At 36.4% G+C, this 130069-nt stretch overlaps 1 protein-coding gene and 1 long non-coding RNA gene across 4 annotated transcripts; one reads left to right on the forward strand and one right to left on the reverse strand.

Moving 5' to 3' along the window:
• Nucleotides 1-46048: 46048 nt before the first annotated feature.
• On the reverse strand, nucleotides 46049-72429 carry LOC137210758 (uncharacterized). The gene is made up of 3 exons (XR_010936698.1): nucleotides 72019-72429; nucleotides 48856-49023; nucleotides 46049-47176 (listed from the first exon to the last, which is right to left on the reverse strand). It is a non-coding gene; the product is annotated as an uncharacterized lncRNA (long non-coding RNA).
• Nucleotides 72430-72490: 61 nt separating this feature from the next.
• On the forward strand, nucleotides 72491-107935 carry SNX16 (sorting nexin 16). 3 transcript variants are annotated; one of them, XM_067711974.1, is made up of 9 exons: nucleotides 72491-72692; nucleotides 74420-74667; nucleotides 74755-74894; nucleotides 80469-80555; nucleotides 87773-87921; nucleotides 101223-101292; nucleotides 105239-105375; nucleotides 105896-106015; nucleotides 106815-107935. In XM_067711974.1, exons 2-9 carry the CDS (start codon nucleotides 74520-74522, stop codon nucleotides 106909-106911), a joined length of 948 nt encoding a protein of 315 aa, XP_067568075.1. In that variant the 5' UTR covers nucleotides 72491-72692; nucleotides 74420-74519; the 3' UTR covers nucleotides 106912-107935. The 3 variants fall into 3 exon arrangements, with proteins under 3 accessions (XP_067568075.1, XP_067568073.1, XP_067568074.1); XM_067711972.1 differs by having other exon boundaries at nucleotides 74420-74894; XM_067711973.1 differs by lacking the exon at nucleotides 72491-72692 and adding an exon at nucleotides 72708-73204 and having other exon boundaries at nucleotides 74420-74894.
• Nucleotides 107936-130069: the final 22134 nt, after the last annotated feature.

Consider the following 130069-nt stretch of genomic DNA (forward strand, 5'->3'; position numbering starts at 1 on the left):
TTAATAGACAATTCTGAAACCTTTAAAATGCATGCTCTGATGTTCATAATCATAGCTAGTGTGTCCATCATTATTTATTTATAGACGTTGTTAGTAAAGATCTAGTAGAAACACTTATTAAGGAAATTGGAATAGTTTCTCTGCAAGTGAATTAATCAATGTCTTATTCTGTGTGGTCTACTTTAAATGGTAAAATTATTAGGGTTTAAAATGTGCCTTAATATTGTAAAGTTCATCAAGTGAAATATAAGACATTCTCAGAAATAATTTTAATTAATTGCTCTATTCATAACTAACCTAGACAAAATTATGAAGCAGACAGTATGTATCCCAGCCTGCTTTCTACCCAATATAGTTATAGGTTCAAGGGCCTCTTTTCATTGTTTTATTTTATTTTTAACTAACTCCGTTCTTATTTGTCCAAGTTGTTTATGTTTCCAACAGTGCAATTGCCTTAGAAACATTTTGTGGTCCACTCTATCAGACAAAAACCACATCCACAAATCTAGCCAGAATGATCCCCCCTCTACCTTGAGCTGCCTCTGAAGCTGTTTTACGACCACCATGCCCTTAAAAGTATTATTGTTTAAAAGCAATGATTTGCATGGCATGCTCTTCAGATTCTAAAGGCACGCTGCTTTTCTTTTTGAGGATCCACCTTAACCTTACATTTTACATAAAAGAGTAAAATACTAATTTTAAGTACAGTGTGAAAAGTTAAGAATATATATTGTAATTCCTAGAACAAACACTTAAAAAGTAATTCAGGAAGGTATGGCCAGAATGCCAATAACTAAATTAAAAATGGAATTTTAAACAGTATTTGATTAATCAAAAACTGAAAGAAAGGAAGAGCAGAGGAACCTAAACAGAGGTGACAAAGAGAAAACAAATAAAGAATTGATAGAATAAATCCAACAAAACCAATAATTACATTAAATGTTAATGGACTACATGTGCCAATTAATAGAACTAAATTGTCAAATAGGATTTTTTTTTTAAAAAGCAAAGCCCAACTAAATGCTGGCTCTTGCATACATGAACTTTAAAAATAAAGAACAGATGCACTTAAAGTAAATAGATGGGAAACATACCAGGCCAACAGTGAGCATGAAAAGCCTGAGGTAATGTTATATTAACATCAGACAAAATATGTTTCAAGACAAAGTATATCCTGTCTATGACCTGAGTGATAATGAAAATACAGTCTATAAAATATGTGGGATGCAAACAAAGCCATGCATATAGGGAAATGTTTAACTTTAAGTGCTTATATTAGAAAATGGAAAAGATTTGAATCTAATGGCTTAAATTTCCACTAGAAGAAACTAGAAAAAGAATAGTAAACCAAGAATAAAAAGAAGGTGGAAAAAAAAACAACAAAAGTAAGGGTAGAAATCAAAGAAACAGGAAACTGACAGAGAAAACTTAAAATGCCAAAAATTGAAAAGATCAACAAAGTTTATCAACCCCTGGCTATACTGATCCAGAAAAATACAGAGAAAATGCAAATTACCAATATCAGTTTTTTTTTTTTTTTTTTTTTTTTTTTTTGCGGTATGTGGGCCTCTCACTGCTGTGGCCTCTCCCGTCGCGGAACACAGGCTCCGGACGCGCAGGCTCAGCGGCCATGGCTCATGGGCCCAGCCGCTCCGCGGCATGTGGGATCCTCCCGGACCGGGGCACGAACCCGTGTCCCCCGCATCGGCAGGCGGACGCTCAACCACTGCGCCACCAGGGAAGCCCCCAATATCAGTTTTGAAAGAAGTGTTGTCACTACAGATCTAAAAGACATTAAAAGGACGGACAATAAGGAAATAATCTGAATAAACAAATGCCAACAATTTGGACTACCTGATAATAATATCTACTGTGAGAAGCTGTTGAAAAAGAATAATGTTTATAAAGAGAATGTATATAAAATGCTTAGGTTACATTGGTGCCAACAATAAGCCAGGCTTTATATATCTCATACAGGCTTATAACTCCATGGGCAGGAATGACTTGCTTAATAGGTAAGAAAACAGGAGCTTAAAAATAATAAAACTTTTAAGGTTTACACAGACAATAAAGAAAAGAGTTTTTGTTTCAACCCACTGCCTACTTGGCTCTAAAGCCTATACCTGTTAAATGATATAACATGATGCTATAGTAATAGATATATTTTTACCTTAGTTGATGCTTGTAAAAAGCTATATCTAAATATTATCCTCTGTTTTCTTATCACCACTAATCTTCTAGATGTGAGAATTGTATATTTTGAAAAAATTAGTTGAATTTTCCTTTTAAATTTAAAAAATATAGGATAATAATTTTTACTCTAAAAATTCTTAAATTACAGGGGATTTTAAGTAGTATGAACATTATATAAAATAACCATAATCACAATAATTTCTCTAGGTCAGGAAGCAGGTTTTATACAACTTAATACTTGCCATAGGAACAAATTCAGTGCCATCCAAATATTTTTAACCAAATCATTTTTAAATTGTTGTTAAATGCTATATCAATACCCCAAAGTATAGAATATAAATTTAATTTATAAATTTATATACAAATTAAATGGACTTAGACTAACAATAAAACAAAATTATTATCAAATAAATCATGCTGAAAATGCAATTAATTACTTAGTTAAATTAATTAAATTTTTAAAGCATCAACAAAAATCATCTGGGCTCAGATTTCTCATCATCAAGATGCTAAATGACAGTGGAGCAAAGTTTCCAATTTCTACGTGAAATTATAACATAACCTTATTTCTATGTCATGGCAAATTATAAATCAAATGTGAATCCAAATCAAAGATATTTACAGATATTCAAGAACTTAAAACATTAATTCACTATTCTTTCCAGGATATCCACTTAAAAATGTACACTTAAATAAGAGTGGAAAATAAGAAGGAAGACTTGGATATGAAAAAGAGTGAGCTCTCCCAGGATTCCAATAGAATGAAGTGCCGAGATGACAGTTGTGCAGCAAGTCTAGGAAATAACCGGTCCAAATTAGAAGAGGAAGTCAGTGGGCTCCAAGAAGAAATTCCTCATAAAGAATGCCACAAAAAACAACACAAAAATACATTTTATGGAAAACTCATGGTTCAAATATGAAGCAAATTACAATGTGGCATGACTTACAGCAATTTATGAAGGGTTAGAAAAACTAATCCAGTTGACCTTAATTTTGCTAATATTCTTTTTCTAACAATGAAATCTTAACAGTGGACCTTTAGGAAGAGAATTCCAGCACACCCCTTGATTCTGAAACTAAAAATATTAAAATAGTAAAATTTATGTAGAATCAATGTATAAAAAAATCCTGAGATATCTATTTAAATATAGATAACACATGAAAAATTTACATGGATAAGGATATAGGTAAAGCATAGGGTATTTACCTCAAGTCAACCTATAGATTAACAAAGACCCCATTATGCTTGCAGAAGCAAAGTATTTACCTCAAGTCAACCTATAGATTAACAATGAAAGACCCCATTATGCTTGCAGAACCAAATATAAATATTATCAATAATAATAATGTGAAAGTAAAATTATAGATGGCAAAATTAGAAAAGGAATGGTAAGGGTGCTAATAACCATGTCTTATATTAGTGCAAAACCAAGAAGAGTCACTGTCTGAATTTGATGGAATAATAAATGTAAGTTGATAAATAATGCTTACAGTTATAAAAGGAACTAATAAAAGATAATTAATAATACCAAGGGCAATGATTGAGAGAGCAGGAAGGGACTGAAAAATATGAGTTAAAATATTTATCTTTCATAGTAGAGGCAATAGAGTTGATATTTCCAAAGTTGATATTTCAAGAAATACCTTATTATTTAGATGCATGGGATTATCCACCAAAAGATCTAATAATAACAGTTGAAAAATGATAGTTTCTGACAAGGGAGTATAAAGGATGGAGCTTTTCATTATAAGCTTTTCTGTACTACTGGAATTTTTAGCATACCGATACTGTTTTGATAAAAACAAATAATTTTAAAGAAAACATAAAACAAAGAGAAAGAGTATTTCATAGATAACAGCATATAAACTTGACTAACAAATGAATAATCAATATATTGTCATTGACATGAGCAAAAAAGCCTATAAAGCCAAGAATAGAATGAATTTCTTAAAGAAGTAGACAATGGCTGTAATTCATGTAAATTATTCTATATGAAATTTCATTAGCAATAAAATAAAATTGATACAGCAAGAATAATTTTATTTCTAAAAGTTCTGCAGGCAAAACTCTTATATAAGCTAAAAGAAAAGTAGAGTCAAAATACTGCTGAGCAGTTGTGGTGCTAAGTCACTCCCGAAAAGAGCCAAGTCATCTGTGAATCAAGTACTTCAATAAAATTCTTAAAAGCATAAGAATGTATAACTGTATTCCAATAATGAGAAATATAAATAATGAAAAATGTCCACCAGAACAGTCTGCAACAGAATTTCTGAGCCATTCACAATGATTTCATTAAAGTTTGGCTGTCACCAATTAAGAAAATAGAGAAAATTTCTCCTTCAAAGATAAGATCTTAGGATCCATAGGCCTTTCTCTCTACTTGCAGTCTCTTACTTTATGCCACCTAAAAGCCCAGACTATTTTAACAGTTTTAGAAACCTCAGACCTCAAACTACGTAAGGAAAATGTAATTTAAAAGTTCACAATTTTATATTACTCAATGAGCTTAAATCCTGAAAACACCAATTGTCTTTCAGTCTTCTCAGCTTCAACCCTTCTCCAGGTAAACTGGATTCACCTGTGAACATATCCTTTGACTCATCAGGTGCTTATCAGGACACACTTCCACCTATGTCCTAAGAGTATGTACTCTATTTCTGACCACAACCTTGAAAAGTAAGTATTTTCTGTCTGTACTCCATATCTGCAACTTGACTTCAGGAAAAATCTACTATTCTCACACAGCCATCTAGGGGCTATTCAATATCTTATGATAAGTAGTGTGGTCCAAAGAATCTTTTTTGCTCTGAAATGCATTCAAGTGATTCTCTTATGTTAGTGACTACAGAATTGCAGGACCAAGTAGGTTATACTGCTTATGCTAAGACTGGGAAATGGAACAGGCAATCTTTATGGGTATGTTTTTTTTCATAGTCTTAAGTAGCCAGGCATTATAAAAATTACTAGAAGGAGGCAATGGTAGGAGATCATTATAGTCAATTGGAGCATTGTATTAAAAAGAGTGGTAGTGCATGGTAATCCAAACAGATAGTCACTTCTCTTAAACCACTATTAGTATAGCACAATTGCAAAGCTCCAACAAGAAACAGAATACAGAAATCTCAGAAAACCTGCAAAACACAGGCAATACTAGTAACAATATCAACAAAGAATGAAATGTATTGAGTACTTATTATGTGTCAGATACTTTACCTATATTTATATTTACCTATATTATCTTATTTAAATCTCAAAAATTCCTATACACTATGTGCTTTTACAACCCTCATTTCATAGATGAGGAAACAGAAACTTAAAAAGGATATCTAACTTGCCCATATCTAGCAAGTGGTAGGACAGCAATTTAAACCCAGACAGTAGAATTCCAAATCTGATATGATTAAGCAGTCTGCTACATAGTTCAAGACAAAGATTCACATATAAAGAGTAGATAACAGATTTTACTGGAACTGAGCTAAAAGATATGTATTAGATATCAATGAAAAAGGGTAACTGATGGTTTTATAAAGGAAAATAAGAAAAAGGGGGATTAACAATCTGTTGAACTAGTACTAAGTGGAACTTAAAGGTGCCTTATTTTCATTACTCTAGGAGGTGGATCAAAAAAGATCTTGCTGTGATTAATGTCAAAGAGTGTTCTGCCTATGTTTTCCTCTAAGAGTTTTATAGTGTCCGGCCTTACATTTATGTTTTTAATCCATTTTGAATTTATTTTTGTGCATGGTGTTAGGGAGTATTCTAATTTCATTCATTTACATGTAGCTGTTCAGTTTTCCCAGCATCACTTATTGAAGAGACTATCTTTTCTCCATTGTATATTCTTGCCTCCTTTGTCATAGATTAGGTGATCACAGGTACATGGAAACAACCTAAGTATCCATCAACAGAGGAATGGATAAAGAAGATGTGATATAGCAGAGGGAGGAACACTCCCAAATTCCTTCTACAAGGCCACCATCACCTTGATACCAAAACCAGACAAGGATGTCACAAAGAAAGAAAACTACAGGCCAATATCACTGATGAACATAGATGCAAAAATCCTCAACAAAATACTAGCAAACAGAATCCAACAGCACATTAAAAGGATCATACACCATGATCAAGTGGGGTTTATTCCAGGAATGCAAGGATTCTTCAATATACGCAAATCTATCAATGTGATAAACCATATTAACAAATTGAAGGAGAAAAACCATATGATCATCTCAATAGATGCAGAGAAAGCTTTGCACAAAATTCAACACCCATTTATGATAAAAACCCTGCAGAAAGTAGGCATAGAGGGAACTTTCCTCAACATAATAAAGGCCATATATGACAAGCCCACAGCCAACATCACCCTCAATGGTGAAAAACTGAAAGCATTTCCACTAAGATCAGGAACAAGACAAGGTTGCCCACTCTCACCACTCTTATTCAACATAGTTTTGGAAGTTTTAGCCACAGCAATCAGAGAAGAAAAGTAAATAAAAGGAATCCAAATCGGAAAAGAAGAAGTAAAGCTGTCACTGTTTGCAGATGACATGATACTATACATAGAGAATCCTAAAGATGCTACCAGAAAACTACTAGAGCTAATCAATGAATTTGGTAAAGTAGCAGGATACAAAATTAATGCACAGAAATCTCTGGCATTCCTATATACTAATGATGAAAAATCTGAAAGTGAAATCAAGAAAACACTCCCATTTACCACTGCAACAAAAAGAATAAAATATCTAGGAATAAACCTACCTAAGGAGACAAAAGACCTGTATGCAGAAAATTATAAGACACTGATGAAAGAAATTAAAGATGATACAAATAGATGGAGAGATATACCATGTTCTTGGATTGGAAGAATCAACATTGTGAAAATGACTCTACTACTTAAAGCAATCTATAGATTCAATGCGATCCCTATCAAACTACCACTGGCATTTTTCACAGAACTAGAACAAAAAATTTCTCAATTTGTATGGAAACACAAAAGACCCCGAATAGCCAAAGCAATCTTGAGAACGAAAAAATGAGCTGGAGGAATCAGGCTCCCTGACTTCAGACTATACTACAAAGCTACAGTAATCAAGACAGTATGGTACTGGCACAAAAAAAGAAAGATAGATCAATGGAACAGGATAGAAAGCCCAGAGATAAACCCATGCATATATGGACACCTTATCTTTGATAAAGGTGGCAGTAATGTACAGTGGAGAAAGGACAGCCTCTTCAATAAGTGGTGCTGGGAAAACTGGACAGATACATGTAAAAGAATGAGATTAGATCACTCCCTAACACCATACACAAAAATAAGCTCAAAATGGATTAAAGACCTAAATGTAAGGCCAGAAACTATCAAACTCTTAGAGGAAAACATAGGCAGAACACTCTATGACATAAATCACAGCAAGATCCTTTCTGACCCACCTCCTAGAGAAATGGAAATAAAAACAAAAATAAACAAATGGGACCTAATGAAACTTCAAAGCTTTTGCACAGCAAAGGAAACCATAAACAAGACCAAAAGACAACTCTCAGAATGGGAGAAAATATTTGCCAATGAAGCAACTGACAAAGGATTAATCTCCAAAATTTATAAGCAGCTCATGCAGCTCAATAACAAAAAAACAAACAACCCAATCCAAAAATGGGCAGAAGACCTAAATAGACATTTCTCCAAAGAAGATATACAGGTTGCCAACAAACACATGAAAGAATGTTCAACATCATTAATCATTAGAGAAATGCAAATCAAAACTACAATGAGATATCATCTCACACCAGTCAGAATGGCCATCATCAAAAAATCTAGAAACAATAAATGCTGGAGAGGGTGTGGAGAAAAGGGAACACTCTTGCACTGCTGGTGGGAATGTGAATTGGTTCAGCCACTATGGAGAACAGTATGGAGGTTCCTTAAAAAACTACAAATAGAACTACCATATGACCCAGCAATCCCACTACTGCGCATATACCCTGAAAAAAACAAAATTTAAAAAGAGTCATGTACCAAAATGTTCATTGCAGCTCTATTTACAATAGCCCGGAGATGGAAACAACCTAGGTGCCCATCATCGGATGAATGGATAAAGAAAATGTGGCATATATATATACAATGGAATATTACTCAGCCATAAAAAGAAACGAAATTGAGCTATTTGTAATGAGGTGGATAGACCTAGAGTCTGTCATACAGAGTGAATTAAGTCAGAAAGAAAAAGACAAATACTGTATGCTAACACATATATATGGAATTTAAGAAGAAAAAAAAAATGTCATGAAGAACCTAGGGGTAAGACAGGAATAAAGACGCAGATCTACTGGAGAATGGACTTGAGGATATGGGGAGGGGGAAGGGTGAGCTGTGACAGGGCGAGAGAGAGTCATGGACATATACACACTAACAGATGTAAGGTAGATAGGTAGTGGGAAGCAGCTGCATGGCACAGGGATATCGGCTCGGCGCTTTGTGACCACCTGGAGGGGTGGGATAGGGAGGGTGGGAGGGAGGGAGACACAAGAGGGAAGAGATATGGGAACATATGTATATGTATAACTGATTCACTTTGTTATAAAGCAGAAACTAACACACCATTGTAAAGCAATTATACCCCAATAAAGATGTTAAAAAAAAAAAAAGATGTGGTACATATATACAATGGAATATTACTCAGCCATAAAAAAGAACAAAATAATGTCATTTGCAGCAACATGGATGGACCTAGAGATTGTCATACTGCATGAAGTAAGTCAGACACAGAAAGACAAATATCATATGATATCACTTATATGTGGAATCTAAGAAAAAGGGTAAAAATGAACTTATTTACAAAATAAAAGTAGATTCATGGATGTAGAAAACCAACTTATGGTTACGAAGGGATAAAGGGGGAGAGGGATAAATTGGGAGATTGGGACTGACATATACACACTACTATATATAAAATAGATAGCTAATAAGAACCTGCTGTATAGCACAGGAAACTCTCCTCAGTACTCTGTAATGGCCTATATGGGAAAAGAATCTAAAAATAAGAATAGTGGATATATGTATATGTGTAACTGATTCACTTTGCTGTACAGCGGAAACTAACAACATTGTAAATCAACTATATTCCAAGAAAAATTTAAAAAATTGAAATTAAAAAGAAATTTAAAAAAGAGATTTTAAAAACATTTAAATAAAGGTGGCTTAACCTCTTTTGGAAATATCCCTCAAAACTCAAGACTGATATAGGACACAATAGGCATAAACCATAATTAACGAAATATGAGAAAGGCAAAGCTAAGGGTGAACATATTTTAAGAGTTTATTTGTAAGCAATTTTAATTTAATTAATTCAATTAATTTAATTTAATGAGTATATTTTAATAAAACAAGCTAAACTTTCATGGCTTGTCACCTTCATATTTAAAAACAAGTTTTTAACTCTCTTTTTCTCTGAGTTGGCTCAGGTTTTCAAAATTTCTCTCAGATAGAGCCATTCAGCACAGTGTAATTGCTACATGTAATATAATATAACAAGACTGCCCATTAACGTGTTCTCTAAAATACCCTTAAGTAACTGACTTAATACAATATTTAGAATGGTGCAGTCAGGTGGGAAATCTTGCTCTTAACTATACTAACTGCTGAGCACAGATTATAGCAGTTTCCCTCCAGCCTTTTACCCCAGAGCTTCCAGCGTCAATTTGTTCCTCCTAGAATCAAGTGCTCCAAATCAAAAGTTTCTAAAACAATGTTTTCTTCTTTAGAGCACAGATTTTAAAATAGAATAAAGAGGATTCTACTGCTTGCTTTACTGTTTTCTTCCTGTCTCCACAAAAATGTTCATTACACTCAGTCCCCATTAACTGTTCAACTACAAAGGTTATACAAAACTTTAAAATTAACATAGTTGATGTGGATTCATTATTTCAGAAGAGGTTTTTCTAAATGTTACTCTTCCAAGCCTCACTTTTTTCTTTATCTAGTCAAAGTACAAATGTACAATCCACTGTTAAACTACATTTCTCTAGCCATGGAACATAAATGTTTGTTTCTCTCAGACATTATCTATCATTTACAACAGAATCTCAAGCTCTTTGGACATATTAAAATTTGAAAGTATTTAAATTATAAATTCCATAATTCTTCATCTTGAATTCTAGACTTACTGAAGCTTTGTTAACAAGTGTTATATTTATTAACAATGTTATATTTATTAATATGTATAACATTTATGTGTATATACATATATAAAATAAGTTACCAAGATATTATATTCTGACTTTAAACTTAGACTCATTAACTGTAAGATAATATATTTTGGTTTTCAAATAAAAAAGTAAGCTATACTAAATGAGACTTAAAGGAAATTGTATTCTTATTATTTTTAACAATATGTGTATGAAAATATCAAATTCAGATCCAAAGTCAGATCAATGAAGTCATCACTTATTCATTCTTCAGCTGATCTAGTGCCAATCCTTGTACTAAGTGCTGGAGACAGAAATATGAATTAGATATATTCCTTCTAGTAGAATAAACACATAAAAACAGATCTCTGTAATATAATGTCTTATTGCAGCAGTAGGGAATGCAAAGGTGTTTTGGAAGCATCAAAGAGTACAACTATATCTGGTTGGGTGCGAAACGAAGGAATAGTGGCAAGAAGACTTCTTGGAGATGACTCGTGGGTTGAGACTTTAAATAGAAATATGAGTTAGATTACTCAAGAGTAAGAGTTAAAAGCATTCTAGGCAGAGACACCAGAATTAATAAAGATATAGAGGTAAGAAATAGCATGGTATGTGTGATAAACTGTGAGTCATTCAGTGACCTGAAGAGAAAAACAAATGTCAGGAATTGGTTTAGATTTGAAACTTGAAGACAGGCCAAAGACAAATCATTGAATGCATAGTGAGACATATGAACTGCCTTGGATTTTAAATAAGTTTTATCCTGCTCTTCCTTTCTCCTGGGACTCCAATTACATGTTTGACAGACTCCCTGGAATTATCCCAAAAGTCACTGAGATTATACATTTGTTAGTTTTCTTCTCTCCCTAGGCTTCGTTTTCCATACTCTCTATATCAACATATTCAAGTTCACTGATATTCTCTTCTGCAGTGTCTCACCTGCTATAATGCCAATCCAGTGAATTATTTTCATATTTTATTTTTTACCTCTAAAATTTCCACTTACTTCATTTTATAACTTCCATATCTCTTCTCATTATGTACATGTTTTCTGTTTTTACTTTTTTAACCATTTTTTATATTGAAGTATAGTTAATTTACAATATTACATTGGTTTCAGGTGCACAACATACTGATTCGAAATTTTTACAGATTATAAATGTTGGACAGAGAAAGACAAATAGTGTATTTTTCACTTACATGTAAAATCTAAAAAAGAAAACAAGTGAGTGAATGTAACAAAACGGAAACAGACTCACAGATACAGAGAACAAACTAGTGGTTACCAGTGGAGAGGGGGTGGGGGAGGGGCAAGATAGGGGGAGACAATTAAGAGGTACAAACTAATAGGTATAAAATAAATAAAATATAAGGAGGTAATGTACAGCACAGGGAATATAGCCAAAATTTTGTTTATATTTTCTTTTAAATCCTTAAGTATATTTATAATATCCATAAGAAACATTTAATGTCACTTGTCAATTTCATCATTTCCATCATTATTGTGTATATTGCTATAGACTGATTTTTCCCCTAGCTATGGTCACAATTTCCTTCCTCATAAGTCTGGTAATTTTTGATTCATTGATAGATATTGTGTGTGTGTGTTTCACATTGTTGGACATTAGATTTTGGTATAACAGGCAGTTAACTTTCTTGATACTTTTGAAGTTTGTTTTCAAGTTCTGAGGAGTGGATATAAAATACTTCTCAATGAGGGTTCTACAAGAAAATTAAACCCTAGTGCCTAAGGCAACATTGTACATAATGAATTAATTTATAGCTAATGTCTTTAGAATGGTATTGTATAAACCTTGAAAGAAACAAGAAAATAGTTATTCAAATTATTTTCCATAGAATGTCAGTTGAGAAATACTGACAATTTAGCTGCACTACTAAGGCATGACCCTTCCGAAGTCTCTCTGAAGGCCCAGGTGTTCAAGAAAGACTCTTTATTCTAACTGATTAAAACTCAAATGTCTCCCAACTGTGTGTGAATTCTGGAACTTTTCAACTTACAGCTTCCTAGCTATTTGTTGCCTGGCCTCCAGTAGTTTCTTCATACATATGCACAACTTAGTATTTAGCAACAAACTCAAGGGGATTTCTAAACAAATTTCTAACATTCTTTCTCCAAGCAGCTACTACCTCCTTGTTATTCGGCTCCACAAATTCAAGATGCCTCAAGCTTCCTGGACAATTCTGTCTGCTCAACTCAATGATACCACTGTCCTCTGTTCAAAATACCCCTCTCCACACTGTAGTCCAGAAAGTGCCTGGCAGAAAGCTGGGATGACTGTAGGCTCATCTTGTTTGTTTCCCCTTTTTCAGTATTGTGCCAACTGTTTGACCAATGTCCAAAAATTGTTGCAGCATATATATTGTCCAGTATATATTTTGTAATTATTTATGGAAGGAAGGTATGTCCAGTCTCAGAGTGAAAGCTTTATGTTGGACCTTAAATTATAGTTGATGGAGAGCCAATAAAGGATTTTAATCAGAAGACTGACATGGTTGGCATTAGCTTTGTAGCTCAAATGACTCTAGCAGTCCTATGGAAGGAGAACATGAAAAAGTTAGACTGATGAAAGGGAGAAGTTCATAAATGTTTAAGATTGAAACTATCAGGATGAGACAGTTTATTATTTTTTTTAAAGTGAGAGAAAGGAGTTAGAGATACCTCTAAGAACTCAAGCTTGGGTGTCTGAGTGCCATCAACTTATATGAGGAAGGGGACCTAGTTTACGCAATTTTGTTGTTTATATTGCCTTTGAGGCATCTTTAGAACATCCAAATGGAGATAACCTTTGAAGACTTGCATATGCAACCTTGAAACTCCGGGAAAAGATTCTGGTTGGAAGAAATAAAATCAAGAGTAATGAGCACAAAGAATATAGCTGAAACTACAGAGGAAATACTATTGTTCAGGAAGAACATATGGAACCCTAAGACAACTGGAATAAAATATAAAACACTAACATTTAAGGATCAAAGGGATAAAGTAGAGATGGAGAAGTCCTCAGAAATGAAGAGAACCAGGAGACTGCAGAGTTGTCAAGTCAACGTAGTAAAGACTTCCAGAAGGAGGAATTAAACTATGGTTTCAAATGAGAGTTCTAGCAAAAGAAAAGCTAAAAGAATGGCCATTGGCTTAGGCAATTGAAGAAACAAAAAGCCTTTCACTCAGTAGGTAAGTGTAGGTGAAAGCCAAATGCCAACAAGTAGAGAACATGAAGAGGAATAGATAGCAAGTATAGATTACTCTTTTAAAGGGTGAAAGGAAGAGGATTGACTAAATTGAAGCTAAGGAAAAATATGTATGGGTCAGGAGAGAATACCTTTAGTATATGAGACTTGAATTCTTGAAAGCTGAAGAGAAGAACTTAAAAATACAGGAGAGAGGGAAAAACAAATGGATTAAGGTCCCAGAAGAGAGAGGGCAAGATGAAGTCAAGAACACAGAAGGACTGGTTAGCCTTGATGAAGAGTCTTGACCTCCACTGGTATCAGAGGAAAGAACACAGGAACCAGCATCCAAGCCCACAGAGAAGGCTTGTTCTGAGCAAGGGTTCCTACCTGGTTTTCAGAGCAGTGACAAGACCTTGATCTGAGGATGGATTGCCATAGAGTTTGGGAAGAGAGAGCAAGGGTGTCAGAAACTGAGAGCAAGGGCCTTACTCTGAGAGATGGCTTTCACCTAGAGCCTTTAGCAGTGACAAAGACCCTGTTTAGGGAACGGTCACTGAAGGCCTTGTTATCAATGTGAGCTGCCACATAACATTCAGAGAATTTACATGAGAGGAGATACAAATGAGAATGTTAATTATAATGATGATGATTAAAATATATCCCCTGATATATCCCCCCAGGTACTCCCTTCAGAACTGTATTCCCCTGGCTGCTGGGAGTGCAGCTGGCTGACAACACTTGCAGCAAGGTAATCTCAGCTGAAGAGAGTTGCCTTCCCCAAGGTCATGATTCTTTCCCCTCTACAGTTTGCACCCCATGACTGGTCAATGCAAGGATATAGAAATCCAGCCTCTGTTCCTCAACCTGGGGTAAGGCTAAAGAGCCATCCCAGTTTCAGTTCCCTAAAGAGTCAGCTGAGGCCTTGGTTGTTGTTGACTAGCAGTCCAACTTCTCTCTGTGTCCACTCCCACTTCCCCCCCTTTCTCCACACATAGGTTTGTCACCCAAAATACAGGACACTCAATTAAATTTGAATTTCAGATAATTATGTTCCAAGTACTTCATTTTTAATTAAAAAGTATTCATTGCTTGCCAGAAATTTAAATTTAACTGGGCATCCTATATTTTTACTTGCTAAATCTGGCAACCTTATCCACACATGTTAATTCCGAGAGCAGTTCCTAGTAAACTTCCTTCACAATAATTCCATCTCAGAGTTGGCCTCCCAGGGAATACGACTTGCAATAGTCAGTGAATTCTGGAGCTAACTGCCTGCTGGATGGCTGGCAGAGTGGAACCTGTGTCTGGGGATAGGTAGAATATAAACAGTTCCCAGAAGCATAGAAAGACAAATATGAAAACCTTGACTAGTGGTGAACTGGGATGGTCTGTGGTGGAAGGAGATGTACTAGCATATGGAATTCACCAGGAGTTTGAGAAATATTAGGGAAATAGTACAATTGTAATGATAATGGAATTGGGTGATTATTTTTGGAGATAATGCTTTAGAAGAAAAGATAATAAATAACTGAGAGAGATTAAATAACACTTAAAGGCTAAGGGTACAAGACAGAGGATTTCAAGGAGACCAGGGAAATACTTGGTGGCAAGTTGACCCCTTCTACCCTGGGAAGGGCAACGATTTATTTGGTCTGCTATAGGCATAGATTAAGATACAGGTTTCCCTTTCCTTCCCATAGGGCCTTAGCCTGTACCATTATCTAGTAACTTAAAGAGTATTTAATCCATCAACATGAATCCCACACAAAATCACATCAGACCAATGGGGGTGCAGCAGTAAGCACATGAACTTGGGATTCAGGTGTCCTCTCATATACTGCACCACCTAGAACCTCCCAACCTGATAGAGCAAAGAAAAGCCTACTGAGGGTATAGCTATAGCACCATGTCAGAGAAAATATCCTATAAGAACAAGGCACCCTTCTCCAGAACACAAGATACACATACCCATACACATCTACATACATATAATGACACTGTGTTCCCAAGAGATAAATGCATGGCTCTGAGGACCAAGGGGTAAAAAGGAGATAGTCTCACTTATATCCCTCCCAGGGAGCCACTTGGGGAATTTTTGCTTCCTGCCACACAATTCTGAGCTCTATGGGTTGAGAAGTCCTGACTCCTAAAGGAGAAATTCTTCTACCAGGGGAAATGACACAAATCTCATTGAACTTTAAGCTATGGCCATCTGCTTAGTACCATATTCTTCATAAGACAAAGGACAAACAGGCAAGAAGTCACCAAGTTACAGAGGTAACTGAACTTGATCATTAGGAAGAGGAAATTACTATTATATAATGGAGGCATTGGCACACAGGTGAGCTGCTTAGACATTGCTTATTACTCCCTTGTCCAATTTAGATGATAAATGGACAAGTACAGAAGCCATGACCTAAGGAGGGCATAATGACTAGGTACTTGAGTATACTCACTAAGAAGTAGTGTGGCAGGACAAGAAAAAAATAAAAAGACAAAAGAATAATAGAGGAGAGTCATATAGAGGTCAGAACAAGCTTTCTCTAAATTCAGAGTATATAGATTTCTCCTATAATCTTCTCCTAATTTTCCAAGAATAATGATCTATTATCATTGAAAAAATTACTGCATTGTAGAGAATGCAAATTAGTGTTTATTGAGAACCTACTATATGCCAAACAGTTTTCTTATGTTATTTTACATTAATTCTTATAAAAACCCTATGAATTGTCTTACTCTCCACAGATTAGGAAATTGAGTTTTGAGAAGTGAATAGTGAAAGGTATTTCTATTACAGTATGTCCACGTGGAAAACTAATAGAACCTACAGGCTTCAGACAGATTGAATAGGACCAAGGAGATTGAAAACAGTGCTGAGATGGCCAAGTATAAATGCTCGAAAGTAGTACTCTGCAATAGAACTTTCTGGGATGATGGGAATGTTCAATATCTATGACTGTTCTGTCCAACATGGTAGCCACTAACCACAAGTGGCTATTAATTAAAATGTGGCTAATGCAAATGAGGAATTTTTTAATTTTATTTAAATTTAATTTGTTTAAATTTGACTTTAAATATCCATTTGTATTGGGTAGTACAGTGCTAAAGAATCCCTGGAACTTCTCTGTTCTTTTAATAAAATATACCCAAGGGTTAAGATGGTTGTTATAAGAAATCAATGCAACTCTGAATTTCCAGAACAAGATTTCTAGTTCACTGACCATACTTTTCCTCTCCCTCAAGCAGTAACAAAATTGGACTCATGGCATTCCAAGCTCTAATTCTTAAATAGAGCAAATGTATCATAGATATTAATTAAAGACTTTTAGCAGCCACTGCTAATTTCAGAGCGACCTTATTATTTAGAAGCACTCTGAGCTACTTTTTCATTATTCACAACTTCTTAGCTGGATAAACTCTAACTTTCTCAAAAATAATGTGGTGATATATTAAGTTAAACAGCTGTTTTCTATCTTTTGTTGTTGTTTTTATGCCTGATTTTGTTGGGAGGGGCTGGTTTTGTTGTGTTTTGTTTTTCACCATCTAATTAATTTTTAAATGTCTCCAGTTTACTGTTTACTGTCTGTGCAACCTCCTTCTCTAGAGATTTAGACCAAATAGATTTTTCCTGATTAGGTTGCTCATAATTATTTTTTGAGCTTCCAATTAAGCATCATCTGGCAATCTGGCAATTTTGTGAAAAGATTAAGGCAGGCTGTGTTTCAATTCTGCCTTTCAATGTTTAACTTTCATTAAAGAGAATCTATTTTGAGGCCACTGCTGAACTGAGACCTCCAAATATTTCATAAGTTTTGACACCTTGCCAAACCTACAAAAATCTATACTCTGCTTAAAAGGATTTTTTAAATCAAATCCTATGACAGATCATTTACCAAATTGAGTATCTTTAACTAATTTTCTGGCTTCTCTCATTCAATCTAATGAGTCACACTGAAATCCTTAAATTCACGTGATTCCACAACTTCCACAAATATTTTGCAATTAACACTATTTTCTACAGGGAAACTATGAGGTGAGAGAAATACCTCTTTGAGAGTGTTAACACGGTACCTATCCCTGTCTTCATATACGTACTCACTTTCATCACCTGCTTCTTTGCTGAGATGAAAAAGGAGTTGCAGATTTTTAAAACCCAGAGTGGACTAGACATTAAAAAAATACTTTGTCATATAGAAACAACAAACTTTTACCCTCAAGTTCTTATGGCTTTCAAGTAACTGGCTAGATGTTGGAGGCCACACAAAGAGGATCTAGCAAATATTAAACTTTCTAAAGTCAAAAAGCCAGAGTTTGAATACTGATTTTATTATTGAGCATTAGAAATTATTTAACATATATGTACCTCTGTTTCTTCATCTATAAAGTTGGGATAATAATAATACCTCCCTCATAATGTTGTTCTGAAAATTAAATAAGTTAATCTTGTAAAGCACTTAAAATAGTGCCTGGCATAAAGGAACCTAGCCTAAGTTAATATAAGTGCATAGAATCATAGTATACAAATGTTGAATAGAACTCTAGATATTATTAATTTTATGTGTATATTTAACACTTGCATGATCTTAGAAACACTTTTTACACATACCTTTGAGACTTTGGATTCTAGAAACAGCAATAAAATTTTAAATATTCATTACAATTTGATATAAACAGAATTCACAGAAAAGCGGTTTTCATTCAATTTGGAGATTGGAGTTGTGATATTTATGTAATTGATATAGATAAGAACTTTGTATTTCTGATGGAAATTATGCCTGCAATTCTCATAGTGATAAGAGTTATGGACAGCAATGTATCTATGGATACTACATTATTCATTTTGAGCAGATCTGCTTATTCAATCAGCCACTGTTCCTTGATCGCCTCCATTTCACCTTTTTAAATTTTTTTCATCTCTATTGCTAAGTATGGGCGGTAACATTATCAACAAAATAGCTCTCATGACATTTACTCTAGTAAAGGATAAAGACATTAATCAAAAAAAAATCACACAAATGTGAAACTTCAACTGATTTATATAATTTTTTTTGAGCATATTAATTGAAGAATGTGATATAGTCAAAGAGATTAGAAAATTTTCCCTAGAGAAGAGAGAACTGGACTGATGCCTAAAGGTGAAAGGAAGTTAACCAAATGAATAAATGAAAGACCATTCCTAGAAAGGGAACAGCATGAGCTAAGTCTCATGGAATGAAGTAAAGAGAATAAGGTAAATGAGATCATCCACAAACTTGGAATGGTAGGTAGAGAACAGACCATACTGTGATATAAGGCCATGTTAAGGAGTTTTACCACACCATACAGCCAAATAAAATCCATTGGATCCTATCAGGAGGTGAGGAGGAGACAAACATGATCAAGTTTGACTTTACACCAGATTAGTAGGCTTACAATGAGAAGATAGGGAGAGAAGGAGGCAAGAGTTAAGTAAATCAGTTGGGAGGCTATTTCAACATGTATCTTAGTCTACCAGATGATTAGTGGAGATGGAAAGAGGTATAAATTCAAGAGATATTCAGGGATCTTGATGATTCACTGGATGTGGGAGATGAGGAAGAAGAGATATCAAAGATAATTTCTAAATTTTTGACTTGTATAAGTAGACCAGATTTAGGGAGGGAAAACCATGAATTTTCTTTTTTTTGGGGGGGCGGGTGGATATACTGCATTTGAAATGCCTTTTTTGTGTTTGTTTGTTTTCTCTGTTGTTTTTTAAATTGAAGTATGGTTGATTTAAAATATTATATTAGTTTCAGGTGTACAACATAGTGATTCAATATTTTTGTAGATTATATTCCATTTAAAGTTATTCTAAAATATTGGCTCTATTTTCGGTGCTGTACAATATATCTTTGCAACTTATTTATTTTATACATAGTAGTTTGTACCTCTTAATCCCCTACCTTATCTTGCCCCTCCCCCTTTCCCTCTCCCATGTTCACAGTGAGAGAATTTCTGATTTTAAATATAATAAAGTAACCAGTACCAGACTACTCTTCCCATAGTAAATGACTGTAAAACTAGACAAAATATATAAAACAGTATTTACAGAGCTTGGTCAAAAGGCAGCACTGAACTCTGATCCCTAAGAAAGGAAATACACAAGGTAAGTCCCATAAATGCCCTGAGTTTCTGCCCCAGGGAAGATTTTCCAGATTACAACGCAGGGAGAGGAAGTCAAGCAGAGCACAATATCACTGAACTGAGGAGGTAGAGATCAATGTTGGGAGCTGCTAAGGAGGCTAAAGTTTGTGGAACTGGATATTGTAGACAAGGAAGCTGCATAGAGAAAGATCTCATAAATCTACATAAGGATCATCCAATACTTTCGCTAAATCCTAAAGCTGTGCATGCACATAGTGAGACTGGGGAAGGTCTGATAGAGAACAACCACTACGGATTTGTAAAACAAAATGGATATCCTGGTAGTTGCAAATTGCTTGCAAAATAGAAATTCTGAGCAGCCAGAGTGAAGAGGACTTACTAAACAACCCAGGGTCTCAGTTGACACTTCATAGAAAGGCCATATAATAGGAGTAGGGCTACTCTAGCTAAAAATAAGCTCTAAAGAATAAAGTTGATTCAGCAGTAAATTACCTGCCTGCCAGCTCAAAACCCAATACTTCTAAAGAAAGAAGAGAAAAGTCAAAAATTCATTCAAACATTTGAAAATATATCTTAGAATGCTTAGCACACAATCAAAAATTAGTAGATGTGAAGAAATGACAGCATAGTAGCAGTGACTACTTCCCAGCTCTCCTGACAGGGTTTGCCCCCTCTGAGATACCCTGGCAGTTTAATGTAAGCCCCAAGGGAAAAAAAATAATAAAAGAACAATACACCTAAGGCAAGGCAAGTAAGTAAATAGTTAAATAAATAACAATAAATATAAAAAGAAGAGGAAAGAGAAAGAACAAGTAGAACACTAAAACTACTAGAGCAGACAGACAGCAACCAAAAATAATTAAAGCACTTATGATTTAACTACATTAAGAAGAATATTTCTGTAAATTACAAAGCTGTATATTTTAATTGAAAATTAACTAATTTAATTGAAATGAAGAATGGTTACTATTGAGAAGCAAATTAGTGTATTCAAAGATCCAGAGGAAGAAATATCTCAAAAGGGAGAAAATGTACAAAGAAAAGGTAATCATGAGGGAAAGAAAAGAAAAATGGATGATGATCTAGGATATTTAATAAATAAATTATAAAATTTCAGAAGAAAAAAGTAAATAACAAAGGAAAAATTATTTACATTATAAAGCAAAATCTGTCTGGTTTTAAGAAAAATTTGAATCCACCAATTTAAGGTCCTTACTGAGATTCACAAAGATTTTAAAAGATACACACTAGGGATACCTGGCAATAATGTTGGAATTTTAAGGTGGAATATTCTGAACAATGCCCTCACAAAAATATCAAGTCCTAATCCCTAGAACCTGTGAATATTGTCTTTTATGGTAAAGTCTGCAGATGTGATGAAATTAAGGATCTTGAGAAGGTGAATTTATTTTGGATTATTTGGCTAGGCCCTAAATGCCATCATAAATATCCTTATAAGAAAGAGGCAGATATATATTACGTACACACAGAAGAGAACAAGACAGTGTGACCAGAGGCAGGGATTGGAGTGATGCAGCTACAAAACAAGGAATGTTGGCAGCCACCAGAAACTGGAAAACAAGATGTATCTCAATGCTCTCTATTGCTTATCTATTCTGGAGATCTGCTAAACATTTAGAGTAAATGTTTGTAACATATTCAGAAACTGGAACAGGCAAGGAATGAATTCTGCTAGAGCTTCCAGAGAGAGTGTGGGCCTGCCAGTTCCTTGATTTCAGTCCTGTGATATTTATCTCAAACTTCTGACCTCCAGAACTCTGAAGAATAAATTTCTGTTGTTTAAACCACCCAGTTCTAGGTAAGTTGCTACAGCAACTGCAGGAAACTAACACACAAGGGTAAAGAGAAAACTTTATAAATTCTCGTGGAAGAACAAGTTACTTCAAAAGGCAAAAGAGGGGAAAAAACAGCAAAAGAATCAGACTAATATCAGACTCCTCCCCTACAACTCTAGAAGTTTGAAAACAATAGAATAATATCGACAGACAACTGATGTTAAAACAGCAAACCACGTATCTTAAATTAGCCAAGATGTTAATTACCTGTCAGAGTGAAAGGAAAGTATTTCAGATATTTGAGGATTCAGACAATATATAACCCACATGCCATATCTGAAGAAAGGGTTAGAGAAACTAAGCAACAAATGAGTCAAAACAGTTGGAGAAAGTTAAGGAGGAAGGGAAGAACAGAAGGATATGAGCTTTTCAATACATTATCATTAAATCTAAGTGGATAAAGTGAATGTGTAATATAAATGAGACATTTAAAAAAGAAAACTTAATAGCTGCCTTAAAAGTCACAAATCTTTTCAGCAAAATGTAGGTGCTATAGAGAGAAAAGGTAAAAGCATTTTAAATATATCATCTTATTGGAGGGAAAGCAGGGAGAAATAAAGCATGGGGGAGAAGATCATTAGTATTTTGTTTTCATATAATAGTAAAGACATATCTCATTAGAAATGTGGTATGGAAATTAATGTGATATGAAAACACACAGAAGAATTATTAACAAGAGGAAAATAGGGAATGAAAAATAACTTCAACAAGTCTGCAAAAATAAAGAGGAAAAGGGAAGAATACAATTAAAGAAATGGTCATCTTAACATGGAACAAACAAAAGATAATACACTACTTTGTAAATGTAATACACTATTATGTAAATGTAATATACATTCACATTTTACACTAAATGTAAATGGGCTGAATTCTCCTATTAAAATATAAACAACACAGTCAGTAATGTGGGGTTTTCTTTAATACAAAACAAATTAACTCAAAATGATTAGGAAAAAAGTTTTAAATTTTAAATAGTCAACAAAACACCAAGAAAATGCCAAATTCCAGAATCTAAAAAGTGCACTGGTGCCTCAGAGACTGTCTCAAAGAGGGAAGTGATATGTTTCCTCACTCATTTCTTAAGGACAGAAATGAGCTCTGACTTTTACTCACACCTTTACTCACACCTACAGGTAAAGTTCTGTAAGCCATGTTTCCAGTCCAACAGTGCCATAAAGGAATAATAAAATGGAAATTTCACTTTAACGTGGTTTTATATCCACTCCCAAGCCCCTCAAAACTGACAGGAAAGAATGAAAAAATACACTTCCATAAGAACAAAGAGAACAGGAGGGTAGAGACAGCAAATGAGAGATGTCAAAAAATTATTGCAAAAGACATGAAACATAATCATGGTACAAGGCATGGTATATACAATTCAACAGTCAAAATGTTGTGAATATTGGGGGTGGTGGTGGTGGGATGAATTGGGAGATTGGGATTGACATATATATACTAAAATGTCTAAAATAGATAACTAATAAGAGCCTGCTGTATAAAAAATAAATAAATAAAATGTATTTTTTAAATGTTGTAAATATTGATAGGATAGTGAAAACCAAAAATAATGATAAAATTACATTGAGAGGCAGTGGGAAGGAGAAGTGTTACATAAGTAAGGTCAATCTTTAATAATAAGAGCCAGTAGATATCTAAAATCAATAAATTAATAGCTAGCATTAGAAGCAGCTTCTTTAGACATATGAAGGAAATTATAGAAAATAGAAAGAAGGGCATGCAGTTTCCCTTGAAGAGGCAGGATCTGGAGTAGAGAGGAGTGAGGCAGAAAACTGCTGTACTTTATCATAAACTTTTAAACTGTGTGATTTTTAACCCTACATATTTTGGATTGATAAAAATTCAAATTATTTTTCTAAAGTTCAGTAAGGCTCAAAATAAGTTCAGTGAATTTATAAAATGTAAGTCTTTTTTTCAAATTTCAGTCTTTACTAAAAGGTGCTCCAGTATTCTCAAAAGATCAATACTATCATTTTCATGACAGTCAATCTCCTATGTGTACCACTGTTAAAGGTTCATGTATATTAATGACCGTCATGTGGCACTAGAAAGAATCTTTTCCTTGGAATGGAGGGAATTGTAAAGGATTATCACCTTACATCTACATTTCTTCCATATCTTAACCAACTTTTGGAAAATCTTCCCACTACAAACTTCTACTTGATCACCCTCTTACATGATATTTGAGGAAATGTAAACTGGAAAGAGTGTGGAATTTGAAGCCAGATAGACAAAACTTTGAACTCTTGTTTTCTAAGTTTCTAGCTTAAGCATATTTATTAATTTCTCTAGCCTACATTTTCTCATCTACAAAACGGAAGTAGTAATTCCATTATTATATAAAATAATGCATGTAAACATCTTGAGGTGTGCACAGCATACAGTAGGTATTCAATAAATGATGGATATTTTATTACATAGATTTCCATGGTATTTTAATCAGAATTTTGTAATCCGAGTGCCCATAAATTCACAGGCCTACCAAACAAGGCCACATATCCTTTTAAAGTTTAAATTATCATGACACAACTCTCCACAAGCTTCATTAACCAAAAAATGGCACCCCTAAAAATGTCCCCAGTTATTTTGGGGCATTCGAAAAGTCCTTACAATTATCCAGAAATTAGTTACTCCCTATATCTGCTCCTCAATTTCCTGTTCTGGGCCTTCTGTATCCATGCTTCCTGCCTGTGAGGCACCTGGAGAAGCCTCCCAGACCAGTCCCACCACCATCCGTTATGACCAATGGGGAATGAGCGAAGGCTGCTGCATGAAGAGGCAACCAGGACAGAGCACTGCAGGGAAAAAGGAAAAAGACTCTTTCCTAATTCCATGTCAGACTACAGACAAGATTTGTTAAAGTTATTTGGGCGGGGAGGATAATTTAAGTTTGGGAATTGGGATTTATTTATTTTTTTAATGAGGCAGGTTTCAATCTGCATATGGCAATTTCTGCAGGTAGTTTTTCTGCCCTTGGTAAAAAATAGGAGCCAAAGCCATTTAAAATGCTTAAGATTCAAGTAGTACGCATATTTAGAATCAAAAAGTTTCTTGAATCAAAATAACTTTGTACCCATCAATATGACCCAGCCCAAAGAATACACTAAATCATCATTATTTGCAGATTATGTATTTGAGAATTTGCCTACTCGCTAAAATTTATTTGTAGCCCCCAAATCAATACATATGGTACTTTCAAGGTAATCCTCCAACATGGAGATACTCAGAGTGGTGAAAAATTTGTCATCCATGCACATTCCCAGTGGAAGTCAGAGATCCTCTGCCTTCTTGTTTTAATTCTCATAGTGTAAACAGTATCCTTTTAAATGTGTCCTTTTCAAGAATGTTTAGTGCCACATTTTTCACACTATTGTGTTTTCTGTTGGTGATTTTGTTGTTTAAAATGGCCCCAAGCATAGTGCTGAAGAGCTGTCTAGTGTTCCTAACTAAGCACAGGAAGGCTGTGATATGTCTTATGAAGAAAATACACGTGCTAGATAAACTTCCTTTAGGCAGGAGTTACAGTGCTGTTGGCTGTGAGTTCTCTGTTAATGAATCAACAACAATATATTAAGTGTTTTTTTTTTTAAACAGAAACACACATAAAAGAAGGTTACATATTGATTGGTTGATGAAAATGTGACCAGAGGCTCACAGGCACCTCACCCTGTATTTCCCTTGGGGCAATGATTCCTATTCCCTAATTCAGTGTTCCTGAAAATGCCTAGATAACTGCAACGAATAATAAGAGTCTATTGTATTCTGATTTATTAAAGTAGTTGAGGTCCCTCTTCTCTGTCTGCGTACTAGGGGGAAATAAACCAATGAGACATAAGCTCATTGTGACAGGCTTGGGAAACAGGAACTAGCGAGGTTCTGATTCTGCTCTGACAGAAGTTCTTAGGAAGGCAATAAGGGAAAAAGCTCCAAAAGGTCTGAGCTCTATTCACCAAGTGGGTTGCTACAGGTGGTATTACCCATACATCAGAATGGACCCTTCTCCAACTCTCCTAGGACTAGGAAGATGTGGATCCAGGCCAGTCAACCATGGTCCAGGGGGAGCCATTCACACCAGAGCTACCCCAGCTAATCTCTGCCCAGGGACAGAATACCTTATTACTCAGGATCAGCTCTGGAGCCAGCAATGGGAGAATGGGGCCTAGAAAACTATTCATTCTTAGCTTTTCCTGTTTGAGGCCTGCACCTACTAAATGGGTTTCTTTGTTTGTTTAAGTGCCCAGTGTTAAAAGGGCACTTTTATTGACTTGACTTGAACTAGGCAAGTAGACTAGAGTGAAGTGGAATAAGTGACTGTAAATCAATAAAGTTGAACTTTATTTATATAATAAAGAGCTTCTTCTGAAACACTCTGAAGTAACTGTTTGCTGTTCACAAAATCCTGCTTGAGAGTTATCTCAACTCCAGACCACCACCTCTTGCCTGGCATCTTCCCGTATCTTTCTTAGTTCTATCAGTCTTTAAACATGGCCATTCAAACCCAGTTCATCTGCCTGATTGGAAACAGATATCAAATACTGGCTTCATTATCAGCTCCTTTTCTTTCATATGCAACACACACACATACACACACACACACACACACACACAAGCATATCAATTGGCGCAAGTAAATACTGGGAGAGGCATTTTCCACAGTATTATTTTTGGAGTTCAATTCAATAAGTCCAAAATGGAGAAGTAAGAAATGGGGAAACAAAGTGCCCTGCCAACTAATGATAACAGCAAGCACAGAGAGCTTACAGACACAAAGTCTTTTACCTATATTAGCTCATTTAATTCTCACAACTCTATGAGGTTGTGATTTTCATAATCCTCATTCAAGACATACAGAAATCGAGGGGTAGAAAAGTTAACTAACTTGCCCAAAGTTGCACAGTGACAGAAGAGAGACTTGAACTCAGGCAGTCTGGCTCTAGAATCTATGTTCTTAACCACAGCACAGCACTGCCTCCCCAACTATCTATAAATCCCTGAAGTGAGAGACCATGCTTGATTTTTCTCTAGCAGTTCCTGGTATGATGTGATTATACCATTGGCTCACAAATAGAAGTGTCTACATGAGAACTTCTCAGGGGCTTGGGTAATTTCTATAACATGAAAATACCCTGAAGGTTTTCAAGAATGAATGATGTCCAGTGTCATGTCATTACCAAGGGCAAGATTATTGTTACAGTTAGCTGGTGATGCTGTTTCTCCCTTTCTAGAAAAACAGAAGCTAATCTGAAAATCAAAAGGCTTTTTGCCCAGTTTCCCACATGTATATCCAGTTCAGAGTCAAAGGAATGGAGGTTTTGGTTCAAAAATATGGTTATGGTTTTGTGGAGTAGGGAAACAGTAACTATTCTTGATTTGCTGATGACTGAAATATGAGATGAGAAAAAGGTGAGGTGAATCTGAGATTACATACTCAGAGGAAATGGTACAGTGTTTATGACTAAGGGTGACAGAAAATTGAGGAAGATAGGATAGCCCATAAACAATGACAAGTAACTCTGCTTTTGCTATATTGAGACTGCCAACAAAAACATCTGTTAGCTTAGTAGCTCTGTGTCCTGTCAGTCAAATATTTATTGACTGCTTCTCAGGAAGATGCTCAGTGGCAAGTATTCTACAAAGACAAGCACATTACTACATAAATGCCATAAAATGTGCTGGAGAGATTTCCAGCCACTGCTAACCTCATCTGAGTAAATGTGAACAGTTCATTAACATCCAGAGAACCATCCAGATCTGACACTCCAGTCATTTTAAATCTTTCAAAAGTGAAAAGACTCAATAAAAATAACCTAAAACAAAGTATGTTTCCTACTATTTCATAAATCAATAGTACTGTGTTTTTCACAAACATCTGACTCTAGCCAGCATTTTAATGTAGCAATTTGAACAAACTTACAAGCAATACTTTATTTCATTTGTTTGAGGGTACCCATTGATTTCTTACATATAAACTCTCTAGTTCATTTAATTCTTCCCAGGTGATCTGGAACACCGTTTTAAACTTGACTACCTTTCTTTCATATGCCAATCTCTTTGAGACATAAAGATTAAATATCTATTAATAAGGCAACAATCATTTGAATTTTATATATATAAACGAAGAAATTTCAATAATAACGTCTATCAATCTTAAATATTGGTCATGTTGTCACAAGTTAGTGTTGTCATTTATGTACTAATATAGAATTACTTTATACAATAAGGTATTGATTTTTCAAACTGCTTTCCTGTAGCCCAGGGTTCTGGGGTGTGTAAGGAGTCTATTTGGGTGAAAAAAGGAAGAGAACTAAATGGCCAAGGGAATTGGGCCCACAAGCATCATTCTAATCAATTTTTAAATCTATCATAAATTACAGTTTTACATACAATATAGTTTGGGGATAAATAATCTCTAGTTAAAAAATATATAAACTACCTCTAATGGAATTCTGTTCTGCCAAAGGAAAATATTGCAAATCTACTTCTAGTCTGCATCCTGTAAAAACAATTGATGTTTTAGTGGTTTCAAAGATCATGTGCTTTAATTATGCTCAGCTATTGGTTTATGTAATTTCATATTAAGTAAAATCTCAAATGTAATCAAATATCACAAAACATTTAAGTCACAATTAAAGGTAATACACTCTCAATCTGAAGAAAAGTTATTTAGACACCTTTTCCTAAAACAAATACACTACCTTTCACAATAATCATCAAACTGAGGTAAATATTTCTTTTTTTTTCACACCTATCAATAATCTTTCTAGTTATTTGCAGTTAAATTGACTATTTTTTCTCCAAAGTATTCTACTGTCTCCACTAGTTTATTTTTCTATTCTCCTACATGAATAGAAATGAGGCATTTCTATCATATGACAAAATTAAATGATGTCATATGCCTGAAGTTCAAGGATAATTTTTTACATTTATTCTTTGTGGTATTTATAAATTTATTTGAAGTGCTATGTTATTGTACAGAAATATGTTTCCACCTTTATAATGAAAATACCTCAGTAATTTCATCAAGATTCTACAAAATCCATTTAAAGTTATACAGATAAGAAATAGTCAAAATCTCTTTAACATAATTCCTTCATAAATGTCAGGATGCGACCAACATATGTGATTCGGGATAATCACTTTGTGCAAAATTAAACTATAGTTTCTTTTTTATTCTTCATCACCTCCTTAAAATAAGAGAAATGAATAGATTGACAACACTGGATAGAAACTTTGAAATTATTTTATCTAACACATTGTTTAATTATTTAACATGAGGAACATAACAACCCAAAAAAGGAGAAATAACTTATTTAGTAGCAAAATTATGACAAAAACACAGTCTTATGTCTAAAGCCCTTTCAACTACATCCACATAGAACAGAATATTATGTGTGATAGCATACAATAAACATAATAGAGAATTGTAGCAGCATGTCAAGATAGCCTTCCGTGAACTGCCTGTAGGCAATTTTAAATAGCTAAGCAATTGGCTTAGTATCTGCATGTCATTTTCTGACCTAATGCTTGTTATTTTAAATTTTAATGTGAATGACTATTCTATAAATCTTGTGGTAAATATATTTAAATAGAACATGTCCTGTGTGTTTTGTTTATTATTACAATTTCTAGAGGAGGGTAGGAATTTGCGGAAGGCTAAAATTTACAAGCAGCTCATGCAGCTCAATATCAAAAAAACAAACAACCCAATCCAAAAATGGGCAGAAGACCTAAACAGACATTTCTCCAAAGAAGATATACAGATTGCCAACAAACACATGAAAGAATGTTCAACATCACTAATCATTAGAGAAATGCAAATCAAAACTACAATGAGGTATCACCTCACACCCGTCAGAATGGCCATCATCAAAAAATCTACAAACAATAAAGCTGGAGAGGGTGTGGAGAAAAGGGAACTCTCTTGCACTGTTGGTGGGAATGTAAACTGATACAGCCACTATGGAGAACAGTATGGAGGTTCCTTAAAAAACTAACAGTAGAACTACCATACGATCCAGCAATCCCACTACTGGGCATATACCCTGAGAAAACTATAATTCAAAAAGAGTCATTTACCACAATGTTCATTGCAGCTCTATTTACAATAGCCAGGACATGGAAGCAACCTAAGTGTCCATAGACAGATGAATGGAATAAGAAGATGTGGTACATATATACAATGGAATACTACTCGGCCATAAAAAGAAACAAAATTGAATTATTTGTAGTGAGGTGGATGGATCTAGAGTCTGTCATACAGAGTGAAGTAAGTCGGAAAGAAAAACAAATACTGTATGCTAACACATATATATGGAATCTAAAAAAAAAAAAGGTTCTGAAGAACCTAGGGGCAGGACAGGAATAAAGACACCGATGTAGAGAATGGACTTGAGGACAGGGGGAGTGGGAAGGGTAAGCTGGGACCAAGTGAGAGAGTGGCATAGACTTATATATACTACCAAATGTAAAATAGATAGCTAGTGGGAAGCAGCCACATAGCACAGGGAGATCAGCTCAGTGCTTTGTGACCACCTAGAGGGGTGGGATAGGGAGGGTGGGAGGGAGATGCAAGAGGGAGGAGATATGGGGATATATATAGAGAGAGAGATATATATAGATATATATCTATATATATATATAGCTGATTCACTTTGTTATAAAGCAGAAACTAACACACCATTGTAAAGCAATTGTACTCCAATAAAGATGTTAAAAAATAAAATAAAATAAAATTACCTATGTTTGGAATGTCTCTCAGCTTAGGCAAAATGACCAGAGGGGCAGGCAGGTTCTTGGCTTTCCTTCCTCTCTGGCCTGAGGAGGCACTAGCTCTTTCCTCAGGCACTGACACTCTGGCACTCTCACCATTTTTAGGGTTTCAGTTACAGAAATCATCTCTAACTTTCAGAGAACTGCATCTACCTGCATCATGGGTAGATTCCCATTTGAGTACTTGACTCCCCACTCCATCCCAAACTCTTACAAAGGAAAATTTCTTTGCAGAATGCCCCATTTTAGTCACTCTGTAATAGCTATATATTTTCCCAAACATAATAAATAGTTTATGCTTCTGTGTGTTTCTGTTGCCATGACGGGATATATTTTTTCAACAAATTGGGGGACAATTAGAAAGTCTAATTTAGTAAATAGACAAGATAGCATATGCAAAATTCACCCGGGACTGGGGGCAAAAGGGACGTGAGGAAAAATCACTTGAGGACTAAAAAGGAAGGAAATCATTTTCAAAAGTGAACAAAAGGCTGTTTAATCTGAAGAATTTGCTGACAGTTGGAAGAGACATGTATTCTCAAAGACATCACAGACTGTTACTTAAGGTGAAGAACTTTTGAGCACCCCAAGAAATAGGCAATCATCATTTGGAGGTATTCAAAAGACTAACTATAGGTCAAGAGAGAAATGTTTGTTCATGGACAGTTGAAATTGATATTAGGCACTGGAGACAGCACAGGCTAGCTATCAAAATGTCATAGACAGAGAATATAGTGGTTTCAAAATTAAACCCAAATCAATTAGGCTAACATAGTGGGATTACAAAATAAATACCTATTACTACAATATGTGAAAAAGAAAACATATCTAATCTTTTCAATGAACCACATTCCACTGGGTAACAGGGAAATTTATACCAATTAATATCATCTCAGTCATTTCGAGTTTAACTAGTCTCCTTTTCGTGTATAACACTCCCTTTCAAGTAAATACGGTTCAGGGATTCTCCCTGTACTTTCCAAAGACTACCAGAACAATATCTCCTATCCCACTTTCTCTTCTACAATGTGACCTTGCCACCTTCCATCAAGAAATGGGATCTAATTTCTCCAAGAAGACATACAGATGACCAATAGGCACATGAAAAGACGTTCAACATCGCTAATTATTAGCAAAATGCAAATCAAAACTACAATGAGGTTCCACCTCACACCAGAAAGAATGGCTGTCATTAAGAAGTCTACAAACAACAATGCTGGAGAGGGTGTGGAGAAAAGGGAACCATTTTACACTATTGGTGGGAATGTAAATTGGTGCAGCTACTATGGAAAACACAATGGAGGTTCCTCAAAAAATCAAAAATAGAGTTGTCATATGATCCTGTAATCCCATTCCTCATCATATATGCAGACAAAACTATAATTTGAAAAGATACATGTACCCCAATGTTCATAGCAGCACTATTTACAATAGCCAAGACATGGAAGCAACCTAAATGTCCATCGATAGATAGATAGATAGATGCTGCCATTTGCAGCAACATGGATGGACCTAGAGATTATCATACTAAGTGAAAAAAGTCAGAAAGAGAAAGATAAATGCCATATGATATCATTGATTTGTGGTATCTAAAATATGATACTAATGAACTTATTTACAAAACAGAAACACACTCACAGATATAGGAAACAAACTTATGATTACCAAAGGGCAAGTGGGAGGAGGGATAAATTAGGAGTGTGGGACACAGATACACAGAGATACATGCTACTACATATAAAATAGATAAACAACAAGGACTTATTGTATAGCACAGGGAACTATATTCACTATCCTGTAATAAACCATAATATAAAAGAGTATGAAAAAGAATATATATGTATAACTGAATCGCTTTGCTGTATGCCAGAAACTAATACAACATTGTAAATCAACTACACGTCAAACTGTTAAAAAAAATTAAAGAAAGAGAGAGAGAGGGAGAGAGGAAAAGGGAGGGAGGGAGGGAGGAAGGAAGGAAAAGGGTCTAAAGTTCCAGTTCAAGATGGCAACAGAAGAGGATCCTGAACTCCCCTCCTCTCATGAACACACCCAGGCTACAGCTACATATGGAACAGCTTCCTCTGAAAAAAACATAGAAAATGGCTGAGTGAGAGATGGCCCTGGTTGAAAGAAAGAAGACCCACATCAAAGTGGGTAGGAGAAGCTGGGATACAATCCACCGTAACCCCATGCCCTGTGCAGCTTAAAGGGACTCATAGTCCTTTTAAGACCTGTACCCGGGAAACAAGCTTCCAAAGGATCTAGCTTTGAAAACCATGGGGGTTCATGTCCATGAGACCCACAAAACTATAGTAATTTGAGAAATGGCTCAGAAAATGGCTCACATGCTTGGACTCACATATACCAGGGCCCAAGTGAATAAGTGGCTGATCATGATGCGCCCAGACTTTGTGTGGGAGAAGCTCATTTGCTTGCCTTGGGGTGTCCTGAGGGGCAGGCATCTGATTTGAGGGCCATGGTCTGGTGACAGAGACTGGTGGCTGCCATCTTTGTGCTCTCTCTCCCTTTTTCCATGCTCCAGAGTGCCAGTATCTCCCAAAGAGGAGCTTTCACACATGTCTGGTGCCCCAGCTTTTGTGGCTGCCACCGGGGACACCTCTATGTTGCCTGCCACTGGTGGCCAGTGGGGCTTATGCGTGTGGTCCCATAGGACTGTATATATTAGCATACTTTAAAAGCTGCTGCCTGCAGGTATGACTTCCAAACAATCTGAATCTAGGTACTGACTGAGATCCTCCCCTTTGCAACACTGACAGGTCTTAGCACACCCTCAACTACTGGGAGCCATGAAAAATAAAATAGGCTGCTTGAACAATCACAGATGTTTGAGAGACAACAGAGAGCTAGAGCAGGATTAAACAAGAAGATTGATCTCCTACTCAAGGCCACTCCTTTAAGACTGGGAGAGGTGGCGTTTTATCTAATGCATAGAAGCCAACACAGAGAGTCAAGCAAAATGAAAAAACAGAGGCATATGTTCTAAACAAAAGAATAAGACCTGAGGAAAAAAACCTTAAAGTTAGATAGTGTACTTACAGTGTTTATATTATTACTATACATACTGATTATGTGTATCTTTATATATTTCAGTTACTTTACACATCTAAGTGACAAATATGTAATTTACTTTGTATATGCATTAAATATATTATTTTGTATAATTCAAATATTTCCCAATTAAATGTAAAAAGCCATATACATAAATTAAAACATGATTTAAAAAGTAAAAAATAAAAGAGAAAGAAAGAAGAAATGGAGTCAAAGTTCCTTCCCCTCAAATCTAAGTAAGCTTGTGATTGCTCCAAACAAGGGAGTATGGCCAGAGTGATGCTATGTGACATCCAAAGCTAGTTCATTAAAAGTGATGTAGCTGCCATCTTGTCCACTGGGACACTAGCTTTTAGAACCCTAAGCTACCAGGTAAGGAGTCCAACTACTCTGAGGCTTCCATATTTTGAAAACCAGACCACGTGTAGGGACCATGTGGAAGTACTCTGGCTGGCTGCCCCAGCAAGGTCTTAACCAACAGCCAGCATCAGCCTCCAGACATGTGAGTGAAGACACCTCCCGATGATTCCAGCCCCAGGCATCGAATCACTCTCAGCCAGTGAGTGTTCCTAGATTCATACATTATGTGGTGGAAAAAAATGATCCTTACTATGCTTTGTCCAAATTCCTGATTACAAAATCCATGAGCATAATAAAAAGGTTGTTTTACACCATTGTTTGGTTTATTATGTAGCAGTAGTTATTGGGATATTCTCCCTCTCCTGGATCCACTCCTATATAGTGTGTGGGATTACTAGGGCCTCGTGGCGTTATGGCGAAAGTGATCTTGCATCTCTGCAGTGTCCTCTGGATCCTTTCTAGTTTCTGCTGTGATGTGACTGGTCTGATCTAATTCTTGAACTGATGCCTACTATTGTGTGATGTTTCTATTGAAGCATCATGATGACATCCACCATGGGAGTTTGTGGTCTTAGATCTGTGACTCTGGTCATGAGGTCCCTCACACAGAGACCTCTTTGTCTCAACTTTGGGCCTCTGATGGACCATTGACAGTATCGGTCCCTCCACATTTCCTCACCAGAGGATAAGGAAATTTCTTAATCCCCTCACATACCCGTTCATACCTGTGAAGTCAAGAATGCTGCCTTGTGTCATCCACTAGCCAACTCCTTTTACCATACTTGTGCTTTCACCCTTGCCATATTTAATAGGGTCAAATATGAGATTCTCTCTGAATTTTGCAGTCTCTCCTGGGCTTGTGTTTACTTGACTCTCTGATGTACTCAGATTATTCCACACATGCATGGATGCTTCTACCACACACACACTGGGTTCTATTCCCAAGAGGAGAAAAATGAGGGCTTAAAAATCGGACTTCTTTACCACATCTTTTCTTTCTTTCTTTTCCTTCCCTAAATTCACATGTTCAGAAAAGGAGAGTATCCCATTTCTGTTTTCTCCCTGGCAAAGACTTCTCCTCCATTATATGTGATTCCTTCCCAGGAGCCATTAACCCCCAGTTCCCAGCCTCAATTATAGAAGAGGTATCTTCTCTAAGCTAAAGAATAGTAGCATAATCTGAATATCCAGGCATGGCTCTTCATATGAGAGCCATAAAACTACAGGGAAAAAATCCATTTTGGTTTAATACCATGAAAATATCATTCCTGTTACACTAAGGAATATTACAGTTTTCTAATCTTTAAATGGAACAGTGAGCTGAAAGATCCTTTCTTTATCTTTGAGTTGTTTCACTTAGGAGGAATATAATATTGCTGCAACATATTGGGATCATGTTTTTAAAAGTATAGTGTAAGGTTTCTGATTCTAAAGACTAGTCCTTTGGATATGATCGGAGTGTGATAGTGAAAACATCTCTCATGGTATTAACAAATACATAATTAGCAATTGAAATGAAAATCATTTATAATATGGATTCAAAAATCATTATCTTCCTCTTAGTGTCTTTATGTCATTCTGGGTAATTCCTAAAACTTCCATGGGGCAGATTTACTAAAACAGTGGACATTTGCTTATTTTTTGTCCTCCTTATTCATCATCCATTGTCCATTTTAAAATGGGCTAAATAATTCATATTTTTGAATCAGTTGTCCCCTCTGTACAACATTTAAAGCAACAGAAAAATGTCCAGTCTCCATTACTAAGTCATATGCAAGGCTATAGACAATAATGCCAATCTAGAATTGAATAAGAGTTGGTGTGCAAAGTGAACTCTCTATAAGGGAGTTAGTTAGTTAGTTTAATTCTCTGGGAATTAAAATGCATATGTCGGACTAAACCCTAGTCTGTGTGTGGTCAATACATCAACCAATTTTCTGTTGTTTAAAGTCAAGGGCCAAAAAAAGAGCCAAGGGCCAATTACTATTCAAAATAGTGACAATATGTTTATCACAATTCAACCATTAGAACTTGTCTTCCAGTGAGAATGTTTAAACATATAAACCTCAGTAAAATACGGTTCTGAATAAAAAAGAAAATATGAATATTTCATTATCCATCTCAGCTAATTTGTACCATAATGTCATGTTTATGAAATTCTAAAGAAAAAAGAATTTTAAATTCACTTAAGTCTTTTAAATCAGTAGAAGACAGGAGCTCTATCTATCTTGTTCACCTTTGTATTAATACTTCCAACACTAACATCTGGCACGTAAGCATTCTGAATAAATGAATGAGTCTAGACCATCCCTTTATTTTACAACTAAGGAAACTGAGAACCAAAAAGGTAATACATCTTCTCCCTTTGTTCAATAAGAACAACTAAGAGGTTGCTAAAATGAATCTGTACTCAGTATGAATGTTTCATAAATGTTGCTTATATTATATATGTTTGATTTATCAGCTCTATATACATTTTTAGTATTTGCTACATTTAGGTTCTTTTTGCTAAGTAAGTTATGGTTATTTTTGCTGCTGATTGTTGATAGTAAAACAAAAAAAAAAACCAAGAAGAAATAATATATATAAAATATTCAATCAGTTTTCGATGTATGACTTCACTATATCCTAAGCTAAAACTTTTCTTTGGAGCTAAAAGATGTAAGAGACACTTGGGTGCAATAATATAATTTAAGTAATTCTGAATATTACATACAGCCCTTTTGATGAAAACCAAAATCTTTAAAATTTCATGATATTGAAAAGTAGTTTGTAGCAAGTTTCTGCTACTTTAATTTATATCTAGAAATTTTACTATTTATTGAACAGAAATAAATATATTAAAGGAGAAATACATTTTAATGTTGATTATTCCTAGACCTCTTTTCTATAATGCCTTGAAATTTTTACTAAATTCAGCAATATTTATTATATGCCAACCAGAATTGCCTAGCCTCATTGGAGTTTACAATCAAAAAGGACAAAGACACATGGGGAAAAAAATTAAAACATGATTGAAAAGTGCCATGGTAGATCTATATATACAACATCTTAAGAGCAAATATTAGAGATGATTACTTCTGCCTGGGAAACCTTGAAGGTCTTTTTAGAAGAGGTGATTTTAAGCCAGGCTTCAAAAAATGTGGAGGAAGTCATTAGATAAAGGAAAGTGGGAAGAAGAAATAACACTCAAGGCCTAAAGAAAAACATTCACAATCACACACAAAAAAAGTGAAACAGCTAACAAATAAATATAAGGAGCATTCAATTATGTTGTGTGACTAGAATAGGGGACATGAAGAAGGGAAGTTTCACTGGCATGATTCTCAAAAGAGAAGCTGGGGTCAGATTATCAAGAACTTTTTGCATCATGATAAGAAGTTTTAACCTCATCTTACTGGTAATGGAAAGTAATTTCTAAGCAGGAAAGTAATATAATTTGGTTTATAGATTAGAAAAAAAGAATCAATTGGAATAATGAAGAGACTGAAGAGAGTTAATAACAAGGCTATTTAAGCAGGTCAAATTTGATGACAAGCACATTATCAGAAAGGAGGAAATAGATTCTGGATATCTTTGAAGAGTACATTCTAAAGCCCTTGATGATTGATTAACTATGGACCATAAAGAAAGCTGAATCAAAATTTCTAGGCTGAGCAACTGAATGGATGCTGACAATTTTAACCAAACTGAAATGCACTAAAAAGAAAGAATCAAGAGGTCACAGTTTTTGTAAGACACAGCAGCAATTACTTGAAATTTAAAAACTAAATACTTGACATTTAATTTTTATTCAAATAGTTAAATCAATCAGCTATATTTTCTCACCACAATGAAAAGCCATATGAGGCCATATAAAGGGCCTGTTTAATATTCTGTTCCTGGCAACTTCTTTAAGACATATTTGAATGTAGCCACACTTTAAACAGACAAAAGATGGGATATACTCTAGTTTCCCTAACTTCTTGTAATGAAGCCAGACAGCGTGCAGCTTATTTCCCAATCCTGATGTCATATTCCGTGTAAAGAGATATTTCTTTAGCTTCACACTCTTATCTCTCTCCTCCCCCTCACTCAGTCTAGGGGAGATGGGCAGAATTACCTAAAAAATCGTTGAGTTTGGAAGGTATGCCAGCTCAAGTCCTCTGTAAAGCTGATGCAAGATGGGATTAGACACACAAGAGGTTTATTGAAGGAAATGCCCAAGAAGGATGAAGGGAAGGGGGCCAGGGAAGGCAGGAGAGAGCCTTCATAATGCAATGCAGGTCTGATACCTGCTAAGGAGAATCAGTAAAATTCTCAGACTGAGGTGTCATTCTGAGAGGTTTGGCAAGGTCAATGGGGCCCTCACATGTAGGTTGCCCACTAAAAAAGTCTGAGGAATGAGTGGCATTAGTCCCTGAGCCTTGCTCAGTCACGGTGTGGGAGCAGCCCTAGGTGCTTCAGAGCAATTGCAGAGTTGGCTCCAGAAAGGGCAGAAATTGGGGCAGTCAGTCAGTTACGCTCCCTGCTGCAGAAAATGTAAGCACTGCATTTTCCTGGTCGCCACAGAAGGAGAAACTGAACATGTGTTATCTGGCACCTTCCCCTCTCCTTTTCTTGGGAACCAAACTCACCACAAGATTATACTCTTTATTGTTCCAGGTCAGGACATAAGATTTACCCTATGGTGGGTAAGGAGGCCTGTTTTTATTTCTAAGGGAGGAAATATCTGGTACATGGGGCCAGGGTCTTTGTAACAGAAAAGATAATTAATATTTGGGGACTGACATACACCAGGAGTGACTGAGGTTTCTGGGGTAGCTATGATCTATGGCTTCAGTTTTTTAACTTTGACCACATGTAGAAATATTATCAGACTATCTTGAAATGTACAATTATCCAATTGGTTTTTGTTAGTTTGTTTGTTTGTTTCTGCCCTGGCCTGAAAGACTTTAAGCCTTAAGCCTCATGGTATTTTTTCACTTGGTGATCAGAGCTTACAGTGGCTCCTTCTTTGGGGGGCAGTGCTACATGCACTAGGACTAATGAACAGGATGATAGACATAAGGAATGTGGGGTTGTGGGCTTCATCTAAAGATTGATGTATAGCTGACTTGGCAAGTTCTGGAGGCAGGATCCTGCTGCAAGACCTTGGACTACACAGGTGTAGCTTCCTAGGCATGTGTGGCTGAGATAAAGTTCAACTGTAGAAAGCACTCTTTTTATACCGAGGCCCTAAAATAAGACAGGAGGCAGAAATTTGCTTCTATTATGCTGAAAGGATTTATCTCATGCTATATCTGAGTTTTGCCTGTGCCACACTATACTAGTAAGTTTCTAGGTTTAGATTTTCAATGTCAGTCACAGATAAACAGTACAAAGAAGAAATGCAAAACTAAGAGGCTTTGACTATGGGATGGAAAAGAGGGGCTCCTCAAATAAGATTTTCTATCTGAAGCTTCCACCATTAAAAATTTCTAAACTTTGAAAAACAGCAGCCAGTTCTCGAATGCAAGATCTGGAAGACATGGCACACAGAGGTGGATAGTTCCTCATATAGGCCTAAAGGAAAAACTAAGCTTTTACTGATTTCTCCCATCTGAGTTTATGAATTCTGGACCAACTGGCATAGACTGGCATTACAGCAAAGCTAGATCAAGAATATTTTATCTGATAGGCAGTTGAGAAACATAAAGTCAATTTATGTTTTGGGTAGATAAAATTTGTAGGAGTTCAGAGAAAAGAGTGATCAAAGAAACCAGGAAAGAACCAAACATTAGAAAATGTTCTAATTGGAAGAAATCTTAGAATTAACATTTGGAACATCTACCAATGTGGAATCCTTCTTAGGTCATCTCTTATTTCTTAATGGATAAAGATCTCTAACTTTTTTTTTTAAGTCAAACTCCTTCTTTTTCATACTCCCAACACTAGATCCAGTTTTGTCTTCTGGGAAGGCTTCAAAATTTAGATATTTTAATGTTCAGAGATTTTCCAAAGAATGAAGTTTAAAATAAATACATGAACAAAAATGAAAAAAAAAAGAATATTTTCTCTGTCTTCACTTAGATATCTTTGAGCTAATACTGTGGTCTTCGACAAATAATATTTGGGTAGATGAAATCCTGGGTTCTGGATTCTGGAAATATTATTTTGTCTTGTACAACTGTTCTAGGGACTAGGGATTGGCTCATTTCAAAAGTTACTGTGTGTGTGCCTAGAGCTGATACCATCTGATGTGCCTAGTTATCATTTGGTCTCTTTAAAAGTGTAGCTCACAAAACAAACATTTGGCATTAAGCAAATACAACTTCTGAGGCCCTGAAGGATCTAGAGCCATTGCAGAAGGAGATAGCTCAGCCTGCAGCTTTTCAAAGAAACCCAACTCTGCCAAGCACTGAGCAATGACTCTAGCTGAGACTGAGCAGAATATTAAGTTAAACAGAATGGATTTTGCACTTAAATTTCTTTGGCATTTTACAACACAAGGGCAACAGAATTAGATTTTGGACTTTATTTCCTTAGCACTTTTTCTTACACTTGGATGTACGAGCTGGTTCTTTTCTGCTTGCTCCCCCAGATCACTCTGTACACTTTGTGCCCCAGAGCCTGTGCAGGTACCTGGCCCTCTGACTCCCCACTGAACTCAACCATTGGAAAGTACCAGTAGGATAAGAGGAAAACTAGGTCAGGGTGTTTATTCCCTTTGTTCCTTCCCAGATCACCACGAGTTAACTTTCCTCCCTCTATTTAAGGTAGCCCTCTCCATACAATTACTTTCTCCAGAATTTGAGGATCTCTCCCTCCTTGTGCCCCTTAAGACCCAGGGTGTTGTCAAGTACTCCCTCTTGATAACCCCACAACATTGTCCATCCTTCTTTGTTCCCCTATACCCTGTCTCCACTGGTGTAAACAATTCTTTTATTAAACTCTTCTCTATTGCCCAGTTTGAGCGTGCCATCTGCTTTCTACTAGAATTTAATGGATACAGCTTGGAAGGGGAATTAAGTTTACAAGTTTCATTTCTCCCTGGGAATTTGATAATAAGAAGAGGATTGTATTTTTATGACTTGTCATTTGTTCTCTTTGAAGAACCTCTGATAGGCCCTTCTGGATTCGTGGTTGTATACATTTGGGAGGTGAAGTAACATATAAGTGAACTTCAGCCTTGAATACAGAGTGGCCTTAGAGGAGTTAATTTAATTGGTTATTGCTATGACCTATTTTAGAGCTTTTTGGGTGTAAAATCTGTACTGCCTACTAGTGGTCCTAGTAGGTACTCAATGGAGCAGTGACTAGTATTTGCAGAGCAGCCTCAGGGGAAGGGTCATCCTGAGAGACCCCTACTTCCCTTTCCCAGTGGCATGGCTCTAACTTTGGCTGACCAAAGATTTAATAGTTAAACCCAATGGATTAAGGTGCAAAACACCAGGAAATGTGAGTGGTGAGAGATGCTTATTGGCCATCCTGATATTTCCTTTGATGCAGAGGGAACCTCATTAGTAAAACACTCCTGGCCTCTCTCCACCCCCTCATTCATGATCTCCTAAATGCCTGTAGGTGACTGGTGAGTCCAGAAGGAGAAAGTGAGTATGAAAACCCTTTCCTCTAGGCTGTCCATTCTCTTAGGAAGGCCCTGCCCACAGTGAGCGGGCAGTCTGTTCAGCTCCAGCCACAGATTCCAGCCCTTTAGTTTGTGATGTCTGTGCAGAAAGTTGCCTTAATCCATACAGTTATGACTTTGTGAGGAAATTGGTCTAATTCCAGAATTCAGTATTAAGAAACACATTTGTATACAAATGTAGGCCACATTCTGAAATATTAGCTTTGTGTGGAATAGAGATCATATTTGGACTTCCATCAGCCTTGCTCCCTGGGGAAGAGAGGTAGTATTTATTTGTCCCCCTCAATGATCCCCAACAAATACTAAGTTAAAAGTTTCTCAGACCAAATTCCATATTTGCTAATATAATTTCCTTGAGTTTATTGCACACTGCATAAAGTATAAGATTATTAATATCAGTAACCTACCACCAAAGACTAAGTGGTGATTTCATTATTTGTTTCACAAGCCAGGTAGATAATATAATGCCCAGCAAAGACGCAAAGCATTAAATTATATGGCAATCAATGAAATAATAAAAATCATATATCTGCCATTGTTTGGAAGATTTCAATTTATTTAGCTAAAATGAGTATGTAATTCTTAAAAAAACTGAATTATAGTAAATGGTAGAATTTATTTATTCAGATAAACCAGTTTTGTTTCTTCTTCTTTGTCCTCAGTGTGTAGAACAAAGGTCAAAATCTGAGTGTACAGCTCTGTGGTTAACTATGAGTACAGATGATGGTGTCTGGTGAAATAGCTGCTGACACCAGGTCAGCTCGAACAATAGAAAAAAACATTGCACTGATAAAAGAGTAAGACCTTCCTTGTTTTGTGTCATGTTTGATATCCAATGGAACACACACACAAAGTGTTGGTTGACAAAGGTATATTATTATGTGAAAACTAGTAGAGTTGAAAAGAGGAAAATTTATACTTGAGAGGAATATTTCTGTGTTAAACAAATTGAAGAATTGCCAGAGCAGGCCACTGAAGTTCTATTGACACAACTGTTCAGAAAAAGATAAAGCTGGTGGGGAAATTTCTTAACACAAATCCCCAGGAGCCCAGCATTAGTATTGGTGATTTTGTGACACATCTCTTGTGGATTTCACTTCCTAAACAAATTTTTCACCAATATTTGAGCCGACCTGTGCTTGATACCAAGAATACAAGACTAACTTGTGCCAGAAGGGAAGGTATGTCACGTAAGCAGCACACACCAGGAGGAAAATGCTTTGAGTAGACCAGGAGGCAACACGGCCCTGCCAACAGAACCCAGAGATTCATGGAACGTTATTCTACACATAAACTATGTCTTACAAGGAGAAAACAATATTTGAAGAAGGAATGGGTATTTCATAAATTAGGAGTGTTTTGTGTTTCTGTATCACCCCACACTCATCAACCACAAACTGTCATTGAATACCGTGTCAGGAACTTTGCTAGGCAAAGGAAATACCTGCTCTCAAGGAACAAACAGTCAAGTTGAGGATACAGAACATATTTATGAAAAGGCAAATAACATAATAAAGTAGCAGATACTATACAACAGGTAATAGTGAATAAAGCTAAATATCCCAGTTTTAGGGAAATATACCAATGTCAAGCTATTAGAATTATTTTAACAAGAGAATAGAACCAGACCACATCCTTGAGTACTGGGATGGTTCCCCCAGAAAGGAGGAGTGTTCCTATTGTCAGTCATCCAAAAAGAGGTTAAACCAGAGAGCTGGGATTGGAAGTGGTAGTGTTGGGGAACTTGGGTATAAAGGATACTTGTCTCTTTCTGGGCATGGCATTTGATGCATGAAGATGACTTAGAATTCTAGAGTGGTCCTAACGGTGAGGTTTGAGCTGTCCCTGGTCAGAGAAGACAGGCTAAAAGTAAGGCAAAGAATGAGCCTATAAGTGACCATAGGTGTGAACACAGGTTTGAGCAGTGATTGTTAGGAATTCTCTAACTTAAACCTCTCTACTCCTTTCTTTTATCCATGATGTATTAGTAAAGCCTAAGCAAGAATTATCATGGTCTCAGTTGTATAGTGGATCATTAAGAAAGGCCTAGTGCATGCATTGTGAGAAGGAATGATACAAGTGGGAGCAGTTCCTCCTCTCCAGAGCCTGGAGAAGGATGTGAGTATGAGGGTCGGGAGGGGTAACCTAGGGAGTCAGTGGGGTTGGGCAATGTAGGAGCACCAGGGGGAGTGGCTATCTAGTAAGGATCAGTGGTCAGGAAGGCAGAAGAAAGCCCTAGGATCAAATGAAGAAGACTGAACAGAAGAAACTGAGATGTTTGTGTCTGAACAGGTGAGATGCAGTACTCTGGGAATGGCCAGAAATAGCTGAGACACATAAATTGATGGGAGATTTTCCATAATAGTTTGCATATAAAGATAAAGTATGCTTTGATTTGATAATAACAGATTTGATAACTTAAGGCTGCACTATTCATAAAGTAACCATCTGTCTCTTTGCCCAAGTCAGTCCCAATTTATACCAGTAGTCACAGTGTAATTATCAATGGTACTCATTTTCACTATCAAGAGTCCCAGCTTGAATAATAAATAATGTGGTTGGTCTAACTAATAAGCACAGTATCAATGACAAAGAAAAAAACCATGCAACTTCAGAAGGGTAGACATTACTGAAGAATGGAGATTTGATCTGAAATATGTCTTGAAGGAAGGGAGGGCTTAAATAAATAGAGAGAAAAAGTAATGATTTTATAGGAAAAAGAAATGGCATGTGAAAATAAACTCAAATCTGCCATTTTTTGCTGACATATATTGAATCCTTTCCATGTGTCATATACGGTTTTCTGTGAATTTTATGTAAGAACATATTATTTCTCATAATAACCCTATGAAATAGGTACTATTATTAGTTCTTTTTTAGTGAGGCACAGAGCTTAATTAATTTACCCAAGCTATACAATGAGAAGGTAGTAGAGCAGGAATTAAGTACAGACAACCTGGCCTCTCTACACTGACTATCAGAGAATAATGAGCAGATTTATTTTGCTAAAGTTTCTGATGACAGAATAGTTGTAGATAAAGTTGGCAAGATGGATTAAAGGGTCTGCAGTGCCTCGATACAGCATTTGTACTTCCTTCTCTACACGGTATAGAATTAGTGAAGAGTTTTGAGATATTGATTTGAGAAAGTCTTATTTTCAGAAGATTTATCTTTGACAGCAGCATACAGAAGGACTAAGAATTAGACTTATGAGGTTGTTTTAATCACACTAGTTTAAAATCTCAGATTTATTATGTTTGCTACACTTACTCTGCACATTAGTATGAGCATAGGTGACACTTTTAAGAATCATCTGCAGTTGAGATTTGTGGAGAATAAGGTCAACAATCAGAACACAGAAAAAGAAAGTTACCAGAGTGGGGAGGTATATACAGATATTTGAACATATAAACATTTCTTGTTTAGAGCTATGTATCTAAGACAAAGCCTCAAAGCTGAGTGTGAAACCCTGTAGGAGAGGATTAAGTTAAAGATGAAAGGAGAAACAAACAGTAGGACTATGAAATGAGATCAGGGTTTCAGGAAAGATTAGGCATGCTGCTCGTTAGATTAGGCATGCTGCTCGTTAGTAAAAGTGAGTACAATGGACAGAAGTTTCAGTTCAAAACAAGAAGGAATTTTCAAACAATTACAACTTTCCAAGTATGATTCTATGAGTATTTGTTCCCAAACACCTATATTCTAAAGGTTAATCTATTGAATGTTATACAAAAATGGAAAAGAAAAGAAATGTAACTGACATGGTATATATACAGAAGAAACTAGTACCTGTTTAGTAGAAGAAAGAGTAATATACATAGTACATGTACTGTAGGTAAGTTGGTGAGATATGGACAGATAGATCCATAGAATAGATAGATATTAACTAGATAAATGAATAGACATGCAAATGGGCAGATAAGTATTATTACATTGTTTTACCAAATTTCCCAGTCTCCAAAATGTGGGAACCCAATCAAGACTTCAAGCGTTTAAGGGCTATGCCTGAATAATGATTTACATGGTCCATGTACCAGTAAATGGGAAAAGGAAAATGATTGAAGGCTTTAGTTTATTGCTAACATCTGGATTTGGACAATTAGTATTTGTTCTTGAGGTGAAAATTGGGTGCTATTTCACATTATTAAAAATCTAGCGAGTATTGGAGTTTGGGGAGATCATTTCCCCTAAAAGGTAAAAAAAATAGTTCAAAGTATTCTTTCAGCATGTGAGGAAAATTAATTCATCATGCTTCTTTTATAAGCATCAACATTTGGGGCATCCTACTATATCCAATGTAGTGTTTTTTTCATGTACTGGGATTGTGTATGTGTTTGTGTGTATAATATAAAAATGCAAATTATATTCCTGAAAATTTAAATTATATTCATCTCAAATAGTAAATTTAAAAATGAATTGCTTGAAACGTCTATGAAAGCAAATCAATTAAAATCATAAATATTTACCTACTCTAATATATATGTATGATATATATATAGTTTCACTTCCTTTGCCTAGGTAGTTTATATCTCCTGGTGCCCCAAATGAAAGTTCCAGTACAGAACCAGACACCTGTCTTCTAATGTTTATATATTATTTTGAAAAAGAAAGAATTCTGCAGAAGAACAAGAATAAAAATATTTTAATTTTAAAATCATTTATTTCAGCAGAAAGACAACTAAAGGGTTTTTTAACTTATATTTTATAGGTTATATAATGAAGTCATTATTTCCAGAGAATAATTCTTCTTTCCAATTGCTTGAAACAACTGTCACAATAATTCTATTTAGATTAAAGAAACAATCATAGTCTCCTTTGAATTAAGAGACATATTTCATTTTCCAATACCTCTATTCTCTTCATTTCTTCTAAAATTCATTATAAACCAAATAATTTCATTCAGACCAGGCAACTACCGGAAACACAATCAAGGGTTACAGTATACATGTGAAATTTTAAATTTTGTCCTTTATCTTTTTCTTGGGAACATTTTACATTAACAGGTAGAAACTTGAGCTTTTAAAATATTTCCCTAAAGTAGTACATTTGCATGAAAACAATATATAGGAAAACTATAGCTTTTCTTCAGGATTAGTATGATATAGCACCATCAAAACATACTTTGTAAGACACAAATGTTATCAAGAAACAATGATTGCTCTATGGTCAAAGGGAGTAATCAAAAGGAAGTTTTAAAAAAACTACAATCCCAGGTGTGTGGATTTTTAAGTCAAGAAAATCAAAATGCATTCTTCATATATATATATATATATATTTATATATGTGTGTGTGTATTTAATTTAAGCTATAAGTTCAGAAAAAATGCTGTTCTTCTGAAAATTTAGTAATCAAGCAGGACTTTGTAATAAGATGCATAAAGGCCAAAATAGGGCTTATATATTCAAGTAATATATTTAAATAAAAATTTGAGTAAGGAAGGGAAAAATAATTTAACTATAATTCTTAGCTCCAAGAATTTCACCAAGCACTGTACATATGTAGTTATCTCATTAACTCTTTCAACAATTCAAGAAGGTTATCATTGCCTGTATCTTATGGATGAAGAAACTGAGGCTGAAAAAAAAAGGAGTGATTTACTCAAGATCATACAACTAGTTTGTGGCAGAGTAAGAATTTCAAACCAGATATCAATTCAAAATCCTTCTGTTGGGCTTCCCAGGTGGCGCAGTGGTTGAGAGTCCGCCTGCCGATGCGGGTTCGTGCCCCGGTCCGGGAAGATCCCACATACCGCGGAGCAGCTGGGCCCATGAGCCATGGCCGCTGAGCCTGCGCGTCTGGAGCCTGTGCTCCGCAAAGGGAGAGGCCACAGCAGTGAGAGGCCCGCGTACCGCAAAAAAAAAAAAAAAAAAAAAAAAAAAAAAAAAAAAATCCTTCTGTTATTGACATGAGGATTCTTTAATGTTCTATACAACAATTTTTCTAGAAAAAGCACAACAAAGTCAGCACTGAAAAGATGTAGGAAAATATTGGTAGAAGTATATTCACATAGCCATTTAAGAAAGTAATTTTCCAGCAGCTATCAAAATTTTAAACATAAAAAAGCATGTCCTTTTACCCAGTAATTCACTTTCAGGAATTCATCCTATAGAAATCTTGCTATGCACAAGTATGCCATTGCAACACTATCTGTAATTTCAACAACAGAAAAGTAAGATCAACCTAATGTCCAGAAATAGGGAATTATTTCAATAAAATACAGTGTGCCCACACCACAAAATTGTACATAGCAATATAAGACTATGGTAAATCTACATGTACTTACATAAAAAGATCTCTAAGATATATTTTTAAGAGTAAAAGGAAAATAGAATATTACAAGTAAAATGGTCTTATTTATGAGCTATGTTAAATTACAGATAGATGATAGATAGATAGATAGATAGATAGATAGATAGATAGATAGATAGGAAGAAAAACATATTGAGAAGATCTTCCTACCATCCAATGATCTTGTGACCATGATTTATCTTTATTCCTAGAAAACAGTTCATGCTACTTGTCAAAGACCAAGAATTAAAATATCTCCCTCACAGGTCTATTGGAGCTCCAGGACTGAATCCACCACTACCATATTCACCATAAAACACATTTTTTGGCATTTACCATTTTAAAGCACTTTCACTTGAATTACCTAATCTAGTCCTCACAATACTAATAATCAAAGTATCCCAGAGCAGTTCAACAAAAACCAAGTTATACTATTTTGCCATTTTATGCTAGTAAACTCATATTTATTCAGTTAACAAGCATTTATTGAGGGTTTACTATGAGCCTGCTTCTCATAATAGGTAGAAACACGAATCAAATTAGACAAAGATCCTACACTGAAAAAAATGAGCAACCAGAGTATATGTGTTGGGAGATGTGGTGAATTATAAGATATATGCACAAAGAACATAATTTAAGGTAAAAAGTGAATAGGTAGCATCAAAAGGGTACCCAAAAAAGTACAAACTATTGTCTCAATGATCTGCAAATCATGAAGCCTGGGGGTCTTCCGTAAGAATCAAAACTTTGAACTCAAGTTGTTCAAGTGACTTTCTTTGCTTATTTATTCACAATAGTTCTTTTAGGATTGTACTGATCCTACAACACTCTACTGTGCAATATGACCAAGGGGCAAGCACACAAAGTCAGAGACAAGTAAATTGGAGCAGCTGGGGCTGCTCCACTTACTAGCTGTTTGGGAGAGTCATTTAACCTCTCTGAGCCTCTGTATGGTAAACTGTATTTTCTAAAAGTGACCATGTCAACATTTCTCTTCAGAACCTTGTCACTCCTCCATTAAGAGGAAAAGTCAATGTCTCCTCCTCTTGAAATTGGGCATTCCTCATAGTCACATAGTCACTCAATGAACAGAATATGACAGAAGTTAATGCTACAGTGACTTCCAAGGCTACTCATATAAATGATCTCATTCTCTCCCTCTCCCTCTCCCTCTCTCCACTCTTAATACTCACCTTTGAAATCTGTCCACCATGCTCTTAGAAAGTGCAAACTAGTCCATGTGAAAATATCACATGCAGTTCGTCAGCACCTATCAGCATCAACCACTCAACTTGTGAGTGGATGAGGTTTCAGATGATCACAGACCCAGTCTTCAAGTCTCCCAGCTGAGGCCTCAGACCCTGTGGAGTAGAGAGACAAGCCATCTCTATCTGAATTCCTGATCCACAAATACGTGAACCTAATAAATGGTTGTTTTGGTGTAATTTGTAACAAAGACAGAGTAACTGGAACATTCAATTCCCTCATCTGGAAAAACAGGAGGAGAACAGTATTTAGAGTGTTGTTTTGAGGATTAATAGAACCAATATAAAGCATTTAGTAAACTACCAGGCACACTGCCGATAATAAATGGAAATTACTGTAACCATGTTAACCCCTCTGAAAGATTGTCCTCTCTGCTACAGGCCGCATTATTTTGCCTCCTCTCTCCACCTCCCTGGTAGAAAAGTCAATCCTCATTCTGAAACTGCACCCCAACCCAACACATATTCCAGAATTAAACCAGTCTTTAGCTTATGAGCAGCTAGGTGCCCTTTAGCAGGCAGTTTGTACATCCCTAATCCCTTGCAGTAAACTTTAACTCTGAAGGTGGGAATTAACAGAGATGGAGTGGATGGAATAGCCAAGAACAGACAATGCAGACAAAAACTCTTTGGTGGTGAATCTACTTTCTAATTATTTTCTGCTGTCACTTAGGGCAGTATGTACTTGTGTGATATCTCACACATACACACACACACACACACACACACACACATTCACCATTTGAAATGAGCTCTTGTGTGATCAAAAATCATGCTGGTTGGTATTCAAAGCATCAGCTTAAACATTTCATTTTTCTGTTCATTCATTCATTCATTTTACAGACCTTTACTTAGCACCTTGTACACTCCAGGAACTATATAGGTACTAGGACTTCAATGATACATCCTACATACATCCTTGAAGATTTACAGTCTAAAGGTAGAACATATACGAGTTCTACTTGGTTATTGCGGAGTTCCTTCTTCTCCCCCAAAATCTTTAATAGTCTGCTTACACTAAAAATGTGTTTTAGTTAAAGAGGTCAAACTTTAAAACAAATAAGTTGTATATTAAGGCATCTTCAATTTATGTTGATATTCTTCTCTAGTAATTTACATTATCTTCATCATTGGCACACATATGAACCAACACAATATTTCAAGTATATCTGTTTTGTCTTTTCTTCAGTTAATGAACAAAGCTAAATGATCATGGTATTGCCATATGGGTACAAATATTACAGTGCACATGTTGTACTCGTGAACATAATAAATATTTGCTAAACAAGGCAATGAAAGTGGGGTTCTGGTAAAAACAGACTTAGTGGAAATAAAAAGAATCTGACAAGCTTTGCACAAGTTCCACAACAGCTGCCTGAGGAAGTCATGTTGCCCATCAGGATCAAATCCCTCTGAGAGGACTTGAATGAGCAATAGCCCTATCAACTGTCATAGTTAATGCTTCCTAGAAAAGCAGCTGCACTGAAAACTACTTACTGCTTAGTAAACTATTCAGTGTTCATAGCCCAAGTGCTAAGTATACATCCTCCCATCAAGACTATCAAGACTAACTCCATTTTGTCATATATTCCTACTTCACCCAAAGTCCAAGCCCCCATGTCACCCTTTATCTCATAACCAAAGTGCTTTCTACATCCTAATCCAGTTCTCCTCCTTTCTCCTTCTACCTAAACCCCAGATTTTCACATGCCTGGTTTCCTCTCATTGTTCAGGTCTCACATCAATTACCGTCTTCTCAGAGGCCTTCTCTATGCCATTAGGTAAGTCTTCTGTTATGCTCTATTACAGCACTATTGACTTCATTCACAGCATTGTCACAAGTTGTAATTATAACTTATTTTTTTTTCTTTACTTGTTTCATAACTTCTTTACTTACTTTTTTACTTGTTTATCATATCTTTCCAAATTAGGTGATAAGGTCCATAAAAGTCAGGGATAATACTCATATTGCTTACCACTCTATACCAAAAGACTAAATCAGGCACTAGCATGTGGTATGTGCTCAATTAATATATGCTGGATGAAAAAATAAAAACATGAAATACATAAATATCTAACAAGAATGTATCATTATATTAGCAGAAACATATACTTTGCTCCAATTCCACTACACTCATGCAGGTCAACGTCATCTCTTAATTGATTCAAACAACTTTTAACTGGTCTCCTAGCTTCTGCTGCTTCACTACTTTTTTCCCTTCTATTTAGTTTTGCAGCTTTTTTATTGATGCATAGTGAACTAAAAATATTATATTAGTTTTAGGCATATAACACAGTGATTTAATATTTTTATACATTACCAAATGATCAGCACAATAAGTCTTGTTACCATCTGTCACCACACAAAGTTATTGCAATATTATTGAATACATTCCCTGTGCTTTTCATTACTTCCCCATGGCTTATGTAAAACTGAAAGTTTGTACCTCTTAATCCCCCTCACTTACGTCACACGTCACCCTATACCCCACCCTTCTGGCAACTACCTGTTTGTTCTCTGCATCTATGAGTCTGTTTTTTTCTTATATTTATTCGTTTTGTTTTGTTTTGTTTTTTTCTTTTTTTTGTTTGTTTTTTCTGTTTTGTTTTTTAGAGTCCACATATAAGTAAAATCATATGGTAGTTATCTTTCTCTCTCTGGTTTATTTCACTTAGCATAATACCCTCTAGGTCTATCCATGTTGTTGAAAAGGCAATATTTCATTCTTTTTTATGGCTGAGTAATATTCCATTGTATGTGTATATATGTGTGTATATATATGTGAGGTAATATCTCACTATGGTTTTGATTTGCATTTCCCTGATGATTAGTGATACTGAACATCTTTTTATGTGTTTATTGGCCATCTGCATGTCTTCTTTGGAAAACTGTCTATTCAGGTCTGCTCATTTTTTAATCAAGTTGTTTTTTTTTTAATTATTGAGTTGTATGACCTATTTATATATATTGTCTATTAATGCCTTTTCAGTCATGTCACTTGCAAATATTTCCTCCCATTCAGTAGGTAGTCTTCTCATTTTGTCAATGGTTTCCTTTGCTGTGCAAAAGCTTTTCATGAGATATTACCTCACTCCTGTCAGAATGGCTATCATCAGAAAGTCTACAAATAACAAATGTTGACAAGGATGTGGAGAAAAGGGAACACTTGTACACTACTGATGGGAATGTAAATTGGTGCAGCTACTATTGAAAACAGTAAGGTGGTTCCACAAAAAAGTAAAAACAGAGCTACCATATGATCCAGCAATTCCACTGCTGCATATACATCTGAAGAAAATGAAAACAGTAACTTGAAAAGATTCATGCACCCCAGTGTTCATAGCAGCATTCTTTATTTACAATAGCCAAGATATGGAAGCAACCTAAGTGTCCATCAACTGATGAATGAATAAAGATGTGATACACACACACACACACACACAAACACACAATGGAGTCTTAGCCAAAAAAATGAATGAAATTCTACCATTTGCAAAATCATGGATGGACCTAGAGAGTATTATGCTTAGTGAAATAAGTCAGACAGAAAAAGACAAATTCTCTATGTTATCAATTATATACATAACCTAAAAAATAAAACAAACGAATGTATATAACAAAACAGACTCACAGATATATGGACAGAGAACAAACTGGGGAGAGGAAAGGGGGAGGGGCAAGATAGTGGTATGGGAATAAGAGATACAAACTACTGGGACTTCCCTGGTGGCACGGTGGTTAAGAAGCTGCCTGCCAATTCAGGGAACATGGGTTCAATCCCTGGTCCGGGAAGATCTCACATGCCATGGAGCAACCAAGCCCGTGTGTCACAACTACTGAGCCTGTGTGCCACAACTAATGAAGCCCACACACCTAGAGCCCATGCTCCGCAACAAGAGAAGCCACTGCAATAAGAAGCCCGCACACTGCAACGAAGAGTAGCCCCCACTTGCCACAACCAGAGAAAGCCCGTGGACAACAATAAAGACCCAACGCAGCCAAAAATAAATAAATACAATAAATAAATTCATTTTAAAAAAAAAGATACAAACTACTGTGTATAAAATAGATAAGCAACAACGATATAATGTATAGCACAGGGAAATATACTCATTGTTTTGTAATAACTTTAAATAGAGTATAATCTATACAAAATATTGAATCAGTATGCTGTACACCTGAAACTAATATAATATCATCAATCAACTATACTTCAATTCAAAAAATTTATTGAGATTTGTTTTGAGGCCTAACATGTGATCCATCCTGGAGCTTGTTCCATGTACACTTTATAGTATTCTGAAGTTGCTGAATAGTATGTTCTATAGATATATATTAAGTCCATCTGGTCTAATGTGTTGTTTAAGGTGAAAGTTTCCTGATTGATCTTCTGTCTGGATGATCTATCCACTGATGTAAGTGGGGTATTAATGTCCCCTACTATTATTGTATTACTGACAATTTCTCCCTTTACATCTGATCACTTTTTATATTTAGGTGCTTCCATGCTGGGTGCATAAATATTTACAAATGTTATATCCTCTTCTTGGCTCAAGCCCTTTATCATTATGTACTGACCTTGTTTTTTGTTACAGTCTTTGTTTTCAAGTCTATTTTGTCTGATATGAATACTGCTATTCCAGCTTTCTTTTCATTTCCATTTGCATGGAATACCTTTTTCCATCCCTTCACTTTCAGTCTTTGTGTGCCTCTAGATCTGAAATGAGTCTATTGTAGGTAGCATATCCACTCAGCCTCCCTATATCTTTTGACTGGAGCATTTAGTCCATTTACATTTAAACTGATTATTGATAGGTATGTACTTATTACCATTTTGTTTATTATTTTCTGGCTGTTTTTGTAGTTCTTATCTGTTCCATTCTTCTTTTCCTGATCTTTTCCTTTGTGACTGGATAATTTTCTTTAATGTTATGTTTGGGCTCCTTTCTATTTTGCATGTGTGTACCTATTGCAGATTTTGGTTTGCAGTTACCATGAGGTTCATATATATATCAACCTATACGCAGTAGTTTATTTTAAGCTGATAGCTGCTTACGTTCAAATGCATTCTAAAAGTACTACATTTTTACTCCCCTTTCCCACATTTTTATGTCATATTTTATATCTTTTTATTTTGTATCACTTATGTACTTATTGTATAGTTGATTTTATGACTTTTGTCTATTAGCTTTCATACTAGATTTTTAAGTGGCTAAACCACTGCCTTTAGTATATATTTGCCTTTACCAGTGAGATTTTTTTTTTCTTTCATATATTTTCTTTTTCCTAGCTATGACCTTTTCTTTCCTGCTTAAAGAATACCCTTTAAATTCTCTCATAAGGCCATTTTAGTGGTGATGAACTCCTTTAATTTTTGCTTGTCTGTGAAATTCTTGATCTCTCCTTCAATTCTGAATGATAACTTTGGCAGGTAGAATAATCTTGGCTGTTAAGATTTTTTTTTTCCTTTTTCCTTTAAATACATTGTGCCACTCCCTTCTAGCCTGCAAGGTTTCTACTGAAAAATTAACTGATAGACTTATGGGGGTTCCCTTGTATGTGACTAGTTGTATTCCTCTTGCTGCTTTTAAATTTTTCTCTTTAACTTGTGCCATTTTAATGACGATAAGTCTTGGTGTGAACCTCTTTGGGTTCATCTTATTTGGTACTTTCTGTGCTTCCTCCACCTGGATATCTGTTTCCTTCCCCAGGTTAGGGAAGTTGTCAGCTATTATTTTATCAAATAAGTTTTCTGCCCCTTTTTCTCTCTTCTCCTTTTGGGACCCCTATAGTGCAAGTGTTAGTACACTTGATGTTGTCTCTGAGGTCCCTTAAACTATTCTCATTTTTAAAAGTTCTTTTTTGTTTTTGCCATTCTCATCAGGTGATTTTCACTTTTCTATCTTCTAGATCACTGATCTATTCTTTATTATCTAATATGCTGTTGATTCCCCATGGTGTATTTTTTGTTTCAGTTATTGTATTTTTCAGCTCTGACTGGTTCTTTATTTTCTAAATCTTTGTTGACGTTCTCACTGTGTTTCTCCATTTTCCTCCAAAGTTCAGGGAGCATGTTTATGACTATTACTTTGAACTCTTTATCAGGTAAATTATTTATCTCCATTTCATTAGGATTTCTTTCTGGGGTTTTATCTTGTTCTTCCATTTGGAACATATTTTCTGTCTCCTCATTTTGTTTCTCTGTTTGTTTCTATGAATTAAGCAAAACAGCTACCTCTCCCAGTCTTGAAGCTGTGGTTCTGTATAGGAGAGTACCCTATGTAGACTGCATGTGTTGGGTGGCTTTGGCAGGCTGGCTGGAGGTGGAGTGGGTGCCAGCTGAGGGTGGGATCCAGGGGTTGCCTTGGCAGGACAGCCAGAGCTGGAGTAGGTACAGATTAGGGGGGATCCCAGACTGTACCACATCAGGGCCACCTTGGCAGGATGGCTGGAGTGGGCACACACTTGGAGGAGGCCTCAGAGCACACAATGCCAGAGTCACCTTTGGGGGACAGCTGGAGCTGGTTTGGGCCAGGGGCCTGGGGCACACTGGGATGGCCCTGGCAGGCCTGCTAGAGCACCTGAACCATGTTCCTGCTTATACTATTAAGGTAGAGGGGGAAAACAAAATAATGGCGCCCTCCAGTGCCTCTGGGCCCCAAGAGAATTCCAGCAGGTCCCCTTCTATATGGCAGATGCTCTAGGGTTAGTAAATAGATTTCCTTCATGTATAGTCTAGGTGCCCTTTAAACCACTCTTCTTTCCCCATACCCCAGGACAGGCAAGTCTGCATGCAGACCCCTCAGTGATATACCTCCCTACTGGAGGTCACCACAACAGGGGTGGGATTCCTGCTGATAACTATGTCTCCATCTCTCCTACCTGTCTGTATGTGGTCATTCTATTATTTGTCATGCAGAAGCTGTTCAATCAGCCCTTAGTTCTTCTTCAGGAGTAATTGCTCTGATAAGTAGGTGTAGATTCAATGTGTTGTGGGAGGAGGTGAATTCAGGGTCTTCTTACACTGGAACCTATTCCCTTCCCTTCTGAATCTGTTCTCCACATAGTAACAGAAGTGATTTATAAAAAGTAAATTTGAAAACAGAAAAAGTAATTCGAAACTTCTGCTTCAAGAAGGAAAAGTAGATCTTCTTCCCCCTATTTCTCCCATTAAGTACAACTGAAAACCCTGGAAACTGTATATAAAACAAACATGCCTCTGGAAAGTGAAGAGAAGGCAAACCAGCAAGGGACATGGAGACCCAAGGAACCACAAGGTAGTGAGTTACTTGTGTTTTCTTTTAACCTCACATATTCCAGATTTGGAGTTGAAGAACTGGCAAACCAGAAATGTCAACAGACATAAGCAAAAAGACAAACAAAAGCCATACTCCTTGGAGGTTTGAGAGGGATAAATATGCTTGGAAATGAGAAGGGAAGCAGGAGCCACAGAGGGTTTTATTAGTGAGGAGAAGCAGCATGTCTCAGTGTTTTCCTTTTCTCTTTTTTTTCAATCTAACTCATCTACTCCTCTTCCCTCTGGACTATATTTTAGATTGCAGATCTCCCTGACACATTTCCATGGCAATGCTAGACCATTACTACCTGTCTCGACTCCACCACTATCAGACAGGAATCAGATTTTCAGATGAGATCTGGGGAACAGGAATAAAGGAAATGAGAAGTGGTAGGAGAACGGAAGGGCAGATAATAAGATGCTGAATTAACCTCTTAACTTATAGCAAATATTCAAAGTGTCAGTGGAGAAGTAGAGAGAGAGGAAACTCATCAATGGTGTGGCATTTCATACTTCAGTACACATTACAAATACTCACTGAGAGTTTCAAACTATTTACTACCATATTCAACTAAATGGGGAAGGTTTTATGGAAGACATGAACATGTGAGAATCAATTGAAAGACGGATAATTCAGTGAATTGCTGGGATGTAAGAAAGAAATTTAGGAAAAACTGCAAAGGTGTCAATGTAATAACTGAACCAAAAAGGAAATTTAGTATTCTTGATTATTGATACATGAATACTATACATGAATATATTATGTATATTATATACATAATAATACTATATATTGTTATGTAAATATATTGAAATATATAATAAAATTTAAGCTGTATTATCATTAAATATTAAGAAAAATATCTAATTGAATATACTTTTTAAGTTTCACTTTTAGGTCCAAATCAGTGCTGAAACAGTGTACTAGGAAACAACTGAAACCTTGAAGCAAGCATTTTAAATATAAATCCATTAGTGCTCTTCATACACTAATGAATTAGTCCATACACTAATGAATTATTCTAATCTAGGCTTTTTGAATTCTCAGTAAATACCTTTGGATAATATTTGCTAATGTTAAAATCAAACCATGTATCTCAGAAACGACATTAAGTGACTTGTATATAATATCAATACTTTTTGTTTTGCTAGTCAGTGGATTCCTTTTAAAGCTGCTTATAACTTTTTCTTTAATATATATAACAGTGAAATGCTAAATTTTACCACAAGGTGGCTCTTCCTAGATTCTAAATTAACTGTATCATGTAAGTAGCACTGAAGGGCTTCCCTGGTGGCACAGTGGTTAAGAATCCACGTGCCAATGCAGGGGACACGGTTTCAAGCCCTGGTCCAGGAAGATCCCACACACCGCAGAGCAACTTGCTCAAGTGCCACAACTACTGAGCCTTCTCTCTAGAGCCTGCAAGCCACAACTACTGAAGTCCATGCACTGTAGAGCCCGTGCTCCACAACAAGAGAAGCCACCACAATGAGAAGCTTGTGCACCACAACGAAGAGTAGCCCCCGTTCGCCGCAACTAGAGCCAGTTTGGGAAAGGAGAAAAAAATGTAATATGTACAACTACATGCTCTTTCAATAATTTTTGCGTGTATATGTGTGTGTGTATGTGTGTGGGGGGGGCCGAGGGGTGTTGGAAATCCATGATTTAACCTATTTCACTTGTACAAGAGTATATCTCCCATTCAATGACAGATACAGGATATGAAATGTCAGATATGAAATAATTCACTTAAGGAATGTCTTTATTAGCATTTGAGGGAAGCCCAAAATACAAAACATTCATTCATTCAACAAATATATATTGGTCCTGACTATATTCCAGATTCTGTAATAGACAACATAACAGAGTGGTTAAGAACATAGACCCTGGAGCCAAATTGTCTAGGTTCCAATAGTAGTCCACACACCCCCGTCCCCACTATCTGTGTCCTCTTAGGTGAAATACTTAACTTATCATACCTAGATCTACTCACGTGTGAAATGGGTCTAATAATATAAGGTTGTCATGAGGATCAAATACTCAATATAAGTAAAAAGTATAAAAGAGTGCTTGCTATGTTTAAGTGCTTGGTAAGTATTAGCTATGATTATTAGGCACTGTAGTTGACTTAAATCACATCAGCAAACTCCTTGACACTCCTCCCATCAAAAGTCTAATGTTCTTTTCTTTAGATATGAGCTAGCCTTAGTGATGCATTCACAAAGAGCAGAAGGCAGTGACTTCTGAGGCTAGTTTAAGAAAGCAATACAACCTCAGCATGGCCCACTCTTTCTTAGGATGCTCACTCTTGGAACCCAGACACCATGTTGTGAGGAAACAAGGAACAAGACACAAGGAAAGTCCAGGTAGAGGCGTCTGGCCAACAGCCCCAACTAAGGTTCCAGGCAACAGTGAGCATCGGCTGGCAGACTTGCATATTAATGAGCCAACAGGTGGTTCCAGTCACAGCCTTCAAGCCGCCCTAGGTGTGGCTGAGTAGAGCAAAGCTGAGTTGCCTCTCCCAAGCCATGTTCCCATTGCGGAGGCATGAGCAAAATAAATGTTATTGTTTTAAGCCACTAGGTTTTGCCAAGTTTAGTCACTCATTAATAACCAGGACAGGCACTGAACCCATAAATAAGAAGACCCAGCTTCTTCCTTCAAAGAATAGTATAGTCAAGTACACAGGGACAGTATGATCTACTAAGAAAATTTATGGACTTTGGAGTCAGATAATCCAGAGTCCTAATCCTCTCTGCTTACTGCCAAACACCTCCCTAAGCTCTGCTTCTGCATCTGAAAAATCAAGGTTGTAATACTTGCCCTCAAGGATTTCTATATACCCTAGCAAATCACCTCCCTGCCTTGAGATTTGCCTCTCTATTTCTTCTGGACACCAGAGACAGAATAATCTGTCTGAAATTCAAATCTGATCCTGGGTTCTTTTCTCTGTCTTCCCATTGCCCATTCCCGAGAGGAAACTTCTATGCTCCTCAACCTTGCTTTCAAGGTCCTCTGTGACCTGGTCTTCCACCTCCTCGGCCTCATCCTGAGCCTTCCCAATTCTATGATTTGAGGTATTTGCTCTGTGGACTTCCTCTATTTCTCTTCTTGCATTTCCTTCTAAAATCCAAAGAATTCCCAGTCAAGTCTCTATGTAGTGTTCCAGCCACAGAAACATGAGCTTGTCTGAAAGCTTGAAGGACGGGGTAGATCTTAAGTATGACGTTCTTAAAGAGGTGAACCAGGAGTTTCATGCAGAATTTCAAAGAAAGCTACCTAAGCATTACCTTTATACACCTTTCCTTCCCCTGAAGGTTTTCCATTCTGAGCAGCTGGCAAAAATCTTTTTCCCCTCATGACTCTCTTATAGTCAGGTAGCCCCACCCTCCATTATATCCCACCTCTATCATGTACCAATCCTGGTCCTCAATCTTCCGCCCAAGACCAATAGCTAAGGTAATCCATCCTAGAATGGTTTAGGACATACAGAGAACCTAGCAGTCAGACGCCTAGACTTCTCTCACGTCCTCAGAAAGGAAGCACACATGGAACTTCCTGGGAAAGGCAATCTCAGCTATCCTCTTGGTTGCTTTACTTATATAAAAAAAATCAGCCCATTACTACATTATGCAAAAGACCTAATAAGTAAGATTGACTCCTTTACTTTAAGGTCTGGGGTGCATGGAAAATTGTACATATTCATATACTCATAATGTTTTGCCCCTAATACACTTGACTCTACCATGCTGTTTTTCACCACCAGACCTTAGGAAATACTGTCCTGCCTGGAATGCCCCCCTCCCCACACTTCCAATCCCCATTCCCTTCACCTGTCTAACTTTTAATAATCCTTCAGATCTGAATTTAGATGTTATTTTCTTCAGGAAGTCATCACTGATTATCTACTCCACAGCCTGGGTTGGCCCACTTCCTTCGTATGAACACTCTCTACTTGACCGAGTTATGGTTCTTGCTGCTCTGCATTGTAATCACCTGTTTGGTCTGTTGCCTTTGAACTATACTGTAAATGCCATGAGGGCAATAACTAATTCTGATTTTAATACCACTGTGTCTCTTTGGTCGGAGTATGGCAACCATAAGTGTTCAATAAATATCTGTTGGTGAAAAGAATAAATGAGATAATACATGTAAAGTGACTACCACCGAACCTGACACTTAATCCCCAACTCCAAGTAAAACTGCCTCTCTCTTCTTTATGTTGATCGGGTACCCTGTTGAGAGATCCATCCTAGTGTCTAGAACACATTCATATTTATTGATTTAAGTGCCTATCTCTACTTAACTGCTAACTGAAGTTGTTAAGTATAAAGTGTTTATCTTTAAGTGACCAGCACTTGGAATTATGCTTCACACACACAAGGTACTCAGCAAACGTGGGCTGACTGAATGAAGGGGGAGATAAATATGAAAACAATTTCAATACAGTGTGATAAAGGCCAAAGTTTACACTAAGGACAAACAGGAGCACAGAGGAAGAAATGCCAGCTAAGCTTGGGAAACGTATGAAAAAACACATGAAGGATTTAAAATGTAAGCTTTATGAATGGACTCTTTCAAAGGAGAGAGAAGCGGCAGCATGGACCAAGGAGAGGAGGCATTTCACATTTATAACAAGTGCTTCATCCGGTATAGGGGCTAAAAAGAGAGAAAAAGAAAACCAGGAATGAGGAGATTAGAGTGGTAGGCAGGGGGCAGATCATAAAGTCCTTTGTGCCAGCTGCCAGGCTAAAGAGTTTTGTGTTTTATCTCATAAATGATGCTTAATAATAAAGGATTATGATGCATGTAGACCTATGTTTCAGAATTCTCACTCTTGTAGCAAAAGTGGAGAATGAAAGTCTGGTGTCAAGGATACCAATGTGGAGCCAATTGTATTGGTCCAGGGCAATATATCGGATGCCCAAAGGAATGTATTTGTAGTGATAAATGAAGAGAAAACAGTTTTGAAAGATATTTTAAAAAACAATTGATAGAGACTGCTTCTGACAGGGTATAAGGATGGAGAAATAAAAATCTGGGACAGCGCTTCCCTGGTGGCGCAGTGGGTGAGAGTCTGCCTGCCGATGCAGGGGACACGGGTTCGTGCCCTGGTCCGGGAAGATCCCACATGCCGCGGAGCAGCTGGGCCCGTGAGCCATGGCTGTTGAGCCTGTGCGTCCAGAGCCTGTGCGTCCGGAGCCTGTGCTCCGCAACGGGAGAGGCCACAACAGTGAGAGGCCCGCGTACCGCAAAAAAAAAAATCTGGATCAATTCTTAAGTTTTCTGCTTCAGGTGATCTAGTAGTAGGAATGTTGTCACCAACAAAAGTAGAGAGGGGAGGGGAACATCAAGGTAGAGAGGAGGGAGACAATGAAGAAATAATGACTTTAAAGTACTGATGGGACATTCAAGTAGGAATGTTCAACCAGCTTTTGGGACTAGGCCTAAGTGAAATGCGCCTTCCTTTTCTGTTCTCTTCACGTCTAGAAAAGGAAAAACTGGGATTGGGGGGTCAGCTTTACCATTTTTCCAGCTGGACTGTTGCTGACAGGCAAACACTTCTCATCACTCAGCAGCCACAATGAAGTGGGTGCTTCTCCCTGTGGATCGCTAGAGGGGAAGATACGTGACCTCAATCTGTACTAGACACCACCTAACCTGACTTTCCATAAATCAATAGAGATCCAGTGGAAGTATAAGCTGATCTTTATTGAGGAAGAATCCTTGAAAACCATCCCAACCTTTCTCTAAAGCTATATATCTTTACCCATTAATTGGGACACCATCCAAGTTCTTCTGCCTCTTATTTAGGATTTACTCATATCCTCATCATTGATCACCTCTGATTATGTCATTAACTACCCTCATAGAGAACATTATTGATTGTTTTTCAGCATCCATGTTCCATCCTCCCCTCCCAACAGCATCCAGATTGTTATGCTGACATACACCCCCTCCCCCATGCAACCCATGTTCTTTGCATAAAGCTTATTCAAAGTCACCTACTTCGGGGCTGGACCTTGGTTGATTTAAGCCAACAAACATGTTCTATTCCCCTGGCCACAGTCACTGCTGCATTGTTGGGCATCTGACTTAAACTGTCCAATCAGGATAAATCTCAGGATTCTGCTTGGAATATTCAGATGGAAGTTCTTTTTCCCACAAGAATTAACGAGGAGACATATATACTTCATTACTACCGGCAGCCATCCTACATCGTGAGGCTTTTTAGCCTAACACTACAGAAAACAGAACAGAACCATTAAGTCATCAGATCACCCAACTTAAAATCCATCCTACCTCTGTATTTTCAGGTAATTTCACGTGTCAATATATTTGATTATTAATGTTTCAGCAAGTGTGAGCCGTATTTTCTATTACTTATAGCCCCAAGTCATACCAACCAATTTAGAACCTGGTATTAAAATGTGAAATGAGCTGAATGAGAGAAGCATGGTCCAGCACATATCCCAGGCTGAGGAACTGGCCATCCTGATAATAAGGTTGAAAAATTGTTGGTTAAACTGTTAGCTGTTGTGATGGGAAAGAAACACTGTATTCACAAACACTGAATTCTCCAGGGCACCTCATCCTCTCTCTTCAGGCCTTCTCAAATACTACCTGGGTGATGCTGGTGGCACATCTCAATAATTCTCTGAACTAGCAGCCCTCAAGAAGAATTTTGGAGAAGTTTGCTGGCTCCACCTACCTGTGTACTGCATCCTTAGAACATGGAGTACTTAGCAACTTATATCCTCATCTTTGGTACTTAGCTGCCATAGGTGATAAAACTCATGTATCAGCCAGTTGCATATCTTTATGTCTATCTATATCTACAACCATACCTATAACTATATTTATATACATGCTCATGTGTATATCTATAAAGCATATATATACATATGTCTAAGTCTATATATCCAGCTGCATACATAATAGTACGTTGTTGTAACATTTAGGGTGGTTATAGCAATTAAAGGAGCTCAATGGGTATTTGTTGAATGAATAAAAAATGCCTGCAACGTTTTGCATTCTCAGTAAAGGCTAGACATTATTATCTGTATTTATTGTATAATAGTAAAGGTAGTAACAACAGAAAATCCCAAGGTAAGCTTGCTTATCAATAAGGAAATTTATTACCTCAGATAATTTCAAGACCAGAAGCAGAGCAGACTCTAGGCACAGTAAATTCAAAGGCACCATCATGTCATCAAGATGCTTACCCCCCTTCACTCTGCCATCCTTATACCGGCTCCATCCCAAAGCAATTCCCTTGCAGTTGCAAGATGACGACCAATGGCAGTCAGGACTCTTTGTGCTTCCTTGTTCATAGCCAATTGCGGAGAAGAAGAGAATATTTCCCCCCAAGAACAGAAATTAAACCCTTCCCTTTTTTGGCCTTTCTTTTGATCTTTCTCTTCACTTGCCTCTGTGGCAAGCAGCCCTAAGGTGGCTCTGTCCAATTTAAGATAAAAGAAAAATTTTAAAGATATTGACTAGCCCACAGAACCTCTAGGAAACTTGGGGATAATGCCGCCAGGAACAAAGCCTAGAATCAAACCATAAAACAACTCTTGTGAGGATGCTTCTGTCACTGAGCTTTAGATGCTCTACCTCAGACGACCAACACAGCCGGCATGGGAAAGGATTCATCTGATTGGTAATGCAGAGGGCATATTCTGTACCCTAGCTGCAATGGAGGCTGAGAAAGCAAGTATACAGCAATTTAGAATTTTATAGGGGGAAATGGGCTCTGACTTCTCACCCAGATTCATAAGACTGGAATTCCCCAGACTCAGAAAGACACTCAGAGTTGGCATCCAATAAGGTCTGCTGCAGAACTGTTACAGGAGCTTCTGTCAACTCAGCCACCCACATGGTATGGTGCTCTCTGGGGAAAAGAGGACTAGGTGAACAACACTCAAAGGGCTTGCTTGTCAAACTGTGTACAGTATTCAAGCAAAAGTGAAAGAAGGTTCTCCGTTTCAATTGGCAGCAGGCTGCCGTCCTGTGGGTCTCCAGTCCAGCAGGGGCAGGTAGCATTACTGGAAGATCTCCAGCTTGCATCCGTGGTGTAAGAGTTTGACTCAAGTGACACTGAATGTCTCAGCTCTGTTAGTGGAAAGGCTAGTGCAGAGCTGTCAATGCAAGCATGACTCCATCAGTGGCAAAAGCAGTGACAGCAGCTCATCCAGCAATGGTGACAGGGAGCAATGACCAAAACAGATTCCCTGGAGCACAGAAGATACCTCTTGGGGAGTTTAAGGGTATGTAGAAAAGGAAAAATTTACAAGAGACTAGAGCTCCTTAAAATGAAGTGGGAGCTTGAAACTAGCAAGATTTGGGTATTAATGTTAACATCCAATGTCTCAGAGATATATGGTTCACATATGCAATTGGAGAAACATCTGGCATCTTACTTCCTGGAATTAGAGTGAGTTCTTAGGAAAAGGAAAAGGGAGTGCTTTTGCTAACTGGTTTCCTTTTTCCTCCTACAGAACATAGGAAGCAGCTTTCCTAGAATGCTCTGCCCCCCCCCACCAATGTCCACAAAGTTGTTTTCTTCTAGACATTCACATTCTCAGAGAGGTCCGATTTGATGCCTCAATGGATAATTGCTGCACGTCCCCCTACCCCAGCCACTCTGATCATATTACTCTATTTTATTGTCTTCAAAGAATATAAATTCCTAGGTAAATTCTTAAAACTTATTTCTTGTTATGTCTATTGTCTGTCCCCACGTAAACATTTACCAAATGTGAACTCCATGAGAAGAGTTGGCTTTGCATATGCTCTTGCTGATAAATTCCTGGAGGCTTAGAACGATAACTGGAACACATGGTAGGCAAGCAACAAATATTTGTTGAATGAAGAGGAAGATCTGGCTCCTCACAGAGTTGAGGCTATTTGATACCACATAAAAATTAAAACTGTCTGCAAGTCTTTATTTCAATTCAAACAACTTTGTCTCTCATTATTAAGCAATCTCTACATAAAATCCTCTACCTTTTCTGCCTAGGATACTCCTTTTCCCAACTATATCCCTCGCTTCCCATCCAGACACATCCTTCACCTGGTTAATTCCTTCCCAATCATTCTGGTCCACCCAGTCTTTCAATAAGGAAGATGAGAGAAGTAAGAACTCAGAACCAATATCAAAGAGCAAATCAGAATAACAGTAAAGCATCTGAGGACAGAACAGGCACATGAGAACATCAGTGTATCAAGACAAATTATTTTAGGAGCCAAACCTAGGATGCATGAATTATACTAGAGCTAGGTAAGAGTCAAAGAAAAAATAAATGAAATCATCTGAGCCAGCTATCATACTGTTAAATGAAGTGAGGAACCCAGGAATTCCTGGAACTAAGTCCAAATACTTTGTTTTCAATCTATGTCTTGCCAAGTATGGCCCTCTGAGGGTCTAGGTTCTACCACCTGCAATGACAGAGAAGGAATGGTGGAGGAGAAATCTGAGCTTGGGCTTCAGAGACAGACAGAACTGGGCTTGACTCCTAACCTTTTCTGAACAAGATAACTTCTCAGAGAATAACTTTTCATATATAAAGGACAAGCTATTTGGCCTTTCAGAGACTCAATCTGTAAAGGATCAATTATGATAATAGTACCTGACTCGTGGGATTATTTTGAGGGTTAAATAAGTCAATGTACATAAAATCGATAGTGCAGTTCTCTGCTCATGGTTCATTCATTCATTCAACAAGTATCTACATACATTACTATTAATATTGTCTATCTTCTTAAAGTAGTTGACCTACCGAGTTGACTCAAGATAATAATAATAGCTATTGTTCATTTTGCCAGGCACTGTACTAAGCACTTACCAAGCAAGATCATTTTTTTATTTTTCACAATAACCTTATGAGGAAGAACTATTATTGTCGCATATTACAGATGAAAAAAGTTGGAAGTAATCCAAACAAAAGACCACAGGAAACCCAGATGATTTAAGCCCTCCCTGAAGAGGCTGATATCCTACATAGGAGATGAGCAGGAATCCTGGTATTGATGGATCAGACACTTGCTACTTCTGCCAAGGCTATACTTTTTCCCCTGAAAACTTTTTTTTTTTTTTCTTTTTTGAAAGGATCTCTTGCGCACTGGGATGTTGAAACCTGGCACTGGGACCTCAGAAACCACAATTCCTTCTCTGTGTTTATCCCAGAAGCTGAAGCATATCTCAAACTTTATTAAGACAAAGACTTAAATGTACAATAAAACCTAATCCATTGGTCTGTTTAATTTCGGTAGTTTAGCTTTTTTTGGTTTTCATTTTATTTTTGCTCTGCATAATGCCTTTTATAGATCTTAACCAGGTTGTGATACTTCTTTGGTTATCTTCTTAAGGTTTCAAATGATACACATAAACTCATAAAGCGTTAGATCTGAAGTGGACCTTAGAAATCATCTATCTAGTCCAGTGATTTACAAATTACTCTGAGCAAATGAAGGAATCCTTTCTCTTTAAGCAGAGTTGTTTCACTTTGTTTCATAGAGCAAATTTCCCTTTAATGTCTCTTTGAAACCAAATTCCACTGAGAATGTTTGTATGTGTGTCTGTTTCTCTTAAACCACCAAGCTGATCCAATAAGACAACTTTAGTCACCCATTTTCATTCATTTATTCAGTCTAGCCCCAACATACGCCAGAGGTTCTGCGAGCCAGTGGAGAAGAAAAAGACATGTCCTCTGCCTTAAGGAGCACATGTTCTAGTCAGGAAGGCAGTCACATAGGGCTAACCAGTGGGGGCAAGACCACAGCAGAAGCTTGTAGAGAGGACTGTGGGCACATGATGAAGAGGGATTCAGACAAGCCTTTGCAGAGCAGGTCACCTAGAGCTGAGCCTCAGAAATGGGACAAGAGGAGTAGAATTCCAGGCAAAAGCTACAAGAAATACTAGCAAGAGAAAAAAATGAAAAGCTCAGACTGGGAAATAATTGATATAGCTGGACTTTGAGATTCATTGCATGTGATAGGTACTCAATAAATAGCTGGTTAATTAATTTACTAATTAATTAATCTGGAGGAAATAGACCATAAAGGAGAAAAAAGTCATTACATGAAGAGGCTCATGGGCCTACTCAAAAAATTTGGATTTTATTCTCTAAACTAGGAATTGAAAATGCAAAAGTCTAGAGGGATATTATAGGAAATGTGAATAAGTAAGATGGGCCAGGTATAAAAAAATTATTACGGAGACTTTACATGAAGTACCTGCCTTATTCAGGTATCATATAAAATGCTGTCAACACATGGATGTCCAATATATAATCCTGGCCCTTAGGCTGCACACATAACAAAGTACTCAAAAATAATGTGATGATTGTCTCCATTCATGTACCAAATACAAATACAATGGGCTCATAGAGGCAGTGCTTACTTAATTCCATCTGAGGAAATCGGGGAGGTATTACTCATGAGATCATATTGGAGAGGGACTTGAGGGATGAGTAGGAGCTCATATCTCTATTTCCAGTTACATCCAAAGACCCTTCAATCCAATCAGATTGGTCTCCTCAGTGTCCCACAGCACCCCACATTGTTATGCCCTTTCTCAAGTTTTTGACTTTGCCTAGGGTGCCTTGCCTGCTTCCTTTACGTATTCAATTCCTAGCAATCCTCAAAGGCCCAATGCAGGCCTTCCTCATGAATAAAATACATGAAGATTTCCCATGGGCCCGTGAGCCATGGCCACTGGGCCTGCGCGTCCGGAGACTGTGCTCTGCAACGGGAGGGGCCACAGCAGTGAGAGGCCCACATACCAAAAAAAAAAAAAAAAACGTTAACTGAGAATGTACCGGGGCAAGACACTATTGAAAGGGTGAAAGATATTTAGGACACAATGAGTGCAAAAGTGCTCAGAAAAGGGCGTCTTACTATGCATGGTAAGAAGTTTACCAGTTTGGGAGTCAAGAGTTCACTGGCTCTGGGATTGATTACAGGCAGAACTTTTTGCTTCTGTTTTTCTCAGTAGTCTTAGCTCTAAAATGGAGGCTTATCTTCATGACCATTATGGTCCCTTTCAGTTCTAAGACTGTAACTGTGATTTGGTGAAGAAATTTGGTCTCTTTGTTGTATTTCCAGTAGGATTTCCACACATGCTTTCAAAATCTTCCTTATGTAATATGATGAGTGGAAAATCACTAATCAATGGTAGCAGTATTGAAGTCTCTTCTTTGTCCCATTATAAATGTCATGTAATTCCTACCCTGGATTTAGGAAATTGCATAGGTCACAAATTCATTGTAATAAAGTTGGCTATCACGCTGCCCTGTTACAACTTTGGTCACTTCCTGTTACTCTAAGAACAGATCACTTGTGGTTCATTTTCTGAACTCTTACAATTTCATGGCAGGGAGAAAATAAAGGGCAGGCGGAGTACAGATCCTGAATATTAAGATTACAGAAACACTGCCTATGGAAAACAGCATACATGAATTAGGGAATTCATGAATATATCAAAGTAATAATTGAAAAAGAGTCATTTTATGTTTTTTAGTTATTATAAATCATTGAGAAGGACTTGCTTGCATTTTATCAGCTTTTACTTTGCACCTTCAGTTTGCCTCATTCCAACTTGCTGTATTAGTTGTACTCTTGATTATAAGCAAAATAACCAACTCTGGCTAGATTTAAGTAAAAAGCAAATCTATTCGAAGAACACTAAGTTACTCATGAACTCTAAGGAAAAGTGGAGAATGGGGAAGAACCAGATCAACTCCAGGGATCTTAGCCGTGGGACTTCATGGACCACAGAATTTCCCTTAGTCTGACTTTAGCTCCTGTGACTTCCAGCCTGTAACCACACCACCCACCCTCAAAATAATTTCTAGAAGAGAGCATTATTTGGACACAACTTGGGTCAAATATCCTCTTCAGATACAATCAACTATGACAAAAAACTTTTGTTATAAAAGTATCATATTACGAACATGGCCACGAGGGCCCCAGTCTTGTAGAAGAGGGACAAGCTTCATAGAAGGGGGAAATGTTGGGATCTAGGAAGCTACCTCAAGAGATGTCTGCCTATTTCACATACTTTTTCTGTTGTGTTTTTTTCTACCTTTCCTCTCCCTGCCCCTTAAACCCACTACCACCAAGTACCACTGTCGATATATCATTGTATAAAATAGTACCTTGAGTGGGCTCAATACATCCTGCTAGGTATATATCTTTTATATAAAATTAAAGTACTGAAAGGGCAGAAAAATGGTCTTTACAAATTAAAGACCTGTTACTTTACAAATTAAAATGTATGCAATTCAGTTTGATTGTGTGCACTGTATAGAGGCATCCAAGCTTAACTATCAATAAAATAGTCCATGCATAGAGATTAGCCATTAGATGTTGTCTGTGATAATACAACTTTTACTCTGACAACCACAGGATATTCTTTCTTAATTATTAAGGATGTTCCTGAGGCCAGAAATAAACCCATGTATATGTGGTCAATTAATTTTTGATAAAGGGGCCAAAAATATATTATACAATGAGGAAAAGACAGTTTCTTCAATAAATGGTGTTGAGAAAACTGTACAGCCGCATGCAAAAGAATGAAACTAAACTACTATCTTACACCATACACAAAATCAACTCAAAATGGATTAAAGACTTGACTGTAAGACCTGAAACCATAAAACTCCTGGAAGAACACAGGGGCAGTAAGCTCCCTGATGTCAGTCTTGGCGATGATTTTTTGGATCTGACTCCAAAAGCAAAGGCAACAAAAGCAAAAATAAACTAGTAAGAACTACATCAAACTAAAAAGCTTCTACACAGCAAAAGAAACCATCAAGAAAATGAATGGGAGAAAATATTTGCAAATAATATATCTGATAAGGGGTTAATATCCAAAATATATAAAGAACTCACACAACTCAATAGCAAAAAAGCAAACAACCCAATTAAGAATGGGTAGAGGATCTAAACAGACATTTTTCCAAAGGAGACATACAGATGGCCAACAGGCACATGAAAAGATGCTCAATATCACTAATCCCCAGGGAAATGCAAATCAAAACCACAATGAGATATCACCTCACACCTGTTAGAATGACTATTATCAAAAAGACAAGAAATAACAAGTGTTGGTAAGGATGTGGAGAAAAGGGAACCCTCTTGCACTGTTGGTGGGAATGTAAATTGGTGCAGCCACTATGGAAAACAGTACGGAGTTTCCTTAAAAACTTAAAAATAGAACTATCAGATGATCCACCAATTCCATTTCTGGGTATTTATCCAACGAAAACAAATACTAATTCAGAAGGATACAAGGCACTACCAAGTTCATTGCAGCATTATTTACAATAGCTATTATATGGAAACAACCTAAGTGTCCATCTATAAATGAATGGATAAAGATGTGATACACACACACACACACACACACACACACACACACACACACACACAAAATGGAACACTAAGCAGCCATAAAAAATGAAACCTTCCCATTTGGGACAATATGGATGGACCTTGAAGGCATTATGCTAAGTGAAATAAGTCAGGGAAAAAACAAAACAAATACCATGTAATCTCACTTATATGTAGAATTAAAAACAAAACAAAACACCAAGCTCATCAATACAGAGAACAGACTGGGGTTGCCAGAGGTGGGAGGTGTGAGTGAAATGAGTGAAGGGGGTCACAAGGTACAAACTTCCATTTATAAAATAAATCAACCATGGGGATGTAATGTACAGCATGGTAACTACAGTTAATGAAACTATATTGCATATTTAAAAGTTGATAAGAGAGTAAGTCTTAAAAGTCTTCATCACATGAGAAAAAAATTGTAACTATCACATTAGAAAAAAATCATAGTTGTATGGTGACAGATATTAACTAGACTTACTGTGATGATCACTTCACAACATATACAAATATTGAATCATTACATTGTACACTTGAAACTAATATAATGTTATATGTCAATTATATCTCTTTAAAAATATTTTAAAGAAATATTCAGTTCATTTTCTAAAAGTAAAATCTAGACATTAATCTATACCAGATATTCTGGAAGATAAAAGTTACATATAGTATGTATATCCTGTATGCTCCTTTCAATAATTAGTGAAGGAAGTTCTTTTTGGACAATTCCAATGATTTTTCCTAGATCTTTTTTCTCCTCCTAACTGGGATATCTCTATGCCTTTACTTCTTGAAAGTTTAATATTCCTCAGCTTCCTTGATATTAGATTATCAGATTTCCCACATCAAAAGTATCTTTTGCTACCACCTGCAGTCCTGACCACAAGTGAGGAAAATATTGCAAAGCTCCTTTTTCTTTTCTTTCTATACCTTTATTAACTTACAGAAATCATGGATATAACTGCCACCTCACAGCCAAGACTCCCAAGTCTGTCCTGAAAACTACCTCATGTTTTAGTCTACTGTTTCTACAGAATTCTCTTTTTATGTCTCATTCACACTGGAAGAGCAATATTATTAACCCAAAACCACTATTATGCCACAAGCCAGATTATCTTCCTGTGTGAATTTTGAAATTACGACTATCAATTTTTCCGAGTCTTCGTAATATTCGAAAGCCTTAGAAATCATGGAATGATTTTTATATCAAATTGCTCAATTCTAATGATAAACAGACCTGCAGACTGGTCTGAATTTCAGTATTTGACTATCAAAGAACGACTTTCCTGATAATCTTCAGCTCTTTAAACGTGCACGTCTAACAAGCTTAATACCATATTATTTGAGATAAAATTGCTCTCGAGATAGTAAAAAACAAACAAACAAAAAACCCACCACTAACACACTGAAGAATTTCAGGAGTTCTCTGCCAACGAGGAGTTCTGAATTATGTAGGACGAATAGGCTGTAGCGGAGCATTCCATCTTCTCACTCAGAATCAACTGTCATCCCTTAAAGCGCTGTTAACTCTGGAAACTATTCTGTAACCTAGTAGAACAAGCCCAAACTGGTGATGACTACAAGTCCCATGATGCAGAGCAGAAGCCCGGGCCAATGTTGGCCGCAGTGCCTCCCGGGAATTGTAGTCTTCTCATCACCTGTTGGGGAAACTAGGGACCGTAGTCTCCATTTCTCAAAAGTTAACTTTTAAAAATAAAGCTGTGGAAAAGAAGGTAAAATTCTTACCACAAAACTAGTTTCAACCTAGCTGCCAAAGACCCCTAGCCCCACAACTCCCGCCTGCGCCTCTGGGGGCCGGCGCACTTTTTGGCGTGACGTCACTTCCTGGAGCTGCGGCCCCCGCCCAGCCCCGCCCTCCACCTAGCCGGGATCCTGCGCCCTGTGGCCCGGGCGGAGGCGGGCAGAGGCAGGGAGCAGCTGTTTTCTGGAAGGGGGGTCACGTGAGGCCTCTCGGTGTGGTGGGTGGAGACGGAAAGCTGCGGTTAAGGAGGGTCGGATTTAACCGTCCCAGGGAAGCGCGCCCGAGCTGGATCGCGAAGCGGACTAAGGTAGGGACCGGGCAGCGGGCGCTGTCCTGGGCGCTCGTGCAGTGACACCTGCGCCCCCGCGGTTGGCTGGCGGCGGGCCGGCTCCCCAGGAGGGTGGGCGTACGCCGCAGGAGCTCCAGGCCAACCTCAGGCCACCGCCAACTCCACCCGGCGTCTGGGAGGCGCTGGCTGCGCACCGAGCGGCGGAGGCGGGACCGTCTTGGGGCCCCAAGGAGGTCCGGGAGCTGTGAGTCTTGCCATCCACCGAGCCGAAGACCCTTGGCATGATCAGACACCGACCAGACACTCCTGGGGTCGAGCTAAGCCCGGGCTTCTGCACTTTGCTCTCGCCACCGACTTCTCTCGCCCACCGTGTTGCTCAGGCTCGGGACACTTCACCTGCCCTTGGTTTTCCAGAGTAGCACTGAGATGTTCGTCCTCAGAGCATGTGGATGCCAAGGCAAAAGTGGAGACACTCTTAATGAGCTCAGTACGTTTTTCTAACGTTTGGGTAGCGCTCACGTCTTTACAAGGTAAATGGCTGTATTTGTCTGAGCGCCCCCCACGCCAGCCCTGCGGCCTCAGGTATTCATTCGAATGGCTGGAGGCGGGGCGACCTTACAGGCGGTGAGGAGGTTGAGATTTCAGACTTTTATTTACTTCTTTTTGGGGAGGCCATCTGGCAGAACCGAGGAGCGGTGAATCAGCAGCTCAAGTTTCCTGAATCTTTGATGATGGGGAAGGTAGCCCAGAGCCACGTGCTGGGTTAAAAATTTTATTGCAGCATCTGTCAGAGTCTGAGCGGCTTGTTTCCTACCTTTCTCACCAGTAGGGTTGCGTAGATGTAATTGGATAGGCAGACCTCTTATGTGACATTTCCCTGGTCTGTAGTTATCTCCATTTCTTAGTTTATTAGTTAACAACTTAGTGGTAAAGCTTTTTTCTTCGTATCATTACGAAATTATTCTGAGGCAAGATAAACTCGTCCTTTTGACAACAGAGCTTACCGAGTATGAGTTTTGAAGATTTGTTACGTACCTGCACTTTATGGCGTAGCAGAATTAGTGATGATCTACAAACTGAAGAATATTTAAACTTTTATTCATTTAATCTTTTTGGACATAAGTTTAATGTTCTTTGGGGTTTATCTGATTAATGTAATTTGACTAAGTTTTTTTTAAAATCCATTTGATCCTGGGTTTAATAAATCGTTGCTTTAAGAACTGTTATTAATCTTACAAGGTGTCTAAGCTTCTGGCTCACTATCATTACTCAGCGTAATTGTTCAGTTTCACTAATTAAATCAGAAGGAAATATGAATAATTCTTCTCCCTTTCTTTCCTTCCCTTTACCCTTCCCTCCCTGTACTGTATTTAGTAGTGTCAGGATCGTAAGCAGAGAATAAAGTTTCTGGACGGTCTTTATCACTTTTCCTCTTTGCAACTCATATAGATGAGATCAGGTTACAGTGGTCGTTATAGAAATCCATCACGAAGAAATAAAGTGGGTAAAAAAGGATCAAGGTCAAGAAAAAGGGTGCGAATACTTCTGCTCTCCTTACCTTAAAAACGGGAGTTCTTAGAGATGACATTTTGGGATTAAAGGAAGAGGTTTGGGGCATGTTTTCATTCCAAATAAAGTAATAGAGTGTCACGAAATTAAAAGAAATGGATATGAGCATTTTGGGTTTTTTTGGATAATGCTCCCGATTAAAGACTAATCTTTCTATATGTTCTTCTCATTTTTAGGTAGTGAATTCCTAAGAAGAAAATAATGGATTGCATATTACTAGTTCTCTAATTGTTTGAACACAGAAGTGTGCAGGTTTGTTGCAAAAGCCAAAAGAAGATGGCAACTCCTTATGTCCCAGTTCCTATGCCAATAGGGAACTCTGCTTCCAGTTTTGCAACCAACAGAAACCAAAGAAGTTCTTCTTTTGGGAGTATCTCAACAAGCTCAAACTCTTCCAAAGGCCAGTTAGAAGACTCAAATATGGGTAATTTTAAACAGACAAGTGTACCTGATCAAATGGAAAGCACTTCATCTGTCTGTAGCAGTCCCCTCATTAGGACTAAATTTACAGGTGCAGATTCTTCCATTGAGTATTCTGCTAGACCAAGAGAAAGTGAAGAACAAAATCCTGAAACAGTGAATTTGGAAGATAGACCTTCTACACCTATTATCCTGGGTTATGAGGTGATGGAAGAAAGAGCTAAATTTACTGTGAGTATTGACTTCTGCGGTACATCAGTAGAAGATGAAAAATTGATTAGCCTGTGTTCTAAACTTGTGTTAAGTGGTGTTAGCCTATACTTGTAATTTCTTGAACATAAAATTCAAATGGTTTATACCCCTTAAGTTGTCATGCCGTAGTGAACTTTTGCTTTACTTGAACGAATTTTCACAAACCAGTCACAGCTGTGAAACTAGCACACAAATCAAGAACAGACCATTACAACAGCCCAAAAGCCTCCCCCCATGCTCTCTGTCAGTCAATACCCACTCTCCTATTAGCCTAGATTAATTTTGCCTATTTTTGTACTTTATGTAAGTGGAATTATGGAGTATGTACTCTTGGGTATGGTCTCTTCAGCATTATGTTTGTAAGATTCATCATTGATTTTGCATGTAATTGTAGGCAGCTCATTTTTATTACTGATGCTATTCCTTTATGTGAATATACTACAGTTTATCCACTGTTTATCTACTGTTAAGGAGCATTTAGATAATTTCCAGTTTGGGACTCTTACAAATACTACTGCTGTGAACCTTTTAGTACTTGTCACTCAGTAAACACATGAACTCATTTCTTTTTGATAGCTCCCTAGGAGTAAAATTGTTGGATCATCTGCCCAGCTTTAGAAGATACTGATGAACAATGTACCAGAGTGGTTGTACTAAGTTATACTCCTTTAAGTAGTGTATGAGAGTTCCAGTTACTCCACATCTTCCCCACATGTGGTATTTTTCTGTCTTTTTCATTTTAGCTATTCTAGTGGGTAGAATGATACCATATTGTGGTTTTAATTTGCATTTAAGACTTTTTTTTGGGCCATTTGGATATTCTCTTCTGAAGTGTCTGTTTGAGACCTTTGTTCATTTTTCTTTTAGAAAGCCTTTTCCACTTTGATTTGTAGTTTTCTTTGCATTTTGGGCATAAGTCCTTTTTCAGAACGTGTATTGTGACAATCATCTCTCCCTCTGTGGTTTGCCTTTGTTAATGGTGCATTTGATAAACAAGAGTTCTTAGTTTTAATATAGTCCAGTATATTAAATTTCTTTTACACTTAGCACTTTTTAAAATCTGCCTCAGGCTTCCCTGGTGGCTCAGTGATTAGGAAAACGCCTGCCAATGCTGGGGACACAGGTTCGAGCCCTGGTCCAGGAAGATCCCACATGCCGCAGAACAACTAAACCCGTGCGCCACAACTACTGAGCCTGTGAGCCACAACTACTGAAGCCCGTACACCTAGAGCCTGTGCTCCGCAAAAAGAGAAGCCACCACAATGAGAAGCCCGCACACCACAACGAAGAGTAGCCCCCACTCGCCACAACTAGGGAAAGCCCACACACAGCAGCGAAGACCCAACACAGCCAAAAATAAATAAATAAAATAAATAAATTTATTAAAAATAAATAAAATAAAATCTGCCTCCTCTTAGGTTAAAAATATGTTGTCCTATGTTTTCTTCTAAAAGCTTTATTGTTGAACCTTTCACAGTTAGTTCTGTAAACCATCTGGAATTGCTTTTTTGTCCATGGTGTGAGGTCAGGGTCAAGACACATTTTTTTTCTCCCTAAAGTCAAATTTTTACTGAAAAGACAACTCTTTCTCCTCTGCATTTACTCTGTTGCCTACGTCATAAGTCAGGTGACCATAAATGTATGGGTCTGATTCTGTGTTCCATTTTTCCCTGCTTTACCAATTCCACACTGTCTTGATTACTAAAGCCTGATGATAGTCTTGACATCTGGTAACTTAATTGCTCTAGCTTTGCTGTTCCTCTTCAGGATTGTCTTGGCCCTTTGCATTGGGATTGTATTGAATCTATCTAGGGAGAACTGACATATTTACAGTACTAAGTCTTTGAATCTATGAACCTAAGCCATTTATTTAAGTCTTTAACATTCTTTTAATAATATTTTGTAGTTTTCAGGGCAGACGTCTTACATCTTTTGGTAAGATTTATTTCTGGGTATGGATGTCATTTGAGGTTCTTGACGTAATGTTTTCTATTTGTTCTTTGCTAGTTTATATATTTTGGTCTCATATGTTATTATATATTTATGCATCCAGTGACCTTGCTAAATTAAATTCATTTATAAACTTATTCTTTCAAACTGTTAGTTTTTTCTCTTGGATTTTCTTGAAGTAATGATTTCCTATTTATTTCAACATTTCATGCTGTAAATTTATGATAGTATGGAAGGACCGTCAAAAAACAAGTACTGAAATAATTTATGAAGAGGCAGTCTTTAGAGTTCAAATATTGTAAGACTGATGATATGATGGGAAATCTGCATGGACCTGACTTTTTTGCGAGTGATTTTTTGGAAATTATAATAAATCGGTGGCTCGTTTCCTTACATTGACCTACCTTCCATACGAAGGAAGGAGCATTCATTGAGGTGACATGTGTGAAAAGTTCATAGGCAAATTGAAGGCAGTGATATATAAATATAAACTCTTTCAAGACAATACAGAGGAAGAAATAAGTGGCAAATATGAAATTAGTCATAGCCGTTTATTTGTTAATTTGACATTTTTGGAGTACCTGTTATGTGCCAGGCCCTCTTCCAGGTAATGTTGGGACAGCAACTCGACTGAGTGAATGAAAGATAAGTTTTTTTTTTTTTTTAATGCTAGTATGTCACATGGTGATAAGTGCTATAGGGAGGAATAAAAGAGGGGAAGGAAATGGAGAGTTTCTTGAAACTGGAGTTGCAATTTAAATAGCGTTGTCAGTCATGGCCTCACAGAAAAGATGTTAGTACTAAAATGTTAGTGTGGGAATATCTGGGGGGAAAGCTTTCCAGACAGGTGGCATAACTGCCAAGACCCTTGTGGCTGACAGGAGAATAAGCGATGGGAAGAGATGTACGAACTGAGGTAACAAGTAAAGGCAGGCGAGTGTGACACCCAGATCAAGTAGAGTACCTAGCCTTTATAAGGCCTTTAGATTTTACTCTGCATGAGATGGGAATCTTGAAAATGTTTTAAAAGGAAAAGTCAAATGATCTGACTTAATTTTTTTAAAGGCTCACATGAGCCTTTAAAATTGGCTGCTGAATTGAGATTAGATTTTTGTGGGGGAAGATTAGAGGCAGGAGGCAGTTAGGTTCCTGCAGTAATCCGTGGGAGACATGATGGTGCCATGGACCAGGTGGTGGAAGAGGTCCTAAGAAGTGATCAGATTCTGGATATATTTTGAAGGTAGAGCCTTGGGACGTGGTAGATGGAGAAATCAAAGGTGATCCCGAAGTTTTTGGTCCAAACAATGTGAAGAATAGAGTTGCCATTTAACTAGATGGCAAATTTTGAGGGGAAGATCAGGATTTGTTTTGGGAAGTGCTAGGTTTGAGATGTTTGTTAGACATCAAAATGGAGATGTCAGGTATGTGTATGTGCATGTGAGTGTGTACACACATATGTATTTTATATCTCTATATATATATTCGGTATTGTGTTTAGGGTAGAAGTCTAAGCTGGAGTTACAAGCTTGGGAGTCTTAGGTTTGTAAAATAATTTTACCTTGGTATATTTCTTTAAATTGATCTCTAAACTGAAGAAAGTATTAGGACAAACTGGCAAGATCTTATATAGAGAGTGTCAAGCCTTTGAAAAGTGATTAAAAACAAAAAGTGACTAGGAGGGGTGGTGAGTCGGATCGGGAAAGAGTCATGAAGTGGACTTCTTTGGTAATGTTTTGTTTCTTGCTCTTGGTACTAGTTACATGGTGTGTGTACTCTGTGAAAATTCATTAAGTTATATACTTAAGATTTTGGCACTTTTCTGTGTGTATCTTATGATTAGTGTATGCATCTACATTTGTTGTTGTTTACTTAAAACAGGGAGTACATAACAAGATAGACAGTACAAAGTAGTATATACTAAGTTTCAAATAAAGAGTAGAGACAATAACTGCTATTAGAACATAGAGGAGGCAATGATCAATATTGTCAATAAAGTTTTCATTGAAAGCACTACTTAAGTAGAAAAGTAGGAGAGCTTTCTAGAAAAGAAAATGAACACCTCTTTGTTTTTCCTAGAGAAACAGGAGTGTTTAGGGACCACTGCAAAGAGTGGCTTAGTTAGAAAAGGGCTCATTTTTTAAAACAGGAAAATAAATTTGGTATGTATTATGTATAGATAAACCTAATTATCATATGAAGTTGACTTGTATCATGCATCAGTTATTCATAGTCAAAAGTTTTGAAGTCAACATAAATTAGTAACTCCTAAAAAGAATGTTTTCTTTGTATCCCCTTCGTGACTATTTTACATCAGGGCTGTCTGGAGACTTTACAGGGTATCCAAATAATTTTCTTCTTCACCTTTAAATGTAATAAAGATAAATTACTTATGTTTTACTTCAAAACAAAGGGATTCATCCTTACCCTTGCTGACTCCCTTCAAAGCTGAAAAAGAAGTCTGTAAGGGAGAAAAATCAAATGGTAAGGATGATCTACAGTCCCTAAATAATGAATTGTCTCTAGATCATCCAATAGGATTATGATATGAGTCATATTTGTAATTTAATACTTCCTAGTAGCCATGTTAAGAAAAAGTAAAAAGAAACTGGTGAAATTATATTTAGTAATGTATTTTGTTTAACCTAATACACTTAAAATATAATTTCAACATGTAACCAGTATATAATCATTTGAATGACATATTTTTACATCTTTTTTCATACTAAGTCTTTGAAATCTGGTCTGTATTACACTCACAGTACATGTCCATTTGGACTAGTCACATTTTGAGTGTTCTATAGCCACATGTGGTTAGAGTGGAGTTCTAGAGCTACAATTGAAAGTTACTGCACAGCAGACTTTAAGAAAAAAAGTTACTCCTTTTAAGAGAGTTTCACTCATTCGATAGATAGTTACTGAGTACTTTTCATATGTCATGTATATAGTTTAGCTCAAAACACTGTACCGAAAACTACCAGATGTTTCTCTGAGATTCTGTTATAAGTAGTACTTCCAAAATTATACTTATGAAAAATAGGATCTAGCTTTTTCTTATATGCTTTTTAAAATATTGACTTGCTTCAACCAAGTTTTTCTATTCAATAGCCTAGATAATTGTACATAATTATATAAATGTAAACTTTAATATGGGTATTTTTTACCTTGTATTTCAGCTTTGAAGATTAAAACATCATCTAATTTATTTGAAAACTTTGCTTGGCAGTTACTGAATTTAAAAATTAAGTTGACTGTATAAGACAAGATTTTTCAAAGTTTTTTCAAGCATGATTGATTCTTTTATTCATTTTAGAATATATTAGCATAAAATATATTTTGAAGGCTGATAAGTTTATTTATTATTAGTGTTCAGCAAAAAAGCATTTTGCCTCAAATATGTCAGTCATGTTTCTTAAGAAAAAATCTTGCTTTTGGTACCTACATTAGATTATTTGAACATTTGATGGTCTTTATTTCTGATATTTTTTACATATTGTTATGATCTGGGTTGTCAAATAAAAGTTTTTAAATTATTTGGTTTGAATTTTTAAATATTTTTACATAAATATATTTTAAAACTCTCTGTTTCTCACTCTATCTGCATAGGTATATAAAATACTAGTAAAGAAGAGTCCAGAAGAAAGCTGGGTAGTTTTTAGAAGATACACTGACTTCTCTAGGCTTAATGATAAAGTAAGTACTTTAATAAATCTAAAACTGACTTTTCAGTTTTCAATTATTATCTGTTCCTGGAGTTCTGTTATATTTGTGTTTTTTCTTCCTTGTTAATTATTTGAGCGAAGTCAAGTCTTTGCTATTTCCAAATAAAATTGACTGTTTCATTTAACTGTAATAGTTCAAAGTCCCATCCCTACGCATAACTTCCTTTTATTGGAAGCAAAAAATTATTTTTAATATTAAAAATGTGAAAACCTTAAAATTGGCAACAGAGATATAAGTGATTATTTATATAATCTTGTGAGTTTGAAAAGATGTATATGTATAATAAGATCCCCTAAATCATATGACTACAAAAGAACAAGAAAGAAAAATTTAGCACATTGTGTTAGGTTTCTATTGCTGTATAACAAATTATCACAAACTGTGGCTTAAAACTTATCTGTTCATTATCTAGAGATTTGGAGTGCTCAGCTGGGTTTGCTGCTTAAGATCAAACAAGGTCAAAATCAAGCTGTTGGCTTGACTGGCCTCTTACCTGGAGGGTCTGGAAAAGGATCAGCTTCCAGTGTCATTCTGGTTGTTGGCAGAGTTTGGTTTCTCGTGGTTGTGAGACCAAGGTCCCTGTTTCCTTGCTAGTTGTCAGCCAAAAGTTGTTCTTGGCTCATAAAGACTGTTCTTCAGCCCTTGCACATGGCCCTTCCATCTTCAAAGTCAGGAAGAGATGGTCAAGTCCCTCTTGTGCTTTGAATATCTCTGACTTTGTCATCTGTCACCAGCCAGGAAGAAACTTTTACCCTTATAGAACTCATGTGATAAGGTTAGGCGCACCTAGATAATTTTCCTATCTTAAGGTCAACTGAATAGTAACCTTAATTGCATCTACAGAATCTTTTCCTGTGTAAAAACAAAACACAGAGGCAACACCAAGGGCAAAGGTCACAGGGCCATCTAGAATTCTGCCCACTGCACTTGTGAAATAGACAAAGACGATAATAATAAACCTCAGTATATTAAGTACCCTTAAAAATAAGTAACAAAAAAAATAGAAAATTCAGCAAATGATATGAATGGGGTAATCCACAGAAGAAATATAAATGACCAATAAATTACTATCACAAGTACTCCAAGAAAAGAAAATTAAACAATTTTTCACCTATCAAGTTGACAGGCTTTAAATGGTATTATCCATTGTTGGAAACATGAGTCTTCCTAGAGGACACCCTAAAGCTGAGCATAATTTTGACACAATCACATTTCTGGGATTTATCCTATATAATAAATTATGGATATGAGCAAGATTTAGCCCTAAGGATACTTATCATGATGCTTTATGTATTTTTGTTTTCTTTGTTCATGTTTTATTTTGTTTTTAATAGTTAAAAAATTAGAACCAACCTAAATTTCCAACACTAGGGAATTCATTGAGTTAATTGCAGTAAGAGTTCAGTAGAAAAACAGCAGCTGAGGCGTTCACAGAGCTGGAGGGAAATCAGGTGGGGCAGGTGGGGGTAATTGGTATTTAAGAAACCAAGAGAAAGAGCATTTTTCCAAAAGAAGCAAGTGATTTATGATACTTCTGAGAGGCCAAGTAAGCTGAACTTGGATCACAAATTATTCCCTAATTTTGACATATGTTTAGTAGAGGAAACTTTACTGGTCCTATTCTTTCCCATCTGCCACCTCCCCCCACCTTCTTCCTGGACACTCAGAACTTCTCAAGTTGGTATATTCTTAAAATGTTTGGTGGTGGGAAACTCCATTTATGTGACTTCGCAACTGCCCGGATGCCAAAAAGTTTCTACCATTTCTGAAAACCTCAGTTTGAATGAAAAGATAAAATATAAAATGCTAAACTATTTTAGCCTTAATTAAGGTATTGTTAAGATGACTTTTTGCAACATGTCAAAATACTTAAAAGTATTATTTCTAATATATTTCTACCATTATATGTAAATTTTATTTTCTGTTTCTGAGTTCTTCTTATATTCACGATTTTAAGACCTGTAATTCTTTACTTCTGTTTATTTTTTTTAATGATTAAACAAACAAGAGGACCAAAGTAATTCATGAGGTTACCAGATACTAAAGTGGAATTCCTAGCTTTCTTATGAAATTGTTATAATTTTTGTTCATACAGTTTCTAATAGATTCAATTTTGAGCTATTTCATCCTTTATGACTTCTTATTTTTCTTTTCAGGACTCAACTATTATTTAGTGTTTACGTCCCTTGGTCTCTCTAGATTCATCTTTATTGCCAAAATATTCATCTTAGGCAAGCTGAGATTTAGATAGCTCTTAAGCTTTTGAAGAAAGATGTTAGTAGAAGTTTAATTTAAATCTAGTAAATATCTCCTTGATACTCTGAGTTGGGCACTTAAAATTGATAAGTGTCTGTGTCAGTCTTCTAGGTACCAGAAAGAGCTCCACCCATCACCTGATTTTACTGGCAAGAATCAAAAATGTGTGTCAAGCACCAGCAGCCACACAGTTTAAATGGTAGTTATTATTTCTGTAATTGTTAAAAATAAAGTAACATCTTAGGATCTTTCATTTTATAAAACCAATCATGAAGTATTTGTGAAATGAGAGTTCAGCACTGTGCTAGGAATTTGGTATTATATAGAAACTATATAGATCTGATTCTAACGTTGAAGAGTTTCTGTTTTCCATTTATCTATACTAGGAGGAAAAAAAATAGTCAATTGACAATATGAAAATTATTTAACATAGTTAAAATAACACTGTTTAGGAAGAAAATTTTCTATAGAACCCTAGTCTTTTTTTTATTCCTCTTTTTTTAATCTCCTGGGTTATAATCTGGCTTCAGCTTCTCTAGGAGTTTTTAAGAGCCTCTTCTGGGAAAGTCAGAGGGCAAAGTCATGAGCAAGATCTGGAACACATAGAGCTTTTCAGAGTTGAGGCATCTGGCAGGGTTGTAGGGCAGGCTGATGATGAATAATTTGCAGGAATATGGCCATGAGTGTAGGGTTTTCTCTATATTCTACTTAAAAGCTCGCTATTTTCTACTTCCAGGTTGCAGAGTAGGTCAAAGCTGAGTATTTCTGTGAGGTAATGATTATTCTCAGTTGGTTCCACACAGCAGAGCATAGGCAGGGAGCAGAACCATTATCAGCTCACTGTCAAGACAAGCCAAGCTCATATGAAAATCTGGGCTAAGCTCAGCCAAGTATTTGATCCTCTCATTAAAAAGAAATTCAGTGGTAATCCTCAACATGTCTGTCTCTTGGGTCACACTGTCCTGAACTGTCCTGAACTGACAGACATCAGGCAGTTCATAAGTAGTGTCCTAAGTTCGCCTTTTACTGTCTTTCTGGGGATTTTTTTCACTTTTTTCCTTTGTTGGACTTTATTTCCTTTATCTCATGTCTTCTTTCTTGAATTACTCTTTCCTTTTAGTAGAACTAATCCCCTAGTAGCTTCTTGAGGAAGATTACATGGGAAGTGATGTCTTTCAGACCCCACATGTCTCTAAATATTCTCATGCAGTTTTCATACTTGATTGAAATGTGGGCTAGGTATAGAATTATAGATTGGAGGTTTTTTTTCCAGAATTTTGAAGACATTAAGCTATTTTCATCTCGCTTTTAGTGTTGAGTATTACCCTTGAGAAGCCCAAAGCTATTCTTGCTCCTGATCATTTGTATGTCACCTGTTTTTTTCTTCTTTGGAAGTCTGTTGAATCTTCTCTGTGTAATTAATTTGAAATTTCACAGTGACTTTTTGTAAAGTTCTTTTCTTCTATTATCTTGTACACTCTGTGGGCAACCCATGTGGTTCAGATCAGAAAAATGCTTTTGAACTGCTTTATTAATGAATTCCTCCCTTCTGTGTTGTCAGTTCCCTCTTTCTGTAACCTTTCTTGTAAAACAGGCATTTGGGCTGGTTCCAGATCTTTTCCTCCCCTTTCTTTAGTACCTTTTTCTTTTTTGCTATTTTGAAGGAGATTTCCTTATTTCTTTCTAAAACAACCTTTTTGTTCTCTGAATGTCCCTGGTTTTGGTCATTTTATTCTTATTTCTTGAATGTAGTATCTTAATCCATTGAGTGTATTAGTGATTGTTTTTATTTGTATTTTTATTATTTTATGGGTTTTTTTCTCCTTGTGTTGTCTGTGTTCTCTGAGTTACTTTTTTTCTGTCTGTCTTTGTCTTCCATGTTAAGTAATAGTGTGTAGTAATTCTTTCTGGTTGTCTAGTCATGATTAAAAGTTGGGTACTAAAAGCTGATTGGAATCTCTTACTCCATGGGTGAGGCTTACGTTGACTTTAAGACTCACTGTGTAATGGGGAAGGTGGACTGTGTTGGAGAACTTCTGATGTCAGGATCTTAAGGTCTTTCCTGTCGGATTGATCAGACTCTCCAGAGAAGTGTTTTCCAATCTCCTGCCTTGTGCTGCCAGTTTGTGAGCAATTTGAGGTCTCTGTAAGTATAAACCTGGTATAAATTTTTCTGCACTTTGGGTTTTCTTCACTCTCCTGAGTCAGTTGCTACTCTCCTCTCTACTTTTTGGTTTCCAGTATGTTGTTTTATGTTTTTTTTTTTCTCTTCACTGTAGTTTTAGCAGGGCTGCAGAAAGAGAGAATTAGATGAGTGTACTCAGTTCTCCAACTTAATCCAAAAATTCTGTGCATTACTTTTTTAAAGGCTTTTTATGGAAACATCAAATGCCTATTATGATGTCATTTCACAGGAAATCTATTAATGTTTAATTTAATGAAATATAAAAACTAGCCTTGGGCTTCCCTGGTGGCGCAGTGGTTGAGAGTCCGCCTGCCGATGCAGGGGACATGGGTTCGTGTCCCGGTCTGGGAAGATCACACATGCCGTGGAGCGGCTGGGCCCGTGAGCCATGGCCGCTGAGCCTGCGCGTCCAGAACCTGTGCTCTGCAACTGGAGAGGCCACAACAGTGAGAGGCCCACGTACCGCAAAAACAAAACAAAACTAGCCTTTACTAAAGTTATTTCAAGCAAATGTATAGTTCCCAAATTGTCCTTTGTTCAAAATAAAGTTATTGAGTAAGCACTCATAATATAAACACTTTGTGAGGGCTCAATTGTGGAACAGCTCACTCTTTTCTGAGGATTATTTTTTTAGGGGAAAAAAACCTAACCATGCATGTGGACATATGTGACATTTAAATTTTAAAGCTTGAAATTAATAAAAAAGACTATTTTTATTTTCTCCTTATGGCTTTTATTACTTGCATTGCGTACACAGTAAACGACCAGACTCCAAGGCCAAAATTATCTGTTTACATCTTGAAATCAAATCAGCGTTTTCAGAATAGAAATATAGACAGAATTTTTGTTTTATATTTTTATTTCGCATTTTACCCTGTGAATTTTCTCTTTTGCTAGTCTTTTTTCTTACATTGTGATATTTTGTCTTATATATAAGCATAGAAATTTGAACAGTACATGATTTCATCTCATTCATTTATTGAACATAGATTGTTGGCTGCTTGTAATATAGCAGGCACTATACTAAACATTGGGGGTGCAACTATGAATAAGACAGTCATTGCAATGTAAAATGATTCTAAGTCTTAGCTGTACTTTGGACTTCCCCGGAAAACTTTTTAAAATTACAATGCCCAGGCCATATCCCAACTAATTAAATGCAAATATATCAGAGATAGGACACAGTCATTAATACAAGATCCTCATTAATTATCCTCAGAAAAGAGGGAGCTGTTCTACAATAGAGCCCTCACAAAGTGTCTGTATTCCTTGGGCGATTCCAATGTGCAACCAAGGTTTAGAAGGCTGGTCTGGTAGAAGAGTCCAAAATTAAATAAACGTTACTTAATTTACATCGTGATAAATGTCATTTAAAAAACAAATTAATGATTTGAGAATGTGTGGCAGATTGTCTTTTCTAAAAATGTATGCAGCAATACTCTCAGTCCCATATGCTCTTCCAGAATCTTGCCGCTGACTGTCAAGAAGTAGAATCTGTTTCCTCTCCCCCTTGAACGTGGGTGAGCTTGTGTCTGATCTAACCAATAGAGGACAGTGGAACTGATGCTGTGGGATGATGAGGCTAGATCATAAGAAGCATACAGCTTCATCCTGGCTTTCTCTCTTGGGATGCTCCCCTTTGAAACCCAGACTATATGCTGTGAGAAAGTCCAAGATACATGGAGAGGCCATGTTAGGCTTGTGACTGACAGCCCCAGCTAATGTCTCAGCCAACAAGCAGCATGATCCAGTATAAATATGTGGGAACGAACTTCAGTGGCTTCCAGTTCCCAGCTTCAAGTTTCCAGCTGAGGTTCTAACTCATTGTGACAAAACAACCCATCCTCACCATTCCCTGTACGAATTACCAGCCCACAGAGTCCATGGCCTAATAAATGGTTATTTTACACCACTGAGTTTTGAGGTAACTTGTTATCCAGTTATAGTCACTTGATCAGAGTGTATAAAGGGAAATCTAACCTAGCTTAAAAGGTGGAAAAGTCTTTCCTAAGAAAGTAAAATTTAAGCCAAATATGCAAAATTGATCATAAGCCAAAATGTAAAAGCTAAGACTATAAACATCTTAGAAAAAAACGTGGAAGAAAATTTTTGTAACCTTGGAGTGAGCAACGATTTTTTAAATAGTATCTAAAAAAACATAAACCATAAAAGAGAAGTGGATGAATTAGGTAACATTAAATTTTTTTAAATGTGCTCTGTTAAGATGGTTAACATGAAAAATCAAGCCACAGTCTGGGAGAATATATTTGTCATACATATATCTGACAGAGGCCTTCTATCTAGAATATATAAAGAACTCTGACAACTTAAAAGACAAGTAACCCAGTTTTTTAAAAGCAGAGGGTTCAGAAGATTTAAATAGATAATTTGCCAAAGAAGATATGCAGATCCAAGCACATGAGAAGATACTTAACACCATTTGTCAAGAGAGGAATGTAAATTAAAGCCACAATGAAATACTACTACACACCCACTGGAATGGCTGACATTAAAAAGACAGGCAATGCCACGTGTTAGCAGGGACAGGGAGCAACTGTAACTTCTATGCATACACAACTGGTAGAAATCAAGAAATAAAACAACCAAGGCATAAAAAGCATAGCTGAATTTAATTCTTTTATTGTAAGCTTGTTATGTGAATAGTTTCACATAGTCAACAGGATAGATTTTGTAGAATTCATATAATTGAGTTGAACATTGTATCTTCTTTTTTCTTCTTTTTCAGTTAAAAGAGATGTTTCCAGGCTTTCGATTAGCACTTCCACCAAAACGCTGGTTTAAAGATAATTACAATGCCGACTTTTTAGAAGATAGACAATTAGGATTACAAGCATTTCTTCAAAATTTAGTAGCTCACAAGGACATTGCTAACTGGTATGTAACAAATTGAATAACAGATTATAAATGCATTCCAATAATTGGTTTAAATTAAAGAATAAATCTAGGACCATATATATTCAAGCACAGAAATATAAGATAGGCGTGTTTATCTCTATTAAAGCACTAACTGTAATTTTCTTGCCTTTTTTCAGCAAGGACATTATTTGGTGTTTGATTTATAGTAACACCTCCAAAAAGTCAGCAAAGTTGAAAATTCAGTGTGCCATATATTCAAACCACCCAGCTATAAACCTGATTTTAGAATTTTAGTAATAATTTAAACAGAGTGGCTCACATACTGGTAGATTTTTAGTTAAATAACACCATATAATTTTGATGATAATATTTATATGTCTCCAAAGTAATGCAAAAATATGAAAATTGTGAAGTCAGGTTAATTTATACAGAGGGTAAAGTGAAAATACCAGAAATCATTAAAAAGGGAAAGAAAGGACCTATATGGGGTTTTTGTATCTGAATATATTTACAAGAAAATTGCTATATGATTTAATATCATCTGGGTATTTAATTTTGGAACTTACATTATCAGATAAATTAGAACCATTTTGAAAAAAATTACAGAGCATTTATAAAGAAGCAATAGCATATTCTATGGACACCTGTGTCTGTAACTATCTTTAGCAATTTTTCACATAAGAATGGAAAACAAATAAGAAAACTGCCCTTACTTTTTTCACCCTTTTTTCTTAGTCTTTCTTTTATGTATATCCCCATATATTACACATGTACTATGCATATACATCTTGCTTCTTTTTTTTAATTTAATTTTATTTTTTTATACAGCAGGTTCTTATTAGTTACCCATTTTATACCTATTAGTGTATACATGTCAATCTAAATCTCCCAATTCATCCCACTACCACCACCCGCCCCCCGCCAGTTTCCCCCTTGGTGTCCCTACATTTGTTCTCTACATCTGTGTCTATTTCTGCCCTGCAAACCGGTTCATCGGTACCATTTTTCTAGGTTCCACATATATGCATTAATATACGATATTTGTTTTTCTCTTTCTGGCTTATTTCACTCTGTATGACAGTCTCTGGATCCATCCATATCTCTACAAATGACCCAGTTTTGTTCCTTTTTATGGCTGAGTAATATTCCATTGTATATATGAACCACATCTTCTTTATCCATTCATCTGTCGATGATCATTTAGGTTGCTTCCATGTCCTGGCTATTGTAAATAGTGCTGCAATGAACATTGGGGTGCATGTGTCTTTTTGAATTATGGTTTTCTCTGGGTATATGCCCAGTAGTGGGATTGCTGGGTCATATGGTAATTCTATTTTTAGATTTTTAAGGAACCTCCATACTTTTCTCCATAGTGTCTGTATCAGTTTACATTCCCACCAACAGTGCAGGAGGGTTCCCTTTTCTCCACACCCTCTCCAGCTTTTGTTTTTTGTAGATTTTCTGATGATGCCCATTCTAACTGGTCTGAGGTGATACCTCATTGTAGTTTTGTTTTGCATTTCTCTAATAATTAGTGATGTTGAGCAGCTTTTCGTGTGCCTCTTGGCCATCTGTATGTTTTCTTTGGAGAAATGTCTATTTAGGTCTTCTGCCCATTTTTTGATTGGGTTGTTTGTTTTTCTTAATATTGAGCTGCATGAGCTGTTTATATATTTTGAAGATTATTCCTTTGTCTGTTGATTCGTTTGCAAATATTTTCTCCCATTCTGTGGGTTGTTTTTTCATCTTGTTTATGGTTTCCTTTGCTGTGCAAAGCTTTGAAGTTTCATTAGGTCCCATTTGTTTATTTTTGTTTTTATTTCCATTACTCTAGGAAGTGGATCAAGAAGGATCTTGCTGTAATTTATGTCCAAGAGTGTTCTTCCTATGTTTTCCTCTAAGAGTTTTATAGTGTCTGGTCTTACATTTAGGTCTCTAATCCATTTTGAGTTTATTTTTGTGTATGGTGTTAGGGAGTGTTCTAATTTCATTCTTTTACATGTAGCTGTCCAATTTTCCCGGCATCACATTTTTTTTTTTTTTTTTTTTTTTGTGGTACACGGGCCTCTCACTGTCGTGGCCTCTCCCGTTGCGGAGCACAGTCTCCGACGCGGAGGCTCAATGGCCATGGCTCACAGGCCCAGCCGCTCCACGGCATGTGGGATCTTCCTGGACCGGGGCACGAACCCGCGTCCCCTGCATCGGCAGGCAGACTCTCAAACACTGCACCACGAGGGAAGCCCCCAGCACCACTTTCTGAAGAGACTGTCTTTTCTCCATTGTATATCCTTGCCTCCTTTGTCACAGATTAGTTGATCATAGGTGCGTGGGTTTATCTCTGGGCTTTCTATCCTGTTCCATTGATCTATTTCTGGTTTTGTGCCAGTACCATATTGTCTTGATTACTGTAGCTTTGTAATATAGTCTGAAGTCAGGAAGTCTGATTCCTCCAGCTCCATTTTTTTCCCTCAAGACTGCTTTGGCTGTTCGGGGTCTTTTGTCTTTCCATACAAATTTTAAGATTTTTTGTTCTAGTTCTGTAAAAAATGCCATTGGTAATTTGATAGGGATTGCATTGAGTCTGTAGATTGCTTTGGGTAGTATAGTCATTTTCACAATATTGATTCTTCCAGTCCAAGAACATGGTATATCTCTCCCTCTGTTTGTATCATCTTTAATTTCTTTCAGCAGTATCTTATAATTTTCTGCATACAGAAAATTGTCTTTTGTCTCCCTAGGTAGGTTTATTCTTAGGTATTTTATTCTTTTTGTTGCAATGGTAAATGGGAGTGTTTCCATAATTTCTTTCAGATTTTTCATCATTAGTGTATAGGAATGCCAGAGATTTCTGTGCATTAATTTTGTATCCTGCAACTTTACCAAATTCATCGATTAGCTCTAGTAGTTTTCTGGTAGCATCTTTAGGATTCTCTATGTATAGTATCATGTCATCTGCAAACAGTGACAGTTTTACTTCTTCTTTTCCAATTTGCTTTTACATCTTGCTGCTTAATGTGTGCTAAGCTCAGTGACTGCTTGAGATCTCTGCCCATCCCCCCTCACTTTCCTCTAATAAAGGAACTATAAGCCAGACCCCTTTCTCATCTCCAGATTCACATCTGCAGTTGCCTCCTTGACATCTCCTTCAGACAAACCTCAAACCTAGGAAAGACTTCAGTGCTTACTCTCTGATCTTTCCCCCAGTATTCAGCATCATCCTCTACCTAAAACCCACAAGTCATCTGGACACCTCCCTGCCTTTATACTTTAAACACTCCTCGAATCTGTCTACTTTTCTCCATTCCTGCCATCGCCACCTAGTCTAGCAGTTTTCTCTCACTTTAATTACTCCTTTCCCATCACTCATCTTCCTCACCGAGTTTTATTTCTATAGCCCATTGGAGCCACAGTGATCTTTTGTAATGCAGTTTAAGTCATCCTTTCTGGTCCCTGACCATTTGCTTGTCTTTCCAACTTCATGTTTTGTTATTCCTCCCTGCCCCCATTCTCTGTACATCAGCCGTCTTGGTCTTGTAATTTTTCGAAGTCGCCTGCTCCTTTGTCCCTTAGGACCTTCAATATGCTATACCCTAGAAAGGCAACATTTCACACTACTACCCTTGCTCCCCCAGCCCTGGCCTAAAAGTCACGTTTCAACACAGACTTTTAGGTAACTGGCTCTCTGGACCAACCCCTCACCTACCACCACCACCAAAAACTAGGTCAGGTCTTTCTCAAAGTATCTTCTCTACTGGTTCTGAAAGTCAGCTTCTAATGCCCTAAGACACCCATTGCATGTAATGAATTAACTTCTCATTACATACTTCTAGGATGCTACTAGCTAAGTACCAGTCTTAAGAGAATGAGAAAATAGTCACTCACGTCATTGTCAGCAGGGTTTAATCCTGTCATGGAATCCCAGCTGAGAAAGGCTGCTTGGTACTTTACTTACACAACATCTCAGTTTGTAACTATTTCTGTGATTATTTGATTGTGTTCTCCTACCAGGCTGTAAGGTGCATACATAGTAGTAGGTCATGTGGCTGGTTTACCCACCATTCAGTGTGCAGTGCTTAGCACAATGCAACACAGAGTCCATGCTCGATAAGTACTTGTTGAATGAATGGCAGAACTGTTGATATTTGCTGTTGTACTATTTATAAGAAAAAGAGACTGAAACAAATACGACAAAACTTAGCAACTGTGTGTTCCAGCCTAGATGGTGGGAAGATGGATGCTCCCTACTTTTCTATAATTTTTTACATTTCTCCAAAGAAAAAAAAAAAGGTTAGTGTTAATTCAGATACACAAAGCAGGAATAGAAACCAACAATATCTAAAATCATAGAGAAAACCTTTGAAGAAAATATATTTTATACCATACCATAAAAGAAGACTTTTACAGCTAAGAAGTCAAAACATCATATCCCCTTTCTCTTATTCCTTATTCAGTAAACCTTTATGTCTCTGTATTGCAAATATGGTAAATTAAAATCAAATTTATTCTATAAATGACTATACTCTTTCTATTCAATGAAATATTAAATAGTATGAACCACGTTGATGAACTCATCTTGTGATTTCTTGATTTTTTTAAACGTTAAAAGTGTATCTTAGTTGAGATGTATCTTTTTTTTTTAATTATTGTTAATAGATCTGTATCTGTATGGTAAACATTCGAGATCCTGTTTCTAAAACTGCAGTCCTTAGAACAGTGATAATCATGTTCAATTTATAGATAGGTGTTTCAGGGACAGATATATTCCTTGGTCAAGTAAGTTGGAGAAAGGTTTCATTTGACATTCCTAGAATATTAAAGGTTCTAAAAAGTGTTGCATGAAAACCTATTGTGCCTCACATTTACTTGCTTACTTATTTTTGTCATATATCTCAGACATTTAAGGAATACAAGTAAGGTAACTTAAAGAGAACTCTAAATAAGGTTTGTATACCTTGTTTGTTCTAGGGTACTATATTTTTTGCGAGTGATGAGTAGCATTTTTTATTTCACAGTTTAAGCAGTTTCTTAATAAATTACTGTTTAACACATGACTTGGCAGAGGGAAAAGTTATTAATCTGTATCCTAAGCATTTGCCCTTTGTCATACTAAGAAGGGTAAAAAGGAAGCTGAGGATATACTTACTGAACTTAATTCATTTGAAGAAATTAAGCTTCTGTTTGAACAAAATAATGGAGTTTATGAAGTCCTACTTGGCATGATACAGATTATAAAAGTAAAAGGAATTCAGAGAAGGGGAAGATCAGTCCTGTTTGCAGTGAATCAAGCAATACTGAAGTAGGGAGTGGGGTTTGAGAACCTTGAACAATAGAGTAATATTATGCGTGGGAGGACAAATAATTAGAAAATATCCAGAAAGTCTGAGGTTGTCAAACAGCCACTTATGAATTCTTATAAGGGAGGAAAGGATAAAGACAAAATCCCAATACTTCTTTATAAAAACATGAAACTACATATTTAAGAATCACTACTTAAAATATCAGTGAGTTTACCTTACCTATTGGTATACCTGTTAGCATCCTGTCACAGTTGGAACGGCAGCATAGAAAATTACTATCTTTATATGGCCAAGTAATTATCTGATATTAATTCTTTCTACAGTTCTTTCACTTTCCGTTTTGATTCCTTAGCAGCTCATGACACAGTTATTTGTTAACCTTCATGTGGGCTAAGAGCTTGCCAGTGCACAACTGGCAGCTCTTAATATTACAACTTCTCTAACTATAACAAAACAGAAGTGAAATAAGAACTGAAGGGATGTTAAGAATTGTTGGTTTAAATGTTTTAAGAGAATGTTATTTTCAGATGCATTTGGAGAATACAAAGTAAGAAAACAGATAAAAATGTTAATATTTTTATGATAAAGGATTTATTATTGGTTTTTGTTTGTTTGATAAATGTTTATTTAGGTCTTACTATATATAAGGTATTACAGCTACACAAAGGTGCATTAGATGCTAATCCTTTATTCAAGTAAACTGAATAGGAAGAAGACACACCCAAAAGAACTATAATGGATAGAGCTTGATGTCTTTCAGAAGAGGAAGAGAGGGAACTTTTGACTGGGAGAATTAGAGGAGGCTTCCTAGAGTGTGATATTTGAGCTGGGTTTTAAAGACTGAGTGCTATTTGAACCGACAAAGAGAAAGTAAGGAAGGACTTTCCAAATGAGAGGGAATATTATGTGAAAATGCAGAAGCAAGCAGGCCAAGTCCTATACCCGAAACAGCATGTAACTCAGCTTGTGAAGGTGAAGCATGTGTAAAGATGGATAGAGGGGGATGTTCTCATATTGCATAATCTGTTATAGTTAAAATTTAGCTATTTATTCTTTTATTCTGGTTTGTGTTACTTTGAAATAATTACATCATTTAATCAGCACACCAAATATCTTACTATTCTCTGTTTTCAGAATTACTACACATATATCCTGATTTACCACATTTTTCTTCTTAATTCTTTAAAATACAAGGGTTAAAATTACATATTTTTCCTTATATTAGCATTCATGTATAAGGAGTTCCATGCCAAAATTCAGTGTTCTAAATTCTACATCTGTTAAAAGAAAAAAAGTGCAGATAGATCTGGATTAACAGCAGTTCATGGTTTAAAATATATATATTGTAGTATATAGTATCCAAACATTTACATGAGGAAACAATTGAAAGAAATGAGAATTTACCCCTTGAAAAAAAAGTACTTGGAAGGACATGATAACCATCTTCACGTCTTTGAAAGATTGTGATGGGGAAAAGAATCAAATGATATTTAGCTTTAAAGCGGTGCTTCTCCAGCTATAGTGTGCGTCTCGTTCAAATGCACGTCCTGAATTAGCAAGGTCTGGATTGGAGATTCTGCATTTCTAACAGGTTTCTAGGTGATGCTGATGCTGCTGGCCTAGGGACCTCATTTTGAATAGCAAGACTAACGTGTAGAACTAGGAATAAGTGAACAGTTAGAGGAAGCCCCCATCAGCTCAGAGAAAAAAGAGATACATGTCATTTCAAGCTGTCTGGTATAAAAATGTTCTGCCTTTTGAGAAAGTGAGTTTACCTTAAGCATCAATATTTGAAGAGACTAGGCTAGATAACTATCAGCGGTATTAAAGAAGGAATTATTTACATGGGATATATTAGATTAGATGACTTCTTAAGTCTCTTCTAGTTGTAAAATTCAATAAATCTGTAATTTTTGAACAAAAATATATAAAGAAGCTATATTTTATACATTTTCACATCTTCTCACAGGAAATTTTATTAATGTGTAAGTTGTTTTTATATGTGAAGATACTGTCAAGAGAGGTTGGGTTAGTATTTTTATAAAAGAATTCAGTTATATATGCAATAGTTTATATAATGACAGCTCATGAGAATGAACACATTATTGCTAAGGTTGGTTGCATGATTTTTACCACAAAATATTAGTTTGGTGGACCTTCAGTTATGGACAGCTTTTTTAATGTAATAAAGCAAATATTTTGTATTCAGATACACGTAAACACTGCTGTGGCCTCTTCCTTTGCGGAGCGCAGGCTCCGGACGCGCAGGCTCAGCGGCCATGGCTCACGGGCTCAGCCGCTCCATGGCATGTGGGACCTTCCTGGACTGGGGCACGAACCCGTGTCGCCTGCATTGGCAGGCGGACTCTCAACCACTGCGCCACCAGGGAAGCCCCACGTAAACTCTTAACTAATTAAATTAGGTCTCAAAGACCTTATGCAAAATTCAGTTTTCTGGGCTTAGTAGTGAAATAATTTTAGGCAATTACTTAACTGATTTTTTTAAACGTATGCATTTATTTTTTATATATTTATTTATTTTATTTATTTACTTTTGGCTTCGTTGCTGCGTGCAGGCTTTCTCTAGCTGCGGTGAGCAGAGGCTACTCTTCGTTGCGGTGCATGGGCTTCTCATTGCTGTGTCTTGTCTTGTTGTGGAGCACGGGCTCTAAGTGCCCCGACTTCAGTAGTTGTGACTTGCAGGTCTAGAGCGCAGGCTCAGTAGTTGTGGTGCATGGGCTTAGTTGCTCCGTGGCATGTGGAATCTTCCCAGACCAGGTCTCGAACCCGTGTCCCCTGCATTGGCAGGCGGATTCTTAACCACTGCGCCACCAGGGAAGCCCTACTTAACTGATTTTAATTAATGTTTCCAATTAGAAAATGAAGTAATTGGACTAAATGTTCTCTAAAAATCCACTTTCAGCTCTAAGTTTCTCATATGCTATTCCTTTCATTGTGCTTCTTTATAAATCTTGAAGGAGTACCATCAGAAACAGCCAGATTCTAACCGTCTTTTAACTCTTAAGACTTTTGGTCTTACATGTTGCTGTCCTAAGCTTAGTCCCTCGTCAAAGTAGGCATATCTATTAAAAACTAAATTCCATCTCAAATTTGAGAGTGTGCTGTATTATTTATCTACAACAGTAGATAGAAATTTATTCTGACGCTCTTAATAATTTCATTAATTTTTTAAGAGCAATTAGCATAGCTCTTACAAATAAATTCATTATTTTTTGAATACTTATTCTGTGCTATGGTAATTTATTCAGATTCTGTACAGCCCTGGAACTTGTCATCTACTTTTTGTTGAAGCAGACTGCTTGGTAAACAGAAAATACTAATAATACAGTGTAGTAAGTCCTATGAAAGGGATCTCTTCAAGGTGGTGTAGTAATGCATATAAGAGTACTGAACTGAGTAGAGTGTAGGGGAGGGGGATTTAGTCAGAGAAGATTCTATGAGGAGATAATAGATGAGCTAAGTCATGAATGTGAAGTCTGAGTCAGCCAGCTGAAGGTGGGAAGGATGGGCCAGGGTGATAGCAGCAAGCATGAAACAACATGATAGGCATGAGGAAGTACTATTGCTGAAGTGTCAAATAAGAAAGGCAGTAAAAGCTTGAATGTACACAGGTGCTTTATGCCAACACCAAGACCTTGGCTTTGTTCCCTCTTGTTAGAGGAGGCATAGATGGGTTTCAAGCTGAGTTGGCCATAAAACGTTTGCTTTTGAAGTATTTTTGTATTAGAAGGAATAAAACTGAATGTAGGGACACAAGTGGACTAAAAGTAACTAGGTGAGAGATAACCAAGATATAAACTAGGCCCACAGCCTTGCCTGCATATCCAGCACAGGAGGGTAAATGTGAGCCCTTCAGCTTCACACCCAGCAGCCCATCTCCCTCACCATGACCCTCACTGTCACCAACCTTGATCCCTGAGTCCCTATCCTCGGGGTTGTATTTAATGTCATATTTTTGTTATTTTCTTTTTACTGGTAGAGAATAACTGAAGAGAAATAGTAACTGATAAAACATTTCTATCTGAAATCACTCAATTAATATTTTCATGCAGTGACTTTTTGTGCTTAATTTGGTTTTGACAGAAGAACTATGTAGTATTTCTAGTACTTTTTTACTTAGTTCTTTATAGACCTTTTAATGAATTGTAAGCATTAGTTTTAGCTTTTTTTAATATAAATTTTGAGATAAAGAGCTCATTTAGCTATTAAATTACTGGTCTTTTTAAAAAAATTGTGGAATGTAAACAAATACATACCCATGAAAGAAAAAAAGGAAGGTATATTATGAAGTAAAAGGTGAAGATTCACTGGATGAAGTAGTTTTTTAAGAAGTTTGAAAATTACAGTAAAACTCTTTTAAAGGAGACTTTTTCAAGAGACTCAAAGGAAGAGTTTAAGATATCGGGCAAATTTGCTCTGAGGAAAACAATGCTGAAGGGTACCATCTCTGGTTTCCTTATATTCAGGCAAGTTAAGTCAACTGATCACAATTTTAAAATAGAGATTTCCCAACCACACTAAGAAGTTATTCTACGTGATAAACAGAAAGATAGTCTTTCCATACCTTTCAATTCCAGATTGTTGGATTTTCTCTTAGATAGGTTTCTCTCCTAATTCTGATGTTTTTCTTGCCTTCATTATCATGGTCAAATGGAAACAAAAGTATTAAAGATCAAATACAGAAGAGAGATTGGGGGTTGTATTGAACCTATCAGTGAACAAGTAAATAAATAATAATTTTTTAAATTGACTTCTATTTAATCCATAGACCATTTAATAATATAGACTTTTTGGTACTTATACTTTAATTGAATTTACTTGATTTGTTTATAAATTATACATTGATAATATATAAGAAATCACTGAGCAGAGCCGTGGCACACATAGGCAGTCAAATATTTATCAAATCTAAATAAAGTTCTCTAGTCAGTGATTCGCAAGGAGGGGTAATGGCTTCCTTTTCTACGGGGGGAGAAAAGGTACCTGAATTTTTGAGAAAGAAATTCTTTTCTCAAACACTACCATCTGCCAGACATTCTTGTGTGTCCCTTTCCTTGGATGGGAAAAGAGTTTAAGAGTATTAACTTTCTTCCTCCATCAACTGAGTCCTATTGAAACAGAAGAAATGTATTGAACCCCTGAAAAAAGTGTTTTGTCAATCACAGTTGTAGTGCCAGTTTTAAATTTCACTCTTATGCTACAGATTAAACAAAATAGAGCATGGAATATAACCTTGGAACTGTAGTGAAAAAAAATTTAGAGAATCCATTGGATTTCATTTGCGTAGAACTCTAGTGAGCCATAAATCATAAAGATTTTTAGGGCAGGAGAATGAAATGGAATAACTACTCTAAAAAAAATTTCCTACAACTAGGTACATTGTCAACATCACTGTGGATCTTGGGCTGAATTTCTGCTTTAAACCAAAGGTATAAAAAGAAATACATATATCCCTTTACCCCCTTTTTCTTTCCTAGCAGTAGCATTCCAGTAATTAGAGTAATGGTGAACATAAAAATGTTACTAAAGAATGAGGAAATCTGAGTATAAACTTATAAGAAATAATGTCACACATTAAGTTGTCATACACTGAAAGTATTAAAAAGACTCTTCCATAAACTTCTTAGCACTTTCCTTTTCATCCTTAAAGGCTGTTCTCTCAGCGTTTCATCCAAACTTTTTTTTTTTTTTTTTTTTTTTTTTTTAATTGCTGTACGCGGGTGTCTCACTGCTGTGGCCTCTCCCATTGTGGAGCATAGGCTCCGGATGCACAGGCTCAGCGGCCATGGCTCACGGGCCTAGCCGCTCCACGGCATGTGGGATCTTCCCAGACCGGGGCACGAACCCGTGTCCCCTGCGTCGGCAGGCGGACTCTCAACCACTGCGCCACCAGGGAAGCCCCCATCCAAACTTTTGGCCTGTCAATCCCAAGATCAGTTTATTTCTTGTGCCTCATTCTGCCTAATAGTTTTTTCCGATATACATAGTGGGTGGATAGAAAGTATAATATCTAAACCAAAAGAACGTGTGGTGGTCCTGTTCTTCTCTATACTGTTAGACCAACTGCAGTATTCTAGAGACTTTGATTAAAGAAAGATACAGAGAAATTGAATGTGGTCAGAAAGAAGTGATCAGCAAGGGGAAAGAATCCAAATGAACCAAAACATAAGAGAAAAGAGTTTAAAGGTAGAAAAAGGCACATATTTCTACTCAGAAGACAGATTTAAGGTCTAGCTCTACCACTTGCACTAATGACCTTGGGTGGGTCATTTTACCTCTCTGAACTTTATTATCACTTGTACAATGGAGGTATAATGCCTATCCTCACCTCACATGATTGTTGTGGAAATTGAATAAAGTAGGGTATGTGAAAACCCTGTGTGTGTAATGTACTTTGAAAATGTTAGAAATGGTAACCATGTGAGGTGATAGATATGTTAAGTAGTTTGATTGTACTTCATATTTCATAATGTATGTATATATCGAGTCAAGTTATATAACTTAAATATATATAATTTTTAATTGTCAATTATAGTTCAGTAAAACTGGAAAAAATGTTGGCTCCATGAATGCAGAAGACCATATAGTCTTTAAGTACTCACTAAATTTTGTTACATGAAAAAAGAAAAGGAAATGTTAGTGTGTTAGTATTGCTTGCTAGAGGTATAAGGTTAGAGTAAACATAACATTCTTGACATATTTTTAGGGTTATCATGTGAAAGAAGACTTAGACTTACCTGGAAGGGCCCCAGAAAGCCAAACTAAGACTCATGAATAGAAGCTTCAGGGAGAAAAATCCAGCTCAGTGAAGAAATAATTTTCTAGTTTTCTGTGTTATTCAAACTTAGGATGGCTTATTTTGATGGTTTATTTTAAGAGACAGTTATAGTCCCTATTTCTGGAGGTGTGTAGACATATTCTTGGCTGAACATATAAAGGGGATAATATAAGCAGCATACTATGGATAGTTCAACTAGATCACATTTACGATCCCTTCCATCTCTGTTATTTCATGATTATGAATACTCAAGTTTTATCTCAGTTTCCCTGAGTGTATGTTTTTTATTATCTATATTATCAAGATTTTATAATCCAGAAACTTGCTCCTCTTTTTTCTATTTTTGGGATCTTCTGGATTACTTTCTTAACACCACTTCTCTATTTCATTTTTTCCTTTGGAATGATTTTACTAAAGATCCCATTTATCTCTTTATCACCACCCCCTTCATCATCATCCTTTAAGTCTCCACATTTTTGTTTTAACATACATATAGAGCTGTCCCTCAATCCAAGATTACTTTTTAGAAAGAGGAGTATTTTGTAACAAGGAAGTTCAGGTTTCTACCTTCTTAACCTGTTTCTGGTAATTGAAAAGTATAAGTATAACAATATCGTATTATTTCATTATTTTGAACTTTATGGTAATTCAGAAATGGGAGAATCAGAATTCTTTCTCTTGAATTCTCTAGGGAAAACATTTAAGTGAATTAATATAATAAACATGATTGTAAGAAAAATCTTTAACTTGTTTCATAGTAAATACTTTAGTTACTTTAGAATCATCTCCTGAAGAAGAAACAAATGAAGTATGAATTAGAACTTGTATTTCTTCATAAAAAGATAATGACGTTTTTAGACTAGTTCAAATTAATATTTCTTTGAAAATAATACTGTCTTTTCACCATTTACGTTGGTTTCCTGTACCATTTCTGATTTATGTTTTATGTCGTGTAGTTTTTATGTAACATAAATTCACAATCTTTTTATGTTCATAAGATCATAGAAATAACCTAAAATCTTTGTATCTTCTATAGATTTTATATTTGTATTTTGTTACTTGTGTGAAAACGCATACGCCATCTTGCTTATTTTCATTTATCAGCAGAACCAACTTGCTTAAAACACTATAGCTAGCTTCAGAGTAACTTTTGCTTTCTGCTATCTTGCTCTCTTTTGTAAACTTACTTGTATCCCAGCTAATTTTTTTTTTTCCTTTGAAAGCCTTGCAGTGAGAGAATTTCTTTGTCTGGATGATCCACCAGGTCCATTTGATAGCCTAGAAGAAAGCAGGGTAAGTGCTGTTTTATATATCACATGAAAAGAGGAACAAATAATACCGTACAATAACTACATTGTTTCTTGAATGGAACAGCAAACAGCAAAGTTATAATTTCGGACTATGGTAGTTTTGCACAGAAAGCTTTTAATGTTTGAGTCAAAGCTTTCTTTCATTGAAATACATGAACATAATTCAGTGAAAAAATAAAAATTCGTACATGTCCTATAGTCTATGAAGCCCTAAAATTAAATTCTACATTTATTCTCTTTATTTATACCGTTTCAGAAAAAAGAAGATTACTTGGAAATTTATTTTACATTTAAAAGTAACATTTGCATGCTGAGTTTTCTTCCATCTAAGTATCAAAGTAAAGAACCTACAGTTAAAATCAAATTAAAAAACTAATCTTCAGAAGTAGAAGTTATTGTCTTGTTATCAATTCAGCTCAAGCTTAAGGCTACTCAAATTACACTACTTGACGTGTTAAAGTAGCCTACTTCTTGAAGCAATTGGCTAGATTCACAGACAGATTTGGTAATAATAGATTAGCTAGGATTTATGCAAGTTTTTCTTCCAAATGTTTAATAGTGTTTAAATGGAACAGATTTAATTGGTAGATTTGTAATGTTTTCAGTTAAACTGAGTCAGTTCTTTGTGTTAGAGGAATGCCATAGCTTTTTTTTAAACAGCTTTATTGAAGTAAAACTTTCATCCATAAAATTTGCTATTTGCTATTCCATTGTAAATGTACAATTTAATAACTTTTTAGTAAATTTGTAGAGTTGTGTCTCCATTACCATAATCCAGTTTTAGAAAATTCCATCACCTCAAAAAAAATTCTACAAGCCATTTTGCAGCCATTCCACACTCCCAGCCCCAGACAACTACTGATCTGCTCTCAGTCTCTGCAAATGTGTCTTTTCTGGATATTTCATATAAATAGAATCACACTGTGTGTGTGTATATATAATGTGCATATAAGTGTATATGTGTGCCTATATATATATAATCTCATATATACAATATGCATAATATTGTATATGCATAATATATACAATATGCAATAGTATACAGTATATATAATCTTTTCATCTAGTTTTGTTCACTTAGCATAATGTTTTTGAGCATCATCCATGTTATAGTCTCTCTCAGTATTTCATTACTTTTATTATTGAATGGTTTTCTGTTGCGCACATATACCACATTTTGTTTATCCAGTCAACAGCTGAGGGATATTTGGATTGTTTCCAGTTTTGTGTTATTATGAATAATGCTGCTATGAACAATTTCAGAGAAGGTTTTTTGTGGACATATGTTTTCATCTCTCTTGGGTTGATCCCTAAGAGTAGAATGTTTAGTTATATGGTAAATTATGTTTAACTTTTTTAAGAGACTTACAAAGAGTTTTCCCAAGTGGCTATGCCATTTTACATTCCCACAAGTAGTGTATGAGAGTTCTAGTTTCTCCATGTCCTCACAAACATTTGATATTATCTGTCTGTTGGATTATGGCCATTCTTGTAGGTGTGATATGGTATTTCATTATAGTTTTAATTTGTATATCCGTAATGATTTTTATGTTAATCGCTTTTTCATGTGCTTTTTTGCCATTTGTATGTTTTCTTTGATGAATTGTCTGTTTGAGCCTTTGGCTTATTTTTTTAGTTGGGTTGTTTGTCTTATTGATTTGTAAGAATTCATTATTTTGAATACAGGTCCTTTATCAAATATATGATTTGCAAATATTTTCTCATTGTATGTGTCTTTTTACCTTCTTAATGGTATCTTTTGAAGTGCTAATGTTTTTAATTATAATGAAGGTCATTTTATCATATCCTTTATGGCTTATGCTTTTGGTATTGTATCATAAGAACTCTTTGCCTAACACAGGGCCACCAGGATTTTCTCCTACTTTTTTTTCTAGAAGTTTTATAGTTTTAACTCTTACATCCATACTGAGCTAATTTTGTATAAGGTGTGAAGTGAGGACCTTAAGTTTCTATAGATACTAAAATGTGTCAGTACCCTGTGTTGAATTGTATTGGCACCTTTATCAAAAGTCAGATGAACATGAAAGGAAGGGTTTGCTTCTGCACTCTTCTCTTTCAGTGATCACATTACCTAGCCTTATACTGCACAGTAGAAATGAGTATAGAGAGTAGATGAGTATAGCGAGATGTTGATGAGGCAGTGGGGGAGGAGGAGAAGGGGAAGGTGGAAAAGACTGGGTTACCTGGGGCATAGAAAGTAGCGAAATGCAGTGATCTAAGATGTTTGCCTGGTGGCTTTGATGATGAGGTGGTAGTGCAGATGTACCGTTGGGAGTGCATTTTGACTTACCATTGGTACATACAATTGAAGGGGACCAGTAGGCATATGAATGATATCTATGTACTCAGGAAAGGTCTGGGCTGGAGATGAACAGAAAAAAAAATTGGAAGTCGATAGCAAATAGTATAGGTTATAGTTGAAGTGATAACAGTAATTGCCCAAGGATGAAATATAGAGCAAGAGAATATATAATCAAGGACAAAACTCTGATGAATGCCCACATGCAAAGAACAAGTAGGAATCTAAGAAGTAACTGTAAAATTAGGGGAACCAGGAAGTTTCACAGAGCACAATAAAAGAGGATTCCATTAATTTTTTTTTTTTTACTTTTTAAGTCAGTAGTGACATGCTATGAAGTTGAGAAAAACAGTACTTTGGATTTGACAGAAGTCATTCTTAGCATTTGCCTGGGTATAATTAGTAGAGAAAAGCGAGTAAAACTCCTAATGATTTTAGCCATGAATGAGGAAGCTAAATTTGGATGATAAAAACTTTTTTCCTGGAAATCTTTTTTATTTTGAAAAGAACAAGATGAGTTAGTAGCTAGAGAGACTCCTATCAAGGGACCGGTGGATATGACTTTGTATTTATGTGGAGAGATTTTTAGGTTTGCTGAATCAACTTCAGTCAACTTGATTAAATAAATCTAAGGGCCAAAAGAGAGGGAAAGGTTGAAAATTTAAGAGAGAGTGTATGGGATAGGGCAGGCTTCCAAAGGAGATTGGGCTTAACTTGAAGAGACACATATTCTTGAGGACAAGAACGGAATGCAAATGTAGTTAGGATTCTGGGAGAGTAACTTTTTTTTTTTCTGGTATAGGAATAAAGATCATCTGCTGGGCTTGGGCTCACCAGTAGTAACATATTGTAGGGGATTTGCCAGGGGTGAAGGTTTAACGTAGTCACAAAGGAGACAGGGAATGATAGATAATGATAGATAACTAGGAACAATTAAAAGCAACACTGAAAGCCTCATCAAGGTAAGTGACCCAGATATTTTTCATGACATCATTCTTCATGGCAGTATGATTTTGTTTTAATCTATTTCAATAGTGTTTAGCTTCCTGGGTATAAAGGATAGAATGTCTTTGAGTGAATATAGTAAAAGGAGAAGCAAGGGAAAATAATATTGAAAGCACTATGAAGGAAATCGTTATTATAGGATGTGTCTTCTGAGCTAATACAAATGGAATCAATAGCCACAGTTTTCTTTTTTTAATTTTTTTTCTTTAAAGTATAATCATCTAGGACTGGGCAAAAACAGGCTAAGGAGAATAGAAGCTAAAACAGTGATTATTAGTAATTTTTTTTCCCAGTTATACACTAGAGAGATATCACATTCATTTCAGGCACCCTAGCTTACTACTTAATAATTCTCAAGAAAAGGGACTTGTATTTATTTATAAGTTCCCCAGTACTTATTTATAAGTTCCCCAGTAGGTACTAAGGTAGCAGAGACCTAAAAAGATGAGGGTGGAGAACAAATCATCTGGTTTGTATACACATTATTTTGGTTACCTATGTTCTTTGACTCTTCAGTTATGCCCTTGAGAAAGGTACTGCATAAGTAATTAATGTTATTCTCTTTCTGCATGTGTTTTTTATTTGCTGTTTGTTTGTTTTTAAGGCTTTCTGTGAAACTTTAGAAGAGACAAACTACCGTTTTCAAAAAGAACTACTTGAAAAACAAAAAGAGTTGGAATCACTGAAGAAACTGCTCTGTGAGAAGCAACTTCTTATAGACACTCTAGAAAACAGAATCAGGTATGTTGTGATGCTTGCATTGTCAGTCTAATTCAGCTCGATACTCTGGGCTAAATGCCCTTTGTACGTTACAATTTAGGAAATTTCTGACTCCAAAAGTCTTAGACTCATGGTGTACATCCTTGTAGATTGGGAAAATTGTCTGTTGTTTGCTTATTTATTTAGAAGCCTGAAAATTTGAAGGACGGGAAATATCAGGAAAATAAAGCTCTAGTTGTTCACCAAGACAAACATTATTTTAACCTATTTAAATAGTATCTTTGTTTCTAGGCATTTATGCCAGCTTTTCACATGTGAAAGTTCTAGTTTGCCTTCTTGTCAGCATATATCGAATTGATGTTAAAATCATTTTAAATTAATAAGTACTGATTTCACTGTTGACACCCAGAGTCAACAGTTTATTAGGTATATGACTACACTTAGAACAGCTGAAGGCTACTAAAGCTACATGCATTCAGAACAATAAATATATACCTATTTTATTCATAGAAAATAACTTGTTGCTATACTTTACCTTTAGGAACTTATGTTTGGAACCTGAAGAATCACTGATCGTGTCAGGAACAGAAGGTGGACAGATCCTAAAGGTGAAGTCCTCTGCACTTGAGGTTGATCAAGATGTCTTAGATGAAGAATCTAGGTATATAATGTTTGGTTTATTATAGCCTAATCATCTGAATAATTGGAGAGAAACAGTCATAATACTCTGTAGAGCATGTTTTTATGAACTCAGTGTTATTATATCATGAATCTGATGAGCAAACAGAGGAAGACTATAGATATTCTAGGCTGTCCCTAAAAATGAATCTTTGTCATCCAGCCTATAAATTTCATTACTTATTTTGAAGATACGTCTGAATTAACTGGGCTGTGACTCAGTTAATTCATTAATTTTGTAGTCTTGACAGATTACTTTAATCTCTTTCGATGTCAGTCTTTTCCATGCAAAAAGTGGGACACTGTAATAGCAACCACCCTGTCTACCTAATAGGAATGATGGAAAGATGGTATATTTGAACACACAAAGAATTTTTATTACATATAAATCCAAGGTCACCATTAATACATTAGTGATAGTGGTTAAGCTATAATTATGAGAACAAATTTTCTGTTGGTTAAAGGTCATTACAAACTAGATTTTTATTGAAAAGTGGTAGTTCAGAGAGCTGAGAGAGTTAAAAATATAAACTAGATTTTTATTGAAAAGTGGTAGTTCAGAGAGCTGAAAGAGTTAAAAATATATCTCCAAAGGTGTTATCTGGCAATGACAACTTTAAAATATTAAATTTCTAATTGAATATTTAAGTGTTCCTTTTCATTAAATATTTTTCCATTAAATATTTAAATATTCTTTACATGACTTAAAAAATGTTTACGGTAATAGTGAAGTGAAATAGCATGCATCCAGTCTCTTCATTGTGTTTCTCTTTTTTTTTCAGAGCTGATAATAAGCAATGCTCAAGTTTTAGTGAACCTGAAAATTCCACATCAGACATAGAAGTAGCAGAAGTGGCATATAATGCGGAGGACGACTAATGCATCTCAAATGGTTCCTTCCATTTTTACGTTCCTGCAAATTTAGAATAGAGTGGCAGATATTTAAAAAGAAAAAAAGAGACTGAAGCATTTACAGAAAACAGCAAGATTGCACATGTATAAAGTTTACATAAAGAAAAATTTAAGTTATTGGTATAGGAAATATATTCACTGTTGCTTTACATTGTCTTTTAGCCAAACTTTGTATTTAACACACTAAAAAAAATCTGGAGTTCTGTCATCAAGGCCCACATCCTTAAATACTGTGCATAAATTATTTTGTTGTTTTGCCAATATATTGCTCCAGACTAACGTGGGTGTGCACACTTTGTGTGTGTGTGTGTGTGTGTGTGTGTGTGTTTAAATCACCAGTTACATTAGTTAAGTGGACATAAATTGCATGTTGCTGTCTGTTATATACTTCTTGTGTCTCAGACATGATATATTTTCATTAATGGTTTAAATAAGTGGTAGAGATGAATTGAGTTTTAAATGTTGACATGTTTATCATCTCTAAATAAAAGTTGCTTATTTGGAATGTTACTATTTAAAAGAAGAAAACTTTCTAGTACCAAAGGAAAACTCTTTGAAAGAGCTGTAATAACATAGCTAAAGTGATAAAATAGCCTTGATTTTAAAAGCAAATTCGCTAATATCAAAATACTATAATAAATGTTGTACCAGTGTATTATATGTTATACTTGTATATTTTCCACATAATCTTTATCTTAAATCTCTACCTATAGAATCAGTGGGTTTGCCTTTGTCAGAACACTACCTCTTTTTGCTAATCAAGGCATACTCTTTAAAAAATATAGATTGTAAGCAAATAGGCAGTTATACAAAAAAATAAAAGAGAAAAAGCCATATATCCTACAAAGTTCCTATGTCAGCTCCTGGCATTGCATTTTTATTTCTGTATATGTGAATATGTTGCTATAATGTATGATGCTGATTTTCTTCTTAATATATTTAGCCAAGTGATGCACTTTATGACAATTAAACTCTTTTGTGCCAAGTTTAATTGGTGAATTTCTTTAGTAAGTGGAGTTAGGAAAAAGAATTATGTAGTGCCTTCACTATTTCACTCTTTACAGAAGTCTCCTAGAGTCTTTGAGTCCGCGTTATGAAAACAATGTTTATCTCAGCTTTGCATATAGTTGTTGAAAGTGCCTTGTTTCATTTTTATAGTATGAAGTTATTTATTTTATATTTCTATTGTTTTGCATATTGCTGTTAATAAGCACTGTAATCATGCTGGCATTTTGAAATCCCAGTTGGTATATTGAACTGCGTATGCTTTCTAAAAACTGAAGGAAACTTATTGGGGAAAGAATAACAGTCTCCGTGTTTTTCTTTCACTAGCTAAAAGCTTATCAGTATCTTGATGTACATATTAAGATGTGGTTGTTTAAAATTCTACGGACGTAGATTAATAGATACAGTGGCTGTTGTCAACCTTTGATCTAAAAAGGAGACTGCTTTTTACCAAAGTACCAAAATTTTTTAAAGTCTTCATCAAAATGGACAGGTATGCTCTATCTCAATATTTTCCACAAACTATATTTGAAATGTGTGTGCTGTCCAGGGAGACCGAAAGAGTATAATAAAATGGTCTACTTGTTCATTTCAAAATATTATTCTAGGCTTTAAAAGGTTTAAAAAGAACAATCATTTAAATTAATCAATATCATTTTTAGTCTAATAAAACAAGATGATAAATTCCAGATATTATAGTGCTACATACATGTCTGTCTTAAAGTGAACCATACACTTTCAAAATCTGGCCTTTCAGAAGACTGTATTTAAAACTTTGAATGGGTGAAGAAAAACTCTTGTTAATTAGGAAAACCACTGTTGTTTATATTTAGAATTTACTTTTATAATGCATCTTATTCCCAGTATTATACTCATTTAATAAATTATTTTTTCAGTACAACAGTAGCTGTGTTGTTCAGATCTTGAATACTATTTTTCTCCTCCAGTTTCTATGTTCTTCCTATCCCTTACGATTATTGTAAATTTAATTACAGTTAACTGCTGCATTTCACAGATGTGGAATGAGTCTGTGATTTTCGTTTTAAGTTTACACTTTATATTACTGATCATTTTAAGTCTTTGTAAATAGGTGCAGTTCACTTCAAATGTAACCAGTATTGATTAAAAATTTGAACGTAACTGAAACAATTTTGTAGATAATCTTTTAACCTTTTGAAAATTAAGTCCATGTATAAGAAGTACAACCATAAAATTCAGCATTTTAGAATGTGTTCTATCTACTATACTTAGATTAGCCATTTAAAGCACATTTATTTGGAAAACCATGGTCCTCAGATAAATCATGTAGTCTGCTTCACCTGTCTGTGAGATTAGCAGGGAACAGTGGCCTTAGGTCTAAGAATAATTAGTCTGGTTTTGAAATGGATTTGTATTACTTACAGGAATAGAGGAAGTTTTAGATGTTGTTAAAACAAGTTTGTATTCCCAACTAGAAAGAGAAAGGAATCTAAGTTTTATATTCTGGGAGATTTTCAAAGAGCTACATATTTGATCCACATTTTGATTCTTCATAGAATTAGCTTTACTCCATTGCAATTTGCTTCTATGCTGTTGGCTTCTACTAGCAAAAACAATCATCAAAACTTGTATTTTCAATACATGTGTTTTTAAAGCTGATGCATTCTCTATCACACTGTGTACCATTTATGAGAACTCGTGGGAGAAAATTCTCGTAGGTCTCAGTTCCAGTAAAACCTGTGCGTCTCCTAAACAATTGATTTGTTTTTATCTTAAAGATCGTATTACTGTCATTCTCTTTTTTGTTTTGTTTTCTGGGGAGCTCTAAGCCAAATTGTGGTTCACCTGTAGCTACTGTATAGAACCTTATGAATTATCCTTTTGTATAGTAAAGATGACTTTATTTTTCCCTCTTATTTTCTTTTAACTCCAATTTTCTTCCCTATTTAAGTTCTTCAATTAGAACAGATGTATTTTTGTTCTGGTAAAGTCTCATATTTTAATGATATTTTAGACTACATTAGGTAAGAACTTGTCATAGCCTGTACTAAAACAATTTCTGCATCATTAAGTGATGCCAGTAATTATACAAATTATTTTAAAAGATGCCTTTAAGTAAAATCAGTGAACATGAATGCAAATTTAGAAATGCTGGCTAGTGGTAAGCTATTGGTAGGTTCTCGGCCAGAACACAATAAACTCAAATTATGGCATTAACCATTGCCTCAAATTAGAGCAAACCCTACTTGCCACTTTCTTATATTTATCATTGATGGAAAAGTAGACCAGTGTTAATATCTCCACACAAATCAAACAACAACAACAACAACAAAAATACAGCCAATGTATACTCAATAGATGAAAGGTAGTGTTTTAGATACAGGGAAGACTAGGTACAGACTTCAAATACCCTAGTGTAATGTTTGCAGCCCAGCTAACTGTAATCAAAGAGGTATTAGTGCTAGTCAGATGGTGGCTAAAGCCCTTTGCTACAGTGTGAAATATAAAGCCCACCTTGTGATGATTAATCTCATGACAGGAGGACTCTTCTAGAATGAGCTGATCTGCCAGTCCAGTCTTCCAGTTCCCTCTCTAGCACACACGATTCATTGACTAACCTGACAGATGCTTGCATTCCTCATCTCCTTTGCCACCTCCAAAATAAGAATTGGAGAAACTTAATACTTGTTTTCTCAGCTCCCCTTGCAGCTAGGTTTGAGCCTGTGACACATTATGGCCAGTAACACAAGTAGAAGTCTGCTGGTAGCTTCTGGGAAATCTCTTGCTTTTCCTGTAAGAAGGTAAACATGCTACTGACCCATCCTCTCCCCCCTTCCTCTTGTTTTGACCTCAGATGGTATCCAGAGGTACTATGAAAGCCATCTTGCAAACATGAGGTATGACAAGCATGGGGGAAGAGTAAGAAAATCACAGAGACTAGCCACTTGTTAAACCACTCTAAATTGTAGTTTTTTGTTAATTGTACCAAGATAAAAGCTATCTTAAATTTGGATTGTGGATTGTAAGCTTAAAGAGAAAATAAAAGGCCTTTCTTCCTGTGATGATGTTGTATATTAGCAAAGAAAAAAAAAGGAGAAAAAAAAATTTTTGAAAGCTAAAGGGGAGAGAAGTATCTATTAGACATATCCAAGGTCACATTACATTTGAGGCTTCTTTTGACAAATTAAATATGAAAATCTAGTATTCTACATATAGGTATTAGTCTGGTCGGGCTACTATAATACCAAAAACTGGATGGCTTAGACAATAAATTTACTTTCTCACAGTACTGGAGTCTGGATGCCAAGATCAAGGTGCCAGCAGGGTTGGTATCTGCTGAAGACTGTCCCTGGTTGCAGACAGCTTCTCGCTGTGTGCTCACGTGGCCCTTCCTCAGTGCACGTGCATATGGAGAGCAAGCTCTCTGGTATCTCTCGTAAGGACAGTAGTCCCATTGGATCAGGGCCCCACCCTTGTGACCTCATTTAACCTTAATTACTCTCTTAGAGGCTCCATTTCCATATACAGCCACACTTGGGAGTTAGGGCTTCAACGTAGGAATTCGCGGGGGGACACAAACATTCAGTCCATAACAGTATGGAATGAATATGATATCACTAAATGCTTGCAAAGATTTTTCTCAGTTCAAAAGATAAAAGTAGATAGCCTTAAAAAATATAGCATATTCTTTCATTTGTTCATTCAACAAACACTGAGTATCTACTGTGTGTCTGCTCTGGGTTATGAAAATTATTGAGAGGCACATGATCCCTTCAAGGAGTTCAGAGTGATCCGATTTTTTATGATCTCTATGTGGTGTGGCATTGAGGTAGATGTGGTAATATTCTTGATGAATTATGGGAATGAGAGGACTGGAAAGGGGGGCAAAGACTGGCAAGCAGTAGAGGTCTAGTGCTTTAGCTGCTTCTTAAAGTGGAATGTGAAGGGCACACCAAGCCGAAGAGTCTGCTCCAGCCTATGCAAGTGACAAGTATAATTATCCATAATTCTTCTTCCCTTATCCCGTACATTACTTATAGCTACAAAATGCAGAAGTCCACTTACCTGATGTGATAGATCAGAGACACATACTATGATACACACCTTAAACATATCATTTTAACTTAATGCACATAAGTGTATATTCATTTACCAATGTTCTTATAGAGGTTCAAGGCTTTTCTTTGGTATAGTTTCACTAGTGAGAGTTTCTGATTCTCTCTCTTGCTAAGCCATACCCCTAATGCATTTTCTGAAGCTTAGCTTTGGTTTCTGCAGAATGAAGACATGTATGAAGGAATCTGCGACAGGAAGCACATTTCTTACTGTTTTCTTTTTCAATCCTTTACTGCTATCTTACATACACTTTTACCAAGTATCATCTGACCTAGTTTTTCCTAGAAATTATTTATTCTCCTATTTCACTGTTTTATATACTATTAATAAATTTATTTAAAATTAATTTAAGTACAGCTGATACAAGTTTGGAAACAAAACTGATGCTTGGTAATCACACAGCCCTCTTAGGAGGGAACAGAGTGTGCAGGTGTTCTAAGAAGGATCCAACCAGCCACGAGCATCCAGCATACCATGGGTGTCAATGAGCACATTCTCTAGAGAAGATGGAAAACTTCAGCGGGTAAATTATGTATTCTAAGTTTGGGGGTGGCAAGGAGATGGCTTACCTTATACCTTGAATTTATCCAATTCTCTTCATCTCCACTGCCATCTACCCGGTCCAAACCACAAAAATATCTCAAGTGAACAACTGTGAGCCTCTATCAACTGATCTCCCTGCTTCCATCTTTGCCCCACTATAGTCTCCCATAGTTGCCATAGTGTTCTTTCTGAAAAATGTAAATCACATAATGTTTTTTTCTCTACTTAAAAACTTTCAAAGATTTCCTATCATGTTTAGTACTGTAACATTCAAACTTCTGTATGTGGCCTCCAAACATGGCTTTACCCTGACAGCTCCTCCTCCTAACGCCAGCCCACAGGTCTACCTTTCTGTTCCTTGAGTCTGTTAAGGTCTTCTGCCACCTAACCTTTCCATATCCCCTGTCTAGAATGCTGTATCCAGAATCCTACCTGTCTGGCTCTTCTCCAAATTTTAAGTTAAGTGTTATCTTTATAGGCAACCTCAAATAGTCCTCAAAACAGTCACTTCAACTGCAGATTTCTTACTTTCTTATTGTCTGTTTCAGAGCTTCCTCCAAAAGGAAGCTCTGAAGCTTTGTCTACTTTCTTCTAACCCTTGCCTGTCCCCACCACTACCAAGCTTAGAGAGATAAGGCACATAGTAGGTGCTCAAAAATATTTATTGAATAATTAAAGACCTAAATTAGGGAACTAGTAGAGAAAGTAGAGGTATTTGAAAGGGAAATTTAAGTCTTGGGGATTGACACTCTCTGTGGATTGTTGTGCTACCAACTGAGGAAGAGAGTGACGCAGGGAGGGGGAGTTTTAGGGAGGGGGGCATAGATTCAGTTTGGACACGCTGGGTTTGAAATACTATAGGTTATCCAAGTGGAGCTCTCCAGCAGGAATTTGGATACAATCCTCCAAAATTCAGGGGAACAGTGTGCCTTGTAGAACTCAAGTCAGATTAATTAGGATTAATTGTTTTTCATATCCCTTGCCCATTGTACGTTAGTCTAAAACCTATCAGGGACTCATATGTTAGCACTAAAATGAAGACCAGAAATGCATGACTCCATGTGTACTATGGTGACAAGCATCATGGAAAGATACCTAATGGGCCCAGGTGTCTCATCCAGTTAATTTGTTTTTCATCCCATAAGTAATTTGTTATCAGAGAAGATCATGTTTTTCTTCTTCCTTCAGAGGAGATACAATAATGGCACAATATCACAGTTTTGTCTTGTTTGAGGCTAATTTTAATATTTAGTATTTAAAGCAAAGGTTAAGAAAAAGAAGAAATTCAAATATACGATAAAATGAGAAAAGTTGGACCTCACTAATCAAAAATAGTTGCTATATATATGTATATTTTTTAATGGTATTTTTACTAGAGTTGGAGAAATGAAGTCTGTGTATTGCTGGTGGCAGTGGGAATTGGTTTAAGAATAATATTTCTGGAGCTGATCTGACTACATACAGCAAAACTATTAAAAATGTTCATAGCCTTCAACCTAGGAATTATACTTCTAGAAACTTAAACCAATGAAATATATGTGATGTTTAAAGATCTTGCTTAAGGGATATGATCACATTTATCTCAAACACTTCAACCAAAATTTCCACTGCTAAGGAGATTTATTAAATATTTTATAATATATAAAAAGGTAGATTCTTTTGTACCCAATAAAGCAAGGTTGCAGATTTAAAGATGTACATGAAGTACCACTACTTGAAAGAAGCAGATTTCAAGACAGTATGGTCTCACTTTTATAAGTATAAAAGGTATACACTTATGCATTGGTATACAGAAAGAATAAATACGTAAAATATAAGAATATGTAACGATTAAATAAAGAATAAATACGTAAGATCATAGCCATGATTATCTACTAGATGGAATTACGAAGGAATTCTATTTCCTTCTTTTCATGAATCTGTATTCTTTTACTTTTCTACATTAAGCATGCATTACTTTGTAGTTTGTTTTTTTTTTTTTTTTTTGCGGTACGCGGGCCTCTCACTGTTGTGGCCTTTCCCGTTGCAGAGCACAGGCTCCGGACGAGCAGGCTCAGCGGCCGTGGCTCACGGGCCCAGCCGCTCCGCGGCATGTGGGATCTTCCCGGACTGGGGCACGAACCCGTGTCCCCTGCATCGGCAGGCGGACTCTCAACCACTGCGCCACCAAGGAAGCCCACTTTGTAATTTTTTAAAATAATTTTTAAACTAATGGTAACTAATATGTGTTTAACACCACCATCTACTGTGTGTTTGACTCATGGCAAATTCCTCAACCTACCTGTCTCCTGTAAAAGGAAGATAGTGCCATTCAAACTACAACACTGTTGAGGCCTAAATGGAGTGTGAAAACTCAGTCTATCACATAGTAGGCACTTATAAATGAACAGACTCTGACATCCAACCCTGTGTACCATCATTGTTGGCCATTCAGGTGTATACCCGTAAACCTGAAACACAGTGGAAATCCTTCATTAAACTGATATTGGTGGACAGACCGAATGTCATTCATTAACCATGTTATTCCATCATTTACTGTATATTTCACATTTTGAAGGCTTGAATAGGCTCTGTCTGGTTTACAAATGGTTTTTGTTCTAACCATACTTCCACGTGACCCATTTGGTAGGCGATGGTTTATCAAACTGAGCTTAAAATGCTTTTTTAATCTATAAGATAATGGAAATCTGTAAAATGTTTGCAATGGGGCAAAATGGTTTTGAACTGGTGATTAAACAAGAATAATTTAACAATAAATATTTATGTGGACATACAGGGCTTGAGGGAAGCAGTTTGATTAGAGATGAAAGGTATGTGGAGACTTTTTTTTTTTTTTTTTTTTCACGGGCCCAGCCTCTCCGCGGCATGTGGAATCCTCCCGGACCGGGGCACGAACCCGTGTCCCCTACATCGGCAGGCGGACTCTCAACCACTGTGCCACCAGGGAAGCCCAAGACTTTTTTATCGGAGTAGAATTGCTTTACAATGTTGTGTTAGTTTCTGCTGTACAATGAAGGGAAGCAGCTGTATGTATACCTATATCCCCTCGCTCTTGGGCCTCCCTCCCACTGCCCGCCCCGCCATCCCACCCATCTAGGTCATCACAGAGCACTGAGCTGAGCTCCCTATGCTTCACAACAGATTCCCACTAGCTATCTATTTTACACATGGTAGTGTATTTATGTCAAAACTAATCTCCCAATTCATCCCACCTTCCTCTTCCCACCACTGTGTCCACATGTCCGTTCTCTATGTCTACGTCTCTATTCCATATATGTGGAATCTAGAATAATGGTACAGATGAACCTAAGTGGAGACTTTTGTAAAGAATCTAATGGGCGATTTCAAAGAGAGCCAGGCCAAACACAAAGAGATGAGACAGATTTGTAGTCTGCTCAGAAATGACAACTCTGACCACCTCAACTAAATGGGCCAACAAAGCCAACCGACAGTGCAAAAGATTTGCCATAAGGATACAAAAATAGCTCCCCAAGTTCTCCCTGGTTTCTCATGGAGGCCAACCTCTAGTTTGGTGACTCATGCAGCACACGTGGGGCACAAGGTCACAGAAGCAAAGTAACCACTGGCTCCCTCCCTGCCTTCTGTACATCAGCTAGAGTGGAGCCATGTCAGCCCTAAAGGCCCACCTACTGCCATACAAGGGAACCCCTTTCAGTGCCATAATTATCTGACAATTAATTCTATTTTTAGTGTCTTCATGCACTCATGTTTCACAAAAGGCTATCAATCACTGGCTCTAATTTTATGCTCATTAATCAAAATAAGGGCTGTGAAGACAGAGGAAGAAGTGAGAGATGGCCTATAGTTGAAATAGTTAAAGTATGCATGATAAAAGAAGAACAAGTTACAACAACATTTGGGCTCATGCCCCGGAAATGAAGGAAAGAAGACCAGACAAATATGAATACAGTGGATAAAGCTGGGACAGACAAAAGCGGAGGGGCTCTCCTTCTAGGAGGCTGATATTTCACTGTGTCAGACTTCAATCCTTCAGAAACCCAATGATTTATTTAGTAGGGTCTTGGAGAAACTGTTTTTATAGTATATGAACAACTTTATGTTCAAAATAAGACTTTTATTGTATGTGCTGAAAGACATAAATACATTTAGAAATGGCTTTCACTTTTTAGCTAGGTAATACATTAATTCCTCGATAAAGGTTGATATAGCTAACATGGGTATATTTACAATGTCTTCCTCAAAGTATTTTGTAAAAACCTGTTGGGTTTACTTTTCTGAACATTTCATATCTACAAAATATTTCCTAATTTTCTCCAGTTCTTGAAGCCTCAGAACCTTCCAAGTTCACTTACCTCTTAATCCAATACTAGTTAAGAATATACTTTAAAATTGAACAGACTTAAGTTTGAGTTTGGGCTCTGCTTCTTACCAAGTGGAGCAAGTTTCTTTGCCTCTCTGAGCCTCAGTGCTCATTTAAAATGGAGGTAATGATAGTGTTCACCAATTTGGTTTGTTGAAAGGAGGACATGTGAAAGGGTGTGTCAAGTGTGCAGCTGTGGACCTGGCATCTCCCATGGCCTGGAAATATCACCATAGCCCTGGGCAGCATGGGTGTTGCAAAGGTGCTAAGCGTGCTCTTCTGTGCACAGGTAAAGCTGTCAGGCAGGTATTTCTGCCTCACCCAGTGCCCACCGAGCTGTGTTATAAAAAGGTCATAATTCAGTCGCAGTCTGGAGACTTAAGTGGAGAAGAGAAAGCTACCTGCAGTCCTGGACTATCCATATTCCTACCTTTCATAGTTTCACTTGGTGATAGTGGGATCTCTGTGTGAATAGATATTTTCATGGAAATACACGTTTAACGCACCCAAGTTGACAATCGGTTGGAGCTCACCTCTCAAGGTCATCTATCACTCTGCTTCTCATTTCCTAGTCATATTAGCCTTTTCCAGCTCCTTGAGTGTTCTACTTTCCTACCCCCTTACCTTCACACACAACATTATCTCCACATTTTCTTTCAATAGAAGCAGAAAGCCAAAACTTAGGATATCTCAACTTCCTGCTTCTGCTGTCTTTCCGATAAGTTTTGTTTCATGAGTGTTGCTTACAAATTGCTCTATAAACACTGAAAGTTAAAATGAGTTGTCCAGTGTAAATGCATAAAGCAAACAGAGCATATTATTTAAGGACACAAAGAAATGGGGAAATGAAGGAAGTTGATCTATTTGTTGTCAGACATCAAATTCCCTCAGACTTATTCTTGGAAGCATTTTTCTTTTGGTTTAGTCTCACCTTTCAAATATGTCAGAGGAATAATATTGATTTAGTGCACTGTCAAGGCATAAAATTTGATATGGAAGTCACTTCCTAAATTTATTTTCAGGGTACAGAATGGTCATCATGACTAAACAGACTGTATGCCTTAGGCCTTGGTAGGTTCCTCATTTTATTACATAGGGCATTTTCAACTTAAAAATGTTTGAAAATAAATATTATTTGAATAACATTATTCCATTCTTTTTTCACAAGCTTCTGCTGGGATGAGAGGAGATGTAGTCTAAGAAATTTGTATTTGAGATGCAGAAATAAGAATTTCCTTAAATTTAACCAATTTGAGATTCCTCCCCATGTCCATGGAATTTATGGAAAAATGACAGCAACAAAGACACAGTCTATGCTGGCCTTAGATTCTGTCTAGAGAAATATTGCAGAAACTTTTTAGACATTGCTCTCAGTTACACAACACTTTGTAATCTGTATGAGTTCAGGCATTTAATCAGCAAACAGTATTGGCCGTCTGCATGGTAGAGCCTGTTCTTGACATGTGCTGCAAGGAACAAGGCCCTTCCTGACCCAGCTACTTCTCCAGGCCCTCAACTCCAGACATGGTCAGCCCTCTGTGAGTCCTCAACTCCAGACATGCTATCTTCCAGCTCTGCATGGCATATTGCCACTGGGATGCCCAGGAAGTTGAACCCCTAGCACTTTGTACATTCCTCTAGTACTTACTGCTTTGGGCTGTACATTTAAGTCCATTCCCCATGTAGACACTAATCATATGCATGCCAGAGGCTCTATAGATATTTGTTGCATGTGAAAGGATTGTGACCAATCTTGGAAATTAAAAATAATTTTAAAATAAGGTATTTGGACCTCAGTCAATTAATACTTTATCAACAACTCACAAGTAATATAGACTCAGAGGGTCTATTATAACTAGAAGTACTTTAGAAATTAGCTGGTTTAAACTGATCCTCGGGCACAAATCCCACAGTAACAAAGCTGCCTTTCCCCCAGAAGCGACTGTGATTTGGACAGCTCTCCTGCAGGGGTTGTGGCATGGAAGTTTGCAGACAGACTCTACTTCTCTGGATTCCAATCCTAGAATGTTTATGCCTGAAGGAGACTGTCAAATCTTCTGCTTCAAATCCCTCATCTTACAGGTAAAAAAAGTCAAACCAGAAACATTACCTGAATGCAGTGACTGAGTGGTAGAGCGTCATGGGAAACAAGTCTTTTTGGCTTCCAGTCCAGTGCTGCTTTATTTCATACAAACCTCTCCCGTGTTTGGTTATATCCATAAAGACGACATGGATGATAGATCATAGCCATTATCTATGTATTAACTTTCCCACAGTTACTGGAGGGAGAGTTCTCAAATTTGTCCCTGATTCCAGGTTCCAGTTCTACCTTTTAGGCTTATGTTGACAGAAGAGGTTGGTGAAGAAGGGTCTTGTGTCCCATTTTAATACCAACAAACAGGAGTCAACAACTTCCAGCCTGAGCCTGGCTGCACGCATCCTATCCTCCTCCCTGAAGTCTTTGAAAATCGGTGCCCATTCCAATGCCTAGAAGCTCACAGACAAGGAGAGCTGTTTCTCCGAATTTACTGGAATGTTGAGCCCCTCAGGCGCTGCTGCAGTCATGCAGTCCTGGTTCCTCTGTGCGAATGAGCAGTGAAAACCCTGCTCCTCTGAGCTGCTTGTTAGAGAAGTTACCTCTATTGCGTGCATGGCTGAGCAAGGTTGCTGGGTCTTATCAATTCCTTGAGAAGCAGTCAACCAAGGCATCTCCCAGTTAGCACAGTCCCAAGCCACCTGTACTCGGGGAAGAGAGGGCCACCCCAGGCATCACTGCAAACTTGATGCTGTCACTGGCAGCCTCACCTTACTGGTGCGCAAGATGCCCTGGAGTGTGAGATGAAGTAGGAGGGATTCCAAAGACGACTTGCTTTCAGGCTCAGTTAAACCATATGTCATGCCTTGTTGCCTAGTTTATAAAGAAGCATTTATCAATTCTAAAGTTTCAATTAATAAAATGCAAACTATTAGCGATTTTCCACGAACCGAGCTGCCTATGGCAGATTTTAGCCGGCGGCTAATACTCGGCTTGACGATGAGCTTGGAGTGCCGCCTAGTGGGAACGATGCGTGGTAGCACTTGATAGCCTCGCATTCTGCGGAGGAAAAAACTATCAGGAGATGTCTGAGAGGCTACAAATTGAAGATCTCTGTCTGGCTGTTGTTTTACGGGTTTGTCAGACCTAAAGGAGATACATCCCAAGAAAATTTATCTTGAGAGACTATCTCATCTAAGAAAATGTACTACCCGAATGAGTGAGCTCATCCCAGCTAGATCTCAAATAGCCTACAGAGGAATGTATTTCATTTACTGTAGAATTTTTGGTGAGTTTTTACATTTACCTTCATAAAGTAAGAACATAAAATTTACCCTTGCCTTACCCATTTTTATATCTGAAATGCTAAAAGTCATGATCAACTATTTTTTAGTTGTAATAAACTTTGCAATGTATCCATTTCTATTAGTTTACCTATTTTTCACTTAGGTTGCCAACTACACAAGGTTGAAAGGTGCCTGTCTCTATACATTTTTAATAATTCTACTCCCAATATCACCCTTTTCATTTTTTCACATTCTCTTTATTCCTTTATCAAAACTTTTCTTGTGTTTTAATTCCTTTTACGGCTAGTTTTCTAAAAGTGGTATGTTTGAAAACTTTTTGTCACCTTATTTTGAAAAAAATAAAATTCTTCCTCTTTTCTCCATATCTTCCGTTTGAGGGAGAGGTTGATTTTTGAAGAGAAGTGTCTTTGCTCAAATAATTAAAAGATGGAAAGCTGCTTCTTGGAAATAGGAATTTTTCCATTCTGTCAAAATATGTCATAGAAGCTAAAAAAAAACCTCCTGGATTTTCCATGTATCCTGTTCCTTCCTCAGTTGCAATTTCCACTAACTGGCTATTAGCCAGTCCTCTTCCACTCCACCCTCTTCTCTCTACAGCTGCAGTTTGCTGACTCCAAACTCTGACTCTTGTACAGGTTACCCTCTGCACTCCAGCCCTGAAATCATCAATGTGCACTAAACATCTCAGTGTTGATGTCCAAAACCAAACTGATCCCCTTCCTCCTACCCAGGTCTGATCCACCTTCTGATATCCCTATTTCATAGAAAATGGCACAACCATCTGCTGAGCCTCTCAAACCAGTACTTGAGGGTATCTATGACCCCTCATCTAAACCCCATTGCGGTGCTCTCAGTTTACACCTCTCAGTGGGTCTTTCTGTGTTCACTTCACCTGTCTCCAATCTAGTCTTTATTTTTGTGGTAGACTGGACTTTGTAAAATTACAAGCTCATTAACACTTAAAAATCCTTCCTTGACTCCCCAGTACCTTCAGCATAAATCCAAATCCTATACTAGGATATTTGAGACCTTCATCACCTGGCTCCTATCAGCCTCATCTCTCCCCACCCTCTGTCTTACACCCAGTGTTCTGGCCATCCTAGACCCCAGCATAATCTTTCACAATGCCCTGCCTTAGCCACTGCCCGCCAGCTCCTTGGACTAGACACTTCAGTCCTCAACTCAAGCAACAGCTTGTCCAGAAGACCAGCCTAAGGCATCCAAGCAACAATGGAACACTTATCACATCGCATGGGCTCAGCGGCCATGGCTCACGGGCACAGCCACTCCACGGCATGTGGGATCCTCCCGGACCAGGGCACGAACCCGTGTTCCCTGCATCAGCAGGCGGACTCTCAACCACTGTCCCACCAGGGAAGCCCTGCACTGTCTTTTGATGTGCCAGCCCTCCCCCAACCAGGAATAGTGGTTAGGGCAGGAATGAGGTTACCCATTTTTGAGAACTTAATGCCCTAGAGAGTAGTTGTTTTACTTATTGGAGAAGTTGTGAACAAGATGACAATGGAGAATCTTTGTGACTTCTCGTGTGCCAGGCACAACATGGATGTTACCTGTATGGTTATATTTAATCCTAATTTTGACCTTATAAAGATATTTTTAAATATTTATTTTACACATGGAGAAAACAAGGGTCAACAAAGTTAAATTATCTAAGGTGACTGTGGTGGAAGCTATAATGTACCTCCCACATCCCCTTCAAAATATTACTGACTTTCTCATCTCCTTGAAATGTTGTCTGTGGCACTCTTCTTCACGCCAAGACTATACCTTTTATCAAGGCAGCCACATTCAATAACCGATCACTATGGGGGATTGCCTCCACTCGGATACCACTTCTTATTGTCTCACAGGGTTAGCTAAGGCCTCCGTTTAGATTGCATTGCAGCTCAGCTTCTCCTTCTATCTAATCCTTTCCTTCGGTATTGATGCCAAAAGTACCCCTTATTAAACTTCCTGTGTTCTTTTCCATCTCAGAGTCAGCTTCTCAGGGAACCTGGCTGGTAATAGTCATGCAGCTAGTAAATGATGGAGCCAACACCTGGACCAGATCAGCAGCCTACAGCAGGAGCTGTGCTCGTGATCCATTAGACTACACCACCTCCTACGATAAACAAGCCTTACTTATCTTTGTAACCCTGGTACTAAGTATAGGTACTCAACAAATATTTGTCAATTCACCTTTTTATCTGTTCTTTTGGCTTGGTTGGTTAGGGTTATTTGTTGACAGTTCTTGCCCTCAGGAACCTCACCATCTAGTCTATTGCCACAGAGGGGCGGGCAAATTATATTCTAAAGTTCATGATTTTAGGATCAGGTCAATAAATGATCAATTTAATTGCTTCAAACAGTACAAAAACGCTCTAATTTTAGACTTTGTTTTATTTATCAATGCTTTTAGAAACCAAAAATTTAGCAATTATATTTCTACCCCTTAAATACAAGCCTGATCCAAGTCTTATTGATGTTATTTTAGTAAATACCTTTAAGGCCATTAAAAAGCGAAACATTTTAAGAGAAGGAGAGAGAAGAACTCACAGGCACGTAATGACCCTTGGGTCTACCAGGAGTGTTCATGTCACACATTTAGCTCTCCTGCACTTTACAGTCTGCTCTGATTGACTTCAAGCATTGTAGTCATCTGAAACCTTTAGCTATGGCAGAATGCTCCAGATCCTGTCAACAAACATCTTCAGGAAAGAAATCAGAGTAAAAACAACTCAAATTCCTTTGAACCTTAGTTTTTTTCCTTTTTTAAAAAACTTTTATTGGAGTATAGGTGTTTTACAATGTTGTGTTAGTTTCTGCTGTACAGCAAAGTGAATCAGTTATACATATATCCACTCTTTTTTAGATTTCCTTCCCATTTAGGTCACCAGAGAGCACTGAGTAGAGTTCCCTGTGCCATACAGTAGGTTCTCATTTATGTTAATCACAATCTCCCAATTTGAACCTTAGTTTTAAAACATGATCTTGAACTTGTCTATCTTGACTAAGAACTACAAATGGGCTAACTTTTCCAATAAGGACGGAGGGGAGCCTGTTAGTAGCTCAATCTTTTCGGCTGAAGTTTGCTTTCTTTCTCTGCCAAAAGCATAATAGTTCTTTAAAATAAAAAATTAAAACTCTGTCAGAAAAACAAATAAACAATTAACTAATTAATTAGAAATGCAACCAATCTGGCCCAGTTTCTCAGGAGTTTATTACACAGTTTTAGGCTTATGTAATTTTGCATTGTCCAAAGTAAAATAACCTTCTAGGAGAAATACCAGTATGACGCACTCACCCTTTTCACAGTCTGGATTTCTACAGCCAAGGAAAGACAAGGAATGGTCCTTTCTTAGGTTCTACTGGTCTGGAACTATTTTCTTAAGGATTTTATGCCTGTGTCATCTTGTGAGAGAAGCAGTGGTATCAGCAGAAGTACAGAGAAGAGGTTAACTATATAGGTATTGAACTAAAGGAGAACTGAATTCAAATTCTTAGTCTTAATTTAGCAATTGTGTGTCCTCAGGAAGTTGCTTCATCTCTTTGAGCCACTTTCAAGCTTATTATTAATGACTACTTATATTAATTAATTAATATCTAATTCATAGCCATGTTTTACAAACTAATGAAATATTGAATAAGAATTTTGCACTCAGTTGGCATAGAGATAGCACATGACAGATGGTGATAATTGTTACCTAACATGTCTCTGTTGCTTTGAGAATTGACAAGGGGAGGAAGAAAGTATTTATTAATCATTAATTTTGTACCAGGTACTGTACTAGTTTTACATACATATTCTCATTTAATTCTCATGATAATCCAGTGATATCAAGGATAATGTTCCTATTATATCATAGAAGAATTTCATCCTCAGAGAAATTAAGAAACTTTCCCAAGTTCACAGAGCTAGACTGTGACCTACCTAAGAGCAGCATCTGTGTCTTGCTTAAATTCACAATATCTATCATCAAGTAGTCTTTTGTGAAAAAATATATGAACAAATGAATAATTTGGGAATGCATAAACTAAATGCAAGCCTTATTTCCCATGTAGTGCAGACTGTGCATATGTCACAGTCAAGGAAACAGGAGTCTTACTGAAATTTTAACAAATCATGTAGACTGTTATTATGCATTCATAAAAGGTACTGAGAGTGGTACACACCACTTTATGCAGAATATTTTGTTTTATACAACATACTTTATTTCCAGGTACTTAAGGAAATCTGTATCCAGTTATTAGCTGACCACGAATGAAACAGAGACTTCAATGGACACACACAACAAAAACTACAGACTTTAAAAAACTAGTTCAGAAAAGTAACTAAACAAGCAAACAAGTTCAAGAAACAACAAAAAACACGAAGGGATGGATTATAATATTTGAATATATGATATTCAAAATATCCTGTTTTCAACAACAAAAAAAATATGATGAGACATACAAAAAAACAAGACAGTATGGTCCAAACACAGGGGGGAAAAAGCAATCAATAAAAACTATCCCTGAAAAAGCCCAGATGTTGGACTTATTAGACAAAGACTTTAAATTGGCCATTTTAAATGTGTTCAAACAGCTAAAACAAACAATTTCTAGAGTACTAAAGCAAAGCATGAGAACAATTTCTCACCAAATAAGAAATATTCATAAGGAGAAAGAATTTCTAAAAAAGACCTGAATAGAAATTCTGAAGTTGAAAAATATAACAACTGAAATGAAAATTCACTAGGGAAAATCAGCAGCAAATTTAATCAGGCAGAGAAAGAATCAGTGAACTTGAAGGTAGATCCATTAAGATTATCTAGTCTGAAAAGCAAAAAGAAAAAATGAAAAAAAAAAAAGAACAGAGACTAAAAGACCTGTCTGATAACACCAAGCAAACTAACATATGTAATTGGACACCCAAATAAAGAGAGAGAGAAAAAGGGAGCCAAAAGCATATTTGAAGAAATAATGGCAAATATGTCCCAACTTTGATGAAAGATATGAATCAACATAGCCAAGAAACTCAATGAACCCTAAGTTGGAAAAACTCAAAAAGATCCACACCTGCACACATTGTAATCAAATTATCAAAAGGCAAAGAATCTTTAAAGTAGCCAGACAGAAGAGACTCATCATGTACAAAGGATCCTCAGTAAGATTAACAGCTGATTTCTCAACAAAAACCACGGAGACCAGAAGGAAGTAGCATATTCAAAGTGCTGAAAGAAAAAAAACAAAACAAAAAACTGTTACCCAAAACTTTATAACCAAAAAAACTACCCTTCAAAAAATGAAGGAGAAATTAAGATACTCCCTGATAAAGAAAAACTGAAAGAATTCATTGTTAATAGACCTGCTTTATAAGACATGCTAAAAGAAGTCCTTCAAGCAGAAATGAAAGGACACTAGACAGTAATTTGAATCAACACAAAATAATAAAGAATAGCAGTAAAGGTAACTATTGCTAGGTAAATATTAGACAGTATTAATGTAATTTTTTGTTTGTAACTCCTCTTTTTTCCCATTTTATTTAAAAGACAAGTACATGATGCAATAACTATAAATCTATGTTGATGGGCACATATGCCTAAAGATGTAATTTATGCAACATAAAGGGGGATGGAGATATATAGAAACAGAGTTTTTGTATACTATTGAAGTTAAGTTTGTATTAATCTGAACTAGTTATAAATTAAGGTGTTATTTGTAATCCCCAAGGAAATCACTAAGAAAATAACTGTAAATTACATAGTGAAAGAAGCTGCAAGGGAATTAAAATAGTACACTAGAATGTATTTATTTACCATTTATATATTAACTTTTTAAAAGAAGTGAGTAATGGAGAAATTAAGGAGAAAAGATAGACATAAGACATATAGAAAACAAGCAGCAAAATGACAAATACAGTAACTACATTAAATAGTAACACTTAAATTCTCCAATTAAAAGGCAGAGATTGGTGAATGGATAAAAATAGAATATCTAATTATATGCTGTCTACAAAAGACTAACGTTAGATTCAAGCACAGATATAGATTGAGAGTAAAAAGATGGAAAAAGATATCCCATGCAAACTGTAACCAAGAGAGCTGGAGGACCTATAAAAACACGAGATAAAACAGACTTTAAGACAAAGATGTTGACATAGAAGAGATGGCAGGAAAACTAAAGTAAACTTCTAATTGACTAGAGCTTGGGATAGAGGTCACAGCTAGAAATATACATGATGACAGGACTGTTATATTAAACTTTAATCCCCATGCTAGCTCAGAAGTTAAAGTATAATATTTAGTAAATATTGGTTGACTGAATGAATAAATTTATACGTGAAATCGAAGTCATTCTCATAGAAGCGTAGTTGAAGCTATAATTTAAATGATATCTATGAATAGTATAGAAGAAAGAGAGGTCAAGTAGCTAAATTATAGAAAATCTGGGAATGATTCACATTTATGAGTCAGGAAGAAGTCTGAGTCTTCCAAAGAAAAAGAAATGCAAGAGTAGAGATTGAGGAAATACAGGAAAGTCATGGAGGGCAAGGAGTAGCAGACTTTCAAGAGTACAGGACACACACTTATTGTATTAATATAGAGAGTATGTATAATTTGTATATAAGCATATATAATCTACATACACACATTTCATATATTTATAGATATATTACATATAATCATGTCACATGCCACATACATGTCATCCTTTCAGTGCTTCATCGAGAAGTATGAATTGGAGTTTTCTTCTGGATGCTGAAAAGGAACACTCAGCCCTCCTGATACCACAAATAATAGGGTATATATAACTTTCAGTAGCCTGTGAATATCGGAAATGTTCAGGAGAATCATTCATAATCAGAGGCAGTACCTACTTGCTCAGTGCTCGAATATCTCCCTTCTGAGTAACAGTTTTATTGCTTTGCCCTGTTTGTACGTCCTCAATGTATATCAAGTCTTTTTTTTTTTTTTCTGAAAAGTAGCTCCAATGTCTTGTATAAAGTGCAATAAAACTTCTAGTCAGTCAGGAAACAAATGATGCAAAGTAAATTTGAAGTTAGAGGAGTATTTTAACTATTTTAAGAAACATTTTCTCCATCAGAAACATTAATATCTGTCTTAAATTAAAGAAATGAAAGGAAGTAGAGAGGTGAAATAGGTATTGACTAACAGTTCATCAATTTGTTCCATTGGGCTGTAATGTAATGCTATCAAGATATCCTTATTGGTCCTAGCTTCTCTGAATTTTTCCCTTAAAATATTTTTTTCTTTCTTCTTGTTTGGATTGCTAAGTTTGACACATTATTCAATTTGTTTTAGTAAGACATATACCACTGTGGTGTATAAACTATTTGTGCTCCAATTTCTACTAAATAAATCAGTGCTTAGACTCTATGTTTGCCAAGAATAAGGAAATGCTGCAATTCAGAGTTAATTATTCTCGGTTGTTGAGTGGACATGTGTGGTTTGAAGCAGTGTTTTTAGGTTTAGGTAGCTAACACCCCTTCTCTCTTCTTCGGGTAGGAGCACCTTGATTATGCTTTAGCAAACTTCCCTTCCTGCTTCTCAGTTCATGATGGTCCGGGTAGCTACTCCAGAGTTACTTATATGAGCCAACCTTGGTCAATCAAATATTCTGGCTCTGGAATTTGATTCTTGAGCAGAATAACAGCTTGGTCGAAATGGTGGCAGTTTACATTTCCTCATCGTTGGCTACTCAGAAAAAGGAGTCCCTTAGATCTGGCTGCTGTGAATTCCAGAGCCTCTCTGGTTTCTAATCTTCCTCTGATTTGCATTTCAAGTGTTTTCTTTGATTATAGGAACTATCCAAATCACTTCCAAAAAAATCCAAGTTTGTCTCTTAAGCTACGTTGTGTGTTTCTTACAACCAAAAAGAAGGAGAAAAGTCTAAGTGATATATTGGAAAACATATTATTAAAAAATATGAAGCAGCACTGCCCGAATGGAGATCCACCCCTGAGGTATCCCTGTAATAACCAATTTTTAGCAAACATCCCAGAATTTATAACTTCCAAACAGAAGTTTTTCCATTCTAAGATGCATTGCTGGAAACACCTTTAGATGTCTGATTAATACCTGTATTCTTTTCAATACCTCTTCAATCTAAGGATGATTTACTTTTCACCTTTCCTCTCATTTCTTTCATTCCTTCTTACTGTCAACAGAGGGGGAACAACATTATAATTTTATTTCAAAATATTTTATTTCTTTTCAGAGTAAGAGGTCACCTTTTGCAAAATTTATTTTATTTTTAACACTTCGGCATTTTAGTACTTCCAATCATGCATTACTTGTGCACTCATGGTTAATGAGGAACTGATCTTCTTACCCAAAGCTAACCAATAGAAATATAATGTGAGCCACATCTGTAATTTTTAATTTCCAAGTAGCCATATTCAAAAATGGTAAAAACAATCAGGTGAAATAAATGTTAATAATATATTTTACTTAACCCAATACATCTAAAACAATATTTCAACATAAAATAAATATAAAAGTACTAATGACACATTCTACATTCTTTTTATACTAAAGCTTTAAAATTCAATACAGTAAGTCCCCTACATATGAACTAGTTCCGTTCTGAGAGCATGCTCGTAAGTCTAATTTGTTTGTAAATCCAACAAAGTTAGCCTAGGTATCCAACTAACACAATCGGCTATACAGTACTGTATTCTAATATGTTTATAATACTTTTCACTCAAATAATACATAAAAAACAAACACAAAAAATAAAGAAAACATTTTCAATCTTACAGTACAGTACCTTGAAAATTACACTAGTACAGTACAACAGCTGGCATACATGGGCTGGAATCGAGTGAACAGGCAAGAAGAGTTACTGACTGGAGGAGGGAGAGGAGGTGGGAGATGGTAGAGATGAAGGATCATCAGCAATAGGAGACGGAAGGCAAGCTGAAATTTCACTCACACCTGACGTTGAGGGCACAGTTTCTGGTTCCTTGCTGGATTCAATTCTAGCTACCCTCTTGAAAAAAATGATCCAGTGATGTCTGAGTAGTAGTTCTTTTTTCTTGTCATAGATGACACTGTAGCACTAGATTGCATTCCAAACTGCTGCTGCAAACTTCATGTACCATTCTATGTTCAGGTCCTGTGCCTCAAAAACTAACAGTACCTCCTCAAATAAAGAAAATCCCCTTACCATTTCCTGCATCGTGAATCTCTTCGGTTCTTCAGTTACTTCTTCCTCTTGTCTCTCTTCATCCTGTCATCCTTCAATTCCAACAGGTCTTCATTAGTAAGCTCCTCGTGTTGCACAGTAAGGAGTTCAGTGAAGTCGTCCTCTTGCAGATCTAGCTCCAGCTTCTTGCTAATGGTCACTGAAGACCTCTTTGGACTCCTCATCCACCTCCTCAAATCTATGAAAATCATGAACAAACTGTGGGCATCCTGGGCTTGAAATAAAGATGCTGTACTACTGTACTCTCTACAGTACTGTATAGTAAAGTACACAAAAGCACAACCACTTGTAGAGGATGCACACACATGATAATGTACGCCAAACACATGAACTAACTTACATGACTGGACATTCAAACGCACGTTCACATCTTCAGAAGTTCATAACTTGAAGGTTCGTATGTAGGGAACTTACTGTATATATTTTACACTTAGAGCATCAATTCAAATGCAAATTTCAATTAGAAATATTTATTCTATATATATATATTTTATAAATTTTACAGTTGAAAAAGTATGTACCCAAGTTTTTTCAAGCATACTTAACATTTTCTTATAACCAAATTGAGCACTAGTTTTTAAATTTAAA

This window comes from Pseudorca crassidens, chromosome 17, assembly GCF_039906515.1.
Source record: "Pseudorca crassidens isolate mPseCra1 chromosome 17, mPseCra1.hap1, whole genome shotgun sequence".
NCBI lineage: Eukaryota > Metazoa > Chordata > Mammalia > Artiodactyla > Delphinidae > Pseudorca > Pseudorca crassidens.

Coding starts and splice junctions, on each gene's coding strand:
- SNX16 (XM_067711972.1), top strand. CDS start 74,520: ATGGCAACTCCTTATGTCCCAGTTCCTATGCCAATAGGGAACTCTGCT. Junction 74,895..80,468: donor AAGAAAGAGCTAAATTTACT/GTGAGTATTGAC, acceptor CTATCTGCATAG/GTATATAAAATACTAGTAAA. Junction 80,556..87,772: donor TCTCTAGGCTTAATGATAAA/GTAAGTACTTTA, acceptor CTTCTTTTTCAG/TTAAAAGAGATGTTTCCAGG.